Below are 144,179 nucleotides of genomic sequence, written 5' to 3'. Positions count from 1 at the left end.
GTCGATCATTCGATGTTCGCTGGGGTAATGTACCACAGCTGGAAAATAATTTTTCCCGTCATGCTTTATTTACTGCTTAAATTATCTGTGCAATTCAGGAGTTCAACCTCGGATTTGGAAAAAAAAACATCGTGCTGAGAAGTAAAGTAAAAAGTGAAAGTTCACTAGTCGCTTTCGTGTTCACGATAATGGATCACGCCGAGCCAAACCGTTTCTGTCGATCGAAAAAAGAAAGACAGTTTTCCGTTTACGTATTAAACTGAAGTATGACGCACGGCAAAGGTCAACGATATGTACTCGCTTTCAGTTTCCGTTGGCGTGTGCCATAGGCAACATTTTGTCGTGCATACGCCAGCGTGGTTGTTGTTACAGGCAATCATGCTAGCAGCAGCGGTGGCTGAGTGGTTACGGCGCTTGGTTGCTGGCCCGAAAAACGCGGGTCCGATCCCGGCCGCGGTGGTCATATTGATATGGAGGCGAAATTCTACAGGCCCAATGTAATGTGAGATGTCAGTGCGCATGTGAACCCCCTAAACCATAAATCAGTCATCCTAGGTCACTTACACGACAGTTGCATGGCGCACATATGCACATAACTACGCACAACCTACACTTGCATTCCTGCAGCTCGCCTGCTACTTGCAAAGTGTTCATCGCAGGAATCTGACTACCAGGAGCCTTGGTAGTCAGTTCATTATGGGTGCTTGGTCATTATATATAATTTTGTTTGACATTTCGCACCCTTTACATAATCACATAAGGATAACGCACATAAACAAGCTTTGTTGAGAAGCGTCAATAATAGTGTAACTTTTACCGCGTATCCCAGGATGCAGCTTGAAGAAAGAGCCATTACCGTGAGGGGCGCTTGGACCTTTGATTCCTGTATTACTTCGCTATTTGCATCAACAATGGAAATCAACATTCCAGTGTTTCACTTCATCAAACGAATCAGAGGACAGGGAATGAGGAAGTTTGGAATTTCTTATTCTGATTGCTTTTATAAAGAACAGAACTTTAACAACGAACTGTCTCCTGGTCGCAAGCGAATTCTTTGCAGGACAAATTTACGGTTTAAGCAACCAACTGACAAGACCAGTAGCTCTAATTGAGTGGATGCCGTGAGAGTTATCATTAGTGGGACCTCTGCGAATTATGTAGCGCAATCTTTTCCAATAGTTTTAATGCTACAAGTCTTTCAAGTCGTTCACCTCGCGGGGGCACAGCGATGGGCACACAATCGACGAATGTGGCCTATTATGACGATGATGACGAAAATATTGTAATTCTAACTAAAATTCGTTGTCGGTCCGCATATTCCGCGAGTCTTTTTGATTTTGCAGCTGCTTCAGCTCTTTCGGTCATCTTCTCCTGAACTTCGGGTCTGAGCTGGCCAGCACTTCCTCCCACCTCTTAATCGTCGGTTATTTCATAATTTCTATTTTTGTGTTGTCTTGCAAGCCCGGTATCATGTAGTATAAGTCGGCCTCTACCCCACTGTGTGCGCATTGCGGCTAATGGTGTTCTGTGTGTACTGCATTAAGTCTTTTTAGGCTTGAGTATATTTTTTTATTCTTCTCAGTGTTATTTTCTGTCCCCTGTCTAGTTCTGTATCTGTTGGCACGTATTCTCTTCTGCCTAGCCTATAGTGCTGTAAAATGCTGGAGTACGCAAACAGCATAATTAAGCACTCGTGCTCGTCCGTGTGTGGGGTGGCCGGAGCAGACGAGTTTTCACTGCTGCTAGGTGAGAGTTCGAAGTAGAAGCTGTAGTAAAGGTGATTGACGAGTCTTTCCGTCAGTTCGATTTGTGTATAGATAAGCACAAATTGGGCTGTCCAGAAGTAAATGCCAAAATAAGGTGTCATACAGTAAGAATATACTTAGAGATGCCAACTAAAGATAGTTCTAACGGAACTTCAAACGGAAATTCCCCTGTGCACGTTGCTTTCGGAGACTGTTGGCTTCCTTCGCATATATACCAGGGGTTTCAGGGAAGGTGATCACTCGTTTTTAAAAATGGGGTTTTGAGCTAAACAGAAGCTTTTTCCGGCATAGTAATGCCGGCGTTGGAAGACGTCAAAAAAGTGAATGATCTTAACTAGTTAAGGTATTAACTAAATTTTAATAGATAGTTAACGTTTTCATTATTTCCAATATGGACCTTATTGCAATTAGAGCTTTGTAGCCGGCCGTTAATAATAGCTATTAAAGTTTTTAGAATTTCGAAAACCTCTTTACTCTCGCCGCTGTGGCTCTACAAAATTTGGCTGCATCGTGCGAAAATACATGCGCTGTCGAAAGCATGCAGGCAAAGCAACCCCTCCATTGGTCGTTACAAGTCGAAGGAGACAAATTTTGTTGTGCCGCAGCGGCGAGAATAATGGCGTTTTCGAAAAAGTTACTAAAAAAGAAAGAAAGAGGAAAAAAGTTTTAAAAAGGATACTTTTTTCCTCTTTCTTTCTTTTTTAGTATTTTTTCTTTTGTGTCCATCTTCTTTCCAGCGTCTGTTTGCTTGTAAAAAACTTTTTTCTCTTTTTTTTTCTAGTATTTTTTCTTTTGCGCCCATCTTCTTTCTAGCATCCGTTTGCTTGTTGCTTTGTTCATGTGTGGTACATGTGTGCCAATGCCAACTCCTCAAGAAGAGGACGAAGATCGCCGTAACTTCAGACTTAAGAAAGGACAGGCTCTGTCCGAAACGTCAACTCGAAATAAAACTATGGCTAAATGAAGAGTTTCTCAACTTTGCATATATATATATATCGTCCCAAAGCGACTGAGGCTATGAGGGACGCCGTTGTGCAGGGCTCCGGAGATTTCGACCTCCCTGAGGATCTTTAACGCGCACTGACAGCGCACAGCACAGGGGCCTCTAGAATTTCGCCTCCATCGAAATTTGACCGCTGCGGCCGGGATTTAACCCGCATCTTTCGGGTCAGCAGCCGAGTGCCGTAACCACTTAGCCACCCCGACGGCCTCTCTCTCTCTCTCTCTCTCTCTCTCTCACACACACACACACACACACACACACACACACACACACACACACACACACACACACACACACACACACACACACACACACACACACACACACACACACACACACACACACACACACACACACACACACACACACACACACACACACACACACACACACACACACACACACACACGCGCGCGCGCGCACACACACACACACACACACACACACACGCGCACGCACGCACGCACGCGCACGCACGCACGCACACACACACACACACACACACACACACACACACACACACACACACACACACACACACACACACACACACACACACACGCACGCACGCACGCACGCACGCACGGTATCCCAGGTAGGTTTAGCCAGGGTTTAAAAATACGCCGAAGCACTCTAATACCGCATTTACACGGGCGACGTTAACCACAGTAAAAGTAACCACGGTTCTCCGTAACTATAGTTAGCCGCGCTCACACGGCATACGAAACTGCAATTACGTCATCTATCCACAGTTACCCAAACCGAGATTACCGACCTCCGTTTGCTACCTTAACCGACAAGATGGCAACGCCCATGGCAACAGCAACATCGAACGACTCGTCCTCCCAGAATTATGTCATCTGGCCTGATTCAACAACCGCGGCCCTGATGCGCATCTTGGAGGACCTGCTACCTGCGCTGCGCGGTCACACGCGCAACGCTCAGATATATGCTGCGATCGTAGCGGAAGTGAACGCCGGGATACCACTGGGAGACGGCCAATACATCAGCAAACAAGTGAAGCTTAATATGGAAAACCTCAACAAGAAATACCGGTAAGTGCGACCTTTACCGAACGATGCTCGCGCCATCGGGTTCTTGGCGCTGTTTTCATAGTGCAGCTGAACTGCTACGTCAGCCTCGCATATGCGAAAGTAGCATGTGTTTTCGCGAGAGCAACGCGTCGTTTCTCTTCGCCGTCGTCGCACAGTTCTGGAGTGTCGAAGACGATCTTGAGAATGCATTGTTAAGGTAGTAAGGACTCGAGAGTAATGACCCCAAGCAGGAGCAGCATATGTTAGAATCTTGGCTCGTGCACGCGTGCATGGCGCTACATGCAAACTTCGTCTTCCTCGTTACACACGTGTTGTCTGCCGTTTTTATTTTGAAATTGCGAGCTGCAGCGCTGATAGCATTGCTGCACGCGTCGCTATTTCTGACCACCTGCTAGAGCAACAATGATGTTAATTAAATTTCTAGATTTATTTCATATTTCTTTTCCAGGCTTCACTGTGTACTAGCAGCATTTGTGAAGTAGTATACTCAGTGCAGCCTGGGAAAGATATATGAAAGAAATAAATCTAGAAATTCACTAATATAATGCTAGAATGACAATAGTTGAACCATAATGCACAGTCGTGGCTTCAATTGCAAAGCTGCAAATAGCAGGATTTAGTTGACCCACATTACAAATGTAAATTGCATTCATTAATTTCACCAGTACCTGTGCATACGCATTAGACAATTATCTAAGAAATTTTAGTCTTGCATTAAGAATGGGCACAGTGAAGCTTAATCCACTTAGAGAAACCTTCAAATGTTTTTCTTTTAGCAACACATTTAATAGCTCACATCATTTTTATTTGTACAGGAAGCTGAGACGGACAGGCACTTCAACTGGGTTGCCTGTTGTCCCATGGATCTTCTACTGGCAGCTCCACAGTTTCCTCGGCTTCCTTCCCATCAACGTCGATGGGTGAGTCGAGGAATGTTTAGAGGTAATTTGTGATTTATAACATTGCATGTTGTCTATCGTTCAGATCACTTTAGAATTCTTTTGCTGTTCATTTTTCAGTGCAGAACATATGCTCATTATAAAATGCTCGCCAACAAAAGTTAATAAAGAACAGACTCAAGCAGTTGTGTAAACCGCTCCCACAAACGTGGGCACCGGCCTCCGCGTCTACATTTTTCCATTGTGCTGTTATTCTTTGTCATGAAGCGTGAACCAACTTGCCAAGCAACTCTCACTGCTCGTCCATAAATCCTTGTTTTTTTTCTAGCAGTTCTGCATATCGGTAATTAGCTGGTTGTCTCCCCATATAATTAATGCTACTATGCCAGGGTAAAGGCCTCTTTGTTGTACAGAGAGTTCAATGCGCATTGCTAGTTTAGGTTACGTCCTTTTTCTTCAGGTGGGAATCATGTGTCAAAAGGCACACACTGCGGATGGATACGACTTAAGTCTCTAGTAAGATGAAATTATGATACGCACCAGAATTTCGGTGTATTTATTTGCGTGATGAAATAATATTGCTAGTACTGTATGACAATTCATCTTTCACACCTGTGCACATGCAGCTTCACCTTCATCCTTCTCTCTTGTAGATACCCATCAACTCCATTGATTCCATTAGCAACTGGGCTGGAATACAGTGGAGTAATACAGCAATCTGTGGATCATAAGCTGTTAGTGTGAACTGGTATTTCTCTACAGGGACACTGAACGGAAGTAGCAAAGTGGACAATAAATGTATATGTAATATCTGTAATGTCCATGTATTTCAATAAAACAAAGTGGTGGGCTAGTTGGTTATTTATGCTTGGAACGAATGCCAGCGTAAAAAAAGAGAACCTCAGAAGAGAAGCGTTCTTTGTGTCGTGTCCTCTTCTGTGGTTGTCCTTTTTTGCACTGTCTTCGTTCGAAATATATAAGTAATATCGGTATTGTATTGCATTTTTGTCTGTAAGCTGTTCGGGTATGCTTTCTGTATTTATTGCCATTTCACATAAAATACACTCAATTACAGGTTCAGTGCTGTCTATTGCTTCTTTCTGTATCATCCCATTTTTAGTTCTGTTTTTAGCCTTGAATGATGAACCAACTGACGCGGCAATCCTTCCTTTGGAATCATGTTGACGTTGACAAGGGCTTACCATTGGACAGACTCGAGGGGGGGGGGGGGGGCATGAGCATTAATGGCAATGGGAAGCGAAAATGGCACTTGCGTCTTAAAATCGCAGTGCCTTGTCGTTCCGCAGTTCGCACCTCACATCTCATGTACTTTTCTTCAACTCAACGTCATCAGCTGGGTTTACCTTTGGTCAACCATGCCCCACATGCTTGCACATGTTTAACGTATTGCTTGTTATTGACTTTGATCAGCTTGGTATACTGTCTTGTTCAGCTGTTCATTCATTTATTTATTTGTACATACTGCGAGCCATAAGTTTGGCCCAAGAAGGAAGGGCACACAATTATAAAAGCCATAAAACCATTCGCCACAACAGCTACAAGTCATTTAAAGGACATAAAATCCAACATTCATCACAACACCAACACTAGGAGCCGTACAAAAATCCTTCAACTCCTTCACAAAATATTTCGAGTCACATAAACCTAAAGGAAGGCAATTGCACTCCGGAACAGTATTCAGGGAAAAACTGAACTGAACCCATTGGTTCATGTGAAAGTTTGGCCAAGGGAATGCTCATGTACATGTCGGGATCTTCATATATCTATTTACGTATGTTCAGGAAAACAAAAACTTGAACTGGTGCCTTGTTTCCCGTTCGGCCATCACAAGTTTGTGTTTTTTAATATATTGTGGAAGCGGATGATTGCATTATATTAGGACACATTTAACCTCTTTTCTGAGATAACATGCTGTCTTGTATGTTTCATCATGTGCAGCTGCCAGTTGTCAATGATGCACCAGACGGTTCAGAAGTGCTCCTGTCATGGGAGGACAGCCTGACTGAAGGAAGCAGCAGAGACGACCTCTCACAAATTGCGCCCAGCTCTCCCATTTGCAGTGCTAGTGCTGCAGTACCTGTACTGCAAAGCATAGGCAACAGCAGCAGCGACACAAGCAGAGCCAGTGCTGGCACAAGCAGCAGTGCCGCTGCAAGGGCAAGCAGCATCGCCGGTGCTGGCGCAAGCGCCAAAAGAAAGGCATCCCAAAATAGCCGCCACAAGTGACAAGGATCTGCTATAGTGCAGCTAGTTGCCCTCCATAAAGGAGAAAGCGAGGCAGCAGCAAAGGCCGACCGCAAGACACACAAAATACTCAAGAAAATGGTGCGCCTCCAGAAGAAAGCGAATGCCATAAATGCAAGCATGTTGCAACTGCTAGCAAAATTTCTAGACGACAAAGAAAAGAATGACTCACTCAATAAATATTTATCAAAAGAAGAGCTGGAAGTTATGTGATTTTCCATGATATTACAGCATGTGATGAGATGAACTCGGATCTTTCACTCCTGAAAGTTTTGTATTGTGTTTTAGACAGTGAATTGTGTTGTGCGGGCTGGTTACAGTGGCAGGTTTAGTGATAGTTATTAACAGTGCACATGCATACACTACAGAGGTGCACAAGTGCAATAATCAAACAAGTCTGTTGCAAGTACATTGCTGCTGCTCTCGCAGTAACAATCCACCTGCTTCTCCACTTAGAACCACTGGCTGTTGCATGTTCACCAGCAACTGTTTGCTACGAGGCTTATATTTTTCGTGCAACATAACTGGTTCTTTTGGGGGCAAGTGATAGAAAAATGGCGAGTTTTGACAACAGGAAAATAGTAATGACATGAAAATATTCACAGAAAGCGTACTTTGGTTTAAGGAGTTGGGATGGGAATGTAATGAAATTTATCACATTGTGAGTCTCAAAGCCCTCATCATTGGGTCACATTTGCATCACATTTTTGTGTTCGCTTTGTGTGTGGATGATGTGTGCAAAAATATGAAGCGTCCACATGTGACCTACATGATTTCGTTACCGTCATGAGCAAAAATAAAAAATTTCTCGCCACTATTGCTTAATCTTCGACTAGATATATCAGGTGCATGGAACAGCCCAGCGAAAAAATATGGTAATACCCAGGGGGCCCTTGTTGCGAACGCCTATATAGTGAATGCATTTCATTCATTATAATGCTTTCAGAATAAAGTTGAAAGGTGCAAAGAACAAACACAAGAAGACACGGAGACAGAAAAAGCGCCACTGCTGTGTCTTCCTGCGCTTGTTCCTTTGCGCAATTCAACTTTATGATGAACTAACTAGCCCAAGAGCAAGTACTTCTGCTTTCAGAAGTAGGAGTGCAAGACTAAAAGCTTGTACTGCATGACAAGGTACCAACAAGTTGCTGATTGGCAATGTGGCAAGATGATGGACACTTATCCACAAAAATTATAAGCAAACAGCATGTGATAGAATAGCACGCTATACGCAGACTATGTGACACAAACACAACAATGAAAAAGGTAGTACAACGGCAATGAATCAGCAACATAAGCAGCACTGCTCAACAAGAATGAATCATATAAAAATTGAAGGCTGATGCTGGCATTTTACTATTGTCTGCGAGCAAAACTGTTTGAAGAAAGAGATTTGTTTACAGGAAGTGATGAAATCTTCATTATCAGTTCATTAGAGGTGGTTGCATGTAGGTGAAGGTTTGCTTGTCATAAGGAGTACTAGTAGTTAGTACGAACCACTTTGTTTTGTAGCTTAACAAGAACCAATAATTAACATTAGCAATATAATGCGACTATTTTCTGAAAGCCTGCCACAACAGCGGCTTTCCGATGGAAGTGTAAAGGAAAACACTCGGGTAGCATGCAATGTCAGTGCATGTTAATGAACCCCAGGTGGTTAAAAACTCTTCAGCCCTCCACTACGGCATCAATCATAGCCCAAGCCGCTTTGGAACGTTAATCCCCATAAACCAAACCAAACGTGTTTTATGAAGCACATGTAGGTTACGAAAATTACACTAGTTGTAACCCTCATAACCTTCACCTCTGTAGGGAGTATGCATCATGTGCATGCAATGGTAGCCATTTAAGGTGAGGCGAACCCAGAGTCTGCTCTTTCAATAATGTGTGTGTAGCTCTGTTCAGGGCTGTTCTCTCTTGGTAGAGGTGTCCTTCTTAGCTGCTCTTGAGTTTCCCACGGACTAGGTTCTAGCTCAGGGCAAGTTCCTTGGCCATGGCGTTCCTGCTGGCCACACCTGACGTCTCTTCCCGGTTGCTTGTGCACACCGGCTGAGGCCGCCTTTCATCAGCGCTCTGAACCACACCAAACCAGCTTGAATCACAGTGGTCACTGAGCTGCTCACAAATGTTGTGCAGCACAGAAGCAGCACGGATCACATATCCGACATTGTGGATGTCACACTCAAGTCCCTTCAGCTCCATTCTAAAGCATGCGTTGACACGTCCAAAAGCATTTTCGACAACACGCCTAGCACTCGGCAGCCGGTTGGTAAAGGTCTCTGAGGGGGCCGAGAGGCGCCTGGAAGGGAACAGCTTCATCATGTATGTCTTCAAGGGGAAAGCTTGATCACCAAGAAGAATTGTGCCAACTCCCATACCTTCAGTGAGCTATGTTTCTTGTCGGAACAGCTCACTAACCAGAGCAGTTGGCAGTCGAGACTTCTGAAACACTGCGACGTCATTGTTCCTACAAGGGCTCCCAACGTTCCTGCATAGGAACCTGTATGTGTGGTCGACGACAGCAAGTAGGATGACACCGCACCACCCCTTATAATTGTATTAGTCGACAGCTTTTTGCTTTGGGGGCACTCCTCGATATGACAGCCATCCACTGCACCGACACCTTGAGAAAAACCACAGACTGCTGTGAATTTACACATATGCTCCTAAAGCTCAGCTGGTGTTGAGAAATGCACAAATCATGCTTCCAGATCCTCCACTACCACGCCGCAAAATTCGTGCAACATTAAAATAACTGACACGGCGCTCACGCCAAACACGTTGGCAGCAGTCCGCTCTTCTGCTGATGTTGCGAGGCGGTACAAGCCGATCGCCACGCGTTTTTCCAGCGGAATAGCTGTCCGCATGTTGGTATCTTGCCGGCTCATGCTTCCACAAAAAGCCACCGTGTGCCGGAATTTGCCGCGGTTGATCCGAAAGTTTTCTAGGAGTCCGCTGCCTGGAAGGTGCGGAAGCGTGGTCTCGTACCACGAGTCTGGGCGCGGGTACACCGACAGATTTCGCTTAAGGACGGACAGGTGCGCCGCCGCAAACAAAAAGAGCTTCGGCCGCCCCCGGTGTCGCTTCCTCGTGTCTTCAAGCATGACAATTTGAGCGCTCAGCGCCAGCATCTACTGCGCCACGAACGCAGCCAAAAATTGAGCATGGCCCTCGTTCACGACAGACCTGCTAAGGGCCAACATAGCCTCGACACACAAGACGTACGAAGCATTTTGACTACACAAACAAATGAACAGTGCACAGCACTCACTGTGAAAGAAAAACCACGAAAAATAAACAACGATAGCAGTGAGCAGGCGAGCAGTGATTCGTCGCAGTGAGCAGTCAGGGGAAAAACAGGCTAAAATAGCCAAAGCAGAACGCGCAGTCGGCTACGAAGTCGACTGTGATCATTGTTTAGAACATTTCTTAGATTTCGGCTAACGACAGCCACTAGCACAAAGAAAAAAGTTTTTAAGCAGGCCTTAGCACAAGAGACAACGTTTTCCCTCTTGTGTTCTTTTCAACTTAGCCCTGTTTAATAATGCGCCTCAGTAGGCGACGTTTTAACTTCACTGAGGCGAGCATCACATGATCTGCTTCGTCGCACTAACCGAGATGGCTAAACTGTGTGTAAGCGCGACGAACTGCAGTTAACTCTAACCGTGGCTAACCGCCATAACTGCAGTTAAGCTTAACCATGGTTGGGGCTGCCCGTGTAAAGAGGGTACAAGACGATGCGACCGAACGCATGCTGCTGGTTATCGTATGGAGCTATTCACACTATTTTTTGTATTGCGCTTAATTCCATATTTGGCAAGATTAATTAACCAAACTCGCAAGTAATGAATAAAGGTGACAAAGGCAAATGAGGAAGTTGTACAATGGTCTGAAAAATATAATATTGAAAAGCTTTTAACTTTCCATTTATTGCGTATCAGCTTTTTTTTCGCTCACTGCAGATGCCCGCGAAATACAAAATATACCACGTGACATGCTCGCTTGCACGCCGCGATTGCCCAGCTCTCAAAGGTTCCGTGCAGGAACAGATCATTTATCCCAATGTGCTGCCACTTAAAAGGTGACAGGGCAGGAACGCAAAAGCTGGATGGGCGATTTACGCCAGCTGTATGCTTCCCTCGCGACGCTGGATGATAGCGACCAGCAGACACAGTCCTTATGGCTTGAGCTCACGTAATCGCAGTCAGCGCCTGTGCTGACATATTGCCCATAGCCATACAATATTTCTCCAGCCCTCGGCAACAACTGGCAATGCTTCGTACTGACCTCATCAAGGATTTTGATTGCCTCCGCGACATTTCTGCCTTCTTTTTTGAAACACATCAAAGATAGTGCACTTCTCTGCAAAAGCTTTTACTCCCATAACTACGCTAGACACTTTTGCAAATGATTATCTCTGAAAGCTTATGTTCGTGCTTTCTTCGTGCATAGAAGAGTGTTAGTTATCCTCATTTCAGCCTGCATTTTACTTAGGATCGCTATGTATGGGCATTCTGCACACTAGTCGCCATACACGTTTTTTGTATCTTTGGGTATTGAGGTCTAGGTACTTGCGGACGATCTAGCGTTTTTCGCTCAGTCAGTTACAGTTTGTGGGAGGTTGTTCACTTGCATAAACAGCTTGCCCCAGCGTCTGGTGTTCTGTAAAATCGTTCAGTGAGTTGGTAAACGGTGTGAATTGTGGGGGATATACACCTACAGAACATGCCATTTTCCAAGTACATGGGCACCATCCAAGCTCCTAGGCATCATATGCCCCCCGAAACACCATCTAGCCCAATTAACACTTCTGGCGCGCTAGTGTTTCCACCTTATTCGAGAGAGTTGTAATTGCTTCTGCTGTTTTATCTCGAAGCCGAATGGTGAACCGGTTCTGTTCAGATTGAATTCCAATGTAGCGAAAGAGTATGAGTTCGGTTTGATTCCGGTTTTGAACCCAGTTTCGGTTTCTGTTCTACACCCTGGTTTGAGCCCACTTCGGGCGACTCGTTCAAGCAAGACGCCGTTTACCTCATCTACACGGTTTCCCTCACCGCGTTACAGCTACCACGCAGCCGCCAGAGGAAGGTGCCTGAGTCCCCGTAGGGGAAACCGCAGAGGGCAAACTTTGGAGGTGAGTTGCTTAGCGGTGAAACGACGAATAGCTTCCAACGACTACTGCGCCATGCACTGAGGCTAAGAACACAAAAATAGGGCCAAGCATAGTCACACCGGTGCCGCTCAGTACAGCCAAGACGACGCGCCCCACGCACGACTCTAACACCCAACGAAGTCGTGACCCCGCACCGAGACTAACGTGTAACGGTGGAGCACAAACCAGCGATTTGGAATTGACTATACAGACGGCCGCAATGTCAAGGTTTTGGTGGATACGGCAGCAGACTGCTCAGCCATGAATGGATCCTTCGCCTCTCATCTGAAGAATGTGAAGAACGCTTGGGACGGCCTGCACATGCGCGCAGCTGGAGCAACCTCATCACCTCTTTGGCCCGATATACTGAGCGAAAGTCAAAGGAGATTGCAGTCATCGACTTCTTGACGTAGCTCCGAATGATTATCTACGTCATGTCGATGTTGATAACACTCTCGACGGAGAAGGTCCCGAGTCCGACTTCGAAATGAAGCATCACGCAGCGCAGGGTGCTGGGCGAAGCGAGTATTGCCCCATTTCCAAGCCTTCTGGTCACCACTGTCGTTGCTACTGCCGAAAACATCGACGGCGTCATCGTAGGAAACATGCAGGTACTCCTATGCCGAGGCATCAGCGAGTTCCGGAGCGAACATAGGTCCGTGTTGTTAGCAAACTTAAGCCAGGAGTACCGACACCTCAACAAGGTCACGACCATCGCCTTCTTGGAGAAAGTTGCCGAGGTGAGCAATAGATTAGTCCTGTCACACCCAACGTCAAAGATCCCACTTTACACAATTAACCCAGGCGCCTATACATTTCATATTAACCCTTCCCTTCCGCTGCGCAGACGCAAAATTCTAAGCTCCTTCGGTGGTACTGCCGCTGCTTGTGTGCCTCGTCAAAGGTCGGACGAGCTACTGTTGCCCAACATCGAATTATAACTGCTGCACTAATGCGCCCTCTCCTCCAAAGCTACAACAGTGTGCCCACGCTTGAACGCCAACCCATTGGAGATCAAGTCGAGAAAATGCTGCGCGAGAATTTCTTCCAGTCACCAAAAAGAGCCGTGGGGCAGCACCGGTCATTCCCATAAAAAATAAAATCGTTATACACTTCAGTTTCGTGTTTTTCACCCTCGATTGGACATCGTAACGAAGAAGCACGTCTGTCCATTGCCCCTGGTCGACGATATTTTAGACCTTATTTGCAAAGCCAAGTGCTCCTTCCATGGATCGAAAAAGCGATTGTTGGCAAATCAATGTCGATGAAAGTTACCATGCGAAAACCGCCTTCATCACACCAAATGAGTTGCGCGAGCTCAGGGTACTGTGGCTTGGGCTTTGCTTTGCCACAGCAGTGTACCAGCGCGGAACGAACGCAGCATTGGCAGGCTTGAAATCGAAAAACTGTTTCTTACGCTTCGATGACGTCGTTGTTCTGGCTTCGAACTTCGACGATCAGCTGAAAAATCTCCGTACAGTACTGAAGGCAATCAAGTCGTCAGGGCTAACACTATAGCCTGAAAAATGCCACTTCAACGATAAGGAGCTCCTGTTTCTGGGCCCTATCGTAAGCGAAGTTGCACTATGGCCAGGCCGGCAGAAAACGGCTGCTATTTCACAGTTTCTGCAGCCGACAGACAAGAAAGCTGTGCTCAAGTTCATAGAGCTGTGCGCAAATTACCGTGGGTTTGTGAAGAAGTTTTCGAGCATCGCCGAACAGTTGACGCAGCTGACGTATTCAGATGTGCCATTCAAACGGGAGGGGGGGCTCAAGTGGAAGACATCAAGGAATTTAAAACTCGTTTATAGTCAGATTGAGTCCACGGGCTCTTTGACGAAGACACGGAGATAGATACTCATGACGCCTCAAGCAGAATGGGCCTGGGCGCCATCCTCGTTTCGACCAAACACGGGCTGGAGAAGGTAAGTGTGTACGCTGGCCGTTCCTTTCCGAAAGCAGCTGCTAACTTTCTGACCACCGAGTAGGAATGTCTCGCGATTTTCTCAGCCGCATCGAAATTCCGCCCCTACTTGTATTGACGACCATTCGAGTACCCAAGCTGCTGCGGTGGCTCAGTGGTTTTAGTGCTTGGCTGCTGACCGGAAAGACACGGGTTCAATCCCGGCCGCGGCAGTCACATCTCAGTGGAGACGAAATGCTATAAGGCCGTGACCTCTGTGATGTAAGTACAGATTAAAGAAGCCCAGGTGGTCGAATTTATCTGGAGACCTTTGTTACGCAGTTTCTCACCGCCTGAGTAGCCGTGGGCCCTTAAAGCCCATGACATCAAACCAAACTAGCCATTCAAGGTTATAAGCAATTACCATGGAATGTGCTGGCTTGCCAATTCTCAGGACTATTCAGGCCGCCTGGCTAAATTGAGGCTGCGGTTTCAAGAATCAACGCCAGCGTGGTCGACCGGTCTAGGTGATAGCACATGAGCGGTCACTGAATGTTACGAGCGCATGTCGAACTACCTCCAAAACACGGCGTTGACAACTCTTTCGTCGGACACGTAAGCAACCGGGCTTTTGCAAAGCAGCAGCTCTCAGACCGCGACCTACAACATCTCATCGAGCACATAGAAAGCAAGACTTCTCCGCCCCCTGCACATTTCAAGCCTTGATTACCTCCCTGTCGGCAAAACGAAATCGTCGTGAAGAACTTCGAGCACAAGCAGGCAGCTTATCTTCCCGTCGTCCCTAAGCACCTTCGAGAAGAAATTGTACATGCTTCACGCAACAAACCGACAGCTGGGCATCTCGGAATCACCCGCACCTTACGCTCATTCAACACAAATATTACAGGCTGCAACTCTCCGCCGACGTAGCCCGATGCGTAAAAATTTTCCGAGACTGCCAACGACGTAAGGCGCCACCGGCTGTCAGCAGGGCTTCTAAATCCAAACCGCAAACCCTTTTTAGCAGAATTTCATGAACCTTCTTGGCCCCAATCCGAAGCCGACTTACGGAAACAACCAAATGATAGTGGCGACCGGCTACCTCAACCGAGAAGCTGAAGCAAAGACCCCCACGAACGGCACTGGAGTAGAAGTCGCGAAACTTTTTTGTGCAATGCATTTAACTGTAGCACAGAGCCTCCGAGGTGCTCATAAAGCATAGGATAACAGTGTTTACGGCCGTTCTGATTCAGGCCATCCTGCGCGACAGTCAGACCTCCCACCAGTAGGCAACTGTGTACCTTGGACAGAAAAAAAGGCCCCTAAGAACTCCTTAACAAGACATGGGACGTCATTCTGCCTTACATGGTCTTTAGCTACAATGCCGCAGGACAGCGGACCGCTCAGATGACTGCCACCGCTTAGGCTTGTTCAAGGGAGCGAGTTCACGACCACATTCGACACGGTGCTGTCATACGTCAATGAAGAGGCAACCTGGACGTCGTCGTATACTTTCAGCACGTAGAAGTCTGATGGCTTGGCCGGCAACGGATTGAAAACCAGCAGCGCACCGGTGATGGTTTGGACGCCCATTCACCGCCGCGGATTCAGTGAAAAATTCCGTGCCGTTACTTCGACCGCATAAGGGCATTCGTCGACTTGTAGAGCTTGATTAGCGCGGCGTCGCCGATAGAGATACCGTATCGCAGCAGCAATGAGCACGCGAAGAAATAGTACATATCGGCGCCTGAAAGCCTTTTATGCGCGCTGTTCGAGAGTATTTTTTGTATTTTTAGTTCTAGTTTGGTTATTTCATTACGCTCGCTGGAGTACTGTGGTGTTTGCGTTTTAGTGATTAATCTGACTATTTTTAGTTTTTCTTTCAGATATCGGGTAGATGATTATTGGAGAGAGGTATAACGACGCGAATACTTTTAAAGTTAATTTGTTCATGTTTAAAGCGGCCGACAGAAGGTTTTATCACTTTGTATTTGACGTGTAATGCGACTACCGTAAAGTACGGAGCAAGCTCCCCCCGAAAATTTGAACATAATCACGACGTATTGGAGGATGGGCGCTTGTTATGTCCGGGCGGGAACATCCAGAACAGGATCTTGGTGGAGTGGGCCCTCTCTTGGTCCGACGACCTTGCTTGTTGCGACGACAGCAAGGTAGTTCCTGCAGGCTTTTTGGGAGTCCGTCACTACGTGCGATGACTTCCCCGGTTCGTCTTCAGTCTGGATGGTGAAAGCTGTGGCCAGTGAATCCGCCTCCGCAAGATCCTTGGCGTAGATTGAAGCACTGATGATTGCCCTCTTCTGGTTGTCGACCGCAGCAATCACAAACCTGCCTGGTTCGGCATAGGCCTCGATGCCGTATACCGCTTCCGGTTCTTTTGATACTTTTTTTGCCAGTACTTTTGCTCTGGCCCTCCTTCTACCGTTTTGCCGCTCATGGCGCATGTGTCTAGGTATCGAGTTTACACAGATATTCTTTGCAGGTGTTGGAATTTGCGACTTGCTCTTACAAGTTTGTAGTGCCTGCCAAAGACCCAATCTCGCCAGGATATTCCTAGAGGCTTGTGTTGCGCTTAGGCGTTTCTTTTTAACCCTCCAGAACAGCCTACCTGAGCTCCTTGAAGCTGTTGTGTACTCCGAGAGCCCACAGACATTCCGTTGATGTAGTCGGTGGGATCTTTAGGGCAATTTTATGGGCTCCCCTTATAATAATAATAATAATAATAATAATAATAATAATAATAATAATAATAATAATAATAATAATAATAATAATAATAATAATAATAATAATAATAAAAATAATAATAATAATAATAATAATAATAATAATAATAATAATATTAATAATAATTTATTGTGCCAAATGTTTAAAAAGTACAAAAAATCCGGCCTGCCAAAGCCTCATAGCCTCATAGCAAAATAAAAATAGACAGGAAACCAAGATGGCATAAAAATACCTGAAATCCGTGCAAAAACTACAGCAGTTACCATTGAAATTATGATTTACATGACAGGTGTTAAAGCATATGTACAACGTCGAAAACCACTAATTAGTGTAACGCAGCATCTTTTTTAGATTATATTTAGTTTTTGCCCGGCGAACAATTAGAGGTAACTTGTTAAAGTAAAAGAGAACGTAATAATCTCTTACTCGCTTTCCGTACCTTGTAGACCGTCGGGGTGTTCCTTCGGTCGAAGAGACCGTGTGGGAACATACGGAATCATATAGCCACTACGCCAAAAATGTTTCGGGACAATCATTTCCATCAAAAGGCGATCATATTCTGGTAGCCAAGATACCTTAAAGACATCAGAATTAGAGTGAAGGCTTACGTCATAGCCAGTATTTTTTAACAAAGATCGTAGGAGAGAATTGATCTTATACCTCCAGTGAACCGCACAGTGACCATAAATCGTTATGCTATACCGCAGTACGCTATGAACAAGAGCGTTTACAATAACTTCGCGTTTTGAAAGCGACATGTAGTACCTAATCTTGTAAAGCACACAGGAGACGGTTCTGAGCTTTTTACAGACGTGGGATAAGTGATCATTCTATGAATGTGCACTGTCAAAGCATACTCCTAGGTACTTCACTGTAGTTGTATATATAGCTCAGGGGTACACACTGACATTGAGAACAATCAGATCCGTGCAAGAACATCTGGTGGTTTAAATCTACTTCATTGGGCTGTGAAAGCATATAACTTGAATCTTGGAGCTGTTAACTTTGATTAGGTTGAGTGAGAACCAGTCCAAAGCAATAGTTGCTGCAGCTTGAAGAGAAGAAAGTGAGTGAGAGTAGTTCGGCGACTGGGATGCAAGGAGAGTGTCGTCAGCGTACTGATACAGGCCTATAGGCGCAGCATTTGAAATGTCATTCACGTATATGCTAAATAACAGGGGACTAATTATAGAACCTTGAGGAACGCCAGCTTTTATAAGCAAACAAGCGCTCTTTGCTCGCCCAATCGAGACGTATTGCGTTCTGTGCTGTAAAAAAAAAGTGAAAAAAAAGTGAAAGCAACACTCCACGGAAGCCTATCCTGGACAGTTTACACAGTAACACACTGTGACATTCACTATCAAAAGATCGATTTAACATGTCAGAGAAGTCCTCCAAAAGCATTTCCGTCCCTTTGCGTTGTACAAAACCATACTGACGTGGTGACAGGGTTCTGTGCTTATCTAAAAAACTTGTTATTGTAGACAGCAGATGTTTTTCTAATATTTGAGGCAAACAGGACAAGAATGAAATAGGGCGATAATTTTCATACCTATTATGTGCACCACCTTTGTGAATAGCGGTAATTATGGCGGCTTTCATGTTGGTTGAGATCATGCCTCTTGAGATAACGCTGTTGAACAACGATAGCAACACGCCTTTAAGTATGTCGATCAAGGTTCGCAGATCATCAACTGAAATGCCATCTATTATTAGCATTTATTATTACCATCTATTATTAGCCATCTATTATTAGCAAGTGCCGTGATTTCGACTGGTTTGCTTTTAGTCCGAAAGCCCTACTTCAGAGGGTCAAACAAAGAATCTTGTTGCATCCCAGACCTTGAGGCTTGCTCCGAATCTTGATCTGACAAGCCGTCTAAAAGGGCATCTTCACGTGTGCAGGTGAGCGCATCCTTCGGTAGCAGCTTCTAAACTGCGATGCTTTGAGGAAAGAAGGAATAATTGAGAATGTCACTACGAATAATGTAGTGCAAATGCTTAATATGTTTTGTTTTTCAATTTTCAGCGTTCGAAAGAGTCATGTGTTTATATTTTTCACTGCAAATAAATCGTTTACAAGGAGAAAAAGAAATTTAACACACAGGAATTTGGAGCAATTTTGAATCGTTGGAAGACTACCTTTGCGTAACAGTTCTGTAGGGGAATCGCAACGAAGGTACTTGTATTAAATAAACCTTTTGCTTTCCGCTAAACGCTTTCCAGTTGAACAATAGTTTTTAGTAGACGGAAACTGATAAATGATGCTGTATTCATGCACAGAGTGAACGACTGAGAGGTAAGCTAATAACCTGGGGCCAGATGAAGCAGGTTTGAGGAGGTTTCAATGAAAAAGTTACATACGAAATGTGTTAGTTCTATTCCTTATGATATAATACCTGAGTATTCCTGCTCACCTACCATATTTAGAATCTGATACGCAACTCGTAGGCGTAAATTAGGTTGTTTTTTCCTTTCCAGTGACAGTCCTTCCGACGACCTATCTACGTTTAAATTTATTTGCCATTCCTGAGACCAGTCGAAAACTTGCATGACTGGGTTGTTAAGGATTAGAAGGTGTTCATGACACATGACTTTCTAATAATGCAGATGTCTGCTAACAAATGAACCGTACCATTTATGTTATTTGCAGTGTCTTTGAATTATATAAAAAAATAAAGGGAGCTAAGCGTGTGCCAAGCACACCGGATAGTACTCCAACGCAGGCCGGACGTTGGCCTTCATAGTTTACAAACTGATGAGAATTTGACACGTAGGCTTGTAGTCACTTTATGATAATCGTAGAGCCTAAATATAACTGTAGTTTGTAAAATAATTACACGGTCAAAGGCTGTAGAGAAATTAAGAATAATGCTAGCAATTTACCCACGATTCCCAAGAGTTACAGCGGGGTCATATATGTCAATTAATTTCGTGCTTAAGAAGATCGGCATGACTTTAAACGGGTAGACCTAAACTTGCAATGGACGCTTTTTTTTTCGCGGCTTACGTGGCCTGCAGAATCCTGCCAAAAAACGGAGCGCCGTTCGATAGATGAAATTGCACATATTCTTCGTGATAATACTGAAAGGTTTATTCATGCAAACGAAAAGCAGAAGGGGTTAACGATTAATGTTGCTTTTTTTTACAAAAGAAGCCTTAATACATGAATGAACTCTGCTCAGATTCGTCACCTAGATGAATGTTTGTACTGATAATGTGAAAGTGAGCAGCGGATATTTTGGCGACAATGATACTTTCATGCATGTAGAATCGCGTGTGTAGATATTGGTACCATGTCCTTGCAATTCGTACAAAACTGAAAAGCCCCCCCCCCCTGAAGCCAATTTTATTTTATAGCTAACTGGGTAGCCTGAAATAGCTGCAGCCCTGCATCGAAAGGTGAGCTTGAGAAAGCCACCTATGGAGTTCCCTTCAACGAAAAGAACGCAAACGTTTGGATTCAGTTTAGCACGTACAGTTTTCGCAATTTCACATCGCTTGGAGCTCACTGCGTGACAATAGAAGGATGAATTACCATGGTGCTTGTGTGAAATATACGCACGTGCGGCAAAGAGATTAGCGTAGGAAGCTAAGGTTCCATACATTGCTTGTATAAATCATGTTTTTCATGCGACACTCAAGAGCTGCAGTTGGTGATGACCAGTGAAGCAGCATTTAATCATTACATGGAGGCAGACATGGAAGCCCTACCACGCCCGCTAGGACTTATTCTGCCAAGTACAGCGCGACATACTTTATTACGGCTTCCCGTGACTCCGCGGCATCGGGGCGATGCCCTTTCCAGGAGGAGGGGCGATGCCACACTGTCAGCCATTTACTGGCGCCGCCACGTGGTGCGACAGCACCCTAGTTTTTTTTTTCTTGAAGCGATGTTTATTGCCTCAGGGCACAAAAACTATGAAGTGAGAGATGTGTAAGATGCTTAAATAAATGAATAAAGTTGACCTGATCTGATGAAATCAAGAAGTGAACGATGGTATAGACTCTGTGTTCATGCAATATACGAATCCGGGTTGTCCGGTGAGAGTCCCACTGACGCCAGTTGCCGAATTCTCGTCGGCATCAGCGCCGGGCAGTCCCACAACAGGTGGTGGATATCCGCCTCATAGTCTCTGTTCTTGCAGACTGGACACCCGGGGTGGGAATATAAATCTTTGAAATGCGGCCACTTGCGTGTCACAGCTGGAGTTAGGGCAACCTTGACCCGTATCCTCCGAGGCGCAACCTCCTCTGCACGGGTAAGACCACGGGGGAGCGTTACCACACACGGAGGGATTAGAGCACGTGTGCGGCGCCGGAGGTATTCCTTTCTTGTTAAAAAGAGGGTAGTGTCATCCAGAGTGAGGACTCGAGGACTCGAGCTGTCACCGCCTGGTTATGGCCAATCCCCCTTGTGGGTATGTGCCATTGTGTCAGGTCAACAACAACAACAACAACAATAAACCGCAAGCATTTCCGCACAGAGGTAGGAAGGAGGTTCTGAGAGGCGGAACCTTGACGTTTTATTCAGAGCTGGCTTGCAAGGACAGTAAACTGCTGCTGTTGTTTCGCAGGCTTCAATGCTTGCGTCAACGTACATAACGATGGAGCCATGCGGCAGATTGGCGTCTTGCTCTATAATTCGGTCGCGAAACGACGATGCCGCGCGGGTAGATGATGGCCGACGTAGATCAGTTGGCTTGTTGTCGCTTAGCAGCACAAAGCGCCAGGGAGCAAGAACTGGCGGGGGCAGCTGTAGAATGGAGTGCGATGAAGCATATGCCCCGAGTGCACACGTTCTGTGTGTAAGACTTGACTTTAGGTGGCGAGCATCGCGTTATTGCTGCACCAGCTCATCTAGTGTATTCAGCTGCGCATGTTCTCGGAGCACCACGATCGGGGTAATGCGGGGCAGGCAAGTGATGACCCTCATTGCCTCTCGATTAACAGCTTCTACACGATCCCATTGAGCCCTCGTCAAATGCTGGAATTGGGCTTGGTAAACAAGGCGCGGTTGCACAACCGCCTGCACCAACTGTCGTGCAACATGAGAGCGGGCTCCACCTGTTTTAGGAGCAATGCGTCTAATCAGACCCAACGCCTGAATTGATTGCTTTTTAGCCCGAGAAAGCCAAGTAGTACCTCTTCCTGAGTCGTGTGTTGTCAAGCCCAATATTTTTACGGTCGAACTTTCTTGAATTGGAGTTCCATCTTCTGGAACACCCGATAGTCTTCGTTGTCTTCCCTGGCTCGTGCGTTGGTTCACTGAGTGTGTCTGCCTGGCTAGTCCTGGTGTGCCCTTCTGTCCTTTCTGCCGGCTTTCGGTGACAATATATAACTGCTAGGCAGTCTGTCTGGCGAAAGATAGACAGATAGAAAAAAATATCATCAGGGAACTAGGTAGTAACTTTGCGCTGAGAGTTGGAGGAGTACAAAATTTTCTGTCGCATTCCAATGCAGAAATTTAGCGAGCAGAAAAAGAACACGACGCTTCTAGTTGCAGGCGCTTGTTATGCTACAACCACAAGGCACGTCAGAAACACTGATTTAAACACCAAAAACATATTCATATATGTCGCGCCTAACAAGAGGTGCACATTGCACCGGAAACAATACGAGAAATAACTGAACCCACAATAAAGAGCTTGCACCTAGAGATAAATTATTATGAGGATAGGATGCGCAGGAGTACGTCGAAAACATATTTACCCGTCCGGGGCGGCTGCGTTTTTATGGAGGCAAAACGTCAAGGCGCCCGTGTGCCCTGCGATGTCAGTGAACGCTAAAGATCCCCAGGTGGTCGAAATTATTCCGAAGCCCTCCACTACGGCTCCTCTCTCTTCCTTTGTTCTTTCGCTCCTTCCTTTATCCCTTCCCTTACGGCGTGGTTCAGGTGTCCAACAATATATGAGACAGATACTGCGCTATTTCCTTTCCCAAAAACCAAATAAATAAATTTAAAAAAGCGAATACTCTGAAGAAAGGGCCACTGCGACAATGACCTCTAATTGCCAACAACCTCGCGACAAAGGTGCGTGTTCGTCGCCCTGCCATGAATGCTGCTCATATTTTCAACGAGAAAAAAACTGTCAGCGTCAAATGGGCGCGGGGAACTGAGGCCGCGCATTCAATGTAGCTGTTTCCTGTTTTGTTGATTTTATGTGCCTTCGGACAATTTACGACCATCCACGAGGCTAAACGTTCTGGAACGATTTGCGGCAGCTGTCACAGCGGCCTAAGCACTGTTGCATTTCGTTTTAGCAGCTGTTACTCGACATACTTATGCCAGTTGGCAAGAACAATTTCTAGCAGACTCCAGGGTTGGCGTCGGATGGGATGCGTTATCGTTTAAATGAAACGAACAGCTAAATATAGAGTCGCAAAGCAAGTGAATATGTACAGGATGAGCCACTCTTAGAGTGAACAGGCGAGTGTGCGACCGCCTTGTTCGAAGCGCCTACTTAACTTAGTTTCGTTGCGATGACGTGTTAGATTCATCGGCGCTTTGAAGAGGGCGGCCACATGCTCGAGTGTTCACTCCAAGAACAGATCACCGCGCCCGTGTGTGTGTCTTCCTTTCTTGGTCCCGTCTGCTGCGCTGTTTTCATGCACACAGGCGCTCACTAACAACTATCTTTTCGCGATGCCGAAGGAATATCTAATGTCAGAATAGCAGTGAAACTAAGGCAGATTGCACACACTGGCTGGGCTTGTCCGTGCTTCACCTGGCGGAACAGACACCTCAGAGCTCGATCTGAGTTCAAGAGGGTGTCAGAGCTTCCCGACACACTTACCTGAAAGTTCTCTAAGGATGTAAGGAAAGTGGTTTTGTGCTCCTACGAAGCACTACCCGGAGAACGAAGGCGGGCACGGATATAAATCTTGCTTTCAAGAGTGTCACGCGTCAGCCGAGCGATGGTTCAGTTGAAAGCAGCCACCCTTTATGAGGAGAGTGGATTAGCGAAACTGGCATCTTTCCTGCATTAGTGGAAAGATAACTGTCCTTCAGTATATTCAACTTTACTAAGGCGCACAAGGCACAGTGCCTTATATGGCGGCTGTGCCGGAGCGTGGCACGAGGCTAGCGCGACATGACATCCTTCTTGAAGTTCCTTGCAGCCCGATCTACGGCATATACGGCGCATGCGGCATGAGGAAACCTTGTAGTCGTATGCCAGCCCTTGCAGCAAATCTCATGAGCCCTGAAGTGCATTTCGTGTTGGTTCAATAGATAATTCATCCTTTGCAACAACGGGGAAACCAGAGAGTGCGTAGAAAAGCATGGTGTAGTGAGCTTCCAGAACGCGTGCGTGTGAGCGTTAGGTTCGTTTTAAAGCTGCTGTATTTCCGTTGGATACCCGGCATGAAAAACATTTGTTCGCCCAGAAAGGCGGCGTGTGTATAGAGTACTCCTTAACACCGTTTTTAAGCTGCTTAATTCCGGGCAGGCGTTGCGGGGCTAGTTGGTTCAGTTCATTCTCAGAAGTATTTGCGAACACAAAGAGGGCAAAATAAAGACTAGGAAGACAGGACAGGAGAGCGTATGAGAATACGTTGTGACATCGACGCAGAGCAAGGTCACTGCCATTCCACATATGGCGGGAGTACTTTTTTCACCTTTAGATGTTTTTCTACAAAAACTCGTTAGAGGTACAACAGTGCGGTCTGTGAAGGCTATACGTACGGCATGGCGGTCAATATGTCTGGGCCAGTAGGCAGTTAAAAGACGAATAGTTAATTGTTTCTAACTGATTACTTTTTCATTTTTGGTTTTAGGGCTCATTTATTATATAGCAGAATGTGGTCTCCCAAATAACAAGCCAACTTAGTTTTTAAAGTTTCTCACACCACATTGTGGTTTGAGATTATGTGCGGAAAACTGTACTTGACGCCACTGAAAAGCTGCTGTGTTTCGGCGGTAAATCACGAGGCCGACGCAGCGTTAGACGGGGCAGGGCAGGAGGGGACAATGCATAGGTGCAGCGTACCATGTGAAGCGACAAGCAATGAAGACTGCTGTTACTGCTTTCTGCGCTTTAATATCACCAGGAACGTGGCGGAAAGCCCTTGTTGCATATCTTTGCATCGCTATGCCGTGTCAGCCGGAAGACTGGAGAAAACCTTGCGAGGAATGCTACGAGTCAGTTTCGCGTCTCTTGCAAGTTAGAATATTGGCGTGCTTCTATCGTTGCCGCAGTCCCCCGGTTTGTGGGACATTACCACATCCGAAGCATTTAGCGTGTCTGTTTGGTATCGTCTCATTTTACGCGCACAATTCCGTGATATTTTAAACAAAATTTCAGTTGAGAAATTTACAAACCTAGATTTCCCTATGATGCTGAAGGTCTCCAGTTCAGCCGTATAATATTATGCCCTGGAGGCAAAGATCAAGAAGTTAATAAATTAAAATAAATTACCAACTAATTCCTTAACTACTAATTACCACACATGTAATGTCGGCTATACTGTACATACCACACGCACAAACCGCATTGTCGTATTTTCAACGGCTTTCTAACAAAAAATCGGGAAACATTAACAAAAACTCTCCGTGTATACCTATACTTACAGTCTTTGGTAAATATAACCAGGCCACAGGGTTCGTTTCTAAGCCACAACTTCAGGCACAACTTAAGCTCTGCACACATTCTGGAATCTGTACACATTTAAGAAGACTCTCAACCTCACTTTTGGAGTCCTTTTGATCGTTAGGGGCGCCGTAAGGGCTTTACTGTAATGCTTGAGAAGGACACCCGTTTTACTGGCTATTATCTGGAAGTGACGGTACATAAGTGCAAAGCGTTTCTTGAAAATACAAAAAGGGCTCGACAAATGCAGGAATTTCTGCCATAATAAGTGGAAAGACCATGCTAGGTTGCACTTAGAAAATATTGAACCAAAATGAGTCACGAATATCATAGCGTGGAAAAAGTTCGCTGAAAAATACACATAATGGTGGAGCAAAAGTGATTCCGTTATTGATTGTTTTGTTTTCGGTCATACACTGGAGAAACTATAAAATACATCAGTGACCATTTACGTAAAATTGTTCATTCGCTGAAAAAATGGCTTCAAAGCAACTTGGCCATTGAAGAAAGCCATTGATGAGGTTTGGTTTGGTATGGATTATACGGTTCAACGTCCCGAAGCAACTCTGGCTATGAGGGCCGGCGTAGTGGAAGGCTCCGGATAATTTCGACCGCCTGGGGTTCCTCTGCGTGCGCTGCCATCACACAGTACAAAGGCCTTTAGCATTTTATCTTTATCGAAATGCGACAGCCGTGACCGGGGTCGAAAACGCGTCTTTCGGGTCAGCAGCCGAGCGCCATAAGCACTGAGCCACCGTGGCAGCTTCCATTAATGATATGCGCCGATAAGAGAGAGTTTGCGTACGTGTTAATTCTTAAGCGCGACATTAAAAGACATATATAAATGCACCATAACGCTACCATTTGGTGAAGCAAGACTCGTATCTTTGTTTGTGAAACCTGATGTCTGTGCAACCTGCCTTCATTTGCCTTGCATTTAAAAAATATAATTTTTCTTGTGTTTTCGCAATAACGATGATTGTCGCTCAGTGACTGTGCGTGTTCTTGCTTCCTTTTCATCCTCTTGGCCTGCACGATAGGCTGTGACTTTACCAAACGTTGCTGACTTTGCATAGTGACTTAAGTTTCTTCTACTCTCTTTTCTCCTTCATTTTCTTTATCACCTCACCCCTTTTTCACTGTGCTGGATAGGAATGGATGGATGGATGGAAAAACTTTATTTTCGTCAGAGAGCATGTGTGGACGTTTACGTGTCAGATGGCCATCAACCCATGGCTGACGGCGACCTGGGTGGCCCACTCCACGGCCCTGGTCTGGACGACCGGGTCTGAGCTGGCCAACACGGCCTCCCACTGCTCGAGGGAAGGATCACGCATAATGTCCGCCGGTGGCGGTGCTATGCTACAGCTCCATAATATGTGGTCATAGGTTGCCAATTCGTGGCACCATTTGCACTCCGGCTGAATGTCCGGGTAGATTTTGCTCAATACGTATGGGTTGAAGAAACATCTAGTCTGCAATCGTCGCCAGACGCATTCCTGCGCCTTCACCAATTGCTTGTCCGGGGGTGGGTAAATCCTCCGCTCAAGTCTGAAATGATTAGTAATGTCATGAAAGGATACCAGCCCATCTCTCGTGGACCTTCCCGGGACGTCCAGCTCACCTACTCGGCTGACGAAACCTCGAGCATTCATGTGAGCCGTCTCGTTCCCAGGGTTCCCAGAGTGTGCAGGTACCCAGACAATTTCCGTCTCCGTAATCTCTCGCTCCGTGGCCCGATTCAGCAACCGCGCCGCTGTGACAGATATTCTGCCCCTCGCCAAATTTCGGATGGCTGTTTTTGAATCGCTGAAGATCAGGTCAGCATTACTACTAGTCATAGCTAGTCCTATCGCCGCTTCCTCAGCAGTTTCTGGGGAGCGGGTTTTGACTGATCCAGAGGCGATCAAGCGTCCTCGCCCGTCCACCACCGCAATTGCAAATGCATCCTTGTCCTTATACTCGGCGACATCTGCATAGACTGCCCTGTTGTACTTCCCGTACTTAGCATGTAAAGGTTTGGCTCTTGCCTTCCTGCGGGCCTCATGATGTATTGGATGCATGTTCTTGGGCAAAGGTTTTATGTACAAGCCCTTGTGCATTTCCCGCCTCATCTGAATTTTCGTGTCACCGGCTGGAACGTCAGCTCCAATGCCGATCCTTTCCAATATGCCCCTTCCTGCTTTTGTTTTTGAAAGCCTACCGAGCTGCATCACCAAGTGCGCCTCCCGTAGTTCGTCTAGGGTGTTGTGCACCCTTAATCCCAGCAGCCTTTCGGTAGACGCATTTTGAGGCAACCCAAGGGCCGCTTTATACGCCTGCCTAATCATAGCCTCCACCTTTCCTTTTTCCGCCGCGTCCAACTTCAAATAAGGCGTCGCATACACTATTCTACTGAGCACAAATGCCTGCACTAGCTTACACAAGTCTTTTTCCTTAACACCTCTCTTACGATTGGCGATTCTCCTGATTAGCCGCACGGTAGCATTGACCGTTTTAAGCCTTTGCAAGGACTCGCTATTCTTCCTGTTAGTCTGCAGATACATACCCAGGATCCTGATCGTTTGGACCTCAGCGACCGGTACTCCCCCCACTTTCACCTCTAAAGGTGGTGGCGGCGTATAGTGCCTCGCATGTATCCCTCTTGGTTTATCCCTCAGAACAAAAAGCTCGGACTTGGGCTGAGAGCACGAGAGTCCTGCTTCCCCTGCTAGCTCCTCCACAATATCCACCGCCTGTTGTAGAGTTTCTTCCAACTGTGCGTCACTGCCTCTTGTTACCCATAGAGTAATGTCATCCGCATAAAATGTATGTTTAAGTCCCGATATCCCTTGCAGCCTGGGTGGTATCTTGATCAAGGCGAGATTAAATAGGAAGGGCGATAATACCGACCCTTGCGGTGTCTCCCTGCCCCCCAATGGGAAGGGATCCGATTTCATTTCTCCGACTACAATCTCCGCAGTCCTACCCTCCAGAAACGATCTGATGTACCGGAAGGTTCTACCCCCCGGTCCTATGTCTCATTGGTTCCTCAATATTGCCTCATGGGTAACATTGTCAAAGGCCTTAGTGAGGTCGAGCCCCAAGATAGCCTTGGTGCCCGTGCCGTACCCAGGATCAACCACGTCTTTTTTGAGCTGTAACATGACGTCCTGCGTCGATAAATTAGCCCTGAAGCCAATCATTGTTTCAGGTATCAACTCATTGTCCTCTACATAACCCTGAAGCCTGTTCAAGACCACATGCTCCATCAATTTGGCCAAGCACGACGTTAGCGAGATGGGACGCAGATTCTCAATGCAGAGAAAATGGTTATTCTTCCGGTTAACCTCCCTGCCTTTCTTCTTCCTCCTTCTCCTCTTTATTTCACTATTTATTTCTTTGAATACCAATGAACGAGCACTCTAAACACGTACAATCTTTATACATGAGCAGTGCAGGTTTTTACGATTTGGGTTGCTTATTTGTAGCCATACTAGAAGACAGCAACGATTCCCAAAGCCCAAAAGCGTGATATTCATGTGCACACAATGGGCTGTACTTCGGACTCTCTCCGCAGGACAATTTGTTAAATCGAAGTGATGAAAGGCTGTGCACTGACGGTTGAAGTCTCAAGAACGGATCCTTCCTTCATTGTCTTCTAAACTGTGTTATGTTGCAAAGGGAGTTTTAAAACCGTCTTTAAGACAGGCAATGTAATTTTCGGCTTAAACGGACTAACTGAATAGTTAGCTCTCAATCTATATTACCTGATGAATAGACGGCGATTGCCGCTGGTCGTATAAGTATAGAACAAGCTCGAGCAGCTATAAGTCACAGTTAGTTCGAAACATTTTATCCCTCTGCAGTAAACCATCGCCCTAGAAACGTACCTTGCAAGATTTTGTCTCAAAATACTCGAAAGATGAGCTAGGACGTCGAAACTCTTTGTGTACCAGCTCACAGTCTAAATGGTTCTTTATGGACTGTAGCTTCCGCAGAAGAAAGCCTTCTTTTTTCCCCTTTGAAGAGGGGTGATGAGAAACTCCAGCATTTTTCCGGAAGAGAAACCAGATATCTAGTTGTGCAGCCTCTTGGTCTGAGCTAAACCATGTACGCGTCTTTCCTCGTGTGCAGGTGGCATGTAAAAACGCGATTACCGGGAAAAGAAGCGGCTGCAAAAAACGCATTTAAATCCACCCTGCACCGGAACTTCAAACGGACATGGTGAAGCTGGGACAATGTGATCAAGCGGCACCGAAGGAGACAACGAAAGTAAGAGGAAATTCGCGGAATACAAGGCTATTTTCAGAAAAACAGCGATGAGTTAATAAGCGCTTCCCAGGTGGTCGCTTCAGGGCGTAAATGAGCATGCACTACACTCAGGAGACAGCCAAAGCGGGATCCCGGCACGTCTGTAATCATTGATGATAAAATGAACTTCATGCTCCCCATTTGTAGTGACGCCCCGTTGGTACACCGCACGCCCCTCCGCCCATTAATAAATAAAATAGGTGATCCACGCGATCGATGTGTCAGAGTATGCGTTAGCTTTAGTTTTCTCTTGACGGAGCAGCCGTTGCCGCTGGCGGGTTCAAACCGTGCAAGCAGTTGGCATGGTCCGGTCCGTCAATCACTGTGTCACATGCCATACCCCTCTGCACTCTCTGCCATTCTTTCTTTACTCGTTGCCTCCCACCCTCGCTATGCCTTCTCTCGCCAAATTTCTCACTTTCTCATTTCCCTTGGAGGTAGACAAGGAGACCTCCAGCTCCCCATTTTGCCACCCGCCGCCTGTAAACTCTAGCCAAGGGATGGCAGAAAGTTGGGATAGGTTGGGGCATCAGGTTAAGAAGTTTGCGGTGACACGCGTTGGGCGTAGCTGGCAAAGAACAGGGTTAATTGGAGAGATATGGGAGAGGTCTTTGCCATGCCGTGCGTGCAGTCAGGCTGGTGATGATGATGATGATGACGACCCGTCAACTCCCACCAGCCTCACCGAGACATGAATAAGCCTGGGGGCTCCTTTGCTAACATCAGTGCCACGTCAAGACAAGTGTCCCACGCCGGGATAGTCTCGACCTTTGCACTTTTACAGACTTGTGACAACACGCTGCATCCAAGGTGGAGCAGTTGCTTACGCGTGCTTGCTTTCGCGGTGGGTTACTGACGCTTGTATGTTCAGAGGGTTCTTCCTCTAGAATAGGAAGATATTTTTGCCATGACTTTCAGCCGGCACTTAGTGTTCTCACTGGCCTTTTCTAAAGTTTCAGTGCTTTCTGACTCTCTGGTTGACTATTAAAACGGCACTTCTGCCTTGATCCAAGCCAAAGGTGACTTACCCGTAACCCAGCATTGGTTCGCCCTGTCACAAGCCCGCACAAAGTACCCGGCTATCCGGAAGCTGACACCAGCGCCCGGCAGCTCGGTGGTAACCCTTTTTTACCCATAGGGAGATTATGCGGCATGGTATTCTATGGGATTTAGAAATTTCGCCGCTTTTCGAAGTCCACTTTCACATGAAACTCTGCGTGGAACCTTTCGCTCCTGCCAGCGCCTTTGGCAACGAGTGTCGTGAGCGCAACTCTCTCTGGAGCTTGCGTATCAGTTCGCTGTCAACTCTCCTGTGGCTTACAGCCCAAGGGTGGGCTTTGGCAAAGCCAACTGCACCGCCGAGGTTGATGCTAAACACAGAGGGACATGGGAAAGCGTCGCGTGACAGTTGGGCACGCACGAGCACGCGATGTTTGGTCGTTCGCCTCAGCTGCGGGAGGTAGCAGGTTCGAAACCCACCGTCGGATACCCACCGGATGGACATGCGCACGCCGACCTGGTGACCGGTTCGTTGATGGGGTGCACTCCTGGGAGAGGCTCCGTATATCCCGCTGTGTTCTTCGGAGCCCTCATGTTTGTGATTGTCCGTGGTTTCCTCGCCCCAGGTAAGGGAACATTGGGATAATAAAAGAAGGAATGATCCATCCCTCTGCGCGAGAAAGCCTTCTTTTGCGCAAACCAGACCTCTTTCGTGCGCGCCTGAGACACACGTGGTAATACCATCTCCTACATCCCTCCGTAAGTTACGTTGCAGTCTCTTGACATTAGCAGGAACGTTAGCAGGATAGTCAGTGTGCTTTAGCAGCAGACACAGATTGAAAAAACGGAGAATAAACCAACCTCACAGTTAGCAAGCAATCGTATGATTGCATGACATTGGGAGGCGTAATCTGGCTTCAAACGCGCCTATGCAGGCTATCCTTTGCGCATGTACCCTGAATGCATTGTTATATATGATTTGTATTTAGTATTTCCCGCGTTTCAAGCGACTCCGACATGAGTTGAGCCATACAACTTGTTCTGTCTCTTTCATACATCATCAATGTGGAGTGTGTTATTAATCCAAATAGCGGTCTGGGCTAGTTGGTGGTTCTTCTTAGATAAAAATTGTGCAGCGCAAAAAACAGCGACAGCAGACGAAGACATAAACAGCAGGACAGGTGCTGACTAACGACTGAAATTTTATTGAAAGCGGCAGAGCTCTAAATACATGCAGGGTATCACGTTGTCAGGTAGATAATAAATCGCCACAAGATTTTCTAACCAGCATCAAACCCGCTGAAACGTTTATCACAGAAGGCGTGAACAAACGTATAGACTGAAATTGCGAAATGCGCTGCACTACTTTTACTTCAGATGTGTTATCAACGTGGACATGTAATGCTGCAACCGTCAAGATGGCGAAGGCGGTAGACGTACAAATGTCCAGCCATTAATGCCGATACACCGCATTTCCTTTATGTTAGTTGTCCGAAATATTAATGCTTCTGAGATTTTCGCTCATGGCCAATGCCGCCGACGCCGACGACGATACTGGCTTTTCTGCTACTCGGGGCCTTTACCCTATCGTGTTAGTGTCTTATGAACAAGTTTTCCTTTAGTGGCGCTTATATAGTTGAGAAACATTTCTAAGTGAATTATATGCGGCACAGTACAACGTCATAAGAGATCATAAGTCTAAGCGTCCCAGCCGGTAAACTGGGGCACTCTTCGAGTGCGTGCACTGGGCGAGGGCATTGGCGCATGTGTACCCTGTTTTAATTTGCTTAACCATGGTTCTACATTTCATTCAACTACAACTTAAACGACACAAAATAATAGCCTATAACGTTGTTAAAACCGAACTCATACTCCTATCGTTATGGTTTTCGTGTTGTCTTGAGTTTGCAGTAATTATACGTGACTATTTTCTTTCAGTTCTTGCCAAATAATTCTTCTTATCCATAGATCTTCGCTCCGACTACTGGCCAACTGCTGTAGGTTACCAGGCCCGTTAGAAGACCGCCTTTGTGACCCCTGATGGTCTTTATCAATTTAAAGTTATGCCTTTCGGATTATGCAATGCGCCAGCCACATTCGAACGCATGATGGATGCCCTTGTGCAAGGATTTAAGTGGTCCGCCTGCCTGTGTTATCTCGATGACGTCATTGTCTTTTCGCCCACGTTTTTTCCTCACCTCGCTGACCTTTCCCAGATCCTTTCCATCTCTCGTCATGCCGACCTGCAGCTCAACTCGTCTAAGTGCTGTTTCGCGCGCCGTCAGCGTCAGCTAGCCATCTAGGGTCATGTCGTCGACAACACGGGGGTCCACCCTGACCCTGATAAGAACCGAGCCATGAAAGACATTCCCCAGCCACGTTCCTGTAACGACGTCCGCAACTGCCTAAGGCTGTGCGCCTACTTTTTTCGATTCGTTGAACGCTTCGCCGACATCACCCGCCCCTCACTGACCTCCTGAAATAGGACTCCGCCTTCATCTGGGGACCCGGCCAAGTACAAGCGTTTTAAACCCTGATAATGAAGCTTACTACCGCGCCAACTATCGCACACTTCGATGTGACCGCTCCCACTGAAGTCCGCACTGACGTCAGTGGCTACGGCATCGGCGCTATCCTCTCTCAGAGGCAATCCGGAGAGCACCGTGTCGGCGCCTGCGCCAGCCGCCTCCTCTCTGCCTCGGGGCGCAATTACTCAACTACCGCACGTGAGTGCTTAGCCCTTGTCTGTACTGTTCGGAAATTCGGCCGATATTTGTACGGCTGCCCCTTTACAGTTGTCACTAACCACCATGTGATGTGCTGGCTCTCTTCCTTGAAAGAGACTACAGGACGGCTAGGTCGTTGGGCACTCAGCCTGCAGCAGTACGATTACTCTGTACTCTACAAGCCTGGTCGCTTGCACGCCGATGCCGACTGCCTTTCCCGTTACACCGTCGGCCCGTGTGACAATCCTGGCACTGAGAACGAGGACGCCCTCTGCTCTCTCTCTGCTCTCGCTAACATGGCCGAAGAACAGCGCCACAATACCGAGCTGCGCTCAATTATCGACAAACTCCATAACGCCCCATTAGATCCTCCGATGTGCCGCTTTGTGCTACGTGATGGAGTTTTATACTGCAGGAGCTTTAGCCAAGCTGGCCCAGATCTGCTGACGTCACCCGTAGTCGAGGCGGGCGGCCGGCGGTATTCCAGTTTCGCTTCGCTTCAAGGCCTTGCGGATCGCCGACGCATCCGAACCCAGTTTGCTATCCGGCCACAGAGCGACTGTGTCGTTTGTGGAAGCTGGAAAAGAAAGGATCACATCATATTCAACTTCTCAGTGCATGACGAGAGCGGACGCTTTTGTTTCGGCAAAACGTTTTAAAGCCATAGCGTTAAGAGCCCCGTTCAGAGGCCAATCGGACGTCCTTTTTGGCGCTTCGAGAAATTCAGGGCTGGTCGAGAGGGTCGTGCCGTTACTCGTGGAGCAGGAGAATTCAAAAGAGAATAAACCATTAGATAAACTCTGACTATAAGGTCTCAACTTGACTAATACGACGTTATGACAAGAAGAATGTAAAGAAAATTAACTGCGCTGAAAACAATATTGGAGCAATCACATAGAAATCGAACAGATGACACTTGGGTCGCGAATAAGGCATGCTACCCTCAGGCCACTGAGGTACCTTGATTTAACTGGGTTAAAGGGAGGCCTCATGTGTCTTGTCCGATGGTGTCTGTTTTTGCAAAGCAATATGCAAACAGGACTCCAGGCCGTTGAAAGGATCCATAAAGGTTATCGCATCACACCTATACCTATAGCTTACTTGTCCCCAAATTTTTATTCGCTGAATTTTTACAAGGATGTTTGATATATTGTCCGTATTGTCGAGGTCCCTCGCGTCGGTGTGTTTTTTGTGGCCAATTATTAAGGTGAAACCAATGCCAAGCGTACCAATGCCATACCAATGCCAATGCCAATGCCAACCAATGATGAGCGAGCGTGTGACTCTACAGAGTCAAGATTCAGAAGTACGCGCTCGTGACGTCCCGATGAGGCTAATGATAAAAGTTGGAACAGCATAAGTGATTATGGATGAATTTTCAGAAAATTATTGTCTTATTTACAAATATTCCACCATTCGGTCTCGACGTGAACTCAAAGAGCCACAACATACTCTGGACAAGGTGTGCTCCCTGTTAAAAGTATAAATTTGATAACATGGAAGAAGGCATTGAATCATAGATCTTAAGTGCAATGTAGGTGGCAGTCTTTCGAACGAGTCCAGTATGGTTGTCATGATGAAACGACTACTTGTTAGTTGACCTCTAAGATGGCGGCAGCATATCCTCTATGGCAGAGGCTAGCGGCAGCCTTTTAAACTCGTTTCGCTGGCGCATGCACACGCAGGAAGCCTGCTCTAACCTCACTGTGTGCGGGGAACAGGAATAAGCCAACGACAGAATCTTTTTTCTCATCTCCTGGGAAGGCTAGAACTGTCGATGCTCAGAAGAATTAAGTTACAGAGACGGCGAAGAAAGCGCCAAGTAGACTCGAGGTGCAAAAATTAGTTTTTTTCCTGTCCATTGAACTTTCATAAAAATAAAATAAAGTGTGCCTTGTAGCCCTCAACACTGCGTACATTCGCAGGACCGCAAAGAAAAAGGCGTGTGAACAATGCCACGTTGAATCCTCTTCCCTCTTTTTATGAGGGGAAGGACACCTCTATAATATATGGCATGTACCGGATACCTGTTTGCCCGTGACTCCGACCCGCGCAAAATGTGCGCACTTCGGGACTCGCACATGCTGTCAAAGTCGCTCACCGAAGGCCCTCACCATGGTGCCCTCGCCCCTTGCTCTCTCAGAGTATCCGCTATCGCTAGGGCACAAAGAGTCGATTTAAGTTCATTCTAAGGTTCTGAACACGAATGCTACCTTGCCCGAGAACGCTGACAGCCAGACCGTTGTAACACACCACAGCATTTAAAGGAGCAATGAGAAAGTGAGACGTCTTCGAAGCAACTACAAACCTGTGAGTATAACGTCGCTTAACTGCGTATGATTCGGAGACTTGACGCGGTAGTGAGAGGACGCAATGTCTTTCGAAGGTATTCAGGGTACAGGACGTCGCTAAGACCAGGGAACCGCTCGAAACTCTTGCTCGGTTATATGTTCTTTTACCAACTGCAGGACGGGTAGAATCGAATGGTAGCTGAAATTATTTTTTGTTAGCAAATCGGAAATCAATGCAGCACTGCAGTGTGGGCTGATGAGAATATGGACGCAATCAATACCTGATGAAGACAACAGCGCTTCATGGGATGGCCCTAAATGTGAAAACACTACAAACACTGTCTGTCGTCTCAATAATAATAATAATAATAATAATAATAATAATAATAATAATAATAATAATAATAATAATAATAATAATAATAATTGGTTTTGCGGGAAAGCAAATGGCGCAGTATCTGTCGCATATATCGTTGGACACCTGAACCGCACTGTAAGGGAAGGGATTAAGGAGGGAGTGAAAGAGGAAAGGAAGAGGTGCCGTAGTGGAGGGCTCCGGAATAATTTCGACCACCCGGGGATATTTAACGTGCACTCACATCGCACAGCACACGGGCGCCTTAGCGTTTTTCCTCCATAAAAACGCAGCCGCCGCGGTCATGTTCGAACCCGGCCGCGGCGGCTGCGCCTCAAGCGCTGTTTTCTTTTACGTAATGCAAGCTGACAGGTCCAAATATTCATTATATTAAGACTAAAGCTATTTTATGACGGGGTATTAGAAGAATGTGGCCGTCAAAAGCCAGAAGTGTTTCTTAGACAGAGATAGAGGGGGGAAAGGCAGGGATGTTGACCAGTAGGGCTCCTGATTGGCTACCCTGGACTGAGGAAAGTGAGTGAATGCATCATGGAAACACAGCCTAAGAGACGAAAAATGCCGTGATGCCTAACGGAGAGTGAGACTAACGCTATATTTCCTCAAAGGTACAGGGACTACTGGACTGGTGATAGCTGTACACCCCCTGGCAAAACTCTACTCCACAAGGTTTTCTCTTGATTATATAGTGGAGCACGGAAAGCACCCGGTTATCTCTAGACTTAGTCAATGGGAGAAGAACCGTGTCCCTAGCCTTTCAAAGCCATTTGGACTCTCAAGTGGGGGTCCCGCGCTGATGGCGGGTGGTCGCCGTTTCTGAAAATGTTGGCGCGATCCTTGTCGCCCTACCGCTCGCGCTAGAAAAAGTTCTACCACATTACAATGCGCAGTATAAATTGTTTTTAATGCGAAATCGTTACTAGCTAAATTGTTGCCTTGCACGGATGTCGACGAATGTATATATATATATATATATATATATATATATATATATATATATATATATATATATATATATATATATATATATATATATATATATATATATATATTAGCAGACAAGGCAAACCGGTGGACGTGCTACGGACGCGATATTCGGAAGTCGTGAGTTCCGATTTCACCTGCGGCATGGTTGTTTTTTCTGCTGCTTTATAAGTAATTATCTTTAAAGCGATTGACTGACACTAGAAATTAAAAAAAAAATTAGAAACGTTCCCCATTGCATCTTGGTTTCGGTGACTGTTGGCTTCCTTAATATGTTTGTCAAACGAGCCCCTCATCTCATTTGCCTTGCCTGCTAATAGCTTAACGGGGGTCTCGGTTCTGGCATTCTTGATGCCATATGTAGCATAAGAGGGCTCTCGCACAGTTTCCGCCCTCGCCGTTAGATTACGTTCTATGTCACATTCGTGGTATTAAAGGACGTGCTACATCCACCGCTATGGACGAGGGTGGCGCTGGTGAACACTTTCAAGGTTCGCTCACACGCAAAACATAAATACCCACGAAAGCAGCAGATTGGACAGCCGTCGCCGTAGCTCAGTTGGTAAGAGCACCGGACGCAATATTCGGAGGTCGTGGGTTCGGATCCCACCGGCAGCATGGTTGTTTTTTTCTGCTGCTTTATAAAAGTAATTTTATTTAGGCCATTTATTTATCTAAGTAATATTATCTCACTGATAAGCATATCACATTAAAAATATATATAACGTTCCCCTATGCACCTTGGTTTCGGTGACTGTTGGCTCCCTTCATATTGTTTGTCAAACGGGCCCCTCATTTACATTACCTTGTCTGCTAATAGCTTAACGAGGGTCTCGGTTCTGGCAGTCTTCATGCCACAGGTTGCTTAAGAGGGCTCTCGCACAGTTTCCGCCCTCGCTCTTAGATGACGTTACACGTCACGCTCGCGGTATTACAGGACGTGTTACTTCCGCCGCTATGGTCGAGGGTGGCGCTGGTGAACACTCTCAAGGTTCGCGTACTCCAAATAAACATAAATACCCACGAAAGCAGCAGATTCGACAGCCGTCGCCGTAGCTCAGTTGGTAAGAGCACCGGACGCAATATTCGGAGGTCGTGGGTTCGGATCCCACCGGCGGCATGGTTGTTTTTTCTGCTGCTTTATATAAGTAATTTTCTTTAAGCGATTTATTATTCTAAGTAATATTATCCTACTGATAAGCATAACACATTAAAAAATATATACATAACGTTCCCCCATGCACCTTGGTTTCGGTGACTGTTGGCTCCCTTCATATTGTTTCTAAAACGGGCCCCTCATTTACTTTACCTTGTCTGCTAATAGCTTAACGAGGGTATCGGTTCTGGCAGTCTTGATGCCACAGGTTGCTTAAGAGGGCTCTCGCACAGTTTCCGCCCTCGCCGTTAGATGACGTTGCACGTCACGCTCGCGGTATTACAGGACGTGTTACGTCCGCCGCTATGGTCGAGGGTGGCGCTGGTGAACACTCTCAAGGCTCGCGTACACCAAATAAACATAAATACCCACGAGAGCAGCAGATTGGACAGCCGTCGCCGTAGCTCAATTGGTAAGAGCACCGGACGCGATATTCGGAGGTCGTGGGTTCGGATCCCACCAGCGGCATGGTTGTTTTTTCTGCTGCTTTATAAGTAATTTTCTTTAAACCTATTGATTGACACTACAAAAATATAAAAAGAAAAAAAATCGAAACGTTACCCTATGCACCTTGGTTTCGATGACTGTTGTGTATATATATATATATATATATATATATATATATATATATATATATATATATATATATATATATATATATATATATATATATATATATACCAAAAGTGATTTCTGGCAGCTGATTTGGTCAATATAATATAAGATAACCAAAAATTGAAGAAACATAACAGGATTTAATTCACGACGTTTCGGTTGGAAGACCAGCCTGGAGGACCAGGCTGGTCCTCCAGCCGAAACGTCGTGAATTAAATCCTGATATGTTTCTTGAATTTTTGGTGATATATATATATATATATATATATATATATATATATATATATATATATATATATATATATATATATATATATATATATATATATATATATATATATATATATATATATATATATATATGCCTGATCATCATGTGGCGCCAGTTTTCACGATGCTGCTTGAACCACAAAATTCTGACCCAGCCGTTTGTCGCACTGCATTCTGGGTGGTGTCATCCGACTTCTTGTTGCATGTTGCTTACATTTAGAAATTAAGATGGACCCTAGCTTGTCACAGGATTTTGAACCGACGACATATGCACCTTAAAAATATGCCTTCCCTGACTTTCGTGTCAAAATTGCGAGGCGACCGGTCGTCTCACAGAGTTCCAGGTGGTGTCATACGCGCACGGGGATAGTAATGTTTTAGCATTCCCACACGTAAAAGTCTTAAGTGTCTCTGCAGAATTTTTATTTAATATGCGTTCTTGTCAGTTCAAGCTGGGACGTGTTGATTGAGAAAAATTCAGAGTGCATAAAAACGCATCCTTTATTTACTCGCATCTAAACAATTGATCAAGGAAAGTGCGTTTTCTCATTAATGTGAACTTTGAACTATGGAACTGAACGAAGAGCAATTATCAGCTTAGAGAAATTTCGCAGACGGAACGAAATATGCACGGGGTACAAAACTCCTAAAAGTGCTTATATTTTGTCCATTGGACCAGGAGCCATAGGTCTCTGACATACGTTATTCTTGTATGTTTAGTGCTCTAGCACTTATAGTGGCCATTCCCTGCGTTTGGGCTGTGCCTGCCTGCCTGCTCGCCCGCCCGCCCGCCCGTTTGCCTGCCTGCATCCGTCCGTACGTGCGTCCGTCCGTCCGTCCGAACCCAAGCAAACCAAGTCTCACCGATTGCAACCCCTGCCATAGCACCTGCTTTCTGCCACTGTACTATTGCTCACCTTCCCACCGTGTGGGTCACTTGCCAAGATGTAGCCGGTGGCAAGCAGGCGAGGACCTGGAACGGTAATTCGGCGGCACCACCCTTTAGCGCACTGGTGGAAGCGGAATAAGCAGCAGCGGTTAGGAAGAGAACGTGATTCGAACGATACTTGCACAGTAGCTAAACGGAAGAAGTGACAGGTTAATTAAGTGGTAGCCTGGTACCTACTTCGTAGGTCGTAGCTCCAACCGACAACTGACGGCATGCCCGTGCGCACATCCGCATTTGGAATACTTACCGAAATCGACTTGCATTTTTATAGCGTGCGTTCTAATAACCAAGCATTGCAGCGAAAGACTGTTCCCGCAGTAACGACAGTAACACATCGTCTAAGTGTTGCAGAAACCAGTGGCACCCAAGGTTCCCCAAGAAACTTCGCAGGAAGAAAGCCCTTGCCTTTTATGCGTGCACTGCATATTTCGCTCACTCAAAATGTATCAACAGTACCCGAGATTCGCAACGCGTGCACTTAGAAATTAAATGCATTACTCTTTCCCATAAGCTAAAATATCGCTTTTCAACGCACGCGGCAGGAAGACAGGTTTCGCAAAAACACTGGCAGAAACAGTGAGCAGCCACCGCCAGTGCGTGACCCCCGCTTTAACGGTGGAGAGAAGGAGAGTCCAACCGCTGCTAAACGGCGGTATAGCCAATAGAAGATTAACTCTCCCGATCCTGCAGAGGTTGTCGTCTAGCAGTTTGCTTGAACCAAATAAGAACGCTGTGTTCGTCTTCTGGAGAGCGGAATTATCATCCAAGACGCCTACGTGGCACCGGGACATTGATGTGGTTGCCACGTGTATACCAGCCTACGGCACGTTTTCACAGTTGTGTGTGACTTTGGGTGATTTCAATAGGAAACGGGACTCTCTTAGTGTATGAAAGAAAAGTTTGACTTTAGTTTAGCTTCGGACCTTCCCTCTCAGACTACACAATGGGGAACTACTGTAGACCTGGCACACGGTACACCAAAGTGACTCTACCAAGTCGAAGTAATGTATAGAAAAAATGGTGACCGCTGCATGCTACTTGACAAATCATCGGGCAGTCTTTGTCTCTCTCAAGCAAAATGAATAAAAGATGTGTATACCCAATGTATCTCATTGCTAAACATACAGTGACCAGAACAAGCTCAGCCAGGGAAACGTACCTCTCGCTACGTATATCCTGGCATAGCCGCGCTAAACCACTGGCATTTTTTTTCGTCTTCCTTGAAAACAAAAAAATAGGTCGAATTTTTTCTTGACCCCATGCCGAATTCAGCTACAACAACATCGCCAGAAACGCTGTAAACAGATGCTGATGTGAAATTGAAGGTGGCAGATAACCGTGTTCTGTTGTCGATTGACAGGTAACTGCGTTCTTAGGACCGAGTGGCTACCCTCACAGATAACGGAGATTTTATGAGCTAAAAAGTGGGAAAAAGTACGAAATGTAGTCATGGATGCCACGGTGCGTTTTTAGAAACAGGCTAAGAAGTCACTATTTTTTTTTTCGATACGGGTCTCTGAGGCACGTCGACACCGCTTTTAATTTCTTGTCGCTGATCCTGCATTCCTTTAAGTCACGAACCGGGCAAGTTTATATCGAGGGGTGGGTAAAAAATGACGGCTTTTGATTACAGTTTTTGCAGCCATATGTGCTTGTTTTTGCCTAAGAAACATCAACATAACTTCAAGGAGCCAAGCAGCTGTTGTTTATTCAACATAGAAATTCAAGTTGCAGTACAGACCGTTTCAAGTATCATAAAATTTCATTCTTGAAACGGTGCTGAGCAGCAAATATTTTGAAGAAAATAAAGGAAATAATTATGCGATCAAGCCGCGGCATAAAGAAATACGCCACTTGTCGATACATTTCTGGATTTGAATACAACTAATTTATAAGTTGTGAGCATGTTGCGTTTACAACGGCTGATCGTTAATCCTTAATTGTAAGCGTTTTAAGCATGAATATAGCGTGCCACCTGGTGCTTTGTTTGCGCAATAATTTTGCCTGCATTTCAGGGTCACAAGTTACGTTTGTACCTTAATCTGAAATCTCTTGATGCCACTAGTTCAAATCCTCTTTCATAGGTTCGGCATCATCTTTCATATCGCACTTGGATCGCGTTAAGCACCGTGCAAGAAAATGCGGTGATTTTAATTTCGCACAAGCTTCTTACTTCCCTCTATCCCTAGCCCCCTTTTTCACCACCACCCCATTTTTTAATTTAGAGGAAGGGATTTACCGGGAATTTAGTATGTCCTCTCCGACGTTTACCGAGCATTAGAAGAGAAGAGAGGCTTTGAGAGGCATGGCTGCCGATGAAGCCAATTTTACTATATTCTTCTGCGCGAACGTTTCGAGTAGAAACATAGTTGCAACTTTATTGCAATATGGCATCTACACGGATAATAGAATCGCAAAGAAAAGGAAATAAAAATAAAATTGCCCAGCCCGTGCCTGACAGTAAACAGCCGAAAAATATTAAGAGTAGCTTTATATTTAAGTTACGCTATCACCTAACATCAATAACAGGGCATCTGCAGGAATGGACACGCAGTTGTTGCTGTAAGGTCAACAGTTGCTAAGCGTGGGCCTAACGGCAGGGGCACGAACACTAAGCTTCTGAGTGCTCACCGCCGGTGACCAACGGGGACAGTACCTGTGCATCACAACCGTTGCGACAGTATAATAATGGACACTGATGCGTTTTTGTGGAGCTGGACATCATTTGACATTATTTTATCCACCATAAGTCAGGTCATAATACTTTCTACTGGGCGAGTTGGTTCATTTTCCGATTGGGAATGCATGCAGCATGATAGAAAGGACAGTCGCCCACATAGATGACCAACATTCTCGGTTAAATATCTTGAATATTTGAAAATGGCAAGGTGCTGTTATGAAAATATCGAAGGTAAATAGTCCATTCCATCGATGTATAGCAAAATCGTTCTCTTAAGTTTTTGAAGCGAAAGCTTAACTACACTACCTCGCAAGGATGTCGCGGTGCTCGCGGTTATTACCTTCAAGTGAGCCAGAGGTCAAACCAAAACTAAGCCATGGTTTAACTGTGGTGCCCTACCACATGCTACCCCAGGCACCTCAAGGTCAAGTCAAGGTCAAAGGTAAAGATGAAAGGTTAAATGCCAAATCGAAGGTCAAATACAAAGTTAAGGAAGCTTAATGAGATTATGACGTCAATGATGACGTCATTATTCTATTTTCTTCCAAAGCAAAGGAAAGGTACATAACTGGCCCCCTCGGACAGTGGACACAGTCACGTTTTAACCTACGTGGCTGGCGGCAGTGACAGATGTGCGCTGCATGTGTTGGCGCTGACCATGTTGTGGTAGAAACGCGGCGCCGGCGTTCATTGTGTTCATTAGCGTTGGCCTGGAGAACGTTCTAGACTAGGCGGATTTTGAGGAAAGAAAGGGTGCATAACTGGCTCCCTGGGTCAGTGGACGCCTCAATCGCGGTTTCAGGTGCTTGGCGGTGGTGACAGAGTGATTTGGGCTACAGGCATTAGCGCTGACAACGTTGCAGCAGACATGCGGCACTGCAGCAATAGGCCGCAACGTTCATTGGGTGACCAACCTCTCGCGATCAACCATTAATTTAACCACCACTTCGCAAGGTAGCAGGTTGGGCGCACTGCCTATCCAGTAGGCGGAACGCACTCAACGTTACAGACGCCATCTCGCGTCTAGTTGGCCGATAGAGCGCAGCTTTTGATCTCTAACCAGGTTCAGCAGTAGTTGAATCGAGCTAACTTTTTTTCCATCGCGCGCATGGAGCCGTTAAGACTGCCGTAGAAAACCAACGAGGAACGCGTTTGGCGGTAGCAGAAAAGCTAATAGCAAAAAAATTCAGGTCTGCCGACGGGAGATCTGGCGAAGTATTGATTGCTGTATTGATATCTTATAATATATAATAAAACTGCGTTCATAAATTCTTTCCAGTTCATAAAAGCTTTTGCAACAGAATTGTTGGGTATGACCTGTATAGAGCGCTCGAACGGCGTACCGGAGAGTGCACTTTTGGGAAGGGCCTAGAAATTCAAAACTGATGTTATCGATCATAAACATTCCCATGAATAGTGTTTAGATTCTAGTGGATTTAAAAGCTGTATCCAGTCTGCCAGAGAGCAGCGATTTGCATAAATGCGTAACAGAGCGCACAGGTCGAGCGCTTTGGACAAGTATGAGGACTTCTCGACAAGGGACCGCAGATGAACGGGACAAGCGCTTCCTGTTCAACTGCAGCTTCTCAATCTTTCTAGCGCGCTACGTGAGTACCTATTATCAGTCAGATGCGATGTAAATATTCCGAAATACATTTTCTTCCCCAAAACCATGAATGAATAAAACCAGTGCAGGGAACGTCTTTGCACAACTTTCGCCTGATCGTTTGCTGCTACTCAGCTTCAGTTTTGTGTGTTTAATCTATATATAGTGTCACGAGCTACCTATGAGCCCTGAAGGAACAACGAAGCACGCATACCAAAAGTAGCTCGGCATCTTCCTGCTGACGCACCAGGCTCGAGTCGACCTGCCTATGTAAACAGTCTCTGTAATAGAACCTCTAACATTGTGGTGGAGGTGCTGGGTGTATCTCCACGGACCTTTCTCGACATCGCTGGAGCCGAAGACTTGCCGGAATGCCTCCATTGTCCGTGCCAATGACCCCGGAAGCCGACGCCCATGAGACCGGAGCAGAAACACCCGCTTGGAAGCACTACCGCGAGCCGCGGACAATTTTTGGAAAGACTGGCGAAGACATGCATCAGTGGCTCACCAATTACTAGCGTGTGAGCATACACAACCGCCGGGATACCACAGTCAAGCGAGCTAATGATGTTTTCTTTCTGGATGGTACCGCGCTTTGTTAGAAAGTAGTGAAGCGTCCTTGAGATGCAGCGATGGCGTAGAGGTAGAACATCCGCCTCGCGTGCAGGAGGACCGGGGTTCAAATCTTGGTGCCGCGCAATTCTCCACCGGGTTTAAAAAAAAAACCGCGTGTCGATGGAATTGCATAACCAGGCCTGGAGTGCGGCCTTATCTCGGTGACCAGAACCGACAACGCACTCTCTCACCAGAACAGGATTTGGCCACCCTGGTGTAGTACTTGGCCACAACTTTCTATGATCAAACCAATTAACCCTCGGCCCTCAGTCCCCAGCGGCTGCAGAGCAACTGACCACGGCGGCGGTCAGACCTGTGACGCAGCGGAGGGTGCTAAGAATCTCTGGCTCCGGACAGGCCGCCATTGGAATCTGAACCTGGCAACGTTTAACGCTAGAACTTTAGCTAGTGAGGCTAGCCTAGCAGTGCTGTTCGAGGAACTAGCGGGAATTAAATGGGATGTGATAGGGCTTAGCGAAGTTAGGAGGACAGGTGAGGCGTATACAGTACTAAAGGACGGACACATACGGTGCTATCGCGGGTTAGAGGATAGACGAGAACTAGGTGTGGGTTTCCTCACTAATAAGGATATAGCTGGCAACGTAGAGGAGTTCTACAGTATTAACGAGAGGGTAGCAGCTATAGTAATTAGGCTGAATAGGAGGTACAAGCTGAAAGTGGTGCAGGCCTACGCACCCACATCCAGCCATGATGACCAGGCCGTTGAAAGCTTCTATGAGGACGTAGAATCAGCAATGAATAAAGTAAAATCGCAGTACACTGTACTGATGGGTGACTTCAATGCGAAGGTGGGCAAGAAGCAGGCGGACGACCACGCGGTAGGTGACTATGGGATAGGCTCTAGAAATAGCAGGGGAGAGTTATTAGTCGAATTCGCGGATAGAAATAATTTACGGATCATGAATACCTTCTTCCGCAAACGAGAAAACAGGAAGTGGACCTGGAAGAGCCCCAATGGTGAGATTAAAAATGAAATCGACTTCATACTATGCACTAAACCTGGCATCATTAAGGATGTGGCCGTCCTCGGAAGGGTGCGTTGCAGCGACCATAGAATGGTAAGGTCTAGAATTAGCTTAGACTTGAAGAGGGAACGGAAGAAGCTAGCGAAGAAGAAGACCATTAACGAGTTAGCCGTAAGAGGGAAAGCACAGGAGTTTAGGATAGCGCTGCAAAACAGATACTCGGCTTTAACTGAGGAAGATGATCTTGATGTTCATTCAATGCACGATAACCTGACATCAATAATTACGGAGTGCGCAGTAGAAGTAGGCGGTAGGACAGTTCGAAAAGATACCGGGAAGCTATCTCAGGTGACGAAAGATCTGATTAAGAAGCGCCAAAACATGAAGACATCTAACACTACCGATAGAATAGAACTAACGGAGCTATCAAAGTTAATAAATAAGCGCAAGGTAGCCGACATAAAGAAGTTTAATATGGAGAGAATCGAGCATGCTATAAAGAACGGATGTAGCCTAAAAACAGTGAAGAGGAAACTAGGCATAGGTAAAAACCAGATGTATGCATTAAGAGACAAGCAGGGCAATGTCATTAGCAATATGGATAAGATAGTTAACGTAGCCGAAGAGTTCTACACAGACCTGTACAGTAGCCAATGTAATCAGAGCGCTAATGCGAAAGACAGCAGTGCACAGCAATACGTCATCCCGCCAGTTACGAAAGATGAAGTAAAGAAAGCTTTAGAAGCAATGAAAAGGGGAAAAGCAGCTGGGGAGGATCAAGTAACAGCAGATCTGTTGAAGGATGGAGGGGACATCGTGCTAGAGAAACTAGCCACCCTGTATACGCAATGCCTTATGACCTCGACTGTACCAGAAGCTTGGAAGAATGCAAACATTATCTTAATTCATAAGAAGGGAGACGCCAAGGACTTGAAAAATTACAGGCCGATCAGCTTACTATCCGTTGCCTACAAAGTATTTACTAAGGTGATCGCTAATAGAGTCAGGGCAACGTTAGACTTTAATCAACGAAATGATCAGGCAGGCTTTCGTAAAGGATATTCTACAATAGATCATATTCACACTATCAATCAGGTGATAGAGAAATGCGCAGAATATAACCAACCTCTATATATAGCTTTCATTGATTACGAGAAAGCATTCGACTCAGTGGAAACCTCAGCAGTCATACAGGCATTGCGTAATCAAGGGGTAGAAGAGCCTTATGTCAAAATACTGGAAGATATATATAGCAACTGCACAGCTACTATAGCCCTCCATAAAGTCAGCAATAAAATTCCAATAAGGAAGGGCGTCAGGCAAGGAGACACGATCTCGCCAATGCTGTTCACCGCATGTTTGCAGGAGGTATTTCGAGGCCTGAATTGGGAAGAGTTGGGAATAAGAATAAATGGAGAATACCTAAATAATCTGAGATTTGCTGATGACATTGCCTTGCTGAGTCACTCAGGAGGTGAACTGCAAATCATGATCAACGAGTTAGACAGGCAGAGCAGATCGATGGGTCTAAAAATTAACATGCAGAAAACCAAGGTAATGTTCAACAACCTAGCAAGGGAACAACAGTTCACAATTGGCAGCGAGAGCCTAGAAATGGTGCCGGAATACGTCTACTTAGGGCAGGTAGTGACAGCTGACCCGGATCATGAGAGGGAGATAACTAGAAGGATAAGAATGGGGTGGAGCGCATATGGCAAATTCTCGCAGATCATGAGTGGCAGTTTACCAATTTCCCTCAAGAGGAAAGTGTACAACAGCATAATCTTACCGGTACTCGCCTACGGGGCAGAAACGTGGAGGCTAACGAAAAGAGTTCAGCTTAAGTTAAGGACAACGCAGCGAGCCATGGAAAGAAAAATGATAGGTGTAACGTTAAGAGATCGGAAGCGGGCAGAGTGGGTGAGGGAACAAACACGGGTTAATGACATCCTAGTCGAAATCAAGAGAAAGAAATGGGCTTGGGCAGGGCATGTAATGCGAAGGCAAGATAACCGCTGGTCTTTAAGGGTAACGGAGTGGGTTCCAAGAGAAAGTAAGCGTAGCAGGGGGCGGCAGAAGGTTAGATGGGCAGATGAGATTAAGAAGTTTGCAGGCAAAGGGTGGATGCAGCTGGCAAAGGATAGGGTTAATTGGAGAGACATGGGAGAGGCCTTTGCCCTGCAGTGGGTGTAGTAGGGCTGATGATGATGATGATGAGTGAAGCGTCCTTAAGAAGTTGGCACTGCTCCGTGGAAGATACTCGCAACTGCCTCGGGGATACCTGTCCAAGAGGAAACGCCATCAGCAGTCTTTGCTTCAGTGAGCGCAAGTGCCTGGTGCAACACGCACGACATTCATAGAGGATGTACTGATGCTCTGCAAATTCGTTAATCCACGTATGTCCGAGGCAGATCACGTTGGCCATCTCCTAAAAGGCACCGCACAGGAAGTCTGCAGTTTTCTTAGTAGTAAAGATAACTTAGACTCTGCCACGGACATCATCAAGCATTGCCGCATCTTTGAAACTCTTAAACTACGTCGAATTGCTCCGAAGTTCGGCCGGCTGCCCAACGTCACTAGCGTTGCTGGCGTGGATTTCCATTAGCCTGTGACTGCAGTGACTCTTCCTGACGTCATTCGTCAAATCATGCGTGACACTTCCCCGGGCATGTTTTGGACATGTTTTTACAGTCGTAACGTTCCATCATTCTTGGTGCTGGCCTTTTATTCTGCGCGACCCGTGCGATCAATTGGCCCGCTGGGCATTACGCCTTCAGAGTTCAACTTCATACCGTCTTACAAAAGTGGCCGCCAACACGCCGACGCACACTGCCTTCGCGGCTACTACTTCCAATGAAGAAAACTTGGAACACTATCTCGCCGCCGTTTCCCAAGAGTTTTCGGATCGTGGCAATTTCAAGACTGAACAACGCACATGGCGCCGCTTTTTGCAGAAGCCCGTGACCCGTAATCTGCAAGCACTTTCTGCATTCGCGACGGTTTACTCTACAGAACGAATTACTAGTCTAGAGGTTGCGCGCTTTGTTTTCGTCGTTCTGGCTACTCTGTATTCTTCTGTTCAACATGCAATGCACGATGATGTCATGGCTGGGCATTTGAGGCTTGCCAGGACCCTTAATCGCACCAAAAGAACGTTTTTACTGGCCAAAAATGCTTCGCACGTTAAGCTTTACGTGGCCACCTGCGTGCAGTGTCAGCGATTCAAGCCTCCCACAACTTCTCCGCCGAGACGCTTTCATCTTGTGACACCTCCAAGCACATAATATGGAGAAGTAGGTCTCAATCTGCTCGGCCCTTTTCTCCACTAGTCCAACTGTAACCGATAGGTCATCGTATGCGTTGATCATCTGTATCGTTAGTGCGAAACCGCCGCCCTACCTTCGGCCGCCGCTGCTGATGTCTCTCTTAAATTCCTCATGCTATAATCCTACGGCATGAACCTCCTCGCGTCGTTATCAGTGACCGTGGGCCGCCAGTTTACGGCAGACGCTGTGGAAGAGCTTCTGCGCCTCTGCTCTCGCTATTTACGTCACTCGACGCCGCACCACTCCCAGACCCAGACCACCGTACCAATCGGACACACACGAACATGCTTGCCATGTATGTCGATTACCGTCATAGGAACTGGGACGACGTGCTTCCCTTCATTACATACGCATATAACACGTCGAGGCATCAAGTAACTGCTTGTAGCCCCTTCTTCCTTCTTAATGTCCGTCCGTCTCGAAGCTCCCTCGACAGCATCTTGCCTTTCTCTCTCGAAGCCGACCCTTCCATAGCAAGCCCCCTATGCCGCGCTGAAGAAGACCGTTGGCTTGCCCGGATACGCATCTTGACCTCGCAGAATCGCTCTAAGCAGTGTTGCGACCACCGGCGCAAGGTTGTCTGCTACCTACCCTTTGACACTGGATGGATGTGGACGCCTCTCGGAGAGCGTGGATTCTCCCAAAAGCTGCTGTCCCCTATGCACGGGCTCGTTCATCGTGCTAGCTCACCTCAGTGACCTGAACTACGTGGTCTCTCCGCAATCTACGCAAGGACGCCGTTCTAAGAGAACCCATGTCGTGCGTATCGCACGGCTAAAGCCCTTCCACTCTCGGGACCCTGATTGATTGACTGGCCAGCGGGCTTCGCCTGCCAACAGGGAAGTGTCACGAGCTACCCATGGGCCGTGAAGAAACAACGAAGCACGCCCTCAAAAAGAAGAAGCTCGGCATATTCCCGATGACGCATGACACTCGGGTCGTCCTGCTTATGTAATAGCTTCTCTAAATAGAAAATGTAACAATATACATATTATAAAGAATTCGGGTCCCCTGTAAATACTTCCTAAATTTTCACGTATTGCTTTGGTTACCAGGCAGAAAAACTGGAAGTATACTTTTAAACAAGCTTCAGCGGTTTTTTGTTTACTATTATCCCAACTTATCTCTTCGTAATTAATGTGGGCTAAATAAACAAATAACATCGAGCTCTATTACTTTCATACGGGGGCTATGTGTCGTGAATATGTTCAAGTCGCAAATAAATGCAAGACACACGAAATAGCGGGGACACTTTATGTTCGCTTAAGGCTATTACGCGACAGCATTAATGGGTTAGAATTCATATATGCGGAATTGGTTATTCTCTACTTTACATTTATATTCACTGCCTTGCAATCGGGCAGTGGTTGGAATGACGCCACAAGGTGAGGCTAGCTAAATCTCTGCCACCTTGTTGGCTTACGTGAGGATTTTTCGAGGATTTTTCTCTTACGGTCAACGACGCTGACGTCCACAACGGACACCAGCTTTTCTACGACTTGTGCTCCTTAACGTTATCACGTTTAATTAAGTGGTCCTGTGTCTCGCCGAAGGCCGGTCAGTCTGTAATCGCTATCAAGTAGGCTTCAGACCAACGCACAGAGTTTGTAGACCCTTCAGCGGGCTTTACAGCGACGGTACAGCTTGAAAAAGTTAAGAAATAAAAGTATGTTTACGCAGTCCGCGCAGCAGCTGCGCAGTCAGATGAAATGATGCGAATAGTTTGATGTGCGAGCGACGTCCGAAACAGCGCTGCAAGGTTGCACATGAATTCGCAGTGCGGGCTTGACTGGCCTGAGTGCAGTATGGTGGATGGCACCGCTTACCGGAACAAGGCGCTTGGCTCATGAAGTTTATTTTTCCTGAATTGTATTCGCACGGTACTCTAGGACAGAGCTGCGGCAGTGTCTACGGAAGCGTTATAAAGGTAGGACAGCTATAAATCGATTGAAAAGACCAGAGGTTTCCCTAAAATAATTTTGCTAATTCCGAACACAAATTTCCGCTGTTAACTCCCCTGCTGTACTCTCTGTACTTTATCACCATGTTCTCGGGGGAAGCTACGGTTATGGAATCGGTTTGAAAGTGAGTGACAGTGTAGGTATGACAAGCGCAATATTACCCTTATGTAGTTGGCCAGCTTCTATTGGTTCTTTATGCACATTCCGTTAAAGTGCACCTAACAGTAGGCTTACGTAAGGCGTTTAATAAAAATAATGCTGTATTGCGCTAGTATAGTAACAAAGTTTCATGCTAATGATCTATATTATCTCCTGTATGGCATCTCCAGTACAGGCCACTGTGTCTGAAGCAGCTTACCGGATATCTTCTTCGGTAAGTTCCAAAGGCGAAGCTGCACGCAGGGCAGTTGTGGCCATAGTTCTTCCGGAAGGCAAGAACATAACTTTAATGAGTACACTGCTGGGAATTTCAGGTGAAGTCATTAGGTTGCTGAGTAGGGGCTACATGTCTGATAACCAAGTCGGGTCCCCAAAAACAGCACATTCATGTTTTCACGTCAGAGTCTGAAATACGCGTACGATGTATACTGAACAGGCGTTTCTGTGAAGGCTTTAGAGCAGCGCGCCGATGAATTCTCGAATTATGTGCCCATAAGTTCACACAAAGGCTAACTAATCAGCTAGAAAGCAGCCAAGCAAACCTTTCTTGCGTGTATTGTTAGGGTATTGGTGGCGCTTCGAGGAAGACATGGAATAGCATGGCTCCTTTTGCGCTGAAAGGCGAGAGGCTGCCGCCGGACACCGAAATGTCGTGCATTTTTTGGTTGGACCACTTGCGCTTTGTACAGACGGCTGCGTCAGAGGCTCCCTCCAGTTTAAGCAGGGTGACACATCGGAGTAGGGTGTGTCACTTGAAAAGTGCCGCGCTCTCCTGATGAGGTTACCTTTGATGGTTTATGCAAGAAGCAATTAAGTGGGTCTGAAAGTATGCGTTCTTGAAAATTCACTGCTTGTCGTCTGATGATCAAGCTGAGCCTTTGACCGTGCGCACTAGCATTGAGTTAGAGCTTCGAAACTGGAATGGTAGTGTTTCTACTCCGCGCAACTTAGAATGGGTATTGTAGGTTTGTTCAACCGTTTCTGGTGGTATGTAAAAAAAAACTGTGTATGTAGCCAACTTGTAGATTTTCGTGAGAGTATGGTATATCGCGCAATGATTTGTTTGCTTCAGGCAAATTTACCCCTCTTCATGGTGCAAGTACGGTGGTTTTTCACGTCAATTAGCGAAAACAATAATCCATACCTTCGAAAATAGTGAGCGTTTGTAGGACGCCAGCCATATTTTATTGTTGACCTGCTGCCTTCAATAGCAATTTAGTGAGGTTTCCAAATTTATGTCGCTTCGAAATAAAAAGGTATTCCAGAATCCTTCGCCTGCTTAATGACAAATCCTGATGTTGAGACGCCACAATTTCCGTCCTTTTTGAGCCTTCCTATACACAAGTTTCCTGCAAGAAACGTTTACCAGAGTATTTAGGGTGTGCTTCCGGTGGCTGCCCTTGCAGATCGGAGTCGCTGGCAATATGGCAACACATCCTATATCGAGAAAATTCGTTCACACAAAACGTCAGTAATAGTTGCTAATGATGATACGGCTGTAAAGCACCTTGTAGCACAATGCTTTTTCGGCAGGATCAGCGCCTCCTTATGAGACACGACAACTCTAACGAGAGAAAGCCACTCTCCTGCACCGCCTGCGCGCTGCGTGCATGCCAACACAAAGGCGTTGCTGCACAAAATCCTTTGGTCTGCGTTATCTATGCTGTCCAGCTATGCCGCTGTGGGTGTGACGTACGTTTCCTGCTAGTATTCCCGCCTTTTTCTCATGAGCGTGAGGCATCCCGAGATGGGCACTGCCATTTATGTTCCGCGAATTAAGAATAACAAGGCCACTTTTGAAAATCCTATAGAGGACACGGTCCTTCTGGGACAGGAGTGGAGTAGTACTTTGTTTGACTATGCGAGGCAGGGAGAGCAACACGCACATGATTGTCAAAGAATGTCGACCAAACCCGTGTCTCAAAGAAGCACTAAAATGCTTTTGTCCCGCGTGCACCCAAAGCCGCATCCCTCCAGAGTCCAAGGACATGCTCACAGTCACGGGACCGTCCTGTCGGAGTCCTAAAGCACTTAAAATTGCCTTGCGAGGATTGTTGAAGAGTTGGCAGTAATCAAGTGCAGAACATCGTCGGGCGCACCACATATGAAGCACAGAAGGCTACTTTATGCACCAATTTTATGTAGGCATAATTTAGTGAAGGCAACGTCCAGGCGAATACGGCGGAGGCAATTTCTATGGCGTGTTTATATACTGCGTGGCATGCGGAAGTCACAAGTGAGGTCAGTTAGAAGAAGGGGTCGATATTGACGCTGCGGATCGCACCACAAAGAGCGTTGTGTCTGCCAGGATATTTTAGCTAGAAGTCTCGCGCCATCACTGCGAGATAATGGTGCAGGTAGTAGCCAGGAGGTGTCACCATGCGCCGACCTCGCTGCACCGTCAGTGTGATCGTTCCCTGCAAGGCCACAATGAGCGTGTAACCACTGCGGCACAACACGGTGACCTAGCTCACAGGCCTCAGAGTGGAATCTGTTCAAGTCATCGACGATCGGCTCCTGAAGGCTGCCTGATGACTTTATAGATTGTAGTGCAGAACGAGAGTCACTGAAGATAAACCACGATGCTGGTGGTTGTTGTAGGATGTAAGAAAATGCTGCTCGCAGAGCAGCCAGCTCGGTAGCAGTAGTTGAGGCGCGGTGACTGAGTGCCGCCGAAACTGTGGTGGGCGTTGACGTAACCCAGACGCCAATCGCTGATGAGACGGGTGTGACAGAGCCATGACAGATATGTGACGATGCGCAATCTAGCATCCATAAATGTATTCAAGAGCAAAATATTTAAGTCCAGGACCGGGGGTGTTTTTTTTTGATGCCAGGAACTGCTGTCTTGATTTGCCATACTGTGTACCTCCATAGTGGGGAGGAGGTCATGAAAGTGCGCTGGTGGTGGGGCGGCAGAAGGTCGGGAATTTCCTCTATGCAGTACACTGCGAGTGGATGCACGAGCAACGAACTGCACCTGGGCACGAAGCAGCTCCTGGGTCAGCAGTATTGATGCAGATAGACGTCTGCTCTTTGCAAGAGTAGCCCCTGAGGAGGTGTTCTTGGGAAGGCCGAGGCGGATTCTCAAAGCCTTAGCTTGGATACCTACAAGGAGTTTAATATTTGTTGGTGAGACACCCTGAGGAGCTGGGAGACTTTAGCATAGAAGGCCTTCACCGAGCTCACCATACAGCCGTAGTAAGGAAGGTGTAGAGCAGACTCTTCTGGTGGTGGAGAGCATACGAGAGATAGAGGCCTAAGAGCAGAGCTATACATGTGGGGACCATGACAGTGACCTGTCGAATATCACCCCAAGAAATTAATGTCTTGGGACGTGTGGAACCTCAAACAAGGTTCCCAGCATCATTTCTAGGTCACCACACAAGAAAAGCAACAAAAGTCAAATGAAAAAACGCCGCAACAATCGAAAACTTTAGGTTTGACGCCACCTTCGTTCAGGAGCAGAATTGGACAATACACACTCAAACAATATTAGGCCTAGGATAGGCAAGAAATAAATGAAGGCACGAGATAAAATGCAACTTGCCAACCTGCAATAGAAGTAACAACCATGTGAAGGGCATCGCTCCCGCAGTGAAATCTCTACGCGCCGGAGAAGGTGACTGCCTCTGGCTTTTGTAACCAGCTAATAAGGTTACAGTCAAACCAGTGCTAGTAAGCTAGCGTTGAACATTCACCACAATCGGCGGCAGTGCATGTCGGCTGATAAGCGTTGAAAATCTTTGCTGTGAAGTTACCCGGCCTGCTGGTGCAGTTAAAAGAAGCAGGTTCCTTGATGATTAAAGAACGTTGCGTTGGCGGAATTCCGCTGACGTTCAAGAACAATAATAACCACATGAAGGGCATCGCTTCCGCACTGCAGGCTCCACGCCGTGTTGTCTTCTGTGAAGCTGGTACAGTGCAGCCACTTAAGAGTGCGTTGTAAATAATCAGTTTTGTATACTATAGCCCCTTTGTACATATATAACCTCGTTCAGTAAATACCATGTTAGATATAAAATAAAAAAGCCGATTTGAGACCTATGTTCCATGTTCACCTCGCAATTTTAAGATACTTGGTTCAATTCCCCCACCTTTAACAGAAATTTTCTTTGCTGCTGACGTTAAGCGGGTATTGTATGACACTTCTCTTGGACGCCGTAAACGACCACGGGTTGCGTTGCTAATGGGCGATAGGAGGTTATATAAGCGATATAAACGATATAAACTAAATGCTGAACTAAAACGAGCTAAGCTTGCATATTATCACCAGTTATTTGCCAATACATCAAGCAAACAGAGGGACGTGACCTGGAAAGTATTAAACAAAGTCTTGGGCCGCAACCGCTCACACTTTCACCTGGATAAGATTACTGTGGACGGCCACCAACTCACAGGCAAGGCGCTTGCTGATCATTTCAACAGACACTTTGTCACTATAGCTACCACAATACAGCCCGTGCCGCAAGAGCAAGAATCAGAACAAGATACAGTCTGCAGCCACCCCAAATAGCTTTTTTATGGAACCAAAAGACCAAACAGAAGTGCACAGAACGTTTAGTAATCTAAATAATAGTGCTGCAGTGGACTGCGATAATCTACAAATTAAGGCAATAAAGCATGACTTAGATTTAATTCTTCCCGTGCTAGTGCACATTTATAACCTGATTTTTGAAACCGGCATATTTCCAGAGGAAATGAAGCGTTCCAGAGTTTCTGTCATCTACAAAGGTGGTGATAAAAATACTGTCACTAGTTACAGACCAATAAACATAATTCCAATATTTTCGAAAGGACTTGAAAAAATTATGTTTTCTCGTCTCATGAAATATTTTTCAGTAAGAAATGTTTTCAGCGACAACCTACATGGTTTCATAACCGGTAGGTCAACCGAAACTGCTCTCCTAACAATGAAATAATTTATATTAGATAATATTGATCATAACTACTTTACATTAGGCCTTTTTGTGAATTTCACGAAAGCATTCGATTGTCTAAGTCATAATATTATCATAACTAAACCGTCCCTTTATGGAGTTCGTAGCATACCCCTAGAATTGATTAAATCGTATTTAAGCAAGTGAACACAAATGGTATGCTTGGGAAACCACCAATCAAGCTTTCTACCCATTATTAACGGAGTTCCACAAGGAAGCATATTAGGCCCTCTTTTGTTTAATGTTTTTATCAATGATATTGTCCTCATTGACAAATCAGTAAAGTTTATCATATACGCCGATGATTGCTCAATACTGATGCCGGGGCCAGATGCAGGTATGTTAGTAAAACAATGTGAAAACTTTCTTTTAAAATTATCCTTATGGGCACAATCCAACGGATTGAAACTTAGTTCATCTAAAACCAAAATTATTGTTTTCAAAGCAAAATATAAAACATTTCAGGTTCATCACCCAATAGCTTATGAAGCCCAGAATATTGAAATCGTAGAATCGCATAAAATACTTGGAGTAATGTTTAATAATAACTTGAACTGGCACTTACATGTTGGAGAACATATGCAAAAAAATTTCCACAACATCTGGGGCGATCTGAAGCTGCCGAACGTTCCTACCGACGCAAATAAAAATCCAGCTCTATCACGCATTATTTGCGCCCCACATCAATTATTGCAGTTCCTGTCTGGGCCACCACTACAACTACAAACAAGCATAAAATTCTAAGAATTCAGAAAAGAATCATCCGCTACATCGGAAATCACCCATACCTCTCACACACTGGCCACTTGTTTGCAACCTACAAAATAATTCCCGTGGCATCTGTGTACGACTTCAGGGTTTTACGTACGTTTTATTCTTCAGATAGCCCATTTCATGAATTTCTCATTTCAACCGCATCACTACAGCGTCACGAACATATCGTTTCTACCAGAAGCACTAATGACTTGTACATTCCGCGCTTTCGTACTGATTATAAACATCAGTCACTAAAACATAATCTCCCTTCAGTTCTAAACACATACATATTTCATACCAAGCCTACGATAAATCAGTTGAGGCAGCAATTCCTTAATATATTATGAGATCAACACTTAAACACTGCGTTTCATGTTATTACTTAAGATATTGGTTTTGTTGTGTTTGATGTTACTGTTCCTTTTTAATCGTGTATAAACTATTTTTCCTTGTTGGTCGTTTCCATGTATGCAATGTTTTCCTATATTGATTTTTCGACATGATATTGAAATTCTGCGCCCCATACTGAAATTTCAAGTAGTGTTTCTCCTCTATTTGCAATGTACATTGAGTGAACTTCACGCTGCCCTACCTTGTTGTGGTCTCTTGGGCCCAGTCAAGCTGCCTCGAGCAGCTTTTTGCCCAAGAGCTCCTTCCATGTATATGGTAAAATAAAAGAATTGAATTGAATTGGATTTAAAGTGCTGAAGCTTAGAAATGGTAGCGTGGTTGCTTGCACTGCACTGCTAAAAGGATCTCTGGCAGAACGTCTTCATTGGACGGTTTAGAACGAGAAGAACATAGGAAAGCTGCTTCACTGGTCATGTACAGTGCAGCTATCGCAGGTAGTTGCCGTTTCTGGTTTCTGAGCTTGTTGTCTTCATCAATGCCCTGACGTTCAGTGACTTGGCTCCCTCAAATACAAAGGTCGGTCAAAAAGCAACACACTGTCCACTGTAACTCGCAACCGTAAGCACTAGTGAAATGAAATTTCGTACGTAGAAGCATTAGAGCTTTGGCCGTTTGTAACTACCACTGAATAATTGAGCTATTTGAGCGACACGATTGTACGTTGTAAAGCCCTTGAGGTTTGTCAGTGCACCAATTTTCACGAACGCAGTGAACTCTATACCTAGAACCTGTTTACCAACAAGACAAGGCTAGAATCGTCGAAACAGATAATAGCGCTTCCTGAATGAATTACTTCATGAAAGCATTGTGGAGAATGTCCTAAGAAAATTTCCTGACGGTATTCATAGGCATTGTTCCTGATTTGCATCATTTTTCTTGTCAAAATTCTGTGAAACACAGCGAGCACAAAGTTTTCTCTATCCCAGTCGTTCAATTAGGATTACAACAGGTCGTCTTCTATACCTGCGTTTTTCATGATCTGCATCGTAGTAATGCATCTGTCAGAATGAATCAGTTCATGAATGACTGATGCATTTTCTTTGGTTTTGTCGCTTGACTTTCTACCTGAATGTGGCAGGGCCCAGATACTGAAATAACAGCGCCGAAACATCTGAAACCATCGAAAAAAATTCCTTAGATAATTTATGTTGTCTCTGTAGACTGGTAAAAGTATACTGCCAACCGATGTTGCTGAGTTATTGACGGATATGTTGAAGAATAGGTCATGATTAAGATGTCAAGGACGAATGGTTCTACATAGAAAATTTGATTTATCTACTGATTACCATTACATAGCTACAGCTGATTATGCATTACTTTTTCACCCACTCTTGTATCAACAATTCAGGTTTGTCGCGTACGCCTGAAATTTAGAGTTTCTCGCAAACGGTGACAACGTGCTATTCTCGGACTGCGGGAAGACGGAAAATACGAGTTTCAGCAGATAAAATAGAGAGATTGTTGGCTCGGAGCGTAATTAAAGAGTGGTCTGACGAAACAAAACATTTCACGAAAAGCAACATTGAATTTTGAAGACTTTGCAAAACCATCAAATTCATGGTGAACTCCGAATAAATTGAGAAAATTGTGGAAGTAGGGTAACACCATTTGTGTAAAACAATGCTCATCGCCGCCGGTGCTGAGGTGGCTTATCTAATCTGACGCCCTCTTGTTGAATCCAAGTTCGTTGTTGTAACTGCCACAACCATTGTTTGTATTTACGGTAATAAGAACGCGTAGCACCGCCAGCCATAGTCGCCCTTCTGTCGTTGTCGTCGTTTTTTTCCTATTTGAAGTCAAAATTGAATATAGCGAACTGGAAGGAGTTAGCGAAATAGTTCGATATATGACCACGCTCAAATAGACACCACGTTTAGTTCATAACATTGCTTCCCAGCGCTATCGCTGCAAGCAGGCGCTCAAGGCCGCGCATCCAATCCATCTCGATGCGCAAAAAGTATTGGGAGAGCGCTGTTAGGAGAAGCTCCACTTGCGGACGTGCGCCGCGCAGTTCGGTATATTGAACGATAAGTGAAAATCGAGTTCGATATACTGCGCGACTTTCCTATGCGTTTGCGCGGCATTTTCGAGGAGGTCTTATGTGTGTTCGGTAACGCGAATATCAGGCGGTAAAAAAAAGGACGACACAGAGGCGACGAACGCCGTCGGTACTACTCCGTCGCTACTACTACTAGGCTACTCTGGATCCCGAAACGTAGATATATTAAAGGCAGTTTGAGGCTCTACTAGAGACGAGCGTTTGTTACTAAAGCGAAAGAACTATAAGCAGTGAGCTAAACATCAATAAATCATAGTTTTATGTAGCCTACAACTCGGCAACTTTTTTAATAATGTGAGTCGATGATTTGACCTCGTACCATGTTCCGTGCCACCTTGTGACATTCCGTGTGTGCTACGAGGATCCACGTTCGACGGCGCGGCGTAGACGGAGACCCGTGACAGCGGCATCATCAATTACCCAGCCATGCTCTTTGAGTGACGACCAGAACAACCGGACCCGCCGCCGCGGGGAAACAGGCTTTATCCTCCCCAATTTCCGGGCACATTCCAGGACAAGGGAGCTGTCAGCGGGCCAGAGCGCGCCGTACCACAGCCGACGCTATGCGCTACCGCGAAGACAACATTCTTTCCCTCCTTCCCCTTTCGACGTGGGCTATCGCCGGGAAGGCACCCACAGCTTCCCGCCGTGCCTCGTGAACAAAAGCGCATTCCCAGAAGGGCCGCGACGGACACCTGTCATGGCGGACAGGCAGTACTCGCCAAGAATGTGGAAAGACAGGCGCTAGTGAATTAGCTCCGAAGAGAGAGCCTGTGTATACTCTCACTTGAGAGAGAGTGGTGGCGTTTTTGTTGTTTATTTAGTTTGTATTGTTAACAGACTCTGGGTTCGAGGCTAAGCCCAACCCAAGGGGTGGTCCCCATCTCGCATGTTATTTTGGATTGGAGAATTGATGCTTTGGGCGGGCCACTGAAAATGACCGCCCTTAGTCCTTTGTTAATCAAGTGCTTAAAAGCGCATGTAAACGGATGCAGTCCAGTCCAGTCTGAGCTGGGGCTCCATGCTTAGCATGTAATGTGATGCTACTTAGGCACTAACCTGCCCGGTCGATGAGTAAAGTAGTGCAAAGTTTGTTCTGTTGTAAAATTATGCTCTGCTGTCATCATCTACAAGCTCGCCTCCTGTTCATCTTCCAAGCCGAACGACACTAGAGGAAGGGTTTGTGAACCATCCTCGAAGAAACGGACGACTATTGAAATTCTACTGCATACACGCTCAGGACGACATCGTTAGCGAAGAGGGCCTTCAGCGCCGAAGCCCGACGGCGTGCAGCTTCTGCCAGCAACCGCTCGAGCCCAACTCCGGAGCCACTCCATCGCCCCCATGAAGTCGTCGGCACGTAAGCTCGGACGCCCCAGCCTCTGATGTATAACCTTAATCATGTGTAATTATTGAATATACCTGTTTGTTTAAACTGAGCCATACGGTGTCTCTTTGCCTCTCCGTCCCGTGTGGACCTGCGCATTATGGGGGTCATCACACTGGTGTCAGAAGTGGGGGTCTCAAAAGCAAATGTCCTCTGAATGCTGCGACATTCATGACTTCAAAATTGTAATCAAAAGGGAATCACGGGACTGATTGTGGGACTTTTACCCCCATTTGAGAGGCTTGAGGCACCGGAGGGCTTGAAAAAAAAAATGTCTTTATCTGAGGGAGCTCCCACTCCACAGCCGTCGCTCGGAGCAAGCATGCTGGCATTAGGAAGCGTCATTCCGACGTTTACGGGAGATAAGACAGGGGTTCCAATCTGCGATTTCTTTTCCATGCTAGAAGAGATTGGGAAAATGGGGGGATGGTCCGATGCTCAAATGCTGGGAATGGCGAGGTGTAAGATGGCAGGAGCTGCTCATGATTTTGCATGGCGAGACGAAAAAGTAAAATCCACAAAATCATTTGCGGAATTTAAGAAGCTCGCGTTTGAGCATTTCGACACTGAACCACGTCACGTGCGGGTACAGAGGTTCCGTGACGCCGTACAGATGGTAGGGGAGGACGTGCGAACGTTTGCGTCGCGGCTTCAGCGCTTAGCGCGCGATACGTTAAGCAGGGAGGAGGAAGGAGACCAGCTAAAGAAGAAATACGCGGAGGATATACTTAAAGAGGAAATGACCGCTTTGTTCGTGGCTGGTCTGCAAGACCCCGTGCGCCGGTTCGTGCTCTCGCGCAAGCCGAGCAATTTCGACCAAGCCGTGGAGGCCGCATTGGATGAGGAACAAAATGAGGCGTTAACGACAGCCGCAGCGAGAGTACGCGTCATAGAGAGAGCGGTGCTCAACCCTGAGGTTGCTCTCTTGACAGAGCGGTTAGATCGCTTAGAACAGCTGCTATCTCAGCAGGTAGAATGCCAGGTTGAAGCGCGCGCTCAACAGCGCCCATTCGCTGGAAACCGGAGACCGCCACAAAGCTACAGGCGCGGTATGCGAGATTTTGAAGAAATCGTATGCTTCGCTTGCCAGGGTCGCGGACACATCGCCAGGTTCTGCCAAAACGTGCGCCGTGGGGAGCCACAAAGAGAAGCAGGCGAGACACGCCCTAAGCAAGCCTACAGCGGGGCTCCAGATACCGAGACAAAAAAACTAGTTAGTCCTCCCCAGCCTGAGGAGCGTGGGGAGGGAGCAGTGGATGATGAGGTGGTGGTAGTTTGTGTGGCCGACGAGGCATGCCCTGTTGTGCGTTGCAAGTTAAATGGTTGCTGCATGGAATTGTTGATAGATACGGGGTCAAAGGTGACATTGCTTAAGGAGAGCAGTTTTAACACGCTTCGAAGGAAGGGGGACCGCGAGGTGTTGGAAGCGTCGGGTGGTATGGCAACCAAATTTGTAGGCATAACGGGGGATCCTCTTGGCATAAGTGGACTCTACCGGTTACACTTTTCTCTCGGCGGAATTGCATTGGAGCACCCCTGCTACGTATGCCTGACACGGTGTCTCTGCCAAACGGAGTGTCAGGTATATTAGGGCAGGATTTTTTAAGAAAAGGGAAGGTAGTAGTCTCATTCTCTGAGGAAGAGGTTAATGCGGGCGGCTCAAAAGTTCCGTTTTTGAACAGGAGAGGGGCTGAGATTCGCATTACCGATATTGACACCCGTCAAACAGTGGGATCATTGGAGAAGGTATATTCGCGGGTTGCCGTCAGGCTGGTCGATGAGGCGGTCGTCCTTCCTTGGTCGGAGCACATTTTGTACGCGTTTGTGCCTTCAGATGTAGAGAGCGGCGCCGTGGGAGTGCTTGAGCCGGTCGACTCTCTCAGCAATGGCCTGAAGGCAGCCGCGTGCCTCGTGACAGTTAATGACGCCCACAGAGTGCTCCTACGGGTGGTTAACTGTAGCCAGCAGCCACTGAGCCTTCCCAAGAACAAAACATTGGCTTTCTTCACCTCTGCGATAGAGCAACGTGAGCCCACCGATACGGTACTCGCAACTGTAGAGCATGCTAGTCCTTCGGCTGCTCCAAAGGTGTCGTTCGATCTTTCTCACGTAAAATCCAGGGAGAGGGAGGCTCTGGCTGGTTTGCTGAACGACTGCTCGGAGGTATTCGCCGCGTCCAACCTGGATTTGGGCTGCTGTGGCGTTATAAAGCACAGGATAGAAACCGGCACTTCATCGCCCGTTTACCAGCGTGCGTACAGGATTCCTTACTCCCAACGTGAGGAGATGGAGCGGCAGGTGCAGGACCTGATTGATCGCGGCATTGTCGAACACTCAAAGTCACCCTGGGGAGCACCAGCACTATTGGTGGAAAAGCCAGATGGCTCGTATCATTTGGTAGTGGACTACCGCAAACTAAATGCCGTAACTCGCATCGATCCATACCCCATCCCCAATATACAGGAGACGCTTTCTCAGCTGTGCTCTGCCAGGTACTTCACGGTAGTGGACATGGCGGCGGGATTCTGGCAGATAGCAATGGATCCGGCAGATGCCGAGAAAACGGCATTCAACACGCCCTCAGGGTACTATGAATGGAAAAGAATGCCGATGGGTCTGGCCAACAGCCCTGCTGTCTGGCAGAGAACCGCTGATGTTATCCTGGCAGGTCTTCTGGGGAGGCTGTGCTTCGTGTATATGGATGACATTATCATATACAGTGACAGTTTTGAGAACCATTTGCGCGATATTGAGCAGGTTTTGGTGCGACTAAGAGGAGCGGGTCTCAAGCTGAAGCCCTCTAAGTGCCAATTCCTCAAAAACGAGGTGAAATACCTCGGGCACGTTGTTTCAGCTGACGGCGTGCGACCGGACCCTGAGAAACTAAGGTGTGTCTCGGATTTTCCATCCCCGACTAGCGTCCGCCAGGTCCGGCAGTTTCTCGGCCTGATCGGTTACTACCGAAGGCACATAGAGGAGTTCGCCAAGCTCGCTAAGCCGCTCACCGCCTTAACAGCCAAAAATGTCGCCTTTCGCTGGGACGAAAACGCGGAGAATGCTTTTGGGGCCCTGAAAAGGAAGCTAATGAGTGCACCGCTGTTGCGCCACCCGGATTTTAATTTGCCCTTCGTTATGGCCACAGATGCGTCAAAGTTCGCAGTGGGTGCCGTGCTATCTCAGGTTATCGAGGGCAAAGAACATCCCGTTGCTTTTGCTAGCCGACAGCTGAGCCCCACAGAGCAAAAGTACGGAGCTACGGAAAGGGAGTGCCTCGCCGTTGTCTGGGCAGTAAAGCACTTCAGATGCTACCTTTACGGCCGCAAATTCAAGCTAGTCACAGACTGCCATCCTCTGAAATGGGTGATGAGTGTTAGGGACCCTAGCTCGCGACTCGCTAGATGGAATCTACACCTGCAGGAATACTGCTTTGAAGTTGAGCACAAGTCAGGAAAGACGCATCTGAATGCTGATGCACTCAGCCGCACAGCTGCCGTGGCAGCTATAGATGAGTTTGTCCCCGTAGTCGACCCCGCCGAATTACGCACAGAGCAGTGCAAAGATCCGGACCTGAAGCGAATAATTGAAAGCTTAGAGGACGCACCGTCTCACCCCGAACAGCTAGGTTATTTCATTGGCAAAGACGGCACCCTGTGTCGGCGCACGAGGCCAACCAGGAAAGGGAGACCAGAGAAAACCGCTTGGGAGAGAGTCGTCATACCTCGGTCGTGGACAGAAAGGGTTCTTCGCGCGTTTCACGATGCGCCATGCGCCGGTCATTTTGGCGTAGCGAAGACACGCAGGCGTGTGGAGCGTTTGTACTTTTGGAGTGGCATGCGACAGGATGTTAGAGACTACTGTGCGAAGTGTCATTCCTGTCTCGAAAGAAAAACACCCAAGGGACGAAGACCAGCTCCAATTCAGCCGTTCCCTGAGGTTTCGGCTCCCTTCGAGCGGACAGGTATGGACATAATGGGCCCATTGCCCACGACCACTTCCGGAAACAAGTACATTTTAGTATTTGTCGACCACCTTTCAAAATACGCGGAAGCGGTAGCACTCCCAGATCAGAAGGCAGACACGGTTGCAAGAGCATTTGTCGAACAGATCGTGCTCCGACATGGACCCCCGAGGCAACTCTTGACAGATCGGGGAACGAACTTCGTGTCGCAGCTAATGAGGAGAGTTTGCGAGCTGCTTAAGATCGCTAAGAAGCAGACAACACCGTACCATCCGGCTTGCAACGGCGCGGTGGAGCGACTGAACCAAACCGTGGCCGGGTTCCTGTCGCATTTTGTTTCGCGCGACCAGCGGGACTGGGACTTGTGGCTCCCGTATGCAATGTTTGCCTACAATTCCGCAGCACACGAGAGCACGGGCGAATCGCCATTCTTTCTTCTCTACGGCCGAGACCCGGACCAGCCTAGTGAAGTGCCAGAGGGCCCCCGTCGTGTCCCATACGCTTCACTGGACGACTATAAGGTTGAGCTAGAATCGCGCTTGCAAGTGGCGAGGGACATCGCAAAGGAGTCCTTAAAGAAAGCGGCGAAGCGCAGGAAGGAGGTGCACGACCGCAGTGCTAGAGACGCGCCGTTTGATGTGGGGGACAGCGTGTACATTGAAAACTGCCAAAGGCAGATTGGGCTAGCTCGTAAGTTCCAGACGAAGTGGAGAGGACCGTGCGAGGTTGTCGAGAAGCTTTCTCCGGTAAACTTCAGAGTCCGAGACGTGAACCGGCGTTTGATAAGGATACACGCAAATCGCCTCAAGTCGGCACCGGTTCAGTATTCACGAAATGAGGAAAGGGAAAGCGCGGATTTTGATGGGGACAGAAGTGAAGCGGAGCGCGCAGATAGTTCGCAAGAAACGCCCTCTCCTGCATTTGTTCGGCAGGCGCCCGAGGTGACGGCCGGAATGCCACCGGATTTACTTCATGCATTGCTAGAAGAAGAAGCGCGCGAGGTTGCCGCGCAGATAACGCCAGGAGAGGCTCCTGCCACGAGCCCTCGCGAGTCCCAAAGCAGACAAAGGGGCACAGACTTACTTAGTATGACTCATGAAGGCCGATATCCGCTGCGAAATCGGAAAGCTAAGTCGGACTAATGGCGTAAACAGAGCGGAGTTTTGAACTGGTTAGAATTGTGTAATGCCACAGCTCATAACATTGCTATGTGCTTATGTGTAAAGTTATCGGAGTTGGTAGTTAAACCTTTCTGTCATTAAGTAACACCTTCACAGGAGAGTATGCGGAGCGCATGCAGAACCTGCCCTACTTCCTTTCGTTATCTATATTTTTGTCTGTGCCGTGATCGTGCTAGAAGTGGGAGCTCCTTTATAACTGTGGTAAATTTATTTCGTCCAGTTTGGACTAGAAAAGAGAGGCTTGGGTGCTGAGTTTCATGTTTATCTGTAAAAGAAGATCAGTGCTGCCCCTGGAGACGCCAGTTATGACAGCGGAGACATATGGTGTTGTGCAGTGGTGTTGAGTGCAGCGAAAAGTGTTTTGTCGGACGCACTGTGCGAGGCGATTCAGAAAGACAAGGGGAGCTGCAGGGACTCAAATGTTCGGAGAACATTCTTCTGGATGGTGAGCGAGTGTGACATTCCGTGTGTGCTACGAGGATCCACGTTCGACGGCGCGGCGTAGACGGAGACCCGTGACAGCGGCATCATCAATTACCCAGCCATGCTCTTTGAGTGACGACCAGAACAACCGGACCCGCCGCCGCCGCCGCGGGGAAACAGGCTTTATCCTCCCCAATTTCCGGGCACATTCCAGGACAAGGGAGCTGTCAGCGGGCCAGAGCGCGCCGTACCACAGCCGACGCTATGCGCTACCGCGAAGACAACATTCTTTCCCTCCTTCCCCTTTCGACATGGGCTATCGCCGGGAAGGCACCCACAGCTTCCCGCCGTGCCTCGTGAACAAAAGCGCATTCCCAGAAGGGCCGCGACGGACACCTGTCATGGCGGACAGGCAGTACTCGCCAAGAATGTGGAAAGACAGGCGCTAGTGAATTAGCTCCGAAGAAAGAGCCTGTGTATACTCTCACTTGAGAGAGAGTGGTGGCGTTTTTGTTGTTTATTTAGTTTGTATTGTTAACAGACTCTGGGTTCGAGGCTAAGCCCAACCCAAGGGGTGGTCCCCATCTCGCATGTTATTTTGGATTGGAGAATTGATGCTTTGGGCGGGCCACTGAAAATGACCGCCCTTAGTCCTTTGTTAATCAAGTGCTTAAAAGCGCATGTAAACGGATGCAGTCCAGTCCAGTCTGAGCTGGGGCTCCATGCTTAGCATGTAATGTGATGCTACTTAGGCACTAACCTGCCCGGTCGATGAGTAAAGTAGTGCAAAGTTTGTTCTGTTGTAAAATTATGCTCTGCTGTCATCATCTACAAGCTCGCCTCCTGTTCATCTTCCAAGCCGAACGACACTAGAGGAAGGGTTTGTGAACCATCCTCGAAGAAACGGACGACTATTGAAATTCTACTGCATACACGCTCAGGACGACATCGTTAGCGAAGAGGGCCTTCAGCGCCGAAGCCCGACGGCGTGCAGCTTCTGCCAGCAACCGCTCGAGCCCAACTCCGGAGCCACTCCATCGCCCCCATGAAGTCGTCGGCACGTAAGCTCGGACGCCCCAGCCTCTGATGTATAACCTTAATCATGTGTAATTATTGAATATACCTGTTTGTTTAAACTGAGCCATACGGTGTCTCTTTGCCTCTCCGTCCCGTGTGGACCTGCGCATTATGGGGGTCATCACAACCTTCTCTTTTGCTAACATAGGTCGTTTCTTTTTGTACGGAAATGAACACAATTTTATAATAGTAGGACATAGAAAACAGGCCAATAAAAGGCAGTTTAGCCAAAGTTTGCGGTTTTGGATAAAAAAAAAAAAAGTCAAATGTCGTGTACGCGAGTTAAGGGCTTAAACTAGCGACTGAAAGTGATGCTGCCATTCATGGAGGGTCTGAAATGACCGGGCACAGAATGTTATTTGTTGTAAGAGACTTAGTTTTTCTTGGCATTTGTGGAGGGGCCATTGACTGCTCTGTAAAATTAGTAACTCTCTTAAGTGATAACCGCCGAGCTTGAAGAGTGTAAGCGGCAAAACTCAGTCGAACGGATTTCTACAAACGCTCGGATTTAGACAATTATCTTTTGCTCCGGAAAGAAAACACTGTGTGACTGAATATTTAGGTGGCAGTGGTTACGAAAAAGAGGAAGAAACAGTTGAATGTTTCTGGGAATATGTGAATTTAGAGTAACCCTTGGTGCCGGCATTATACTTGAAGGGACGGTGAACCACCGTATTAAAAACCAGCGCTAAAGAACACTGACAGAGGACGAGACGAGACAGTCGGAAGGCGCTGAACTTACAACTGAATTTTATTCGATAGTAAGAAGTCAATTTATGCATTACACACACACGTGTAAGATTGTCTTGTCAAACACAGATGTACTGCAATCACCCACATGCGATAAAACCAAAAACAGAACATGAAACATATTCCCAAGGCACGTGTGCTATGGTCAACACCTCTGCCCACAATGAAACCAGATCATTTCCGTGCTTAACAAGTTAATCGCCGTTTTCCTCACGCATCCGTTGCCCTTTCTGAGAATGTGGAATGCTTCAGCGATCTCTCTTGTGGGTTGGTCATCATGTAAAAACAGGACTGTCCTGTCAACAAAAAACAGAGTACAATTACACACATTGCAGTGTTGTGCTACATTTCTATTTTCTTTGCTGCTGAAGGAATTGGCATGCTCTGTGAGGCGAACATTGATACACCACCCGGTCTGGCCGATGTATATACTCCCGCAAGACACAGAGATAAGATATACCACGCCTTTCTTACAGGTAAGAAATTAGTTCCAATGCTTGATATTGCATTGTTTCTTAATAATGTTCCCCTCACGTTTACTCTGTACTGCAGCCCCTACTTTTCCCAGTTTATTGGGAGCACAACAAAACAATATTACTCCGTATCGGGCCCCTACTCTACGGCATAACCGCCAACTTCCTTTCTTTTGGACCAGAGCTGAGTTCTGAGGGGAACCCGGATGTCTGCAGCGTTTTAGACACTTTTTCCGCACAGGACACGATAGGAGCGTCCGGGTAACCTGCATCCTTGCACCTGCTAACTTGTGCGTTGAGGCTGGATCCAATTCTATGGGGGCAAGATTCCTTCGAGACCATACCAATGCGGTTCTTAACAATGCCAGTTTTCGCAAGTTTATAATGGAAAGAGCTGTAGTTGAGCAAAGGTATCTCGCTCCGCGGGGAGTACTCCCAACCGACATGCTCAGCATCAAAGGTTAATTTCGAATCCAGAAACTGTAAGGATCTTTGATGAGGAACTTCATGCGTAAACTTCATGCATGAAGTCGTTTTTCAAAGGAAGAACTAAAAAGCGAGTATGATATTGTCCCTAGAATTCTAGTTGCGTCAAGTTAATTCTTCTTTCTTTGTACAGCACATTTTTTGCGCCGTTTATAGCAAACGTTCTATGCAACTATGCGGCAAGTCTGATTTCGCGTGCAAATAAAGCTTAATACGTATAAATAGGCGAAAATTGGCACTGAAGTCATTGAAAAACCAAAATATATGTGGACAGTAGAGGGTTCGCACTAGCTCAACCTGCTAGCATTAAGTAAACATTGATGACTTGGGTCTGTCAAAACGAGAAATAAAACCGGACACCGTCCAAAGGTTATAGCTTAAAAAATTAAGTTGTTTTAGCTTCCGCTCGGAAGAGTGAACATGGCTGCCGTAAGCAAGACAAAATATGCGAGATTTTTTTTAAGAACAAGCTTTCATTCGGTGTTCCTTTTCCTTTGACATGAATTTACTAGTCGATCAGGTCGCCGTCGTGCCGCACTGGACCGAGTGCACGGTGGAAAGCGATACCGGCGCAGGTATTATCAGCACAAATTTCGTGGACACAGACCACAGTGCTCACACGGTACATGATCGTTTCATTTGTGGACGTCGATGGTCGCCTCCGTACTGGTACAGTTTAATGCGATTTTATAAATGGGGCGATCGCTTCGACCGAAAACACCAGTGACCGTTTACGCGTGCAATCTCCATTTACGCTGGAATAAAAACAGCTATGCAGTTCAGCGCAGCCACTCGGTTAGCTGAGCACGCGTATTAAGGCAAAAGCCTTTAATGGCTCATGCTCGCGTTCGTTCGTCTGTCCGTCCGCTACGCTACGCTCTTCTACTCGACAAGAAAAAGAATCTTTGTGCACAATGATATTCGAATCACCATCCTTCCATTCCGCAGCCAAGCGTGCTAACGCTTACGCTACTTCTTGGCAACGTATGTGTAGGTCTCCTTTCCTAGGACGCTGGAGAGTGTTTGCAGAAAGGCGTCGAATCAGACGGACGCCTCTCAAACGCCCTCCAGTGTTTCCAACATTTAAGATTCACAAACAATTGCGTACTTAATTAACATCTTCACCACACATCAGTGACCCAAGAAGCAACACCACGTTAAAGGCTTTCTCCTCAACGCACTTTAGGTCAACAAAATGCCCCCCTGAATGTTTTCGTCTAGCCATTTCGAAAACATTGGCCGTGTTAGTGAATATTATTCTCAGCAGGGCTATGTCAGGGCAATCACTTTTAAGCAGTGCTAGATAGTAAGTAAAAAAGTTTTCTAGCTCGCACAAACCACCAACTAGCTTGTGTTTCACACGTGCGATGCAAAAAAAAACTTCACGGCAGCCACATAGCAAAACATTTAGTCATTAGACAACTGTTCGATGTACTGCTGCGCAACAGCACATGCGCTCCGCCACACTAGGAACACAGAAATGAAGTGCCACAAAACTAGGCTCGCTAGAAAACTTGCAACTGCACCTATAATAGCCTCTCGTCAGGATCTATGTCCGTCGCTCTGGACGCGGCAGACGGCGCCCTAAAATCGGCCAAGTTTCCGTTTCGCATTTTCTGTGCTGTAGCGTTCTCCGCTGCAGAAAAGAAATTGGGAAATTAAATGCAATAACTTTTGCGGAATATTTCAAAAATCTATGCTCAGCTTGATAGATGTTTCGAGGCCTGCTAATTTAGAAGTCCATGGTATTAATTAGTCGCCAGCAGAGTCAGATGTCTTTCATAAAATTAATTGCCAGATATGACAGCTAAGAGGTCAAAGTTCGGTAGTTTGAAAACAAGCATATATGGAGGAAGTGCAGCTTAATTATTTTCGAGAAACGACATGACAGGTCTGTGATGCAGCTGCTACGATTGGCAGAGCTCAGAAAAAGAAAATGCCGATCAGTTCGTTTGGAATCTAGACGAGTGCGGTGAGGGACTATTTCGTACAACATTATAAGAACAAGAACTGCTCAAAAAATGCTGGGCAAGACAGGAGTAGCACACTGGACGAGCGCAGACTAGCAAATGGTTTATTGCACCAAAGCCTCCTTCCTTGATCAACAAAGCGCATTCACACCAACCACACAAAGAAAAAAAAACGTAATCATCTCGTGAACCCCAGCAATTCCTACTCCTTTCGGAACAAGTGGATGGACGCCTGGCTAACAGAATTTTCCAAGGCTTCCAGGAATTAGCGTGCTTTCTTTTACCTCGCGCGTCTGACAACCTTAGTCCTGCCGAAGAGCGGTGTGCATTCCTGGTCGCCATGCTTGGAGGGCTAACAATGCTTAGGTTGATGCTGCCCCTATGGATCATGGAAGGAAATCGCATCCTGTAATAATATAATGTCGATGCAGCGGCCCATTCGCCCGACATACACCTTGCCACAGGTCAGCGAAGTCTCATAAATTACTTTCAATATACAATGCACAAACTTGTTCCTGTAGTTAGTGCCACATCCAGCCTCCTTTTATCTTATCTTTCCTCGCTAAATTTCTACAAACGCGACAGCCTGCAAGGTGCAGAAAAAAGGACCTCTACTCCGAATTTACCGTCGACCCTCTTCAGGTTGTGCGCGACCCTGTGAACATAGGGTATAGCTTCACACTAAAGCCTCTCCTGTGTATCCGCCCTCAGAGGCTTTGAGTTGAAGCGTAAGGTCTTCAGCAGGGACTCAGCGACCGCCTGAAGGAGGGCAAACGGAAAACCCGCAGACCAAAGGCGATCAATTTGAGCATCAAAGTTGACCTGAACATTATGTGAACAGGACTTGGCTAGTGAAGCCCTCAGGCAAGTTGACGCAATACCCGAATTAACCAGCTTCGAATGGCACGAGTCAAAGGGCGGGACTGACTTTTTAGACCTAGGCATGTACGCCCAGCAGAGGTGGTCAGGATCGTTAACAACAATTTCAAATTTAAGAATCGCAAGCAAGAGGATGTTCAATAAAAAAATTGCTAGAAAGTTCAACGGAAATATTATAATGGGCAAATGTAGACCCGATCAATGGGGTCCCCATACAGTACTCCCGGGAGCGTGCAGTCAATTTCACCTAAAAATATCTCAGATAATAAAAGAGGAGCTACTCATGACCGGATACAGATGCCGCGTTTCTGCGTCTAAACAGAAACGTCGAGGAAAGATATATCTTAAGCACGTCCAAAAACAGCGTGTGGTATTTCTACAGAAATATCACATACCACACGCATTCCGAAAAGCAACAGCACCCGAACGTTCGATACAGTTCCAGACAGCACGGAACAGGTCATCGCGGGGAAGAGAGTAGAACAACTCTTTGATATCAAACGAGAAGCCCGAGCTAACACAAGACAAGCTATCTATTAACACTTCCACCTCACCGGTCCGAGCTGCTGACCGTTTACGGGTCGTCGCGCGCCAGTCTCCCCAGATGGCGCAGAAGGTACTGACTGGCCACAGCTTGCCAGGATCCACTTTCCTTAACAATGCCTCAAAAAGGGGCACTTCATTACGTGGATCTTGATGCTGAAAACACAGTGAGCACTAGGACCTTGTTCTTCATCACTTCACCTTTTAGCCTGTGGAATTAGACCCTTCAAAAACGCAACCGCCATTGCCTTAGTCTTAGACGGCTTCGAGGCTGTGTGCCGAAAGTTCTCTAAAACAGCTGACATGGTCTCTTCGCCAAAAAGCTTTTGAGGCAAGGCCACAAAGCCTCCTTCGCTATTGGCCATCAATAAAGCGAGGTCAAAGTACCTAAAATAGCTTGCCTCTGGTCTCACCACTGAATTCCTCTTCCCCGTGTCTTTCAAAGTGTTGCGGATTGTATCGACACCTTCTAAATAGCAACGTTATTTTTCTTCGCCTTGCGCTTTGTCAGCAATCCTACGGGCCGCGGCCAAAGCTTCGTGCTTGCTCAGGGGTACTTCCAGGCTAAACTTCAAGCCCCTGTTGAGAACTATCTCAATGTCGCGTGGAAGAGCCGCTCTTTCAAGGTAGACAACCGGAACAGCACCGACCTGCTTTTTGGGCACCTTGGGTAGGCTCGGTCGCCGCATCTTCCAGAGGGACTCGGCACTTGCTTTAACCAGGATTCAATAATCCTTGGGTGTCCTGAAGCGAGCAGGGCCCGTTCTCTTCCAGCTCAAAGACACAAACCGCAGTCAGTCTTGCAACAGGCGGACAGGTTGCCCGCATTCGCTTCTAAGAATCGCTTCTAAGAACCGTTGCAATTCTGTTCCAGTGTCCCTCGGAGCAGCCAAGAATCCTGAAGAAGACCAACACCTCAGGCGGGCACATATTCTTGCGCAGGCCTCAACCCGCGTGGTGGCTCCATATTTAGGGCACTCCTCTACTGAGCTGGAATTCCCGCATTCTAACCCGGCCGCGGCGGTCGCGTTTCAATGGAGGCGAAACGCAAAAAGGTGCCCGTTTGCTGTGCGATGTCAGTGCCCGCTACGCTACAGATCCCCAGGTGGACGAAATTATTCCGGAGACATCCACTATGCCACCGTTTTCTTCCTTTCTTTTTTCACTCCCTTCTTTATCCCTTCCCTTACGGCGCAGTTCGGGCGTCCACCGATATGGAGATGGGCATCCTCACGAAGGCGAGCACTCATGAGGGCGTCTTCACCCTCACCTAATGAGGATTTCACTCGGTGAGGTGAGGGTGAGGAAGAATGGACGCGTGAAAATTCGTGAGGGCGAGGACGAGGGAGGGAGGTGAGACATGGTGAGGGGAGGGCGAGGGAGGAAAGATATGATGAGGTGAGGCTGAGGGAGGGTAAGATACACTGTCTGAGGGCGAGGGTGGTGGCCCAAACCATACTACGGGCTAACGTTTCTTGTCTGTGCAGACCGTTATGAATTCCCGTTTTAAATCGCTATTTCTAAGGGTGAAGGTTCCTGGGGAAGACGTAGTCTCTGCAGTCTGGAGGTACACAAGGTGAACACGAAAGGCGGGGAGCCACACGGCTTCTCAGTGGCCGCGATGTACTACACCGCTGTCAGTGCTATGCCGAAAAAAGCGCTCTTCTAAATTGAAAAAAAATTTTTCTCGAAACTGAAAAGTCTTACTTCAAAAACCTTTCACAGTGCGCTAAAGAGAGGGCACTGGCCGGGCCGTGCGGGTGGCTGCTGGACCAACGGGGACCGTGGTACCACAGTAAAAAATTTTCATTATCAGCCACGAGTTTGTCCGATGATCAGAGTGTAGAGTAAAACATGATGAAATAACATTATTGGCACCCGTCGAAAATTCAGAGAACACGTAAGAATTATACCTGGTAAGGTTGAATTCTCATGTTCTAAGCCTTGTTTCCCTGAACGAAGTCCGATTTCAGCTCAGACAGGTTTCAAAGAATTGGCTACAGTGTAAAAAATGCTTCAACGAAATTCTACTGTCAAATCAAAGCCAGTTGGCGGCGGTGGTATAGAAGTTTTCATTCACACTGTAACTAGTTCAGTACAGTCGTATCTTCTATCTATTTGTGCTGGAATTGCGGTGTAGGAAAGCGGTGCCGCAATGTGGTGGCCAAAACCAAGCACTGCAGTCTTAAGCACCTTGGCCTCAATCATCGCGCGCTTCGCCTTGCATTCTACAATGTGCTAAAAAAAAGAAAATGTTGTACTGCTCTCCAAATAACTGGAGCATCCCTTGGTTAATTTCTCTGCCTGGTGAGACGTGTGGCCACGTAATCGTGTTCGTTATTTTTTTGAACCAAATTTCATGCAGACATGGTAGGGAATTGACACTCAGCGTTTGGGTAATGCGTAGCTGTGCAAGCAAAAATATCCTGGGCGGTTGAGCCTGGGGTTAACCACAAATTATCTTGCGCTAGCACCATGGCATCTGGTTTGTCATGGTTTTTCTTGATTTTCTATGCTTTTGCTTGACCTCGGCTGTCTTACGTTTATTGATATATCACATGATGTAAGTTTGCGTGTTACTGCATCATATTATACATGTACTGCGGTAGAATTGGTCATTCTCTACATTCACAGACATCTGGGAGGCTTGATTCCGCTCCTGAGCAGAGGTGTTACGCGCCACAGCCATGCGATGGCAAGTGCTGTCGGTGGGGCTTGTGAGACACATGTTGACTTAGAGGAATATCTCACGACTAATCATTAATGGAACTGGCACGGTGGGTAGCTTGTGATAACGTCACTACCTCACGTGACCAAGGTGGCCCACGTGGCAGAAGCAGGCTTGGACAGACAGACAACCGCTTTTCGACGGAGTGGAAGCGCTAGGGCGCTAAAAAAGCAACCACAGGAATCGTTCACTCCTGACTCGGGGAGTTAGTGATTACCATTATTCAGCCCAAATGCTGCATTTTAACGACACGTTTGATTTTCATGTGGCCTGAATAATGTTTTAATTTAAGCAGAAGCACCAGAGCTTCACTACAGCGGAAAGCTGGCATCGTGCTGAGGGAAGACACTAAAGAAACAAAAAACTTCATAGCTGGGGGAGCGGGATACGAACCCGCGGCGGCGGTAAAAATCAGTTCCGCTGGCCTCTGCTTCAGACCACAACGCAATCGCCACATCTTTTTTTAAGAATGCTATTTATTACACTGAAAACATATTTTATTTAAATTAAACTATTTACAAAGGTTTTAGGAAAGCACAAGAAACACATCGGAAAAAAAAAACGAGCCGACGCTGTGGCAGCGATCGAATATCGTGCGTTAACACACCTAACATAGATCGCTGGTTCGAATCCCTGCCGCCAGTAAGACCCTAACTTAACTAGTAAATTTATGCTGCACGAAACGCGAAATCGTATGCCGCCCCCCCAAACACTGTGACCAACGGTTGAGACGTTATGTTCATATGAAGATTCGCAAAGACGTAAAGACGTGGAAATGGAGGTGCCTAGGTCGCCAGTTTGAATCCCTGCCGCTAGCTAGGCTCTAACTTAACTAGTCAGTTTATGTTGTACAAAACGCTGAGTCGTATAACACAGCCGGGAACATTGTGAGGCAAATAGTTGGCCCACAAATTTTACACGACTGTCGGTACCAAGTGGCACGGCTTTGACGCCTGCCAGGCAGGGATATATATTCATAGTGCTCACAGCGCAACAAAGAAGACGCGAAAGTAGGAAAAGACGAACGGGATATATATACCGGATCAACATAGTTTAGTTTTGAGTTGTAGGGGTGTACGAATACTCGGAAATTTAGAGTACCGGTTCGAATATCCGCGTACTCGATTATTCGAACGAATCAGTGTGTCTCAGTAGAACACTTTCTTGGGCAAGTGGGTTCATAGTTTGAGTAGATGAAGCGCACAAAAATACACTCGTGTCGTCCTTTCCTGTGCGCTGTATTTTTGTGCGCTTCATCTACTCAAGCTACAAACAGTGTATGTTCAGAACTATTTGAAACTAATCGATTATGTCCCCATGTTTTCGAATACTTTTCGAATAATTGGCGCCAAGTTCGAATAAAGCCAGGCGTATTATTCTTCCATCAATTTTATAAAAGCAGGGACCATACAAGTCGCATTACCATGCTGCCGCGCGCGCGAGAGAGAGAACAAGTTTATTTGCCACTTGAGGGTTGGGAGTTAGGGCAGGTAGGCTGAGTGTGGCCCCTAGGTGGGGGCGACGTCTTGAACCCACGAGACGAGTGCGAGTTGTGTCTTCCTGTCTCATCTTGCAAGAAGTTGGGTGCAACGCTCCAAGGAGGGAACTGGCAGTAAAGTTTGTGGGGGCGGGTTACCCTCGAATTCCTAAAGGATGTGTGCCTGAGTGGCAAGCAATCCGTGGTCCCAATTAGGACAGACGGGGTCAGATTCGCCGTCAGTGATGAGATATAGTCGAGAATGACTTAGAATGCTGCCGCGATCGGTACGCTCTGGAAGGAGGGTTCAGCTCCACGGTGCGGTCAATTCGCGTGGCGGTGTTCATAATCTTCATACATGGCCTTAGAGATTGGACGACGCAGCAGGGCCCAGGCAGGTTTAGCAAACCGGGCCTTCATGCTTTACATCGGAGGCCATGCCTCAGACGTAAGCTCTCGCCCATCTCATGCACTTCGATGTGGCGCTGGTTTATTATGTTCCGTTATCAAGAGCAAGGGTACTTTTTATGCGCATATCATCAATGATAAAATTAATACACTTACTTCGTGTTGCGAAGCACCATATGGAGATCAGTGTTGCCTCTTTTAAAAGATACAGCTATAACTGCGAAGGCAGCGCGTCGCTGTTCCTCAGGATTGCTCATTGAATATTCGCACAAATAGCGAATATTCGTCAAAATATTCGTATTCGAATAGGTTCCCTCATTATTCGATTCGTATTCGATTCGGTTTTCAACCAAACTATCTGTATTCGATTCCGTAGTCTATTCGGGTCGGATTAAGTTTGCAAAAAGTACTATTCGCACGCCCCTAATTATTTGGGGTGCTCGGGCATCGCGCTGCCGCCTTTTATTATTTCATTCCGTTATGTAACCACCTCAATGGCTATGGCAACCACTGGGTTGCGGTTTGCGTTATAATGCATAACGCTGAGACCCGAAACTCGTGAAGTAGAGCTTGACGCTCTAAAAGACAGAGCAAGGTAAGGCTGAGCACATCAAGTGCCACTCCGGTTTGAAGTCGGCCGGTTCATACACTTTCCTCAGATCATCAATCTGTAGGGAGAAATCTTAACTTCCTGCTTGAACGAACTGCCGAGCTCTCGAGCTGCGCTTGAATTCCAGTCGTCTTCGCAACGCACCCGCGTTCACGCGTGTTAAACTGCCAGTCTCTCACGCTGTAGTTTGAAATCGTGGGCTTGTTGTGTGTGGGCAAAAACTAATGTACGCCAAGAATATTTAGAAAACAATACAGTAGCGTTCACCGCGACAATTAAAAGACGCGCTAAGCACAAAATTGTTTTCTAAATATTCTTGGTGTACATTAGTTTTCGTACACACACGCCACAACGCACTGACTCACATTAGCTTTGAATATAGATAAGAATGAAATGTTATAAGCTCAGGGCACATATATGCATTCAGTGCGAGCCCGAAGTAAAGGCAGAGTGATATTTTGGGGCTCAACTCGTTACTGTCTAGGTTTTGTCTCACGTATTAGCTCAAACAACACTACACACACGTGCACGCACAATATAAGCATGTAGGCTGTCGTACAAACGTGCCTTGAGGGCTGGTCTTGTATGTTCATTACTCATTAATATCGCCAGAAGGTGGCGACTACAAAAAACATAGCTGGAGTTTTAAAACGACTGTTAGTGAGAGTGATTCTGAGGGAGGGCCGGCGGTGTGAGGGCGAGGGAGGGCGACCAAATTTTTCGAAGTCAGGGTGAGGGCGAGGGAGGGCCGGATAACTTTTCAAAATGAGGGCGCGGGTGAGGCAGGGACATGGAATCAAAAGTGAAGGTGAGGGAGGAAACGTTAAAATGAGTCATTTGGCCACCTCTGCCGATGTGTGCCAGGTACAGCGCCATTTGCTTTCCTCAAAACCAATTTTAAATTTTCAGCAGCCTAACCACTTAGCCTTGCAAATTTTTGCAGCAATGAGGCTAGTGCACGCTGCGCTTTGGTCCTCATAGGAACGGCGTAGTGTAAGCTAGAAAATAAGAAAAGGTAAACACACGGATCGCAACCATAGGCAGTTTTGATCACCAGATATATTTTTGCGCAGTTCTTGTTCTTATAACAGTACGTTTGGGACAGACATGGTGAATTTTTGACGCAGATGGTGAGCAAGGAATTGCAGTGGGCGATCCCCCTTTCATTCCAGCCTGGGTTGGCGCAGTTTTCTAAGCCCTGCTTCAGCGTTTTGTTTATTGTGTAAAGCAAACCAAATTAATGTTACCGGGACGCAGTCAACTCTTGCAGCAAGGCATCGCTGAATTCGCCGAAACAAAGATACACATGAATTATTAAGTTTGTTGCTCCTGGCTTTAGTTTCACCCTTTGAGACTAGCAGAAAACTGGTGTTTAGATGGCAAGAATAAATGCCGGTTTGTTCCTATCAGTAGTTTTCGACAAAAAACAAAAATAAAAGTTGGCCTGAACTGAACCTAATGATAGGAAGTGGCCTGAACTTAGTGTCCCAGTAAGTAACACTGTCGACTGGTTCACTGTCAAGAGAAAGTCTATATTGTTGTCGGAGCTATCTCCAGAGATCATCCGTACATTTATATCAAAATATTTTTCTTAAATTCCTTTTTTCGTTGGGAGTGACATTTAAATTTTTTTCCGAACATTTTTAACAACTCCTTTTTAGGAGTAGTACTTACATACTGTGCATCAAAAAACATGCAAATTATAATACGGCCGTACAACTCATGTGATAGCCACAGTTTTTGTTATTTTGAAGAAGTGCTCCTGCTTTTAACTAAGATGTTTGTTTCGAGCACCGGAATTTTTTTCTAAAATATAGATTAAACGCCAAATTTCCGGTGCCTATAGCATATATATCACTCCAATCTTCCAGCGAAATTTCTGCACGAGGACTTTCCAGGGCTGCTCGTGTTACATAATCAAATGAATGCAAACTAAAGCCGCCGCGGTGGCTGAGCGGTTATAGTGCTCGGCTGCTGACCCGTAATACACGAATTTGATCCTGGCCGCTGCGGTCGAATTTCGATGGAGACGAAATACTAGAGCCCCGTGTGCTGTACGATGCAGTGCACGCTTAAGAACTCCATGTAGCTGAAATTATCCGGACTGTCCACTGCGTCGTCCCTCATAACCTGAGTTGCTTTGGGACGTTGAAGCCCATAAATGAAGCCTGAATACAACTTACGTCTTGTTGGCTTATGAATTACTCTGGTATTCACATATATGCGCATGTCATGGATAAAATCGCAGCAAGTAACACCTGATAAAATAAGCAAAGAATAAATGCTTGTAATGAATAAGTAATCGCATTCGCGAAGAGAGCTTCCCTTTTAGTTCGCAGCCCTCTCGTGTTTTGGTAATACAGCTCAGGAAATTAAGCTGTATTACCAAAACACGAGAGGGCTGCGAACTAAAAGGGAAGCTCTCTTCGCGAATGCATACGAATGTGAGTATGACATTATGTGCCTGACGGAAACGTGGCTAAACTCATCATGTTCAAGTGCGTGTTATTTCTCAGATGAATACACTGTTTTCAGGGCCGATAGGGTGTACTCTGACAAGATTAAATACGGGGGCGGAGTTCTGATAGCCTGCCGTTCTGTGCTAAATGCTTTTAGGAGACCAGACCTAGAGACATACGAAGAATGTGTGTGGTTGGAAATTCCAACGTGTGACAAATCGCACTATCTAGTCGGCTGTTACTACTTTCCACCAAATTCTGCTCCTAACGTTTTTACCGATCATTTTTTGGATATTGGGGAAAAAATTGATTTTTTGAAGTACAAGGTTCACATCTACGGGGACTTTAATCTTCCTAAGGTCGATTGGTCCACTGGGTTGGTCACTAGTGACTGCACAGCAACTCGAGAAAAAGCCGAATGTTTAATTGATTTTAGTAATTTTCATGGTTTATATCAATTTAATACAATGAAGAACTGTGCTGGAAACATTTTAGACCTAATTTTATCTAATGTGCCTCTTTTTGGCGTGCAAGCGGTGCGCGATCCTCTTGTTCTGGTAGACAAATATCATTGCCCGTTTACCTTGTCGTTCTTCTTGTCGTTTCGTGCAGTGCGTGAGATGGTGCCAGAAAAATTTAGATACGCGTATGGCAATTACCTTAGGCTGTACAATGATATTCTGGCCTACGACTGGTCAGAATTGCTTGAGACTGAGGATGTAAACACAGGCGTTGAGCTACTTACATCAACTGTACAAGGTATAATGAAAAAATGTATACCTCACCGTAAATCGAAGAAGTGTAGATTTCCATGCTGGTTTTCGCACGATTTGAGACAATACTTGAAGAAAAAACAGAAGTATCACAAACTCTACGTGAAATCAGAAAGTGAATATTGGTACCAAAGATATTCATTGTGCAGAAAAATTGTGAAAAAACTGATTGCACGTGATGAAGCCGACTACCACAGACTTCTCGAACAGAACTTTAAAAAGGAACCAAGCGCAGTTTTTGGGATTTTGTGCGCAAGCAAAGAAATGATAAGGTTAGTGCTGCTGTGATAAAGACGCGCGATGGCATCTGTTTTAAACATCAAGATGTGTGCCAAGCTTTTGCTGATCACTTCAGCTCTTGTTTTGTGCGCCATGATAACACAACTGCTGTTATCACTCTTGAAGACAGCGCTGACTGTTTAGCTTATGATATTGTCACTGAGCATGAGGTTCTTTCGGCGATTCAGAAACTTAAGCCAAAACTTTGAACAGGAATTGATGAAATTCCCAGCTTCATAATCAAAGGATGCGCTGGCATTTTCGGCCCTGTTTTGGCGCATTTGTTCAACTTATCGTTGCGAACTGGTGTTTTCCCTCGTCATTGGAAGTTGTCAGTAGTTGTTCCTGTATTCAAGTCTGGCGATGCTTGTGATGTAAACAACTTTCGTCCTGTGTCACTAATTTGTTCTTTTGCGAAAGTTTTTGAAATGATTATGTGCGAACGCATGGGCTCATACTTCAAACAGAAGATCTCGATTCTGCAGCACGGTTTTTTGAAAGGTCGCTCTGTGGAAACGAATTTATGCAGCTTTCTTGATTATACTGGGCCACATGTATTTAATCGTGGTCAGGTAGATGTAGTCTACTTTGACATGACTAAAGCTTTCGATATGGTTTCCCATGAGGTACTTCTGATGAAGATGGAAAGATACGGACTTTGCCCCATATACTGCAGGTGGCTCAAAAGCTACCTTGGCAGCCGCCGTAACATGGTACGATTTTCCGGCTGTGTGTCCAACGAATTTCTGTCATCTTCGGGAGTGCCTCAGGGCTCCAACTTAGGACCGCTGTTGTTTTTAGTGTTTATTAATGATTTGCCGTTACATGTCAAGAACTCGAGAATTTTGCTCTTCGCAGATGATTTCAAATTATTCCGTAATATTGGAGATATTGAGGACTGCCGCCAATTGCAAGCTGACATTAACAACGTTGAGAATTGGTGTTTGATGAATCGCTTAAAACTGAATATTAAGAAGACTTCCGTCCTGTCTCTAACTAGGAAACGCGACACAGTTACGTTTGATTACACACTTTTGGCGGGTGAGATTTCTCGCGTGGCCCATGTACGAGACCTTGGTGTTGTTGTTGATTCAAAGCTTGATTTTAGACTGCATGTAAATTCAATTGTGTTACGCGCATTGAGGCATATTGGTCTTATCTCTAGATTAACAAAAAAATTTCGACGGCACGAATGTCTACGCACTCTATACTGTGCCCTTGTGAGACCGCGTCTTGAGTTCGCGTCAGTAGCCTGGAATAGCGTATCTGTCGCCTATTGCACGAAAATTGAAAATGTCCAACGTAAGTTCATACGCATCTATTATGATAGATATATTGGTCGCCGTCGTTTCTACGACTATGATTCTCTCTTGGCAGACCTCAATATGTCTACCCTTGGCGACAGGCGACGCATACGTGACATGCAGTTTCTGCAAAACGTCGTGCGCGGTTACATTAACTGTGGGACCTTACTGATGTCGCTGAATTTTCGTGTGCCGCATGCAAAAGCTGCAAAATGTTTCGACACATTTTATCCAGATTTGCACGCCATCTGTCCAATGACTCGTTTACAAATCTTATATAACAAAACGTTTATTGACATGGACATATTTGCCTAATTGTTGTTTTCGTGCCTGCTTTTAAATCTTTTGAAGTGGTGTTTTTGATGTATCTGACCTAGTGTGCGCTCGTTTAGGCCACTTGGCTGTTGAGGCACACTCAAATAAACATATCTATCTATCTATTTATGTTTGTGATGTTGAAATGAGACGAATAGGTGCCGTTTTAATAACTATGAAGCCAAAACATTTCAATATTCCGTCGAACGTTCGCTGTTGTGTGTTGTGCATCATTATATCTATGTGGAAGTTACCACTTAGCATCATATTTGTGTAGAATGATGCGTTAAATGAGTAGATCAAAAATAGAACATGGGAACAACTGGCCCAACGGACCGCACTACCGCTCGCATTGACGCAAAGTCGATATCAACAATGTTACAGCATAGCTCTTCCAGTACATAGCAGTTAACTTCTTACTGACGGAGATGCAAACACCATCACCGCGTGTTGTGGTCCCATTCATAGGAAATGTCAAAAAGAATACAGCTGGAAATTACTGCTGTCACGCAGCCCTCTTTTAAACAGTACATCTACATCCAGAGGGAAACCAAGCGTATCAAAGAGAAAAATAAATTCGTCGCATTGATTTCTATTAATCGTGCAACGAAAAGAAAACACTTCCGCACAGATGCATGAAAACTTTTTTGCGGCCTCAGCAATAAGTATACGTTTAAGCAGCCAATAACTGGCTGAGGCCACGAACAATAAATTGGCTGTTAATTACGGAAGTGCACCAAGTGATTAAGCGTTCGAGGCCAGACTTTTCAACTCATCAATCGCAGTAATAATACGCACGCCTACCTTTCTTTTTTCTGGAAAACGATATTTGCTATTTGCTCGTCATCTAAGTTCGTAGCTGTGGTCTCCGGCTCAGTTCTTACTTCTAACTAACGCTCCTTACTGTCTTGTTGTTCTATGCCTTGTGCCGAGCTTCGCGGCTCATTTTTTTGTAGCCTGCAAGATGTTTCCAACTAATGAGTTAAAATCGTATAGAAGTTAGGTACCCTTTCCGCACTCCTTTTGATAACAAGATAGTTAAAATAACCATATTCTGAAAACTTCTGAATGTTAAGATGAGCAATTGAGCACGGAAGCACTCTCGTGCATACAATACGTAAATAGAAAAGTTCAAAACTGCTCTATTATCTTACGATGCAGTAGTACTTGAAGTTTTAGCTGTTTAGGGTGTAGGATTTGCCACTAGTTTTCCTGAAATAGTCTTTTCATTTATCGCTGCACACAATCTGTAGTTCCTATAATAAATATCCCAGAAAATCTCGAGCCGAGTTATCACTAATATAAAGAGACACTATGTTTTTGCAAGAATAAGTTACTACTACAGTATTCTTTTACAATTCAGTGTTAGTGATATGTCGGGCAGTCCATGGCTCTGAACTCGTTACATTAAGGAACTGCCATAATGGAAAAACTGATTCACTCCTCCTCAGGACTAAATCTTCAAATAACATTAGCGTTGCTTTGCTAAATAATACAATGATGAAATAAACCGTGCTATAGTCGCTTTATTCCTACAATGGCATAAATATTTTTCAAGTCTCCCTTTATCCCAAGGAATTACAATTTTTATCCACATGTTTAAAATGATGCTATTCTATAGCACTGCTGTATTTATCCTTGGCTATTTTCATAGAAATAAAAGTTCATACTATAAATGTTAGTGATTATTCAACATATCCAAATCATGCGCAGAGCGTGAACCAAGAGTCAAAGATGTTTTTACGAGTGCTGAACACCCTTCTTGCTTTTAATTACTTTTCATTTCGAGGCTAATTTGTGCTCGAGAGAACAGGCTGTATTCCTAGGAAAAACGCACATGTTGGTTACGAGTCTGTAAAACGAAAGTTCGAGCACACTTGTGGTGTGAGAGCAAATAATTGTTACAATGCTGTGGAAGAAATAAAAGGCTCCCCTCCAGTGTTCGATCGCATGCACTACAGCGTCCTGGTTAGCTGCTTAGTTTGCCGGGTGATGCACCACCGCCGCCAGTAGAGAGGCGGTGCGGCGTGTCGTGTGACACACTTTTCCGCCGGAAACATAGCATGGAACACTGTACTAGCTATCGACTCTCCGCGCACCTAAATTCTGAATGTCGACCACGATGTCCCTTACGCCATCAATCGCCTCCACCCTCAATTACTTTCACTTTCCCTCCTTTTCCCAACCTGTCACTTTGGCACCTGTCAATCGAGACAGGTGCTCTGCGGGCACCGGCGGTACAAAACTGAAGAACGAGCTTAGAAGTGCTAACGGTCACAAACGAAAAATGTTTCATTTCCGCGGCACTGAATGGGATAAACTGGGTTGCAAACTTCACGCTGTGTTCTGCCTTATCTAATATTTTGCTTGCTTGTAGAACTTTTTTTTGCTAGCCAAAAAACCTGTCTCGTACGAATGAAGTTTTGGTTTGTCAATGCGACAGGGCCAAGGCGAATTTCCGGACTCCGTACCATCCAGGCTCCGCTACCTGCACAAAAGGCGCCGAATGCCTATCACGGAGAGCGACTCTCCAGGGCCTCCAAAGAAGGAACCATGGTTTGCTGTCTGTGTTGGGCGACCCGGAAAGGAAACTGTGCTCTGTGAAAGCAAGGAGGCTCCCAAAACAAGTGATGACGGGATGCCGACAAAGGGAAACGGCTGTACGTTGGGCGTAGACAAGTGCTGGGGTGTTGTTGTGCTAGCCTTCTTCATGACGACGATGGAGTCAGCGTCGAGCCGGTCTTCAGGCTTCCTGTACATTGGCATCATGGAAGAAATGAACGTCGATCACGGCCTCGCGTCTTGGCCGGTTAGCCTCATTGGCTCACTGATTGATTGCGGAGGTGAGTACGACTGTGTTCGGACGCACCGGGCAACATGAAGGCACATATAGCAGATAACAGGCTTGCTCATGGTAGCGAGAAGGCAGGAAGATGGAATTCCTGACAACACGAAACCACGTGAACAAGAGCTGAGAGTGGAGGCTCTGTTTTTTCAGCCAAGATTTCGGCAAAAAGGCTTGTTTTTTTTTCTGGGAAAACCGTTCATTATTGGCGGGTGTCAAATAGGGCTTTCACTTCGAGGAGGAAGCAGATTAGAGAAGGAGGAGAATGAGATGAGAGTAATTCTCTGCAACAGCCACACTGCCTGGACGACCCTTTTTCACATTCACGCTGCCCATCTCACCTCGCTTCCCTCTCACCACCCTCCTCCGCCTCACCGAAGCTTGGTCCTCTGAGCGAATGCCCTCTTTACCCCACCAGTGATGAACGCTTTGCATAGACGAAGACATCCTCTTTTCGAAACGTTGGTTAGAAGCCTGAGCTCCTCCTCAACCTTAGTTCCCTTTGTTTTGGGATGAAATAAACGGCTTTTGTTTTTCAGTTTTCTTTCCATAATTATTAATGGCGCATTTTTAGGTGAAATCTAAAAGATAAGATATCAAGGCTGTTAAAATCATCCACAGGAGAAACTCCTGATTTTATTGTGTCTGCTTCACTGTGCGCTGTAGTTTTCACTTATACAACAGTACTCAGCAACAAAAAAAGCGGTAACTAAAGTAGAGAAAGGCGCGAAGACAGCCCCTCCTACGAGTTAATCAACCTTGCTTGTAATTCCTCTTTAGGGGCGGTTATGTTTCTGTTTTTTGTTTCGCATGCCAGTTCTCTTCTGCACGTTAGATTTGCTGCTGATAATATTAAGGTTCCTAGGTTTGACGTTCGTTGGCAGGGAAAGGTATGACAGCCCTCCACGTTGCCCCATAACCATAAATCATGAGATATAAGTGATTATCATTTACCATCTACCTAAGTCTGTCCAATGCAGATGTGCTTCAAGCACTGATACTCAGTTATGTAACTATTCACTAATCATTAGTATTAATCGTTCACTATTAGAAAGTCGTTTGGTAATTTAGCTGATTTAAGTGTTACAAGACGTGTATATTTGTGTACATGGTAACAGCAGAGCGCAGGAATGGACTTGCACACAGTCGGACGGACGTGGTAATGAATCTAATGAAGTGATTTGCTTCGTGGATTGCATAAAGTATGGCAAAACGATGTATTCACGGAAGAACCAACATGCATATTTTAAAAAAACAAAGATGAGGTAACGTGAAAAGGGAAGCAACGTGATATACCTGAACGGATTTCCTATATGGTTATCCTCACTTCGACCTTTTCGCGAACGCTGCAAGTGCAAAAATGTCTGTGAAATAACTCTACACAGATTGGAAATTCCAGATTTATCTGCCTCGAAGGTCCTTTTATGGATGCTATATAAATTACAAAATGAAAGCCTCGGAAAGGATGAGACGAAAAGAGGCTGGGCTTTTGCTTCATGTAGGCGGCTTAACCATAGACACTGTTATTCTTAGCATCATCAGGCAAAAGCTACGGTTAGTTATACAATTTTGTCAATGAATGAATGATTCAAGAAAAATATTTAATGCAAACTGCGTGTCCATAAGCTAATGAACAGACTTCAGCGACGGGCAAGCAGGAAGGTTACAACGCTTATCCAAACTGTGCGTGTGCAGCAAACCAGTGAAGTGTACAAGAGTAGAACTTATACGTCCTACATTGTTGAGCATGACTGGCGGCTGATTTTTTGTTTCCATTTAGAAGGTTACTTTCTGGGAACAATAACTGCATTACATTTTTCTGTTGCTTTCAGGCCTGCCGTAAGTATCGTAAATTACATTCTTCTGCATGTAATTCTCAATTTTAAGTGGCTCACATTCATTGAACTAGTCGCAAGCAGTGCGGTCAGAAAAAATGACAGCTGCCTTAGACGAAAACCAATTGCAGTTTTTGGTGTTCACTTCCTGAGAAATTATGCTCTGATGAGCGTCGGAAGTTCGCTGCGGCGGTTCAGGATGATAATGAGGCTTTAAATGAATTGCAGGGATAGGAAGCTCGTCGATATTCTGACATATGTTGCCGGAAGGTCTCCTCTCTCAGCGGTCATATACCCCTCTCAAATATTTTGGACAGACTGGACAACTAAACCCGTGACACCTTGCACATCGCCATTGCGAATGAATCTCTGATTACAGCAATTCATTATGGTTATTAAAAGTTTCTAAACAAATATTTTCTCTACTTATTAGCTCTATTATTCTCACGTGGTGGATGACGGCAGTCCACAAGTGAGGGATGCAGCAGAAGCCTTTCAAAAACATTTCTTTTTGGGTTGAAAGGGTCCCGTAAGGAAATGAACAACTTGGCGTCGGTAATATCAAGGAATGTCCTCGGTGGTTGTGCAAACACAGAATTACCGCGACACCGGAAAGCGCTCAGTTTAAATATGACGAAAAACTGTGGAGACGTGGCGCTCGAATCGCCTGCGACAATCTCGAACAACTGAAGAACACCGACACCGTTGCGCGCGGCAAGAAGTATTTGAGACAGACTGAGACAGACAGACAGACGGATGGACGGACGGACAGACAGACACAGACAGACAGACTAACAGACATACAGACATACAGAGACAGACAGACAGACAGACAGACAGACAGACAGACAGACAGACAGACAGACAGACAGACAGACAGACAGACAGACAGACAGACAGACAGACAGACAGACAGACAGACAGACAGACAGACAGACAGACAGACAGACAGACAGACAGACAGACAGACAGACAGACAGACAGACAGACAGACAGACAGACAGACAGACAGACAGACAGACAGACAGACAGACAGACAGACAGACAGACAGACAGACAGACAGACAGACAGACAGACGGACGGACGGACGGACGGACGGACGGACGGACGGACGGACGGACGGACGGACGAACGGACGGACGGACAGACAGACAGACGGACAGACAGACGGACGGACGGATAGCACTTTTATTCATGCTGATTTTCATACAGCATAAATCGGGCCTACCAAAGCCTCAAGAGCCTTGAGTGGCAGCGCCTGGTATACAGCAAACGTTGGCAAAAGAGAGGAAAAATAAAGACATCGCAGTGAACTTTACAAAAAAAAAACTTAACACAGACATACAAATATAGAGACGTAACTATTACATCAAGAGGGATGACAGTACTTTGAAATTAAGACAGTAACATTACATGAAATAATTATGGGGCAGGAAGCAACGCAGAGACGTATCGCAAAGTTTTTTTCAGGGTGTACTTAGCTTCCATGCGGAATACACTAGGCGGCGAACTATTGAAACAGGCAGTACATAGTACTGACGTGTGCTCTTTCTGTACCGGGTTGAGGAGCGAGGAATGCAGTAACGGTATTTTGGTCTTAAATCACGTGCAGGAACATATGGAATGCTGAAATCACTGCACCAGAAACGTCTTAACAAAACAGTTTACGTTAACAAAGCGTTAAAACTTGGAAGGTTTAGTCTTCTAAAAATATCAATGTCATTACCAATGGACAAGTCGTAGGCAATATTCTTAAATTCACCCCGTGCAGCCAGCGAACAGTGCAGCGACCATAAACAGTGATTCCATATCTAAGCACACTCTAGACTAGAGCATGTGTAACACATTTAGGCACAAAAAAGGCACAAAATATTGCCACACTGGTCACATTCTGCGAGCGCCGCCATGCGGCCGAGCGGCATGACTGGGCTCGTGTGAGACCGAGGAAGAAGACGTTCCCGCTCAGACGCGCGCTGCTGGCCTTCTTCGCCAACCGATTATAAGCCCCTTTTGTGTCGCCCTACGTTTGTCGGTGATAATATCTAATATTACATAGCACGCACGATAGAGCACGAAGTCTTTGGTAAACAAAAGAAAAGTATGAGTTCCAAGGGAGATCACTGCGGAAGATCAGACCAAAATATTAGACCGACTGCGCATATCTTACTGGTCCACAGTTACAATGCAAACAGGATGAAGTGCGCAAAGAAACAGTATCACTCAACTTAAATTGTTTTAACAGGTTATGAGAACATATAGGTTGCTTTTTAGAAATATTAATTTTGATAAGATTACACTTAAACCAGTCCATGGCTTTAATAGCTGCCATCTGTATTGCTCTAACTGCATCAATCTATTGCTTTGCGCATGAAGCCATGACAGTGTCGTCAGCATATTGGAGAAGTAAAACAGGCGCCTTGTTAGCAAGATCATTAACGTACAGCTTGAATAACAGAGGACCCAATATAGAACCTTGCGGGACTCCGGATGTAATTGCCATGAAATCGCTATGGAATCTTGAAGTCGACACATATTGGCGCCTATCCTGTAAGACGTTAGCAAGCAATTGCAAAAATTAACCTCGAAATCCCAGTGGAGAAATCTTATCAAGCAAAAGAACGAGGCAAATGCTATCAAAAGCCTTCTTACGTTAAAAAAAAGGGAGTATACGGCTTGATTCTTGTCACAAGCTGAATAATTCTAGTAGCACCTCTCATCAGAAACTAAATGAGAAAGCTGAGTGCCGGCGGTTTCGCGCGCGAACAAATAAACTATACAAAGCATTTAGGTATAACTGCCCTCTTAAAAATGCATTGGCCCGACTTTTCACAACGATAAGAAAGCCGGCAAAAAATAAAGATTGCTTGTACGAACGGAAAGCGTAGGTGAGCGCGCATAACATTGATTTTGGCGCACAAAATGCAACACTTTTGGCTGGGAACAGCATAGCTGGGATGTCGTCACTCGATCAGGAACAACTGCATACTCCAGTTCACCTATCCGGCGAAGAATCTTGTACTCGCGAAAATAACGGCGCAAAAGCTTTTCGTTGAGTCATGGATGGCGAATGGGTATCATGACCCAAACTCTGTCCACTGGTTTGTTTTCCGCGTCACGTCTTCGTACGCTAAAGCGTCTGGCGTCAGTGCGCTGCTGGTATACGGTCTCTAGACGGGCAAGCTGTCAGGCATCTCATGGTTTACGTCGAGGGGGTATTCATAGATGACGTTTTACAGCATGCCGTCAAACGCGGTTGTCGCCTCCGTACCGTGGGCGAGGCTAAACGGCGTCATCTGGTTAATCTCCAGAACTACGGTGTTGTACGCGAAGAGGCTGTAGGGGAGGACGACATCACATGTCTTGTGTTCCGCGTTGGTATACCAGGCGTTTGAGGGAAGTACGCCACGTAATTTTAAATATGGGTTTTTGAGGCAAGCAGAAGCTCTTTGAGGCATAGTAATACAAGCGTTGGCGGACGTCAGAAAACATGTCAATTATGTTAACTAGCAAAGTGATTAACTAGATTCTAGTAGTAAACTTTTTCCTTGATAGGCGGCCAGATGCAATTAGGGATTTGTAGCCAGCCGTTAGTAATAGTGATATCTCTTTTTAGGGTTTCGAAAACGTAATTAGCCTGGCCGCTGCGGCCGAACTAATTTCTGCCATTTCTAGCGCCATTCAAAAACCGCGCACCTGCGGGGGTCCCAAAACGACGTAAATCAAAACGAGTCACGTAACGGTGCATTTACTACGCGACAGCCTCTGCCCCAACGGCGCTGGTGCAGCGAAACAGCGAGGGGCGGTGAGCACCGCCGCATGAAGAAAATAACCACCGGAGATCTGCTCTTACGGCTATGCGATTAAAGTGACACCTGGGATGGCACGAAGTGCTAATCATGATAGTCGAAGCGTTTAGTACTTCCTGGTAAGCGAGGGTGGGGTGTAGAGGCGCGGGACAAGCGTGCATCAAGCTGTGACCATAACGCTCACACACAGTCACGCACGACTCCTCGTCCATCCGTACAAGGCGGGAGGTCGGCGTGAGAGGGAAAGTGAGAGAGGGTGTGAGGGCGCGGCGACGGCACTGTTGGAGTAGTCGGCTCCAGTAATAATTCGCTGGTTGGGGTGGCAGGGGTTTGGAGGTGTGGGTGTTGGTGTGCGGCGTGCAGCTTGCGCCGACCACGCCACCACAAAAGAGGACAACGACATCGTTTCACCAAGCGTTACCCCTAAAGCGTGCAAAAGGGCATCTCTGCAGAACGCATTTATATCAGAGCGTATGCACAAGCTCGCCTAACCGGTATCTCACCTTTAGGGAAATTGTGAGACAGTGAACGCAACAGAGTCTTCGACAGTTCCAACAGCGTGGACTGCGTTGACGAGGAGCCCGTTCGTTGATACTGCTGGGGTAGAAGTACCAGTGAACTTGCTCAAAGCCTCCCGAGCAGGCCGGCAGCGAACAAAGTCGTATCGCGACACTGAGGTGCAAGTTTTCGTGCGAAGATTTCAACGGAGACGTGGATCGCCGCTGTTATAAATTGTGCTCTGCCCGAGTTGTCCAGGAGTGCTCCTATCACGATGTTTTTTTTGTTTGTTCGAGAAAAGTTTTGAAACTTGGGCAAAAGTTCATTTGTGTTTTTCATAAAGGCTTTCGCAGAAAATTCTGAGGAGCAGCCCGCGTTCGATAAAGATACGTTCCTAGATGTGCGAAAGTGGAAAATCTACGCACTAATACCTATGAATTTTTTCGCGTTAAAACACCTAAGGCAAGGTTCATTACGTTTCCTGGCTTCTAGCGGGTTGACATGCAACGGATTACTAGCAGGGGCCGTGGGAGTGGTGGCGCCAAGTGCTTGTGCACATGTGGTGTGATAAAAAGCGATTAGAAGTGAAATCTAAAAACAGTGTCATGTAATACCATCAGGCGCTACAGCTATGCGTTGAGGAAGTGGGACAAAAACGCTAAGCACTGACAGAAATTAAGTAGACGAAATAGCCCACATCAAAATCATCTCAGGGTTCGTACAACGCCGCAACACATATGAATACGGGTTTAGCGGAACTTCTTTGCCTTCTGTTCCAAATGCTGCAGTTGACCGTTAGAATATGGCGTGCGAGGACGTACCTGGACATACCGAAAAATTTTGAATCCTTCATGAGACTTGGGGCTCCAAGAGACAAAAATTTCTTTGTAAATTTGCTGCTCAATACTACAGGGAGCTTTGATTTTCATGCTTCTGTGACCAATTTATTTCAGTTTTGTTTAGGCTTAAATATCCATTTTTAATGCAGTTTTCTCTCTGTGGCAATTTCCTCAGTTCATTTCCCGGTCTCAAAAACCAGCTCAGACCACCGCAGTGCAATCAGAATCACAAAAGCACACTGAAAGGATGATTGGGCACACCGTAAACAAGAATAGCTAGGGGACATTGGACTCCCTGACGGCTGGTGTCCCAGGAGAAGTAGTTGTTTAACAAGTTAGTTAAGATATCAAGGCATTTCACATAACTTGCCATCTAGGTGTAAACCCCTTAATTGTAAAACTACACAAAGGAGAACGAACACTTACATGCCCCTTCACATTTAGCGTCCATTTTACCACATCGAAATAGGCATGCAACAAGACGAGACAATTTTCGTGTGGGTTACAACTAAGCCCTCTCCCTTCCTATGATATATGACTACTGTAAGCTCCCAATATGTATCACTTAGGATCATATTTTATTATCACCACCAAGAACCATTTGGGCCCACAGAATACAAGTGATAAAAAAAGCACCTTTTGAAATTGAACTCAACCCAGCGCGATGGTCCTTGCAATGAAAAATACAGGGAGAGCGTTAAGGGTTGGGAAGAGGACAGGACCACGTGTGTTTTGGAGAAGAGAGAAGTCGATGAAATCCTAGGATAGTCATGGAGAGGAAATCAACATTGCAGCTAAGAGGTGCCCATTATCTTTGGTGCAAAAAAAAGACGAACTGCGCAACAAGAACACGGACGAAAGGGAGGCAGACACACACTAACGCAGTTCTGCGTTAGTGTGTGTCTGCCTCCCTTTCGTCCGTGTTCTTGTTGCGCAGTTCGTCTTTTTTTGCATTATGATCAACCAACTAGCCCGACAAGTCCTGTTGAAATATCTTTGGTTGCTGGGCTAGTTGGTCCCAAGAAGCTTGTATGGCAGCACGAATAACATTCAGGAAGTGACGATGGCAGAGACAGCGGGAAAAATAGCGCTGTTTTCCGGTCCGTCTTTGTCCTCGTTATTTATTCGCGCTGGCCTACAATCTAGGTGACCATTGTTCCTTCCTGGGCAGCAGAGTGCATTGCACGAAAAAGTAAAAACATCACGATCGATTTGCGTAGTCAGAGCAGATGTGAATAAGGCGTTCTAGCATTTTTGGTCATTTGGCATTTTTTGCATTGTTTATCTTGGGTTTGCATCCTGGGGGGGTCGCCTCCTGGCCACAGTGGTGGACCACTTGCCAGAGGGAGCGGCGGGACAAACAGCGGCCCACAACCAGGTGAGCAGGTTGCCGCCTGCGCATAGTGGTAGGCGTGCCACCTGCCACACTGATCGGAATGAAAGCGACCAAACTCATTAATGCGGTGTTTAGCGTCACATAAAGTGGGGAGATATTTCTCTTACAAGCTTCCGATGCACTAATACACTGTCGTTACACATGCGTAACATCCGCAAAACCGGTGGCTCAGTGAAAATGGCTTAGAATACCAGCCATAGGGACACATTTTGTCGTAGACAAAAATACGGAAGTCGTCGGTGTGCTAAAGGTGTCGTGATCTATTGCTGCCCTTTCGGCTCCCCATCGCAGGCCTGGTGGCAGGCCCTCTCAGCGAGGTCTTCACTACTGTTCCTGTGCTGGTAGCGGGATCTGGTCTGGCTTCGGTGAGCGTCATAGCAGCAGCCTTCGCACCAAACATCACGTGGCTCACTGTAACACTGGGTGTCATGCATGGTATGCATTGCACACGCTGTGTGCATCTTTCCCTGCATAGTGTGATTGTTTCAGAGCGCAGCTCTTAAGCGCGGGGTGAGCCGCGTCAACGCCTTCGGTGTAGCCGAGCATAAAAATAAACAAACTGTCGCGACTGGGACTCGAATCCGCGGCGCCGCGAACAGATCAGCTTCGCTAGCCATTGCACATGAGCACTGCAACACACTCTCGTATTGCGCATTGCAAATCTTTATCTTCATCAACTAATACTAATATCGAACTAATATAGTTGTCACAAGTGCCGACGAAAGAGAAAAGCAAAACAATCTGTCTACAGAGACAGAGCACTAGGCTGACGCCTCAGCCGATCAGACCTCTTGTTAAACTGCAACGAACTCTCGCATGGTATCTTGCACAGCGTCGTTTTCTCTTATTTTCGCGCACTGTGCACTGCACGTAGTCATCTCCTTCAGCTAACACTACTATCGAACTAATAGCATCGCTAGATGTTCTGACAGCCCAGCAAAGCAATACAAGGAGCTTACAGAGCCTTGATCGACAGGCGCCCGCTGACATCCGGCACACACCTAAGAACACTTAGACATGGGACCTACGAGTAGCCCGAAGTATACAAGCCACGTTCTGATACGGTCGCCTAATCACGACGAGCACGTGAGTTGGAAAAAAAATGGCTGACGATTACGCTTCTCGGTACTGCGATTTTTGAGCGCAGCTGGTGTGTATTCGAAGCATTGGCAACGCCATATGGAACACGCAATGCCCAGCGGAGGCGGATCTTGGTTCGCGCTTGGGCAGCGCAGAAGTCAGAGCACAACGGTCTACCGCTGCTGAGCTTCTCGGGCGAATGCACGCGCAACTTAGGCCGCCGCCTCTTAAGAGGTCGCCGCCGCAGAGCCTCTGGAATGTGGCTGCTGCCGTGCCATCCTCCTCCGCTTTCCTACTCGTGCTGCCTTCGCTGATGCCGTCTCTTGAACCTCCGCAGCGCTCCGCGTTCGCACACTTTGATCCTCCGCTGTGCTGCTTGTTCGCTCTGCCGGTGTCGCCCAGGCCGACGGGAAAGGACGCGGCTGAACCCGCGAACGGGCGCTAAGAGCGGCGCTCTGAAGCTGCAAATAAGTGAGAAAGCGGCCATGAATGAAGTGAAGTGGCAGTAGAGAGCTAATGACTGCTGAACAATGCACACGTTCACACGGCAAGAGCGGGACATTTCCTACAGGTATGACGGGTTGAAAATGATCCCACGGGAGAGAAAAACACGCGATTCAGAACAGCAGCAACAAGAGGCAGGAGCAGAAATCATGTGTTCTGCTATGGCAGACCTAAAGTGTCACGCACGGCACGTACAAAAGCGACCCGTCAGCGGCGCATGTCACATTATATCGCTGAGAACAGTTTTGCTCATTCGCCAAGATAGGTATTTACACAGGTATATACAAAGGACACCGGCCTGCCATGCAACTCGTAATCCGCCTTTCTCACAAGATGTGGCCCTCTCTGGGGAGTGGCGAAATTTCGTCTCTGACTGATTGAAAACAAACCTAAGTTGGAGACGCAGGCGCGATCTGGTTCCACGCCATATCTAGATGGTTTCAGATGAAGCAGGTGGCTCCAGCCAGCTGCGCCTGCGAAGTGGCAAGTGTGTGTGCCTTTGTGCTTGAAAGCTGCCGCCATCTGTCGCATGCGCTTTCGCTAACATGAACTGCGCATGTGCAGTCGGAGCAGGCGCTTTCATTTTCAACCAATGGAGCTACAGAAGAGGCGCGCATGCGCAAAGCAGCCCTGTTAAAAAGGCGGATTTCGGTATGCCATGTGCTGCCGCAGCCCCTCGAAATAGTGTAAATTTTTATAAATCACCGATGTTCATAATGCAATAAATAGAAAGAATACAAATGTCTTATAGCTGGAATTAATTGGCGAAACATAAAAGAAGGTACGAATGTGGAAAAAATGAGTAGGTGACTAAAAACATAGCAGAAATCAGGTAGTGACATTAATAGATCCATATCGGAATCAATTTTTGTTCAGGCTGACTTAGGTTCCGTATTTTTAAGTGTTTGATGATTTCCTCTTGAATATGTGATACGAACAGTCTCTAGCAACCTGATCGATGCTTTGCTCAGCCCGAAAATTAAGGATGTGGCTAAGTGCTGCGTGAGAGCAAATTTATAAGACGGCTACGAATTACTAAGGCGGATCTTTTAGCGCTAGCTGTAGCGAAAAAAATTTCAGAGGATTCTTCTGGTTTTTAGTCGCTTTCTTTATTTCGTCCGCTGAGTCGTATGCAAAGTCTTGAACAGAGCAGGAAGCGAAATTTCATAGCAGTGTGTGCGACCACACACTAACCATTTAGAAAACCTTACATAAGAAATTTTCTCTTTGGAAACGGTGACGCAGCTACCAGTGTGCTCCCACCGAATCAATAGTGTTTACTGTAAAAACGAGAGCACCACATTGTAAGGGAAAGTTGAGATATTTACATGGCAGCATCATAGCTTATATATTTCTTAGTGGACCCGCACAACTGCACGACACCAAAAGGAGTTGACTGAACAGACTAGATACAGCGCTGAGCAATCATTCGTGATTTGCACGAACGAAATGTTTCCGATCACCGAGGCGGTTCACCAAGAGAAGAGGAACACATTTTTTGTCTGTTTCTTAGTCCTGACCCGCTTAACCGTCTCGGTTAATACCTGTCAGCACACGCGCGTTGTGGAAATCATGAATGCTAGGTTCCGCACTCTGTCTCATCCGATTTACTCTTTTCGGCCTTGTACAGTTGCACTGATTTACAAAGAATTATGTCTGACCAAATGCATGCTTCTCGCATGCATTATTTTTCTTTTCCATTTTCTTTCTTTCGCCGTCGCGGTGGCTGAGTGGTTATGGCGCTCGGCTGCTAGCCCAAAAGACGCGGGTTCGATCCCAGCCACAGCGGTCGAATTTCGATGCACGCGAATTTCTAGAGGCCCATGTACTTTGGGATGTGAGTGCACGTTAAAGAACCCCAGGTGGTCGAAATTTCCGGAGCCCTTCACTACGGCGTCAGTCATAGCCTGAGTCGCTTTGGAACGTTAAACCCCCCATAAACCATATTTTTTTTTCTATGCTCAACAAAATGTATAGACAATTGGTAGAAATTTTAAAATGTATGCTGAGCCCTGCAGAGATATTTCTGTTTCAGGCAGATCTATAGCTTTCTTCATATCGCAAACGGGGTGCTTGTCATGACACATAGCGAACGCAGTAAATATTTCTAAAAGCAGTGATCTTCTGGCAGGGCTTCCATCATTTGCATGCAAGCACATTTCAGTATTTGTAATGAATTCATTTCTTTCTTATTTTCTCAATTTATACCATCCTAGCTATCTTCAAAAAGTGTCATTGTAAATCTTTTCGGTGTTTATCTCAGAAATTCCAATTTCGATTTTTAAGTTTAATTCTTTTGTGAATAAAATATACTGTTTGGTGTTTTGCGCTGAAAAACTAACCATTTGCCATTTGTGAGGTCCGGGCACTCTAGTTAGGCAGCTAAGTATCCGTTTTCAATTTACGTGTCGGAAGGCGCCGGAAAGGGTTATTCATCTCTTTTTCGTACGCAGGTTTCGGCTTAGGCGTCGTGATTACGATGCTTCAGATCATCGTCACAATGTACTTCGACAGGTACCGGGGCGCTGCAAATGGTATAATGTTCGCCGGGTCCACCGTCTCTGGCCTCTTCTTCCCGCAGTTGCTGCTCTTCTTAAAGAACACATACGACTTCCGCAGAAGCCTGCTTCTTTTCGGAGCAATCCTCATGAACATGTTCGCCCTGAGTCTCGCATTCCGGGAGCCACCCTGGGTTCAGAGGCAAATGACCCGGAGGAAACACTCTATGGATGCACGGCGGCCATCACTGTTAACCATCGAGCCAGTTACCACAGTGAGGCCTGAAACCTCGACCTCCCAAACTCTGCTACAAAATGTCTCCGCAATGCTCAGATCACTCATGTTCTACGTGCTTGTGTGCACTTGGCTCGGGTTTTGTTACAACTACGACATTTTCTTCTCCACCATTGTGGATCTTGCAATGGACAAGGACATATCCGAGGAGGACGCTGTGGAACTCATTCCCTACGCATCAATAACGGATCTCGTGGGAAGGGTCCTCCTTCCCATCTTGGCAGACCGCAAGTACCTGCAGCCCTCAACGCTCATGATGCTCAACTATCTGCTTCTGGGTGTGGCCGTGGCATCACTTCCCTTCACCCGTTCCTACGAGGCAGTACTTACTTCATGTCTTTGCATTTCTTTGTTCTTGGGCTGCGGGATCACCATGCAGAGCGTTCTCATGGCCCAGTACCTTGGCTTAGAGCGACTGGCTGTTGGGTACAGCTGCATGGGAGCCATTTGTGGGCCAGCGCTTCTGGGCAAGGCTCCATTTGTGGGTGAGCACATTACCTATTCCAGCAATCTTTCATTTCTTGAGTATTTATTAAGGAAACCAAGAAAAACGAACTGCGCCTTCCGGTTCAAATGCATGTCAAAAATATAAAAGCGTTTTGTTGCACAAGCTGCCGCATGATCCTGACTGACATGTGCTGTTTGACGTCAAGAAAAGGACTCATAGCATAAACCTTTGCTTGATATTTCATGCAGTATTAGTAGTACGGACGTTAATTTAGGCACAACATTTAGCCGCCCAAGACGCCGATGACCTGCTGCACGAGCAGGCTCTTTTCTTCTTCAGCTTCAGCTCCAAGCCAGTCCAGAAAGCAATATTTAAAAATGCACCGGTTTATGCTGAATCGGTGTTTGTATTTATTCTGTTTTACCATGCTTCCGATCGTCTCGCAATTTGTGTGTGCTGGCCTTAATTCGTGGCTCCAGCACCTAAAGCTGCGGGTTGAGAAGTAAAAAGCTTGCCAAAGCATCACATCAACCTTAACACAGCTGTGTGAGATAGCGTTAGGTATAAACCATCTGCTCTGATTAAAGTAGGGTTTACGTTTCACGTTCAAGGTTCGTGCATGCGCAAAATAGTAGGATTGATGCGTATATTTTCCTAGTTTCTTCGTAAATCCTGTCAGCCACACAGGGAGACCTGTGGGGCGAAGAATTCTCAACCGTGTGGAGGGTTCTAACTTGAATGTCGTTGTTACATAAACTTTTCATTAGCTGCCAAGCATCCTACTTAGTGCTAAACTTTATTCCTGCCTACTATCAAAAATATATTTTTGAACTAAAGAAGTAGGTAACTTTTTTGCATTTTAGTTACGTGTCTAAATATTCATGTATAAAGGACAGAGTGCTCGTATGAGAAGAGGAGTCAAGCGCCAAGACAGTTCGAAATTAAACTCCCATCTTCACGTTGATACGGACTGCGCTTAGGAAATTAGATAGGATCCTTGTTCTATTTACACGTCTAATTAGTTAAGAGCCGGCCATGCTCTCTACTTGGTGCAAGATATATTTTAGCGAGCGCTATGGTTATGTCCCAATAATTGCAGAAATATAAGGTGCACAGCAGCCCGACTATTCAATTACGGTACCTTAGAATAGCGCTTTATAATTCCGGAAAGTTTGAAAGCTCTAAAAAAACGAAGAAAGAATCTGTTTCTTTCCGGAATAAGTGAAAAGATTAGAGCGATACTAAAAACAGGAATCTGCAGATAAATTATAACCGGGTATGCTCTAAGTTTGTCCCCTAGAATATTATGGATTCTTGTTACACATATGCAATATTGCTTTCTGCTTTTCCGCACCAAAGGCTGCCGCTTGCTGGAGTGTGCTACCGATGGTGGATACTTTTGAATGCACTCGCACCCATGGTGACGGCAAAGAAGGAGCATACAGAGCAATTGTGAAATTTGCGATAAATAGCCACAGGAAGGTGATTCGTTCAGTCCCTTCACGAAGGTGTTTTAAGGATCCTGTCTGGTTACATCTTTTCACAAGGCAACCTAGTGAAACGATGAGACTTGGGATCTGGCTGTCGAACGCTGACAGCAACAAGGAAAAGAATGAAGCTCACAAAGAAGTCGATCAGTGAACGTTTTAGAAACGTCTATTGAGGAGATTCCAGCAGAATTCTAGGGGCCACTGGATGAGGAATTCACACATGCAATACACACCTTTGGGACAGATTTTTTGATAAGAGCCGATACTGGCTTGAAGCCTTCTAGCTTCGAAGCCTCACATTCAAGCTACCGTGAATTACACACGCTAAGCGGGCGGCTTTCGCCGGCTCAGTAAGAGAGGGTGATGGGGCAATCACCAGAAAAAATCTTTACGTATAAAGCACTCTCATGTTGTGTCTACACGCAGTGCAATGCTAGAGGGTATTATAATGTAATCGCAATTTGTTTATCATCACCGCGCTTTGCGCTTCACTACTATGAATGTTTTCTGAGACATAAAAAATCGCAGGTTAGATAATGTTGCCAAGGCCAGAAAGTACTACAAGTTCATTGGTTTTCTTGCGGAAGCAAATTATTCAGGCATATATACGTGGCAGACTGGAACAGATGCTCATTAAAAAATTTACTTTAAAAATCTAAAAAATCAAAAATTGAAAAATTCACGCCTTCTTTTACTGACTGCTAATCCAACAGAGTGATGTTTCAGAAGAAATAGGTGCACCGAAATAGCAGTTCTTACGCAGAGAGAAGTGATACTGGAATATTTCGAAAACAAAAATTAGATCTTCGGAGTCGCTCTTGACATTTAAAAAAAAAACATTCTATTCTATTATTGAAAGTACACTTCTTCCAAAGGTGCTGCATTGTGGTATTTGTGAAAGTATCCTTAAGTTCATTTAACCAAACCTTCAACTTCGATTCCACTCTGCTAAGATGACTGGGAATTCTTCCACGATATAACCGGTAACGCTATGTGGTTCACAAGGAAATATGCTACGCCTATTTTTTATTGTTTGCATACCAATGACATCGCAGATATTAGTCTAACTACCAAATGCATAATGTATGCTGGCGATGCAAGTTTTTTTTTTTTCAGATTGTTCTGTAGCGGGTTTCTCTTCTCATGTTTGTCGAGCCCTTCCCCTAGTTAGCACTTCGGCAGTAAAAAATGAAAGTGAAATGTCTCAAAGACTAAGGCTATTATATATCCCTGGCATACGAATGTGTACGCAACCGCATTTCGCACTCTTCATCCTCACACCCTCTCTCCTCTCTGATGCGTCTGGAGCTACGCCCTTCCGAGCTTTCCCGAGTTATTCCGAGCTTCATCTTTACAGAACGAATTTTTCGCTGTGACCAGTGTAGTGCTAGCTCAGTAAAATGTGCACTGAAAGCAAATGAGTCACAATATATCGAGATGTGGACACGTGGTGGGAGAGAAAAAGAAAGAACATTTATTGCCAAGAACTTGTCGACCGTAAGCAGCTGGGCGTCAGTGTGACCCCATATGTGGGCGAACCCCAAGGCATAGCTAGCGGGAGCTTCCTGTGTAGTCCGTTCCTGCTTCCCTCCGGAGGGGGCTGGCAGAACCGTACAGAAAGGTAACTTGCCCTCACATCCCCAAAGAATAGTATCCTGTGTAATAGTATCTCGCGAAATTAGAGTTGGGCATTGCCGTTCTCGATCCTGGCAATTTGGGGCAAGGTATTTTATCTCCACCATAATCTCATTGGACGTTTCGTTTAGTGGTCACTCCAGTTAGTAATTACGCGAGGTCTTTGTGTGCCATATGGACTCTGTCAAGCCTATTGCAGGCGTTTTTTCAGTTAACCAACGATCACTGAGATGTTTAATGTAGAGTTCATTGTTTGTATTGCTTTTAAGAAATGAAAATAAATTAATTTTGAAAACGAAAGCTGTTAAATGCAATAAAGACAAAATTCTTCAAAACTGAAAAAAATCTTTACTCGTAGGGAAGCAAATTTACGACAGTATTTTAAGGCGCAAAGATGAACCTTTGTACCAGCTTATAAAATCTGGTGGCAATAAAGACAAAACACGCAAAAGGCATCACTTTAAGATATCAGTTCTTGTGAACACAGTGCAATATTCTCGATGTAGCCATTTAGGTAGAATTTTGTAATGATTTTCATTGTAGGACTGTTTGCAGATTCGGATTTGTTTAATATCTTTTTCAAGTTTTCTGCAAACGGCACAGTTTAAATGTTCCGACATTGAAATTAAATGACATCAATTTTCGGTGTTCCACAAAAATGTAGAAAAATGACCGTACTCACCTAGTCCTACCAACTCCAGACCACAAAAAATAGGTACATTTATTATTTAATCACTAGAGAGCTATTAAAAATTAATCTCGTAAATGTGGAATTAATTGGGTAAACCAGGAGGTAAGTCTATGAACCCTCTAGCAACATCGCCTGAGGGCTGGCAGCGAAACAGCGTTGCGGCCTCTAGCTCGTATTCTTCATACGTTCGAGAAGCTTTTACAAGTTTGAGAACACTCCCACTTTACGGTTTTTACTTTGTGAAATTGTGACCGTCTTCTTTTCTTGGTTTAGAATAACGCAGAAACAGTGCCTCCAATAGGACATAGGAAAGGTAAAGCCTCGTCAAGAGGCGTGAAGAACAGGCAGAGAGGCATTGGTGTAACAGGGAATGAAATACGCTGCACTCTGCATTGTAGGTTCTGTGTCAGCTTTCCGACATGTTAGCATTTTACTGCGGCGACTTGCGCAGAGAATGTCAACTAATTAAGAAATGCACCATGACCCTGACTGTGAAGGCTATCAATATTAGGATTTATGTACTAAGACGTCACCCCAAGGATTGTTTACGTTTACAATCTCAATGGTCCACTGCACCTATTGTGGTCGACAACAGTTACCCCAACGGTAACGGCTAGTCATTCTAATGTATTTGTCTTGATTTTTAGGGTTTTTCAAAGACGACCTTGGTTCCTACCACGAGATGTTCTGGGTTCTCGGAGGTCTAAGCATTTTCGTCAGCATCCTGTGGGCGTTTGTGACGTTTATTGGCAGATGGAAAACTCGCCAGTGGAATTTTGACACTGCTAAGAGTGCTCCAGGCATGAAAGATTTAACGTAAAAAATCAGCCGGATGATCTGTTGCTGAGAAAATAAATCATAACATATTTACACGTATTACTTGACGTTGTCATTCTGTCCTTTAGATGTTATATGCCACAGCCAAAGAGCACGCATTGCTTCTTTATAATTTTCAAGAGGAGTTGTTTTTGGAAGTTGTGATTAATTTTTCCACGTTTACTCGTGAAGATATCGGCAGGTACACCGAACACTAGCTAAATATCTGCACTGGAGGCATGGACGGCATTATAAATTATTGATCATTTTGCGCGCCAGCTTGTAGCTGCGCACGCACGCCGGCCGCTTGCATGCTCGTTAGCTCTTGTACCGCAGCAAAGTGTGGTGGTTAGAGCCAGCTTGCCTAGTCAATTAATGTGCTTGTTTTATTTATTTAGCCATTCCTTGTTTTTATTCGCTATCTGCTTTTTTTTACATTCAGACCTAATTTATATGTTCTAAAATTTACTACTGCGATTTCTTTAAGCTTGTGCAACCTCTCCATTCCGATTTTACACCACGAGTATTCTAATCTTCCCTTGCTTATCCCTACTTCTAATATGTTATATTTCTTTTCCTCAGAAGACCCAACGGCTCTTGAAGGCCGACAGTGAACTGTTTTATATCTATATGTATATCTTTACAGAATAACCCGACATGCCTTATGTTTTCTGTAGTGCTCCCGCATGCTACACAAATATCACCTCCAAACGTGTTCTTAATTCTACAATTCCTGACTATAACACAACATCATCTAGCCTCCAGAATGGGGAACTGCCTCTTGAATTATTTCATAGCGTTACCTTGCGAATTTCACTCGATCGTGCTAATAACGCAATGAACGCCATTCCCCTTTCGCGCGCAGTAATAGGACCCCCGCGTAGGTTAGGTCGAAAAACGATGCAGCTACCCGGCGTTGGTTGAATATGAATAAAGAGTTCGCGCACCACTGTGTTCGTCTGTTTCTTCGTCCTGCTGAACGTGTCTCAGTTCGCGCTGTTCGCTTAATGATGCGAAAGAAACAAGCCCGCGAGAACTGTCTTAAGTGAAACAATTCGGCAGAGACGCTTAGGACTGCTTACGTGTGGGAATGCGAAAGCATTACTGTTCCTCGGTGCACTGACACCCACCCACACACACAGACGCGGGTATGACACCACCTGGAACGCTGTACGCCGAGCGGCTGCATAACAATTTTGATACAAAAATTGTTTTTGAACAAAGGAAGCGGTGCGGTAAATTTCACATCTCGACGCACCATTCAACAGCGCCTTAAAGGAAGAAGCAGAGAGTCCGGGAAACATACAATTGAAGCGCATATGTTGTCGGCTCGAATCCCTGTCGCAAACTAGCCTCCAACGAAAAAGTTTCGCAACTTTTGCGAAATGGGATGATAATATTTTTCTCCAAAACCAAGGTATCTGTATTGCTTCAGTTATTGCCCAGTTATTAAGCGACCTGTATCTAGCTAAATTTTACAAAGAAGTGAACAGTCCTTTTTTAGGGCACAAAAGTGATAAAGAACCTTCGATTTGTAGATGACTTTTTTGTGCTTCTTGATTGCGATCAGGGTAGCTTTCAAGTTGAAGTCTCAAAGGCTTTGGTCATTTTCTCAAAATGCTTAGCACCATTAACTTTGAGGCATGATCTGCTAAATAATGGGCTTTTGAGATTCTTAGAATTGGGTCTTCATTTCACGATGGACCACCTTTGCTGGTCGTATGAGCCAAGGGGGAAAACCGGTTCTCCAGTTTAACTCAAACCACTCGAAGTTGGTCAAAAGAAGTGTAGTTCAAGGAATTTTTATAAACGCGCTAATGAAATCTTGTGATCACGAAATTGAAACTAGTTTTTAAGGCAAACAATAAAATTGAGAAAGGCTAGTTTCCCTACAAAGCGTTTGGCCTCAGTTGCAGAAGCAAAACTTGAGAAATCAATGAAGCACAGCTCCGCACATACCACTTAGAGGACCGCCAAAAACACGGTAGCCGTTATGCCGTACTTGCATCGTATTTCGTACAATGTAAAGAAAATTACGAAACGAATTCGCTTTTATGTCGTCTTCAGTGCTCCTGAGAGACTTTCCCAGCTTTGCAAACGGGTCAGTGAACCATTACAAGAACACAATAAATGTAATATTAGGCACACAGAGTTTCATGCAGTGTACGGATTAAGTTGTCTATTCCATTCCTTTGTATTGTGGAAAGAAGTACATTCGTCAGACAGGACGTTAATTGTTTCAATGAAGGAATGAAAAAACATGACTACAACGCAAGTGTTCAAAAGTGCCGCCACCTTGGAATTCATTCTCAGGATTGCAAAGATCTGAAAACAGGCTGTTTGTCCCAGTTTGAAAAAAACTCAAGTAATAGCGAGAAACACAAACACTAGGCCCCGTGAAATCATTGAGGCAGTCAGCATGCTATCGTTGAAAGAGAAGTGCATAAGCTAGCCTTCTGTTTCACTATCAGAAAAAGAACTTGCCTGTCTGACACGAAATTCGAGGCATTAGCCGTGCAACCCTCCCGCCATGTTTACTGCTTTTTATCACTTTGATAAGTTTTGTGCACATCCTGCAATTGATCTCTACATAAAACTTGGCTTCAGTCTTCGTAAGGTCCTTTCATTGTTTTAGTTTTTTCTTCGTGCTACTTCTTGGCTTTTCTCCTTTTTATGCTTTTTATACCTTTTATTGTTTCTAGCTTTCTAGATCACGTTTTTATAGCCGTTGGTTTATGGCGTGTTCCTAGTTGGCAGTTCATCTTCGCATTCCTTAAATTCTTTCATGATGTGTTATAGTAAAGAGCTGTGTAGATTTTTGCTCGCCTGTGCTGCTCCTTTGTATCCTGAGTCATTGTCCAATATATGGTCTTGCTCTGCTTGTACGTCATTGTCCCTGAGAGGAAATTATATAAATACGCTGCACAAGTTTCTTCGGAAATAGAGTGGAAAGTTCAGTGCTTCTGTCTGTGTTCTCCTTCGCTCTTGTCCGTTGACTTTTCGCGCTGGTTCTTCTGAGACTAAAAGACAGGACAAGAGTAACTCGGGCATCAGGTGCTCCGACGGGAGATGGAGATTAGGAGGTCGGCGGGAATAAGATGGCCGCGGCTGATAGAGGACCGGGTGAATTGGAGAGATATTTGACTGGCCTTTGTCCTGAAGTGCACGCGGTTAAACTGCGGCTGATGGTGATAAAAAAAGGTCTCACTTTTCTCGAGTACTACTTCTGAACTGAACGCTGCACAGACATTTCTTAAGCATTTTGTCACCTTTTTACTGCAATCTGCTTGCTATGTTCTTTTCTTTTATTGCCCTCCCCATTTAGTCCAATTGTATGCCTGTATTCTGATGTGTAGTGTTGAACCTGTGCGTCTGTTGAGACACGGTAGTTAGAGCGTACGAGCTCGGGTTGAAGTCTTCACTTAGAAGTGATACACGAACCACCTTTGCAAACTGAGTGTTCGAAACTAGGTTTGCCCCCGAAAGGGCGCAGCGGGGTTTGTGGCGCCTCCTCCAAGAACACACCCCTCAAGACACATTTCATTCCATGTGCTGACTGATTGCTCGTTCTGAATTAGTGCTGTTTGTGTTAGTGGCATCATATTTTTTGGGGGGTCTGTTCTCTTGGCCGTACGTTCAGTACGTAATGTGGTATGCGAGGATGTCGTGGAGTTGCATGTGGAGGTTACAAGGAATGTTGCAGTGGAGGGCTCGGGATTAATTTCGACTAGCCGGTGCTCTCTACCGTGCATTAGCATCGCACAACGTTCATGCATTTTTGTACGTAGCTGCCATTGTAATGGTGCCCACAAAGACGACATGCGATACTGTGGCCCCCACATTCACTGCTCCATGTGGTGGGTCATGGTTTCAGTGATTTGCTGATGCATATTCCCTGCTCTGCTTCGACATGACCTGTGGCTTTAGCCTGCCACTTAAAAAAGGCACTGCCGTAGATTCTGTGATGGCGTATCCCGCAGCTTGATGGCGATGAACATAATTAAGCAAATATTTCTCATGTTATGCCAGGAAGCCAAGAACGAAATGGAATTATTCGGTTAAGTCAGTGCTATTTTAATGGTTTCTGCAGCGGTACAGAGGAAATTCCTCGGAACGCGTGGTTTATTGGTGTGTCATTATTTAAGATCATTCTGTATTAGACGACCGCGTCACGGAAAAATGAAATGTGCTTTCCTTTATTATCGAGAGACTGGAATTCTGTATCAACAGTACAATATTTACGTCAACTCCAGTGGTCATTTTTGACCTAAACTGAATGAGAAGAGCCTGGTTTCTCTGTTTTAAAGACGATAGTGCGCAGCACTGAACAATATAGAATATTTTTTCGCGTGTACGATGAAAAATGTATGTGCGCCGTCCTAAAAGCAGCAAAATCATTCGTCATATTTACCGATTTCCACGGAGTAGACGACGCCTGCATACTCGACTGTTTACATTACGAATTCTGTTTTTTTTTGGACAGCGTACACTAGACACTAGACAGTAGCACTAAATATTTTGGAAGATTCAAACTCATTGAGGCTTTTTGTATAAATAACTACGTGCCAGTTAAATCTACGCAAACAACAACCTCTTGATCTACCTAATACCTGGCGTTACAATAAGCATTGAGCACCAAAAGCGAATAGACACCATATTATTAGGTTGCTTTAAAACATTTGACCGCGTATTAAATAACAAACTTATTCAATATTTTAATGTGCATGAGGTGATGGACCAATCAACCATCAGCTGGATGAGAAGCAACTGAACTACCAGAACTTGGTTCGTACAAGTTGACCGTGATGAGTCCGCCTTAACAGAAGGCATGTCCTGTGTACCTCAAGAGAGCGATATACGTCCCATTTTATTCATAATCTTCATCAGTGATTTGCCGGCTAGAATTTCTGTTAATACGATGCTTCTTTTTTAGCTGGCGACTGTATATTGTAGCATAAAAATATTTCGCCAGACGAGTATGTTATCCTTAACAGTGCATTCAGATCGATATCTGAATATCTGAGCACTAAATCGTAAATGAGACTTCATATCGAAACATCAGCCCTCTTACTAATTACCAGCAAACACAGTGTGTCTGATTAACGTCAAACAGTGCAAGGCCCTAGGCCTAAGCAGAGAACTGAGGAAAGGAGGAAACGTACATGCATAACCATGCATAACCAATGCGCCGATCAGTTCGTACAGTGTCTCTGACTCTTCATACACAGTAGACAATATCCAGGTTTCAGCAGTTTCATAGCATAAATATCTTGGTTTAATTATATTATCCAATCTTAAATGGTACTCTCAGGCGAACTTCATAACTTCCTAAGCACCAAATTAACTTTTTTTTTTGTCGAGATGCCTCCCAGACGCGCCATCAGAGATTAAATTATTTTTCTACAATACTTTTCGCAGACGCACACTTCAATACGCAATTATAGCCTTGTTTGTTGTTGTATTTTTTAATCAATACTGTAAGCCGTTTTCGCTGGCTGGAAGAAGAGACCACACAAGATTAGATGGGCCATTTTAGCGTCAACCTTTCGTTATAAGCGCGAAAAATGCACAACATGGACAACAACAAAAATAAAATTGAACCGGACATTTAAGCTCCGCCTTGAGAGTATTAAACAACAGCGTAATGGGTTTATTCCCATTTATGCCGAAAATCATTCTCTTCTTTACTCGAGAGTCCTCATACTGCTCCTGGCGCAATGCTGCTGCGGTTTATTCACTTATTTGTACGAACTACTCCGCAAGGCTAGTAGCATTACAGAGGGGGAATGAATAATATACAACAACGGAGAGAAAAAGTACAGTTGACTACATGAATGTCAAGTAGCACCTGAATATAAAACGTTAGCTATTGCTACGCGGAACTTCTCCTAATTTTCAATACCAGCAATTTCTGTGGGAAGGTGGTTCCAGTGACGTTAAGTTTGCGGCAGGTATGACTGCGAGAAGCATTTCGTGTTGCATGACACAACTCCAACTTCGTGATTATGATCATTGTGGTAGGATATATAAATTTTTGGGGGATTAGCTGATCACGTGGAGCGGGATATGATGATACAACTTGCGAAGCAGGGCGATACGGAACACTTTTCTATGCAATGCAGAGCGATGGGAGGCACAGATTAGACTTCATAGTAGTTATAGTAGTTGTAGTCAGCAAAGAACGTACCGTTATTTTGTACCATCTCGAAATCGCTAATTATATTGTCGTGAGTCGGGTCCCATATTGGTGTTGCATGCCGGAGTTGTAATCGTATTAATATTTTATAAAGTAATTGTTTCACATTAAAATGAACATTAAAAAACTTGCGACGCCTAGCTTGCGATGATCACTTGTTTATGGTTTATGGTTTATGGGGTTTAGCGTCCCAAATCGACTCAGACTATGAGGGACGCCGTAGTGAAGGGCTCCGGAAATTTAGGCCACCTGGGGATCTTGAACGTGCACTGACATCGCACAGTACACAGGCCTCTGGATTATGATTTATGAGCGTTTAACGCCCCAAAGCGACTCAGGCTATGAGCGAAGCCGTGGAGGACGGCTCCGGATATTTCGACCACCTGGGTTTCTTTAACGTGCACAGACATCGCACAGTACACGGGCCTCTAGAACTTCCCCTCCATCGAAATTCGGTCGCCACGGCTGGGATCGAACCCGCGTCTTTCGGGTCAGCAGCCGAGCGCCATAACCGCTAAGCCATCTCGGCGGCGAGATGATCATTTGTAATAAGTATTTGTAATTATGTTCTCGATATGAACAGACGAGTAAAGTTTGAACAAATGTAGACGCCGAGGTATTTATATGACGGGAGTGATTAAAACCCAATGTTATCGACGTAGTACTGATGTGGGTCGGAAGTTTTTCCAGATACAGGAATATCTTTGTATTTGTTAACATTTAGCTGCATTAACCATTCTTTGCACCAGTTCCCTATTGTCGTGAGGTGTGGCTGAAGTAATGTCGTTAGCGTTGGTTATTTCTGTAAAAATGACACAATCATCAGCGAATAGGTGAATGTGCCGTTAAGTGCATTCGCCTATTGTGCAACGTTAAGCGATGCGCCACTGCCCTGCGCTGGCAAGTGCTCCGAGCGGTGTGCCTTGTGCGAGCCAGGTTGATCTTACCGATTGACAAATCAATAAATTAAATGCCATCTACCATAGTGGGCAGTTTGCTCACTATCCGGTGGAATGCGCGCCAAGGTCACGTGATCTAGGTGGCCCACCTGCCCCCTGAGTTGCTCTCTGAGGACCACCTGCAAGAGCCATGCCCGCCATTTTCCACTCACAGCGCCGGAGCGTGCAATACCAGCACCGGTTTCTCTGGACAACGGGGTCCTTAACGCTATCACGTTAAAAGCACCTCAGTATTCCAAGTAAACGTACACAAATGGTTTGTAAGCCAAAGAAAATAATATTCATGTTCATGATGTCATAGTTCTTATCAGTAACTCGAGGTACAACACGGGTACGTCAATTTACGATACCGATAAAATGATAGAGAAACTAGGAGGAGTTCATGAAAAATCTGTAATATTTATCTTTAACAAATACAGAATCAACCACAAAAGTAATAATGAGTGGATGAATTTCCATTTTAGCACATACTTTCTTGGACATTTTTTGCGTTAACAATTAGTGAATGAAATAATCTACCATATTTCGTAAATACTTCATCTTCCGAAAATGTTTTAGTCCTATGAAGCGCACCTACAGTTTCCACGCTGTAAATTGTAAACACCATTTCAGTTCTTGCAGTGCTCTATCTTAAATGGGTAGGGCCACCAAAATTTCGGGTTGTCCGTTTGGGGATTAAATGCTGTGTAGTGATGCCATAAGCATAGAACACGGTTTTAGAAGCAACAATACGCATTAAAAATAATTTTCGAAGTATTGGTACTAGGACGTTTCTGTTTCGGTTCGTAGTTGCCAGGATTTTATGCGCCGTCATAAGCTGGCAGACATATCTTCTTTCTGTCACTTGGGCCCAAAGAACAGCGGCATTTACGAGCAGGCGCGCCGTCTGCTTGAAAAGCACGTGCTACGCACTGAAACGCACAGACGGACTCTCGGCAAGCAGAAGCCACAACATCATCCAGTGCGTGCGTCTGTGAGCAGGACTAAGGACCGGAATTTCGTTTTGCGCCGGATACTGACGATGATGAAGATGACGAGGACGAGGAATAAGATTCCGCGATTACAAATCCGAATAACCGATTTGTGTTTGACCCACTGGCCAGCGATTCAGAAGAAAGGGTAAGTGATCATGTAGGGCGGATTGAGCCAGCGGCAGCTTGGCACAGGGGAACGTTGACTGGTAAGTAATAATGTGGTTGACGTATCGCTTTGCTGTGTTCTTAGAGAATTGTTTGCGTTCGCAATATCAGGGCGTCCAAGCAAGTGTTACCTAGATCTTTTTGTCATTGGATCAGCAATCGCCACTCCGAAATCCTGACGCAGAAACAACCAGTCCACAGACACGTACTATCGCGATCGAAATATTACGGGACGCATGTTCTCAGAAAAAAAAAATATTGCTCCTTTACCTCATGAGCGCGGAATAATAATAATAATAATAATAATAATAATAATAATAATAATAATAATAATAATAATAATAATAATAATAATAATAATAATAATAATAACTGGTTTGGGGGGAAAAGAAATGGCGCAGTATCTGTCTCATGTATCGTTGTAATTGTTCATGCATGTCCGGGCTATAATTACGCGACTGCACCGAAAAAATAAATGTTTTGCGCACACTCGCGTCCCGTAAACTTTTGATCGCGATAGTATGCTGTCGCATGCATAGTGCCGTGGTGAATTTAGCACGGACGCTTTTCGCAGACTTCGGGGTTGTCTCTCCCTCTGCACGTTTTCTCTCGCATATGAAACAGACGGGGAGGTCAAAATTTTCGAGGCCACAAGGTCTGCTTTTCATCTCTACATCATGACACTTGATATGCGGATAAACCTACCAGTGTTCTGAGGGGTTAAAATAATACTTCTACCTTCCACAGATATTTTGAGGGTATCGTAACTTCCCGACTATACAACTAAAAAGTACACCATGTGACCTCCGAACTTTTGATTGACCTTGTACGTACGTTTCCTGTTCATCAAGTCGTTTCTGGACTCTCCCGATCAAACCCTTTCTCCCTACACGTGTATTGGCTCATGTTGCCGTATGCGAACTTACACACTCGCGTAGTAGGTTCGAACCGCACGAGATGTAGACGTACGCGCTCAGTGCATATGCCTGAAAAGGGGTGCTATGTAATCGTCTTTGGCTGTGGGCGCGATGGGGCAAACAGGCTTTGACTGCCAGTTTTGCAACATACGATGGCACGAATACAAAACAATGCATACATTTATCGTGGGTGCGGCCGCGGCTGCACCATGGACACAGATCTAGACTCGGTGTGCTGCAAAGAAATACCTAAAGTGGCTGCCCCCGTGCCAGAAAACGCGGAATTTGTGACATCCAACCTGACATTTCAGCTTGGGTGCTTAAACATACACGCTCTCCAGATAGCGTATTTTGAGCTGTTGGATGACAGGCCTGCCCTCGTCGACGCCAAGAGATGCACAGGCAACTGGACATTACTTGCTCGGCTACTCACGAAATGTCTTGTGAACACTGCAAGTGCACTGCCAAACTTGAGTAACTCTTGGTATCACTTACAGCGCCTGCATCTGTTTAACATGCGTATAGCTAAGTGATTCAAAGCTAGAGCTCATGCCCTTTGTCTGGCACCGACTATACTATGACTAAATTCGTCCCGCACCATTTCAGGCAAGTTTCCAAGTTTCAGCCAGGTTTCTACAATCCGCCTTTTTCATGTTCCTGTGCTGCCACCTCGCGTACAGCGCTGGAAGCTAACTGGAAGGGTACTGTGCGCCCAACCCTGCCGGAGTGAGTGCCGCTGCGGAGCACGTTTTGTAGGAATCTGTCAACGATGGCGTGTCCTGGGCAGCACCTGGTGCCTGGAGGATTTCTAGGATTGACTGGTGGCTGTGTGCGAAGTCCGAGGCAGGCTGCTGAGCCAACCGAAGAGCAAATTCTTCAGTATCTCTGATCATGCGGCATGCGATCCGATCGCCAGCTGAGCAAGGGCTGCCGCTTCAGAGTGAAAGGCTACATTCGGAACATAATGTTCAATGAAATATCCCCGATCAGTGAGAATGACGTTTTCCGCTGTGTATGCCTGCCATCCATGAAAGGTGGATACTACATCGTGCACGCCGTAGCACAGAAAACGACTGGGGACAACAGTTTTCACAATCCCGCCGCGGTGGATGAGTGGTTATGGCGCTCGGCTGCTGGCCCGAAAGACGCGGGTTCGATCCCGGCCGCGGCGGCAGAATTTCGATGGAGGCGAAATTTTAGAGGCCCATGTACTTTGCGATGTCAGTGCGCGTTAAAGAACCCCAGGTGGTCGAAATTTCCGTAGCTCTTCACTACGGCGTCCCTCATAGCCTGAGTCGCTTTGGGACGTTAAACCCCACTAAACCAAACCAAACCAAGTTTTCACAAGCAATTGTTGTGCTCAAGCGCTTTCGAATAGCTGCACGAGCGATAAAAGCACAAGCGTAGTCGCAACATGGCAGCTCTGCTAGCATTTCACTTTATTTTCCCACAGCACACCGCTGCATAGGTTAAACAAGCATGCGCGTCCATAAAGACGTACGCAAGAAGCGCACATTGAGCCATTCCGACGAAGCCACGCAGAGCTTTTCATCATGGATATGATGCGAACACACGCATAACGCATCTTCTGCTTCTTCTGCCTCTTAATACGTGGCGCGTACCCAAATGGGGGTATTGGCCAAGTTGTAGTGGCATAAACAAGGAAATTTCCTTAGGCGATTACGACAAAATTGTAGCACCATGCGTGAATGCTCTCGTAGCTTCTTTTTCGTTGTCCGCTCCACCGCGCGTTGAAAGCGGCTCGCAGCACTTGCCCATTTGGCCTTCTTGCTTGAGAAAGCAAAAAGCGTCGGAACGAAGTCTGGGTGCCGCGGTGACATTCGAGGCCTTCCTGCACATCAATACAACATTTCGTGATGGACTGCACACGCATTTAACCACAGTACTTCGTCCGCACCTGTCACAAAGTGATTCCCGCACAGTCTTGACGGTGCCCAATGGCGGCCACGATCGTCGAGCCGGCGAACGGCTTTTATCCAAGCTTCGCGTCGAAGGCGGTCCCGGGAAGCGTTCGGAAAGCGAAAAAATCCGAGTTTGCTTCCCTTTCCATATTGGGCAATGCAGCTGTATGCAACACATGTCGTAGGCGTTGCCAAATGCGTCGCACTGAACGCCCGACGGCTGCAGCAACGCACCCCGCGTAGGAAGCCGGTTTGTTTACACTTCCACGGCCGGTCTCGCGTGGCGCGCGACCCTTCCAATATGTTTCGCGAAAGGGGATTGGCGCATGCGCAGTCGCGTCGTGAAAAAGGCGGATTGTGACACTATTGCTAGCAAAGCTAGGAAGCAGCCAAAATGCAGACTCGAACAAAACTTCACCACATGCGCCATTTTTTTGTGGTTAACGCATGTTGCATCAAACCTACCACTTGTAGCCCGCAGGTACGTATCTGCTATTAATGTCGAGACTGATGGAATAAGCGATTTGCTGTTGTGTGACAAACTAGCAGGGTTTGTTTGGGTGGTATCTGGTAAACCCACAGCAATTTTTTTTTTTTGCAGCCGCTACAGGCCCACTGCTTACCGGCTATTTGTACGCTGGACCTGGCGTCGCCTGGGCGGACGAAACCGCAGAGTTCTACCAAGCTGTGTAGTGACCGAGATAAGGAACGCATTCCCTGCACAACAATACTACGATTTTCGCTATGCAGACTAGTACCGCTTATGTGTATAAAAATGAACTGTTCCAAATAAATTTAGAGAGTGTACAGCGATTTCTTCCACATCATAATGCAGAAAAGGCATGTGAGCTGCAAATCAACGTAAAAGCGAGTTGGGTGCCTTCAATTATTACAGTTCAACCCACAGCAATTTTTTTTTTGCAGCCGCTACAGGCCCACTGCTTACCGGCTATTTGTACGCTGGACCTGGCGTCGCCTGGGCGGACGAAACCGCAGAGTTCTACCAAGCTGTGTAGTGACCGAGATAAGGAACGCATTCCCTGCACAACAATACTACGATTTTCGCTATGCAGACTAGTACCGCTTATGTGTATAAAAATGAACTGTTCCAAATAAATTTAGAGAGTGTACAGCGATTTCTTCCACATCATAATGCAGAAAAGGCATGTGAGCTGCAAATCAACGTAAAAGCGAGTTGGGTGCCTTCAATTATTACAGTTCAAAGGTCCTTCAGCCACCACCCATCCTCGGTTGGCCTAGCCTTACGTATAACGTACATGATAAATACTGCCTTCAATAATATGGCTCTCTGAAATTCAGCTGTAGAATCGGTCTTTTGTGTTTGCTAAAATACAAGAGTTTCCGTAACCAGCATATATTAACAAACTCATTTGCATATGCCAAAGTTCAAAGGAAAGGCAGAAAAAATGAAACAGAAAGGAAAGACAGACAGTGTGCGCCTGTGCCAAGCCAGTTCGCCTGGTGTGCACCAGACTGACATATTGCACTTGTATGACTACATACGTCACTATATAATGTGTCTCCTCAATCTGCGAGCACCTTTTGCACTAAATCCTGGTGAGCGCTGCCTGGTGAGCGTGAGCGTGCACCAAACCCTCAAAAACCTCAAAACACCCTCCCACCCAGTTCCATCTAACATGTGTTGAAAAAGCTACCAATGTTCTCCAGGCCCAATTCGTTTCGCTGGAGAAAAAATGTTTCATGCAAATTATGCACCTAAATTTCCTAGCAAATGCAAGGCGCAGAAGATATGAGACTTGGACAAGTTGAAATGGGTTCATATTTTTGCAACACGGATGGTCGAAGATAAAAGACAGAGGAACTATGATACAAGTGGAGTTCTACTGAAGATGGTTTGAAAGAAGCAGCAAATCATGTACACTAAAACAGGGACAATATAGAAGAGGGCCGGCATTGCAAGCAACGATGGCAACAGTCATGATCACTTAAATGATTGTGCAGAAATAGTTTCTGTTTATCGTGGCGTTTTGACTTTGAACGGTACTTCCAAACAACTCAGGTAACTCAACGCCAGAGCGCAATATTGTCACGACTTGCTTGACATAGAGGCCAGCGGTGAGCACAGGTGGTGATAGCAGGAGCACAAGAACACAGGAACAGGCTGGTCCGATAGCAGCAGTGTTGTCCTCGGCACGCGGCAATCGCGCTTCAACTTTCTCTTCGCTATACTACCTCCCCCTATAAAGAAGCATCATCCCGATGCTAACCCGAGAGCAAAAAACACTTGGCGGAAAACCACACAGGTGCCCAGAAATCTTGCTGGCCGTTGTAGAAGGCAGTGGGAAATGCAGGCGATTATCGCGCGTAATACGGCTTAAGCCGGACAACTTGCACAGTTTCAGTGCGGGGGGAACGACGAGCTGACGGTCGCATTCCTTCGGGCAGCACCTCGTAGTTCAGGTCACCGATGCGGCGAAGAACACGTATACGGGCCAAAGTAGCGCTTCATAAGTTTCTCGGAGACATCTCGATGGCGTACCGGCGTCCACACCCAGACCTTGTCCCCATAGTAAAAATGGACGTCACGTCGACGGAGATTGTACCGACGAGCGTCTGTATGCTGTTGATGCTGGAGGCGGAGTCGAGCGAGTTGCCGAGCTTCCTCCTCGCGCTCGCAGACTAGACGGGCATCATTGACTACTTCGACAGACGGCTCGTGTGGCAACATAGCATCAAGCATCGTGGTGACTTGTCTGCCATGCACCAGTTGTAAAGGGGACATACCTGTCGTCTCCTGGACAGCGGTTTTATACGCGCATGTAATGTAGGGCAGTACGTCGTCCCAACTGCGATGGGCGACGTCCACATACATGGGGATCATGTCAGCCATCGTTTTGTTCAGAATCTCCGTCAGCCCATTGGTTTGCGGGTGGTACGCCGAATTTCGGCGGTGACTGGTGCAGCTGAGACGAAGTATCTTCTGTGTGAGCTCTGCCAGCAACGCGGCACCCCGGTCGGTGGTCAAAACGGCAGGGGCACGTGACGGAGCGCAATACACTCAATTTTTTACTGAGCTGCCTCAGCAGCCGTCGCTGACGGAAGTGCTCGGGACTCGGCGTATCTGGTTAGGTAGTCGGTGGCTATTATAATGTACCTGTTACCCGACTTCGGCGTTGGAAATGGGACGAGAAAATCCATTCCGATTGTGTGGAACGGAGAATGCGGTGGGTCGAGCGGCTGGAGAAGTCCAGCTGGTCGTGTAGAAGGTCACTTCCGCCTTTGGCACTCTCGACAAGGTTTTACATAGTGACGGACGTACTTAGGAAGTTGCGGCCAATAATAGTCTTCTCGAATACGTGCAAGTGTTCGGCTGCAGCCAAGGTGACCAGCTGTAGGATCATCGTGACAAGCTTCGACCACCTCGGCGCACAAGTCTTTTGGCACAACAAGGAGCTATGACTTCGGGCTGCTGTCGAAGTTCTGCTTGTACAATGCGCCGTGCAGAATCCGGAACGTCGGCAGAATGCGCAGGAAAACGCGGGGCACCACGTCTTCCTGGCCTTCCAGGTGTGCCATCAGCTGATGAATCTGAGGATCATTGCGTTGCCGAGTAGCCATATATGCCGTGTCCACTGCCCTAAGGAAGCCGTCCTCGTCGTCATTATCGCCCCCTGGCGCCGGATTCACGGGGGTTCGAGACAAACAGTCAGCATCAAGACGTTTGCGGCCGGATTTGTAGATGATGGTGACGTCGTACTCCTGTAGCTGCGGGATCCACCGAGCAAGGCGGCTTTCGGGATCCTTGAGACTGGCGAGCCAGCACAGCGAATGGTGGTCGGTAACGACGTGAAAAGGGCGACCGTAGAGATAGGGCCGGAATCTGGTGATCGCCCAGATGACAGCGAGACACTCTTTTTCAGTTCTCGAGTAAGTGCCCTCCGCCTTCGAAAGAACTCGGCTGGCGTAGGCAATAACCCGCTCGGCGCCGTCCTGGAATTGCACAAGCACTGCCCCTAGTCCTTGGTTGCTGGCGTCCGTGTGGACTTCAATGTCGGCGTCTTGATCGAAATGGCCTAGTACGGGAGGCGCTGCAAGGGCGTGCTTTAATTGGCGGAATGCTGATTGCTGCTCCTCGGTCCACTCAAAGGCGACGCTGTCCTTCGTAAGGCGGCAAAGTGGCGCTGCGATCTGGGCGAAGTTGCGGACGAAACGTCTGAAGTACGCGCAGAGGCCGAGAAAGCTGCGGACAGTCTTCTTGTCCGATGGTGGAGGGAAGAACTCTACGGCAGCCGTTTTCTCTGGATCTGGCTTCACACTAATGTGGCTGGTGACTTGGCCTAGGAACTTCAGCTCACTGTATGCGGAGCGGCACTTTGAAGGCTTGAACCTGAGTCCGGCGGTGAGAAGAGCTTGAAGAACCGCTTCAAGGCGCAGAAGATGATCAGCGGAAGGGCTGGAGAAGATGACAATGTCATCCAGATACACGAAACACGTCTGCCACTTCAGTCCGCCAAGCACAGTATTCATGACTTGTTGAAATGTCGCGGGTGCTGTACACAGGACAAACAGCATGACCTTAAACTCGTAACAGTCCATCCGGTGATATAAATGCGGTCTTCTCGCGGTCGCGCTCATCCGCTTCAATCTGCAGTATCCACTCTTCAAGACGATGGACGAAAAATAGCAAGCATTACGGAGACGGTTGAGAGTGTCGTCGATGCGAGGTAGTGGATACACGTCCTTCTTGGTCACCTTATTGAGTCGCCTGTAGTCGACGCAAAATCGAAGGGTCCCGTCTTTTTTCTTGACCAGTACTACAGGGGCGGCCCACGGACTGCTGAATGGCTGGAAGATGTCGCCGTTAATGCTTTCGCACACTTTCTCTTGCATGGTTTCCCTCTCCTTCAAAGAAACGCGGTACGGTTGTTGGTGAATCGGGGGCGTCGCGGTATCGACAATTTTATGCTTGGCGACGGGCGTCTGGCGAACTCGTGATGCCGTCGCGAAACAGTTGTGGTACTGATGCAAAAAGAGCAGTTCGCGTGTGTGGGAAGGCTCAAGCTTGGGGTCGGTGTCCAGGGGCAACCTTGAAGGGTCGCATGACCCGGGCGGGGCTCCTCCTCAGGCAGCGCAACAGCTTCACGAACGTCGCTAAGTTCTTCCAGTTGGGCTATAACTACGCCTTTCGTCAGGTGCTGCGGCTCGTTCCTGAAGTTGGTCACTAAAATGATGGCACGCCCACGTTCAACATTGGCGATCCCCCGCGCTACACCAATGCCCCGCGTAAGCAGCATCTGGACGCTTCTTTCGAAAACGCCTTCGCCACATGCGCTTGTATCGGCTCGGACCGGAAGAAAAACTGTCGACAACGGCGCCAAGTGAACATGGTCCGCATAAACTGGGACCTTTCGTCAGGTCATTGGTACCTTTCGTCCCAGTCTCCACTCGCTATGATGAGGAAATAAAGTTCATTCAATCAATCAATCAAAACTTTCATCGCAGCGCGAGGGGCCTGAGGAGGTATTGGCGAGGAAGAACGTGCGCGGAGGGTCAACTTGTTCCTCCCTACGTTGATTACAGCGCCATACTAAGGGAGAAAGTCTATGCCAAGAATAACATCTTTGGAGCAATTCTCCAAGATCACGAATGTGGCTGGGCATGTTTCACCGTGAATCTCAACGCGGGCAGTGCACTTGCCAACAGGGTTTACGAGGTGACCTCACGCGGTACGTATGGGCGCGCCGTCCCACTGGGTGGTAACCTTGCGAAGATGCCAAGAGTGGTTGCCGCTGAAGACCGAGTAATCGGTACCGGTGTCGACAAGCGCCGTTACGTCACAACCGTCGATTAAAACGTGTACATTGCTAGAGGCCACAGAACAGTTTTCGCCTCCAAGGGTGCCATCAGTCGAGCGGGGGCATTCCATCGTAGGCGGAGGTTCTTTACTGCGTGCAACACCGGCAACGCCACATCTAGGCGTCGCCGTACTTAGTTTTCCCGAAGTAGTGAAAGGCTCTCAAGGAGGCGATGGAGAGCGTCGAAGATAGTCCTGTATCTCGCGGGGCGGTTCACCGTGGCGGGGGCGCGGATCTGCCCGGTTGAAATCACGAAGGCCGAGGTCGCGGTACGGACAGTAGCGGTACGGGTGGTCAGGCTCACCGCAGTGGAAACACAGCAGCCTCCGGTCTGCAGTCCTCCAGATATCGGTTTTCCTGCGGCCTAGCGGTTCCAGGCGTGCATCAGATGGGGGAACGAACTCGTGGCGTCGAAATCCGGGATCGGCAGCGGTCTGGTACTGACGATGTACGGGAGGTTGACAACGGACGGCGGCGGCGTAGCTCAGAGATGGTTGGTCGGTTGCAGCTACTTCGGACGCCAGCGCGTGTCGCAGTTCGTCCCGAACAGCCGCCGCGATGGGGACAGATGCAGGCTGTTCAGGGGCTGGGAACAGCCTTTTCAGCTTCTCTCGGACGGCGTCACGGATAATTTAGCGAATATCGGCGAGGCCAACACCGCTCAGGCCAGACGAAGCAAGACTTGAGACGACAGGAAGGGCGCTCAGTTGCTGGAAGTGACTGGAAGTCGCAGGATGTCTTTGTCGGCACGCGGCAATCGCGCTTCAACTTTCTCTTCGCTACAATATCACTAATTACAAGGCATCTGTCGCCATTAATTTAAATTTCAGTAGTTGTCATCATGCAGCTCCCTGCATGATATTCCTTTAAACACTACGCCAGTGGTTACATGTGCTTAGAAATCCAACACCACAAGAAGTTTGTTGTCTAGCACGTCCACCGAACACAAGAAAACATCGCACAAAGTTCCTTGTCACCATTCCACACATAGTCACTTTTTTCATTTGATTGCATTGCCATGAACCTAATTATGTCCACTGCAGAACAATGACCTTTCCCATTACCTTCAATTACCTCTGTCCTGTGCCAGCTGCGGCCACCTAATCCCCGCAAATTTCTTAAGCCCATCCACAAATATGAGCCTTTGCTGTCCCCTGCTACGTTTTTCAGCTTTTGAAATCTAGTGTGCTTCTCTGCGGCACCCCCAAATGTCTTGCGTTCACCTTACATGCCCTGCCCATGCCAATATCTTTATTTCTGCTAAGATATCTTCCTGTCTCTTCACGTTATCCCCGCCATTTTTCTTCTTATATCTCCCTGCAATCCACTCAGCTTAAACTGAAGCCTTTTCCTGGTTAGATTACATTGCACCAAAGGTCACTTCCCACACACGTGGAAACGCTGAATCACTAGCGGCCATTGTAACAATGCATGTCAAGTCAACTACATTACCCATATTACTCAGTGCTGCTTGAGGGGTTGTTTACCAATATTCTGGCTTCTCCCGCAGGATGTATACTCGCCAGAGAGAATGGTGCGTCAATATTCACCTGAAATGACGTATCAATTCTTTAAAAGGTCCAACAACCTCCCATTCATCAAGTCACTGTCACTGTTGTGGCTGCAGACCCAATTTTACGAACACAGGCATTTTCATGAAACGCATTGCTTACCACACAAGCTAAATGGCTGAAACCTTTGAGATAGGGCACAACTCCAGGCCTTGTCAGCCAGTCAGCCAGCCTTCAGTGATGTGTAACCAGATTGGCTTCCTTAATTATTTGTAACTACTGCTAACCCTTCAATTGCACACCTGGCTTTTGTTATCTGCCTTTTTTCTCCACTTTATTCTTGTTTTGGCTCTTTGCTTATATTTATTTCGCTGCACATAATTTGTTTTTCAGTACACCTATATCCGAAGGAGTGCTTGTATAATCGCTCTTCTGACATCAATTTTCTGTTCCGCCCAAATATAAATGCAAGTTTCACACACAAGGATACATGCGGTTCTTAGTGATAGCTGCCAGCAGGCTTTTGCAAAAACAATTGCCTCGCTGGCAGATGCATAAGACGCATTCTTCATGGCACAAATTAGATGATGCAAGGCAAGCTGACAAGTGCTCGTGCAGCTAAGCCCCACTACTACCCGTATATACACACATACTTTTACTTATCATGCGCACATCTAGAAAAACCAGCTGACAGGCACAACAGTACACTGACTGAACATGTGGCACATCAACTTAGTGAATGTTTACATGTGGGACTTCCAGAGGCGGAACTAAGCAAGAACATGCTTTTAGAGTCCACCACAAGGATCACACAGAGCTCATCAGGCACCACAAGTTGTACAAAAATGGAAATCACAATGAAATAAGTCACCAATTGTAAACACTTGACCAACCAAAAAGAATTGTAAACTAGTAACCACTGGGTTACACGCATGATTTCCAAGGTACAACAAGCATAACTGAGTAACATGGTAGACATCTGTTATGTATTAGCCCAACACCATAGTTTCTTCTGTACGTATCGTGCCATTCATTTTATCTCTTCACCTAATCTACTGCCCTGCCACTTACACCACCTATGTTACAAGAGCTCTGCTTCCAACTATGAATAACTGTCATTTCACATCATTTTCATTTGAGCTCACAATTTGACTGATCAGGGTTAGAGTCCGTCTAACGATGCGAACAATGCAAGAGCAACTAAAAACACCGCAGATATGTAGGTTACACTGTAAAGTGTAACCTAGGTGCACCTATCCTGAAATTTTGACAACGTCACCAATATTGCCTTTTTCTTTTGCAGTTTATGTTTTTAGGCCCTTTAATACAACGTTTATGAGTTGGCTACTGTATCTGTGTTCTTCGAATAATGCTGCAGTTGTGAGAAGCACTCGTGTTGCGTCATCTCTCAACTTGTTTTCTCGCGTTTTATGTTTCTAGCGTGACCCTGCCCACTACAGGGCATGCGGCAACCCACTGCAGAATACGAAAGGCTGGAAAGAGGCATATGGGTACAAACAAAGCATGTTGGAACATTACCAAGGCTGTAAAATGCGATGTTGGGAGATATGGTTGGGTTGCGCAGATCGAACACTCAACAAGAGAGGACCAGACCGGACAGGTGCAAACTAACATGTTCATTCTAAGAACGGATATGTATGCATGTTCTTGCCAACGGCGCAGAAGGGCCCCAAAGACAGATAGCAGAAAAAAATGGTCCATGTCACCATGTCTTCTAGAAAACAAACCTCACTGTTATAAAGTTTGATCGACGTGTCACTGAAACATTTTTAGGAGCGTTAGCTCTTGCTCATCACATTTCGACATTTCGTGGGGTCTGCTACCAGCCTGAGGTCACAGAGCCATCTGTGGCAGCAACTAGACGACAGCACATCTCGCATTGAGACTTGTAGCGCCATCTACAATATCATTGTAGAAACAACCACCTGCCACGTGCTAATGATGACGTCATGGCCCGATATCGTGGATAGAGGTGGAACTATGTGAGTATGACGTGAGGGGGCGAAAAGTCGGCATAGTTTGCGTTTCTCGAATCCAAGATGGCGGCCATTAAAATTGATTTCGCCGTCCCATTCCTTCCCCCCCGCCCCTGCTAGTGGTTTTTCGTTATTGCATTTTACCAGAATTTAATTTGTTCTAGCAGAGGCGCACATTTGTATGCTAGGCAATGTGTCCATAAGTGATGCTGTTCCTGGTTTTAAATTGACTTCTTGTGCTCACTAATGCGAACATCGATAAAGTGGCCTTAATGCACTATGTAAACTTTTGCCATAGGCAGAGCGACATTTATTCATACTGGGCTGAGTTTAAAACATTATCCAGACGTTTCAGGTGGTCACAAAATTTTGATGAAAGTCAAGTTTTCTGTATGTGAAATCCGAGAACTGTAACAATTATGGGCTCGAATTTAGAGAAAGCATTACACAGCCTAAATCGCATTATGATGAATTTGTATAATCCATCTGCAGGCGAAGGCAGTCTTTCTTTGTGATATTCATGCATTGCCATTTGCGAGCAACAGGAGCACAAGTGGTCACTGAAGAGAAAAAGAGCACGATAATCGATGTAAAAACTGCCGAATAATTCTTCTTGTGCAATAATAGGACTGCCGCGGACGAATGACTGAATGAAATACATATGATGTTGTAATACAGAACGACACCTACCTTAATAATGTGGTGTTTGGAACCGGATACTCTTATGGGAAGCGAAGAATGACCCGAGATCCGTCAGGTTCGATGTAATGGGTGGCTGCACGTGCTTGGACCAAAACTGCTGGATGGATGTCGAAGGAAAAGGCGTTCCTTCTCCAGGATGGCGATCATGGCTTGGGCCTGGTGTGAGGTGAAGTCGGGGCTGATGATTCCAGAAAGGGTCGCACTGAGGGGAGCAGATGAGGTGAGCAGGAGAAATGGCTTGTAAAGCGAGAGAAGAGTCATAGTCTGAACAATGCAGACTGAAGCGACAGGCGGCCAGTACAGTCAAACCACATTAAAAAAAAGGCCGCCACAGTCTGGAAGACATTGCAGTAACAAGCGTTAGCTGTTTGCTTTACTAGATGAAGGAAGCGAAGAAGAACGCGCCCGTTGTCCAGTTACACTCCCTCAAGGTACATCCCAAACGGAGCTTGGTTCGTTTGGGGGGCCAAGGTGGGCATTAGTAATTGCATGCATACAATGTTTACCTATTATTTAATTGTGATGTATTTCTATACCACAACCCATAGGGTTACATTTGCCTATCAAATTCGGTGCACAACTGTCCCCGGATGGGTGCCCCCTGTTGTCGGAGTATATAGCGGAACGAATGTATGCACATATAGCGGTCCCGCAACGAGACAGTTTTCCTCCCGTCGTAGGATATTTTTGGGGGTGAAAGGAGAAAGAGATGGGAGGGCACAACCAATTTTAATGGACGCCATCTTGAATTAGTGGAAGCGAAACTATACCGCCGTTTCGTCCCCTGATGTCATTCTCACATAGTTCCACCCCTATCCTCCATATTGCACCGAGACGTCATCACTGGCACGCAGCAGGTGGTTGTTTCTACGGTGCTATTGTAGATGGCGCTACAAGTCTCCATGCGAGATATGTTTTCTAGTTGCTGCCACAGATGACGATGTGATCTCAGGGTGGTAGCAGACCGCACGAAATCTCGAAGCGTGATGAGTAAGAGCTAACGCTCTTAAAATTAGCTGCGGTTTAACTACCGCTGAACCTGGTTAGAGAGGGAAAGCTGTAGTATTGTGCAACTAGGCGCGGCTTGGCGTCTGTAACGTTGAGTGCGTTCCGCACTCTGGATAAGGAGTGCGCCCACCCTGCCACCCTGGCAGTTTAATCGCTGATCACGAGAGGTTGGTCATCCAGTGAACGCTGCATCGCAACCTCTGAGACGCAGACATTTCACGAGGCGTCTCGCCAGCATGATCCATGACAGCTGCTGCCGTTAAATTGTCGAGAGCTGTTGCAATCCGTTGACACCAGCCGAGAGGCAGCAGAGGTTATCTCGACAGAGCAAGTGAACGGCTCCGGCATAGCTGCGGTTGAGTGGTGTCATGGTTGTCACGTGACTAGGCAGAGGCGAGCGCTCGGTTTCGGCTGCGGCGGCGGCTGAATGACGTCACAGCTTTCACGTGGTGTTCTCTTGGTTCACGGTCATACTAGAGCACACTGTGCACATGGCGAAGAGGCTACAGAGGGGCTTTTGCTTTAAAACAATGAAGCAATAAAACAGTAAACATTCCTTGGGACAGAATCCTCATCTGCAATGTGGTCAAAAGACGAGTGGAGTGATAACGTCGCAGCCAGGATGGAGGAAATGTCGGAGACTGCAACCAGGCGGTGAAGTGTTCAGAGATGTTACATTTGTCCGTTTCAGTAACCTCAAAGGTTGGTTAGCCGCACGTAACAGCAATGGACGCTGATTAAAGGAAATCCCAGCCAAGAATGAGTTGATGAGCACAGGAAGAGAGCAGAGCGACCACGATGATGGCGGATGCCGCTGATAGTGATCCGAACCGTGCACAGCCCAGAAGGATGTATCGGAGTCTCATTACCAGTACGTAAATGCCGACTGGTGTAGGGAGTATGGAATTTTTCCAATGTAAACACATGTTAGTACGATGATGGAAAGAGCAGCGCCGATATAATTTATTGCGTTGACAAGAATTTCTTAATCCTTTGCGAGAAACATATTGAACAGGGCAGGAGCAGGAATTGTAGGACGAGGTGGAGGTGCTGGTTTATCTCTGGAAACTGCACGTCATTTTTCCAGGCCACAGTCCAAGGGCGAGAAGGTGGGTGAAGGGTGCCGGGGAGCAGGGGCACGATGCAGAGATGGTGGAAGCTTGGTCAGGATGAGTCAGCGTGGGAGGGGAGCGACGAGGGTCGGTAAAGTATTAGTTTGTGCAGTACATTAACAGCGGGTAAATGTCGCGTCGAAGAGCGCTATAATCGTCACGCTGGTCGCGCATGCGCCGGCCACAGACACTGGCGACATGGCCAAGAATGCCACAGTGAAAAGTATGAATTAAGGTGGACGTGGACGCTGCTTGCATTATAAGCCGAGGTGTAAGGCCTTGGAGAAAGAGGCGAGGTTCTGCAGCATAGGTTTAGAATGGGACAGCAGGAATGGTGAGGGTGGTGATGCAGCAACCTAAACATACCTTCGGACGCAGTGTGAGAGAGGTGGTTTTTGGCTGATGTGGCTCATGGAGGAGGCCATCTTGTCTTTCATCACGCCATGCAATTGGGAGGAAGGAGCAGAGGGTGGGAAACAGGCTGCAGATGATGAAATGTAGCCATGGAGTTCTTCGTGGGCAATCGACCAAATCAGCGAGTGCAAGTTTGCGTCGGTAGAGGGGCGGGAATCGCAGGAATGTCCAGTACCGCCGTAGGGTTCCGGCCATCGAGAGCAGTGAAGGCAAACAAGGCCGATACCTCTCAGAACATGGCTATAGCAGTCTGCGTGTAGGATAGCATACCGGGCGCTGCCTAGTTAACCTCCCTGCCTTTCCGTTTGTCTTTCTCTCTCTCTCTCTTGAGGTATGGCGTTTTTCATACGGAAGGAAAAAGCAAGCTTGTTATTAATGCAGGATGTTTAAACCTCTCCTGAAAGCTGAAAGTGAGTGTCCAGACTTTTACTGTAGACTGCAGGGCCAGCTCTGACGGTCGCAAAGATCTGGTGAAACTGCGACGTGAAGCGGGACCGGTCAGGAACAGCGTCGTCATGGTTGAGAAAGCAAGTCTTGGCCAGAACAAACAAATAAAAGGATAGGTTGGTAAGCTTCGTTGAAAACGTCCCAGCGGCTGAAAGTGCTCACTTTCGGTTAAGAAGCGAAAGTGAAAGCTTAACCAATAGAACTGTGCAAGGACTTGGCTTTGGATTAATTTTGTGACCTGTCAATAGCTGTAAGCGCAATAGCCTTGAGCTGTTTTTGTAGCCACAGCTACACTGCGTCAGCTTTTCGAGCCTTCAGCGTGGCGCCTATGAGCTCCGGGCCAGCCCTTGAGCTCCGTCGCGGTGCCGTGGCTGGTCACGTGGTTGGTCACGTGACCGGCCACGTGGTTGGTCTCGTAGTGCGGTCGGTGGAACAGAGCTGCAACAGCTGTGCGCATGCGCCGTGTCAAGCGGGGGGGGGGGCGGAGAGGGGAGAGAGTGACTCCACGTCCAGGGACGAAGATGAAGAATGAACGCACAGCGAAATGGAGCGGCGACAGACACTGCAATTCGACTGAGCGAGTTCCACTCGCCCAGATGTAGCTCTCGCGTCACTCCAGGTTTAGCCAGAGCTAACTCACAGCCATTTTTTTTTTACAGTGAGGACGCAGAAAAATGATACGCCTTTTCGGTGCATTGTGAGCGAAAGGAGTACGTGGCAGCATGAAATTAACACTTTTCCCCTGAAGTGTTTAAAGACTTTGGTTATACAAGACTCATTTGTACTAATGAACTCAAGTGATGTGGTCTTATTCCTACAGGGTTCCTCATCACTGGATTACGCGGTTTTCTTTGACATAGAAAACCCATTCTTTTCATTTCCGCATGGTACCCTATTTCGGGCCGTTAGGTCTTGCATCCAAGATAACGTTGTCATGGATTTTCAGAACAGAAGCGCGTTAACCCTGGAAAATTTTCTGACGCTTCTTGATTTTTATCTTGAGTCAACTTTCGCAACTTTTGACAAGATTCATCTTCAACGTCTTGTGTTCGGATTTATGTCCGTATTGGGACTTGCGCTACACCTATTCTGGCTGACACTTTCCTAGCCAACATTTATCGTTATCTGGTGTGCTGTACGCCGACGACTAGTTGATTTTTCTTAAAGAGCAACCCGGTTTGACACATATGAACTCCATTCAAGAGACTTTATTGGCCTTTAAACGACACGGGAAAGGATTATTCTTCGCCTACAAACTACCTGACAATAATAAATTGCAGTTTTTAGAAATTAGCCTTTCCTCAACACCAGGTCACAAGTGTTGGATGTACTCACCACGCGCCCGAAAAGATCTGTTCCCGCTTGAATCTGCAGACTCTAAGACGATAAAACGCGTTATTGGCATGTGTTTGAAAGAAGTCTTGTGAAAGTCATGCGTCCATCTGGTCAATGACAGCCTCAATAATCTTTTCGGTAGGTTACTGAAGGCTGGATTCCCTTTGTCGGTCGTGGTCGCCGTGGCAGAGAAGCTTCTGCAAAGATTGAAGGCTGGAGCACGCCACAAAGACGACGGTCGACCAAAGATCTGACGGGCGGTTGTCCCATATGTTCATAGGGTGTCCCACAGCCTCAAGAATGTATCCAATCGCTACCGTGTGCCGGTGTTTTTGTCTGCAGCGCGCAAGTTGGCCTCTTTGTGCCCCCGGATGGTCTCCGCAGAAAGATGGTGCGACAGTGCACGAAATGACACGCCACTCAGTTTGACAGGTGTTGGATGGGCGTGGTTTAGAGATCCCTCTGACATGCGGAAAAGTATACATAGGCCGAACAAGCCGTTGTATTAAAGATCGACTGAGGGAACACCAGCTTTCGATGAAGAATGGGAAAGGGTCCAATTTGACCTTTCATTGGGGCGCATGCACTTTGGCTACGCCCAGCAAGCCATGCCGGCCTTTGCTGGCTAGAACCAAAACCTTGAGGCGCTGTCGTGATCAGACAGCAGGTGAGCTGACAGAGACTTTATTTAGTTATAGGTCAGGGGATAACTGGGCAAGCGATATGCCAATCAAATTGTATAATAAAGAAAAAAATTGCAGGACTGTGTGCATTAGGCAATGATTTGGCATTAATAAAGGTATAAATATGTGTTTCTTTCTGAATAAAGTCAGTCGCGAGTATGCGCCCGTTCTTGTGCTCTTTTGGTCCCTGTCTTCTTTTGCGTATTTCTCTTGCTTAACTATGAAAGCAGGCTGCCTGAATCTTCATGACATGAACTTCAAGCTCGATAGCAGCTCCAACTCAAATATCACGCAAATGCATAAATTTGGTCAATCGCGGCTCCTATAAATGGCACTAGCTACACCAGTGACGCACAGGATCTGCAGCAATATGAGCAAGCAACCGCAAGCAACAAGCCAGGCACACTGGCCGACGGCCGTCATTCTGCTCACCCTCAAGTGAACACGGAGGAAACCACGCCTCATGTTACACACGGTGTCGTCTCCCAAGCTGCTGTGCAGCCGACTCATCTCTATTTCTCGTAACCACACCTATGTAGCCTAGACTGTAATAAAACCTCACTTATCCCCATATTAAATTAGCCCTCAGTTCATTCTGCCATTTCTTAATAATAGGTGCGCAACATGCGTGCCCGAAACATAAAAGTACAGCCAGCACCTCAATGATAGAGAAGATTCTACCACAGCTCAAAGTAAACCTCACTGGCACCACAGCAGAACAATGGTAAGCCTTCAAGCAGACCTTCATGCTGTATCAAAAAGCGCCCAGCACAATCAAAGCACTGCCCGACCGGCAAGTAGCACCTTCGACTGTTAACGCCTCCACACTTCCAGACATTATAGCAGTTCGGACTTCGGGGAACTGACAGAAGCAAGTCTACACCCAGAATTTGATTTCATAGATGTAATCAGCCTTCTTGACGTGCACTTCTTACCAAGGCATAAGAACTGTGCAAGCAATGTGTCTTCTGCTTGCAAATGCAGCACAGGAAAGAGCAGTTCGGTAATTTCCTCACGGTCTTGAAATTTAATGCGGACGAATGCGCGTTTGGAAATGACCGAAATAAATTAATCCGTGGCCAGCTGGTCTGTGCGATTCATGACAAGAGCGGGAAAGTGAACATCCTAAAGGTCAATGATTCAAAGTCTTCAGTGCCTGTTTTGATGCCGACAATATAAAATGTCACCGAAGGTCAAGCTGAGAAGCAGCATAACTGCCACACATTTAACAGTAAAAGCCCGAAAGCAAATGGGAAAACTCCTTTGACGGACATGCCAAGAAAATTCAAGTACTGCGGAGGAAGCCGGCAAAGCAAAAGAATAGCCTGCCCAGCTAGAAAGAAGATGTGCATGAAGTGCAAAAAGCAGAACCATTTTCTGGCAGTGTGCGAAAGCAGCAAGGTAGTGAATGGTGTGGAGATTGATAGCGACAAAGTGTAAGAAGATATTTAGGCAGTCAGCAGCAAAAAGCACAGCTGAATCTACACACTCCTACAAGCGAATGAAAACAAAATGAGGTTTTATTTGCATAGTGCAGCAGCAGTTGATATGATATCAACCAAAAATGCCCATCTACAGCAGCTGAAAGTGTGCTCAACGACAGTGCAGGTATGGAATGAAAGCGAAGTTTGCTGAAAGGCAAAATATGCCCTAGAATTTGTTGTTGGCGAGAAGCTCATATCTCTAATCGAAAGGACAATAGCAGAAAAGAATGGGTCTCATAGCTATCGACTACAATTTGGTAGCTACAGTTGGCGCTCCAGAAGACGTCACATGGTGCGGAGTAAAGATACCTGGTGAAGCACTAGGGATACTACACGGAGCAATTATTTCTGTTGACTAGACAAAGAACCAATCCCTAAATCCATAATAAGCTGCAGAGTGCCGTCTGCGTAAATACACATTTTGAAAATAAAACCCTTGAGAGCATGGAAAAACCAGGCGTCATAAAAGAAGCATCCTCAAATGTGACGTCAAACAGGTGTTCCCGGTTGGGCAAAACTGTCCACTTTCGCTTTTTAACCGGTTTTGTTTGTGACAACTGCTCCCCTATTCCCCTGATTATCCTAATTAAAGACTCCTCACTATGCATTGCAACCTTGCTTCGTCTCTTTATTACATGGCATTTTTCGCCCATAGGACCAGAAACATCAGTTCTGATGAAGTAGTCTGGGAGAAGCCTACTCATCGTAGCAACAAAGAAAATTTTCAATATGAGGATATGCATAAATCGACAAATGCTAAATGAACCACTGGAACAAGAAAGCACTGGAACAAGAGAGCACTGTTGTACAGGCAGTGCTTTTGCAGAATGATTGACTACCTCTCCAAACTGCCAAAAATTCCTTAAGTGCTGAAACCACAAAGAAAGCTCACAGTCAAAGACATACCATTGGTAAGGCGAGCTAGAGCAAGTATTTCAAATAAAAAAGGTGCAATGACAAAAACGCCTATTCTCTCATAACCTGGCATGCGACAGCCGGTTAAACTATAGGGTGCTGCTGGTGATCTCTGACAAAGAGCAGCTCTCCTGCACAACCGAAAAACATTGCTTGCCAGCACAGCATTTATGACAACAGAAATCTACTACGCCGAACTCGAAAAAGAAATGCTAGCGATTTTCTTTGCGCTACAAAATTTTTCACAGCATAGTTATGGAACAGAAACAACAATCATCAGGGACCGCAAACTGCTGCAATCGATTACGAAAGAAATACAAGATCAAATGCCAAGGCAGCGGCAAGAGATGATACCCCAAATTCAAAGGTACAACATCAGCATTGAACACAGACCAGGGAGCGAGCATCCTCTAACCGACACTGGGGCCACCGCGGTGGCCCAGTGGTTGTGGTGCTCGGCTGCTGGCCCGAAAGACGCGGGTTCGATCCCGGCAGCGACGGTCGCATTTCGATGGGGGCGAAATTCTAGAGGCGCGCGTACTGTGCGATATCAGTGCACGTTAAAGAACCCCAGGTGGTCTAAATTTCTGGAGCCCTTCGCTACGGCGTCGCTCATAGCCTGAGTTGCTTTGGGACGTTAAACCCCCATAAACCATAAAAAAAAATCTAACCGACACTTTTTCAAAGCCATTCCTTCCCAGACAAGCCAGTGAAAATGAACTAGAAAGCACCAGTGTTGCGAACTACGTGCCAGTGTGCAAGGAAACTGTAGAGAAAATTTGCGATGCTGCGAAAGACGATGACTCCCTGCAAAAGCTATTGGATGGCCCACCCAGCGGCAAAGCCACCCTCGGCCTGGCGCCCGCCTTCTTCAAGGGTGTGTGCTTGGAGGAGGCTCCGCAAACCCTGCTGCACCATTTCGGGGGCAAACCCAGTTTCGAACACTCAGCCTGCAAATGTGGCTCGTGTTTCACTCCCAAGGAAAAAGTTCGACTCTAAGCTCATACGCTCTAACTATTGTCAAGTTCGACACTAAGCGATCCATCACCGCAGCGGTGGCCGAGTGGTTTAGCATGCGGGAGGTGCGGGGTTCGATCCCCAGTGCCGCCGGGTACCCACCGGTGATACCGGTGATACTTCTAACCATGTGATACTCAGGATGAACGCTCACTTTGCCAGGAATCTCAAGAGTGGTAGCATAGTGCTTCAACTTTTTTTCTGGTCACGAAAACCCCGGTCAGAATATCATATAGGGACAGTGCGCGCCACTAGTGGCGCAGCTGTCGACGAGGGCGTAGGAATGACTACGTGAGCCATGTTCGCAGCGGCTGTTTTCCTGCCAACAGGCCCACATCAGCTTGGTATTTGCGCTTCCTGCCGATTGGTATTTGGACTTAGCATGAACGCTACTTTACTGGTTATCACCTGAAAGCTTGCCTGCAACATCGCGACACTAAAAACCCTGTGCGATTGACGTTGACCGCTAGCAAACCATGCTAAAGTATTTTTTTTTTCTGACCAACAGTTTACGCGCTTACTTTCTCTCATTGCTTTTCATAAAACTGATCTCTCAACATCGGTCCAGCCTGCGCATTGATTTTGACCGCAACTTGCTTGCATTGTCACTCTGGGAGATCTAGCGCAGCGGTCAGAAGCATATGTGTTTGGGTTGCGGCTGTCTTTGCCGAGTCCTTGCTTTCATCGATGTTCATAAGACTGCTTACGGCTGGCGCTTACCTTGTGACAGATATTGCAATCTCACTAATGCAGGAAACAAGACGTTTTGGCAGCATTTTAAGCACCAGAGTGTGTGCTACAGAAACAATCACATGATGAATGCACAAGCAGTTTCATGGTGCTATCTGAATTTCTTTTTTTTGCTGACAATTTCGGAGGTCGCAAAGTAAGCTTCTGATGAATCTTTCTACATAAGCCATTTTTCACTCATTGATGACGGAGGCGCTTGCGAGTGCAAATAATTTTTGAATTGTTTGTTCAGTGCTCATGTGCTGGCTTTGCGCTATCGAAATAAAAGACAATATCTGAGCGGTCATGCAATAAACAAAACATGAGCAATAATAAGAACGGAGCAACATGTACAAAATAAAAAGTGGTAAGGGTTTAACGCAGCTGAACCGAGTAGACGTGCGAGATTTCCCTGGTTGGCTCATGGTATTGCTTTGCTGGGTTGTTGGCACGTCTGGCGATGATAGTAGACTCAGGTTAAACTGATCTGATCTGTTCGTCTCGCAGTTGGAGCTGACGAAGACTACGATGTGCAGTGCGCAGCACGGGAGCGTGTCGCAGTTCAACACGAGGCGCAATCGGCTGCTGCGATAGCATTGTGCTCGCGTGCAGTACCCAGCGAAGCTGATCTGTTCGCGCCGCTGCGGATTCAAAGCCTAGTCGCGGCAATATTTATTTTATTTTGCACTCTCAATCTAAGGGCCGCCACCTGATTTTTGGTTCGGTTTGACCCCGTGAAGCAATGCTTTCACACTAAAAGGCGTAAGCACATTGAAGAGTAAAGCTGTCAAAAATGCGACATCGGCACAGATTTTTGCTCAAGTACGCTGGTGGCCTTCGAATATCTGTGGTACGGCGCCGGCCCGGGTTTCAGTTTTCCGCGTTGCAGCGGCACTGATTCTCTATTGAGCACAAACTCTTCACGCCGAGTTAAATCCGCGGGGCCAAATGCCTCTCGCAGACGCGGGCATGATTGGAGTCCAAACTAAATCCCCCGCTTTCCGCTCAAGGTATTGCCCACATGCATATTTTACGCTCCTCGGCGTCGCACGCATGCAAAACAGTGAGCCCTTTTCCTGCGTATTTCCATTGCCGGAGCTGCAACCTGTCACGTAGGAAGTATTCGGCATCGCTGGTTTGCGCGTCACGTGCACTGTACCTGTTTGCTAATGAAGGCAAAATCAGAAGAGAAAATGAAATGACTACTCCACTCTGCCGGCGTCCTATCCTGCCTGTAGCGCCTGTAGCCTTACGGCCATGCAGGTACTCTTTTGCTCGCGTCATTACCCTCACAGGACTCTTAGCGCCGCCTCGTGGAAGGCGCTGTCAACATTTGAAGCTCTCCCATAGCGTCTCCCACAACGTTATGAAGAAGTTTCATGATCATAACAGCATTGAAGAACTATGGTGGCAGTATGCGAAAGCGGACGGCAATTTGCAAGGAAATAATTCGAGAATTTTGTAAAAAGCTTCAACATTGAGCAGAAAGCCTCAATCCTGGGATATCCATGTTCCAACGGAATGGCCAAATAAGCTTGAGCAGGGACTTTTGCTTACATCGGCCATATGTTAAGCTTGCTCCACTGCACAGAAAAGCATTCCATCACTACCAACTGCACAGACGTGTGCTGGCTACACCACTAGAGCCACCTCGATATGCTGAAAACCTCGACAGATGGCCTCACACAAGTTCTGCATTGATCACTGGCTCGAAGTGGCTTGAGAGGGTGGTGGTAGTGTGGACTGCAGCATGTTCGCCTATGCACTGCTCTAGCTACCATTCTTCATGAGCTCGTCAACGATAACGTAGAGTGCGTAAAACAGATGAAAATGAAAAAAAGCCCCTGAAAAAAAAGGAACCGTAAGAAACACCGCATATAAGTGCAAATTAGTCGTCATCCTCAACCTTTGGTATGCAGGTACATATTTAGAGTCCTAAAAAACATTTGCATTAGAAAATACCTACCTTGCAGAGAAGTTGTACATACTAATTTTTCTTTTCATTCAAATCAATTTTTTGCAACAGTCTGTATTGAATTTATTTCAAAATCTTCAGGATCTCAAGACAGAGGAAAACTACGAGTGGTAGCAGCAATAAACAGCACCACTGCAGGTGCATGCTCTTTCAGGAAACCTCTGCTAAGATCTTAAAAAATGTTTTGTGAGCAGTAAATCAAGAATCCCATGCATAATCTACCTGCCTTCGTCCCATACATGCTTACAGGATTTAATCCGGGGATCAAGGTTACGGTCCCGATAGCATTCTCAATAGTCAGCATTACTCAATACACAACTTTCCAGTGTCAGATCACTGCATACAAATATCACCGTTACTTTACTTAAACACACACAGAAATAAATACTTTACAGAATTCTCATCTCTTTAGGTATTATAATTTGGCAATGTCTTTTTTTCTCATTGGTATACGTACCATACGTTGGTGGCTCTTTCACAGGACACACAACCGGCTTGCCCTTGCTTGCCTAGGGATGTTTTTGTGCCAGCACAATGCGCCAATGGCAGTTCTATTTTGGGCTTTGTCAGCATTATGTTCATTATAGTGTAATGCTGCCAGTCCTGACCTGCATAGATAAATGTGGATCCATGGAGGTTTACACTTCTACTTAAGTCACTGTCACTGCGACAATATTAATGACATCAATGTTATTGTGTACTGAAAGAGAAAACGTACAAAGACAAACAATGTTACCAGAGCGACAATATTACTGACGTCAATGTTGCTGTGCACGGAAAAGTAAAATGCGTAAGCACATACAATGCTAAAAGTCACGCTTCCGTCACTTGCAGCGCGGTGAAATTAATTATGTGCTGAGGCATATTAGAGTATGAAGTACAATGCTATCGGCGAGTGCAAAGTGCAATATTGTCCTCCATGAACACATCTGCGGAAAGGATTTTGGAGCGTTAAATGCACAAAATAGCCAAATAATCTGGAAGCCCAAGAATGCAGTTACAAGCAGAAAAGGTATGGTCTGCCGTCCCCACCATCACTGGCCCTGTGCACCCCCAAACTCAAGCCATGGCTTCAACCAACAAGGAAATGCAGCTTTACTTAAGTTCCGTGTTCCTAAGGCTACAGTGGGAACCTGTGTGTTAAGTAGTATAAATTTTTTGCCTGTGTTTTAAACTAAATTTTCACATTAACGATCATTATGAGGCATAATGCAGCGCTTGCTGCTACTGCTGCTGCTTATTGCACAGTGTGCACTGTGAGTGAGGATGCGTCGATGGCTATGAAGGTGCCACATGCCGGCCAGCTAGATCCATGCGTACCAATCAGTGCACAGTACGCAATATTCAAAAGGTATTCATTGCTGGAAGTTGAGGCTATACCACAGTTTGCCGGTGGCTACGCTGCTTGGGGTGGAGCGCATATGGCAGACCATGAATAGCAGTTTACCAATATCCCTCAAAACAAAAGTGTACAACAACTGTATCTTACCGGTACTCACCTACGGGGCAGAAACGTGCAGGCAAACGAAAAGGGTTCAGCTTAAGTTAAGGAGCACGCAACGAGCCATGGAAAGATAAACGATAAATGTAACGTTAAGAGACCGGAAGCGGGCAGAATGGGTTAGAGAACAAACGCAGGTTAATGATATCCTAGTCGAAATGAAGAGGAAGAAATGGGCTTTGGCAGGGCATGTAATGTGAAGGCAAGATAACCGCTGGTCCTTAAGGGTAACGGAGTGGATTCCAAGAGAAGGCGAGCGTAGCAGGGGTCGGCAGAAGGTTAGGTGGACGGATGGGATAAGGAAGTTTGCAGGCATAAGGTGGCCGCAGCTGGCACAGGACAGGGTTAATTGGAGAGACATGGGAGAGGTCTTTTGCCCTTCAGTGGTTGTTGTCAGGCTGATGACGATGATGATGACACTGCTGCCTTAAGTGCAACCGCTAAAACAGCTGCTTCTTTATTGCTTGGTTCCTTCTGTATCCCTGTATTCCTCTTCATGCACCACCGTGAATATTAATTTCAGAACATTTCCACCATGTTTACTAGGATTTTCGGAAATCTTCATCATAAACTACACATTGAAAATCGTGTCTGTTGGCTTCCTTCATAGTAGTAGTAGTAGTAGTAAAGACTTTTATTCGACCATAATTTATAGGCCGAGCATGTCGACCGCCTGGGCGACCAGAAGCCGCTGTTCTTCTTCCCCTTCAGCGCCAAGCCAGTCGAGCCAGGTGGTGATGGATAGAAAGGGTGGGGGGAAGGAACCCGACTGCTGAGCAGCCGGGCAATAGAAGAGGCAATGGGCCAGGTCCGCATAGATGCAGGGGCAGTTGGGACAGGAAGGGTCCGATCGATAGCGATAGTGGAAGAGGCGGGACGGGGTGATAACTGCATTCATCTGAATGTGCCTTCATATAATGACAACAGGTACGTGTACAAAATGATTACGACTATTACATACCGAGCAAACATCCCATGGTACGAAAAGCTGAAGCTTTCGGTGCAAACCGTTTGATCACTCAGTGAAACGATTCCAAACTTGAGGTCTAATAACTTAGGGAGATCAGCCTAAAGTCATCGAGGAACCATTTGTAGTCGAATACGAGAGTTATCTCCCTACAGGAGTCGATGCCTGGAGGTTGAAAATTGTAACTTGTGAGGTCTAACGCTCCGAAGCGGCACTTGCGCCATGAGAGATGTCATACCAGAGGGCTGTGGATTAATTTTGACCACCTGATGCCCCTGGTCATAACGCAATAACATATAGCAGCACGTTAGGAATAAACTTCACAGGGCTGAATAACTGGATTTAATACATTACCGTAACTAACAGCCACTTGTTAGTTTTCCTCGGTCTCTATCCCACTCATTTTGTTATACTCTTTACACATATCAAAGCCATCAATAATACATTTTGGGACAGGGAGCCTCATCTTACTGATGGCACACATAAATCATTGAGAGATGTCGTAGCAGTGCAAATATATTGTGTCTTGTACTGAAATGCAGCTCTAAATACACCTTCAAAAATTCAGTTTTTGGAGAAGCACAAGTGCATGAATAAATAAATTTCCGAGGCATAGGTCACCATGCTGGTAGCCATCATATATCTCGCCGTGGCCACAGGGTATGTCCTGCACATGATTTAGAATGGACTTCTAGATGGCAACGGTCTGATCACCATTGTATGAGCCAACCTTCGTGTCAAAATACATATGGTACACGATAGATTTGACCTATAGTGCTCAATGACAGCGCAGCCCTTGCACTTGGAGGCGGCAAGTAACTTCTTTCGCAGCCCTGCATAAACGAATAAGAATTCGCGACGGTTTTCTTGGTGAATAAATTTGATAGTTTATTTATGCAAACTATCTGCTTAAGTATGCTAAGCACCAAATTTAATGCAAACACAATTTTGGTTAATCGCACTGCTTGAAACAAACATTTTGCACTGAGTTAAAAGATTGGTTTGTTTTTATTATGATTCAGATTCATGTTCGCACAGCAAATGTTTCAATATATTTTCCGGTGGCAAAAAAATTGCCTCTGGTTTAGCCCTGGTTAAACCTGGAGTGACGCGATAGCTACAGCTGGCCGAGTAGAACTTGGCCACGTGACCAACCACGTGACGAACCACGTGATCAGCCACGGTGCAACGCCGCCAGCAGCTGCTCCGCACCACGCGACCAACCACGTGACAGCGTGGTGGCGTAGCCACAGGGTGGCGTGCCGCCACGCTGAAGGCTCGAAATGCTACCGTAATGTAGCTACCGCTACAAAAGATTGGACGGCTGTGTCCATTATTTTTGTGTCTATTCTCATTCTACCTCCTTAACCAAGCTCTCTTGGGGCGATACAAAGCTGTTTTACCATGATGAAAAAACAGCGCAAGGAACGAGACGAAAACACGAAGGAAGAAGACACAGACACGGGCGCTTCTTCCTTCGTGTTTTCGTCTCGTTCCTTGCGCTGTTTTTTCATCATGGATTACCAACTAGCCCGGCATCTTGCACTTCTGTTTTACCAGTCAGTCATTAAGGCTATATGCTTGGCACAATACCTGAAAAAGAAGTTGCTGCAATGTTTGCAAATGCTTGGTAAATTAATTTGCATTATGTATTTGCAACATGAAAGACTAGGTTTTCGGTTGTGCTGATTGGGTTCTGTGCTAGACAGTGATGCTGAAGCGGTCCTTTGAAACCTCAGGGGGCTCTGATAAATAGACTATAGCTATGAAAGCCCTTTGAGGCTAATGCGATGTAATTGCTATCTGGGGAAAGTAAGAGAGCTACTCTCACAACTTGACAGTGGTGCTGTAGCATAGTTATTAGAGATTAATTTATGCCCATGAACATGGGCCGCTGCCTTTAATTGCGTGCTTACCTTTGTCAACATGCCAAACATCAACAAGGCGCGTGACATCTGGCTCCTTGTTCCTCATGGAGGAGTGCACCTGTGTGTGCCGGTCAGTGACGAGTTCGAGGTCCTGAACATTGCTGTCAGGAAGGTAATGAAGAGCCCTTTCAGGCGCTCAAGCTCCATAGCGCCACTGCAGCGGACTCATTGAACTGCAGAAGGAAGTGAAATAAAAATATAATAGACATTACAGAGATCGGTGTGCTTTGAATGTGAGCAATGAATAATGCTGCATTACTAGGACCGCCTGCCCTTGAGCCAACCGGTTGATGGTTGTGTCCATGAGGGAATATGTCCTTTATTAGGCGCTGTAGCCGGGCGAATCAGCCCGGCTGTCCCCCGCCAGCTTGGCTCCAGTTGTCCTTAAGTGTCTCCATGACACCGCCTTTCATTGTTCGCAAAGCTGGAATGAAATGTACACGGGCATAAGCATGCGCATAGGCATACTCATGCGCGGCTGTGGCCAGAATACAGATCTTCCTTTGGCGTTGTAACTATTTCCACGAGTTACCACGAGGAGATAGGAAGGCTTCTTATATATGCGCAAGCTAGCCAACATCATTTGCCAGCACAAGTATTAGGTGCCATGTAATAACGGGGCAAGCTGTTTGAATAATATATCAACAATGCATGCTTCTTGTTATTATGGCCATGACTAGATATGCACACTACTGCAAGAATCATTACGATATGAACAAAATGAAGAGGAAGATTTGTAAAGCTGTATCAGCGATACATTGAGAGTGCGAAGGAAATGAGCAGTATCAAAGAAGTATGTTACATACACCCGACTATATTTTCAACATGTGAGTGTTTGACAGAACATCTACGAAAGATTTTTGTCCCTATCCAGGATCTCCATTTATAATTTTTACCTATTTTCCAATCTATAGCCTGCGGACTATACGTTTAAAAGCTGACATTTCGCAATGTGCCGACTATCTATGTTCGCGGACTAAACATGATCAAGTTATATAACTCGATTGTCGGAGCTGAAGAAGTCTATTGTGGCTTTCAAAGTCAAAGTCAGCTTTACTTTCAGTATCCAACGTTCACTCGACAGGAGTAACGTTGAAGGGGGGGGGGCAAGCAAAAAGCCTTAAAAAAGGCTTAACTAGGCCCCCACCCCGTGCAGATGACAGCGATACAGTGCTGACATAAAAAAAAGTGTATGCAAATTAGAAGAGAACAAAAAAAAGAAAATGAAACAAAAACACACATTTGAGGAAAAATTAAACTCACGGCGAGTACATTTTCACTTCATGAACGAAAAAGAATTGATATATGGAGACAAGGGTTTACACTAGAAAACTTCACGACAAATTCATGCTCGTTTTTTTGCACACTGTAATCAAAAACAAAGAAAAATGTCTAGGTAATAATAGTGCAAGGAGCAAAAAACAAAGCAAGAAACATTCGCGGAAAAATGTTGCCAACAAGTAAGTTTACTTATGCCAACTAGGAGGCTATAGGTTCGAGAAAAAGCATTATTATACATGAAAAATGCAGAACGTTGCACAAGGCACGTTAGGAATGTGCAAGGAAATCAGAATTTAACACGGTCGACAAGGTGTACCGTAGGATTTGGCGACCGTAGTTTGTTCGCGTGTACGGTAGCTGCCACTGTTCCGAGGTCCTTGTGTCATAGACAGTGTGACGTAATTTCAGTGTCGCAAGTTCCTTGAGATAGGGGTCATTTTTCTTTATCGAGGTTTGATAGCATGAGGCAAGCAGTGAATTGTAAAGATTAGAAAGTAGGACAAGACCTAATTTCTCAAAAATTGGCCCGGCGTGTGCGTTGTAAGCAGCATTAGAAAGATACGCACAATTTTCTTTTTGCAACTTATGTATTTTGGTGTTGTTCGTAGCGGTAGTAGTGCCCCACACTAAGTATCAATATATTAGTGTGGAGAAAAGGAGGTAATGGCAAACAAATGATTATATGTTTTGCAGCAAAAGAAAACGCAAGCGCGATATTATTCCGACGCTACGAGATATTTCGGAGCAAGTCATTTGAACGTGAGCGTTCCACGACATGTTTTCTTGGAAAACAACTCCGAGACGTTTGACAACGGACACCATTTCTACGTTGGAGCCAGCAAGGCTAAGATTGAAGGCTACGCTCGCCGGTTTGTTTTTCGGGCGGAATAAATATGCTTTCGTTTTCGAAACATTTATATGTAGAGAGTTTACCATGCTCCAGTTTATTAAAAGCGCAAGTACATTGTTTGCTTTATATTTGAGTTCGGTCATCGGCATATACGATAATTCTAGTATGATCACGAATGTTTACTAGGTCATTTACGTGAAAGTTAAATAATAATGGGCCGATAATGCTGTCTTCAGGAACACCACTTCGGAGACATGTAAAATTTGAAGCGTAACTATTCACTTGTACTTGCTGCTGTCGATTTCTGTAGTAACTTTGCAAAAGCATCAGACATCAGACATATGCCTCGAAAACTGTAGTGTTCGAGTTTAGCTAAAAGAGTGGTATGATTAATTCAATCGAAGGCCTTCGAGAAGTCCACGAAAATACTCAGGAAATAGTGTTCTCGCTCAAAAGAGTCTAAAATGATTCCCTTTTGTGTTAGTAACGCGGTCTCAGTTGAACGGTGCTTTGTAAACCCAAATTGCAGAGGCGTTAATATGTTGTGCATAGCGAGAAAAGTGTTTATTTTATTGTGCATCAATTTTTCAATCCCCTTTAAGAAGACTGGTAGGATTGATATCGGTCTGTAATTGGACATGTTGTTTTTGTCTCCTCCTTTAAAAGTGACAGACACTTTTGCCATTTGTAAGCGACATGGAAAATGCCCTGTCGAAAATGAAACGTTGATAATATGTCCAAACTGGGGCGCTAAAATATCAATGGTATGCTTAATCGGTTTAATCTGCAAGTCATCAACATCGACACACCTATTTGTTTTCAGGGACAAGAACACTTCTTTGATTTCGGGCACAGTCACCGGTAACAAAAATGCACATTCGCGTATTCTGTTCTTCAGATAACTTAGGCAATTGGGGTCATGCTGACTGCACGCCACAGACACACAAAAAAATATATTAAATGCTTCTGCAAGTTCGTGAGCGAAAAGAGTTTTGTCATTGACCGTAAACTTAGTTGGACAGTCACTATGATCTGAATGGCGATTTGAAACAAAATTCAAACGCTTCCACATGACGTAAGATCGCTTGGTTGCATCATTGTTTAACAAGTTTACAAAGTAATGCGTCTTCTACGCAAAAGCTTGTCCGTTTTATTTCGTTTTTTTAAACGATTTAAGGTCTTCCGAATTCCTAGTCTTAAGGAAGCGCCCAAAGAGAGCGTTTTTTTTACGACTAGCCCTGAGACATTCGAGTGTACCACAAGGCTTGCGTGCTAATCGCGGAAGCGTTTTTGTCACATATGAAAAGCAACTGTTGTAGCACGCTTTAAGTTTTTCTATGAACAGCTCATATGCCTCTTGAGCATATTTAGAACGAAATATCTCATGCCAATAAATTTTAGACAGGCAGTCACAAAGTAGTTCAATCGTTCTATTATTTATATCTCTAAATCTGGTTACACGGTAATCTGAGTTTTTTGACGGGTAGCGAACCGCATCTGATAACCTAGCAAATAGGCGAGTGATCACTCACGTGTACAGCTAAAGTACCGGAACAAAGCCGTGTGTTTTTAGAGCGTGTGATAAAAACGTGAATCAATGTCGACGTGTTAAGCTGAGTGCGGGTTGGAGTCGTTTTAACATTTGTAAATCCGTGAGCTGCT

At 46.1% G+C, this 144,179-nt stretch overlaps 1 protein-coding gene and 2 non-coding genes across 6 annotated transcripts; all 3 read left to right on the top strand.

Moving 5' to 3' along the window:
* The first annotated feature begins 37,589 nt into the window (after nucleotides 1-37,589).
* Nucleotides 37,590-37,663, top strand: TRNAL-CAA (transfer RNA leucine (anticodon CAA)). Its single transcript has one exon. It is a non-coding gene; the product is annotated as a tRNA-Leu (tRNA).
* Nucleotides 37,664-38,091: 428 nt separating this feature from the next.
* TRNAL-CAA (transfer RNA leucine (anticodon CAA)) lies at nucleotides 38,092-38,165 on the top strand. Its single transcript has one exon. It is a non-coding gene; the product is annotated as a tRNA-Leu (tRNA).
* A 12,854-nt stretch (nucleotides 38,166-51,019) lies between these two features.
* On the top strand, nucleotides 51,020-103,934 carry LOC144119150 (monocarboxylate transporter 12-like). 4 transcript variants are annotated; one of them, XM_077651846.1, is made up of 6 exons: nucleotides 51,020-51,175; nucleotides 68,682-68,786; nucleotides 85,458-85,857; nucleotides 94,526-94,669; nucleotides 98,272-99,096; nucleotides 103,523-103,934. In XM_077651846.1, exons 1-6 carry the CDS (start codon nucleotides 51,095-51,097, stop codon nucleotides 103,693-103,695), a joined length of 1,728 nt encoding a protein of 575 aa, XP_077507972.1. In that variant the 5' UTR covers nucleotides 51,020-51,094; the 3' UTR covers nucleotides 103,696-103,934. The 4 variants fall into 4 exon arrangements, with proteins under 4 accessions (XP_077507972.1, XP_077507974.1, XP_077507973.1 ...); XM_077651849.1 differs by lacking the exon at nucleotides 68,682-68,786 and adding an exon at nucleotides 51,539-51,582 and having other exon boundaries at nucleotides 51,041-51,175; nucleotides 103,523-103,932; XM_077651848.1 differs by lacking the exon at nucleotides 94,526-94,669.
* Nucleotides 103,935-144,179: the final 40,245 nt, after the last annotated feature.

Source organism: Amblyomma americanum, chromosome 2 (assembly GCF_052857255.1).
Source record: "Amblyomma americanum isolate KBUSLIRL-KWMA chromosome 2, ASM5285725v1, whole genome shotgun sequence".
NCBI lineage: Eukaryota > Metazoa > Arthropoda > Arachnida > Ixodida > Ixodidae > Amblyomma > Amblyomma americanum.
Note: the sequence above shows the minus strand (reverse complement) of the source record. Positions and strands in the feature narration are given on the sequence as shown.

Coding starts and splice junctions, on each gene's coding strand:
- LOC144119150 (XM_077651846.1), top strand. CDS start 51,095: ATGAAGTTTATTTTTCCTGAATTGTATTCGCACGGTACTCTAGGACAG. Junction 85,858..94,525: donor CTCACTGATTGATTGCGGAG/GTGAGTACGACT, acceptor TCCCCATCGCAG/GCCTGGTGGCAGGCCCTCTC. Junction 94,670..98,271: donor AACACTGGGTGTCATGCATG/GTATGCATTGCA, acceptor TTTCGTACGCAG/GTTTCGGCTTAGGCGTCGTG.